The 133,329-nt window shown below is 39.9% G+C and overlaps 2 protein-coding genes and 1 long non-coding RNA gene across 3 annotated transcripts; 1 reads left to right on the top strand and 2 right to left on the bottom strand.

The window, feature by feature from the left end:
* Positions 1 to 11,970: 11,970 nt before the first annotated feature.
* On the bottom strand, positions 11,971 to 23,494 carry LOC132395361 (uncharacterized). The gene is made up of 3 exons (XR_009512583.1): positions 23,410 to 23,494; positions 21,676 to 21,861; positions 11,971 to 13,295 (listed from the first exon to the last, which is right to left on the bottom strand). It is a non-coding gene; the product is annotated as an uncharacterized LOC132395361 (long non-coding RNA).
* Positions 23,495 to 23,684: 190 nt separating this feature from the next.
* Positions 23,685 to 97,047, top strand: cnpy1 (canopy FGF signaling regulator 1). The gene is made up of 5 exons (XM_059971858.1): positions 23,685 to 24,018; positions 64,241 to 64,356; positions 93,991 to 94,197; positions 94,552 to 94,648; positions 96,627 to 97,047. The coding sequence occupies exons 1-5, from the start codon at positions 23,913 to 23,915 to the stop codon at positions 96,668 to 96,670; spliced, it is 570 nt and encodes a 189-aa protein (XP_059827841.1). The 5' UTR covers positions 23,685 to 23,912; the 3' UTR covers positions 96,671 to 97,047.
* Positions 97,048 to 105,893: 8,846 nt separating this feature from the next.
* LOC132394972 (homeobox protein engrailed-2b-like) lies at positions 105,894 to 109,527 on the bottom strand. Its single transcript, XM_059971312.1, has 3 exons — positions 109,221 to 109,527; positions 109,008 to 109,166; positions 105,894 to 106,210 (listed from the first exon to the last, which is right to left on the bottom strand). The coding sequence occupies exons 1-3, from the start codon at positions 109,525 to 109,527 to the stop codon at positions 105,894 to 105,896; spliced, it is 783 nt and encodes a 260-aa protein (XP_059827295.1).
* Between the last annotated feature and the right edge of the window lie 23,802 nt (positions 109,528 to 133,329).

The raw sequence follows: 133,329 nt of genomic DNA, 5'->3' as shown, positions 1-133,329 counted from the left end.
GGTGTAACTGACAAATCAGAATAGAACAATGCAGGTCCTGAACAGCTCACAGAAAGGCAGATAAAAGAAGACATTGTTAAAAGGACTCTATTGCTTCATTTCTTCAGCAATGCTTCTCCATAGCAACACCAACCAACACACTGGGAGTGCCCATAGTCTGAAAACACTGGAGCTGAAGTGCTTGGTATCTGTTCATACTGATCAGGCAGAAAGCTTGGAATTAAAATGTTATTGCAATGATTGGATAAAATAAATATTGACAAGATTTTTAAGAAATTTTTCATGAAAATGTTTGAAATACTTTGCAAATTGGCACATCTGCAGAAAGAGGAATGGTTAATATTTTGATTCTGGGACCCTTGGTCAGTACTGGGAATGAAGAAAAAGAGGTATGTTTTCAGTCACAGAGAAGGCAATTGTTAATTGGCTTATTATTGTCACGTGTACTGAGATACATGGAGAACCTTCAGGATGGTGTTGAATATTGGTAACTAGGGTTGAGGCATTTGATGTTGTGGTGTTTGCCGAGCTTGGAAATTAGCTTGTAGACATTTCACCAGCAGTTGTGTGACATCCACAGGGCACAGGACAACATCAAATTGAAAACCTTTATTTTGCATGCCATCCGTACAGGTCACGTCAAAACTTAAGTACATCAAGTAAGTACAAAAGGTGAAAAAACAATAACAGAATGCAGGGAATAGTGTTGCAATTACAGCTGGTAGACAATTTTATTTATTTATTTTGTGATATAGTGTGGAGTAGGCCCTTCTAGCCCTTTGAGCCAGCAACCCCACAACCACGATTAACACTTACCTAATCATGGGACAATTTACAATGACCAATTAACCTGCCCGGTACCTCTTTGGACTGTGGGAGGAAACAGAAGGATGGAGGGAAAACCCTCAAGATTCTAAGGGAAGGACATACAGAGACTTCTTACAGAATGGCGCCAGAATTGCACTCTGAGCTCTGGAACATCCTGAGCTATAATAGCATTGCACTAACCGCTATGCTACCGTGGCACTCACATAAGGTGTAACAGCCATGTCAAGGTAGATTGTGAGGTCAATAGTTGAAGAGTTCACCTTTACCATGAAAGAGGTCTGTTCAACAATATTATAATATTAGGATAGAAGACATCCTCAGGCCTACAGTAGTAGTGTATTTTTTTCAATCTTTTGTATCTACTGCCCAATGGAAGGGAGAAGAAGAAACAATATCCAGGGTGGAAAAGTGTCTTTGATTATATTGGCTACTTTCCCAAGGCAACAGCAAGTGTAGACAGAGTCTGTAGAGTTAAGGGATAAATGGGCAGAACAAAGGGAATATCTCCAGTCAGTGAGTTCAAATAGGTTGAAGAAAATAGTTTTATCTACATTATGTCTCTCTGTCTGTATAATTCTTTACACTAAGGCCAGACTATAAAAATAGAATAAGACAAAATAACTTTAGGCAGAAATGTCCCATTTTGATGCACACATGAAAGAAACAGTGAGTTCCTTAAAAACAGAATTGTAATATTGAGTCCAAAAGGCTACAACATGTCAGACAGAAGATGAGGTATTGTTCCACAGAATTCTGTTGGGTTACATTGTAATATTGCTGGAGGCCATTGGCAGTGAAGTCAGGATAGGAACTAGATGTCATTTGAAGTGTCGGTCAACCAGTACCCCTTCAAAAATACTGAAAAGGGAAAGGAGAGAAATATATATCTGGAGGAGGAAACTTTTTGGGACTCACAGAAATTATAAAGGTCAGTACTTCAGCCCACGATGTTCCACTAAACCAATTAACATAATGACACCTAATTAATCAAATCCCTTCTGCCTACACATGGTCCATATCTCTCCACTCTGTGCACATTCATGTACCTGTCTTAAATGCCTCTACCACCATCCCTGGCAGTGCCTTCCAAAAACACACCATTCTCTGTTAAAAGTTTAAGTTCAAGTTTATTCTCACCTCTGTACATGTATAAAACCAAACAAAACAACATTCCCCCAGACCACGGTGCACCCACAAAACATATATCACACACAGCACATAAAACATAGTATTACCATAAATAACTTAACAAAATACAATTGAAATTGCTTATAGTGCAGAGCTCAAGTTTAAAAAACAACTTACCATGCACAGCTCCTTTGAACTTATTCCCTTCTCATCTTAAATGTATGCCCTCTGATATTTTAATCTTTAGAAAAAGATACTGTCTGTCTACTCTCTATGCCTCTCATAATCTTAGGCAAACTTCTCCCAATAACACATGCCCTAGAATTTGAACAGTATCCTGGTAGACCTCTTTTGAAGCCTCTCAAAGACGCCATCTCCTTCCTGTTGAATGAGAAGGGCGTGGATCTGTGGAAACTCTGTTTTTGCTCCATGGAAGAGGAGAGGGGGATAGTGCAGAGGAGGGTAGATGAGTTACAGTCAAGGACTTTGACCCTGATGGTCGAGGGAAAGCCATGGTCCAAGAAAAAGGAAGACATTTTAGAGAAATAACTTAATGCCACTCCAGAACTTCTCTTTCCCTGTTGCATCTGTTTCTCTCTCCACAGAAGATGGCTAGACCATTGAATATTTCCAATATATACAGTGTTATATTTCCAATACTGGTTAAGTACCTTATCTGAAATGCTTGGGATTGGAAGTGGTTCATATTTCTGATTTTTCTCAGATTTCAGATACATAATGAGATAGCTTGGGATTGTCATTATTTCAAAATCTGAATTTATGTGTTACCAGCAAGCAGTCCTTGTCTTACACTTGTTCGTCACACATATGTACTGATGTAGCCATTCAACATGTTAGATTTTCATCAGCAACGATCTTGGCAAATTCATCAATGACTTGCTGTGCTGCTTCATGATCAGCAGACTCTTTATCATTGCAAATCTTCAGAAATTTAATGCCAGGCATTTTCTTAAGTTTCTGCAACTGGCCTGCTGAATATTCACAATTACCTTCGATTTTCAGTTCATTGTGATAGATCTTTGCTTGCTTCATGATCAGCGTACTGTCAGCAGCATATGTTCATTCTGACACTGACAAATTCACTGCTTCAATACACAATCAAGATCTTCATTTTTCACTTCATGCAGTGTCTTTCTATTTTTCATTAACTTCTGTTCATTACATATGTGAAGTCATTTCTCAGACTTCACATCACCTGGAACATTCCCAGCACCTTGTGGAATTTTCCATTTGTGGCATCACGTCAGCACTGAAAAAAAAATCAATTTTGAATGTTTTCAGATTTTTGAGTTTTGTATCTAGAATATTTTCTTTCTGGAAGTAGATCTGATTAGAGTATATCTGTCAGTTCTGAGGAGATTTGCCTTTGGAGATGCACAATAGCGTAGCAGTTAATGTAAGACTATTACAGCACCAGCTGGTTGTTTTTCTTCAGATGTGCAATATTTTCTTATTCTTATAGCTGCATAAGACATACAAACTTTCCTCACACAACTCTTTTAAACTTACTGCCTCTCTTCTTAAATGCATGCCCTCTGATATTATACATTTTAATCTTTGGAAGATTAAATATTTTAATTTTAATACCTATTCAATACCTGCCACTGCCTGTAAGGAGTTTGTGTATTCTCCCCATGACTGCATGGGTTTCCTCTGGAATCCCGTTTCCTCCCACATTCCAAAGCTATATGAGGTACTAGGTTAATTGGTTACATGGGGGTAATTGGGCAAGGTGGGCTTATTGAGCTGGAAGGGCAGTTATCCAGCTGTATTTCATATTAAAAATAAACTTATATTTGCCATATAGCACAAGAGTTGTGACTTCCCTGTTTTTTTTTTACCTGCAAATTCAATGCAGCTGTGGATGTTTCAGGACCTTGTAACAAAAAAAAATTGGACTCAGTCTCAATGGAACCAACTTCTAATAGAGGTGTGCACACTCTCCTGCATGTCTACACACTCTTGCACTTCTTCCCATAATCCTGTATTTCTACACATACTCAAGGCAAAGTCAAAGTAAATTTATTACCGAAGTACATATATGTCACCTTACAATTCACTTTCTTGCAGGCATCACAGGAAATGAAATACAATAGAATTTATGAAAAACTAAACTGACAAACAACCAATGTGCAAAAGAAGACAAACTGTGCAAATGAAAACAATATATAAATAATACTGAGAATATGAGTTGTAGAGTCATTTGAAAGTGAGTCTGTAGATTGGGTTGTGAGTTGAGGTGAGTTGAGCTGAGTGAAGTTATCCACGCTGGTTCAGGAGCTTGATAGTTGAAAGGTAATAACTGTTCCTGAACCTGGTGGCATGAGACCAAAGATTCTTATACTTCCTGCCCAATGGTAGAAATGAGAACCTGGATGGTGGGTGTCTTTGATGATGGATACTACTTTCTTGTGGCAGTGCTCCTCATAAATATGCTCAACAGTGGCAAGGGCTTTGCCTGTGATGGACTGGGCTGTTTCCACCACTTACTGTAGACTTTTCTGTAGAATGTATAAACACTCTGCATGTTTATACATTCTCCAACAGACATGTGTAGGACATAAAGTTCTGAAATTATTCTGCAAGGAAAGCAGTATTTATGGAGTGAGAAACTGAGTTAACATTTCAGGTTCATACCCTTCCATCAGAATTGAGTGAAAATTTAAATATGTAATGATCATTTTCATGAAAAGTCATCAACGTGAAAGATTAACAAAGATTAACAAACTCTCCATTGGTGCTACTTGACTTCCTGAATATTTACACCATTTCAGATGTACTAGATCTGCAGTATTATACTTTTTGTGTGACTTGAGCATTTATCACTGTTAATTGGAATAAAATATTGCACATCTGAAGGAAAACAACCATAAGAACTACTTTCATAGTTTTAGGGTGTCTTCCTTTCCTCAAAAATACAGCAGCTTGTTGAGGTTGTAGTATTGGGGATGCAGGTAATGACAGAATGGGATGAAAAATCTAATAGTGTGAAACAAGAAGTTGGACATTTTGTTCCAAATAAATTGTCTGTTGTGTAGATCCATATATTAGGAAATATTTCAAAGAAATGTAAGTTGAATTGTTCTATTCAGAGATAAGAGAAGTAAAAATCAAGATTAAGATCAAAACACAAGCTCCTCACTTACTTAAGCCCATCACCCCTACTGAGGCATAGGCTGTCAATAGTAGCTCATCAGACTTCTCTGTCCTGGGCTAGTCTTTCAAGTTATCCCCAAATGTAGCCCATCTTCTTGGTGTATCCTTCCTTTCCCAGGGATGAGGACTTTGGAGCTCTGTTGGCATTTCAATAGCTCAGGGTTTCTATGGGATAGGGTTGTTAGTCCTATGCCCAACCCTTCTTTCACAGACAGGCTTGGGGCCATCCATGGTTAAACTCCTCAGTTGTGACGATTTTTCTAAATGTGTTTTGGAGATTTTTCAGACTTAAAAAATAATTTCTATATTATATTCAATACATGGTATATATTATTGTTATTTTTTCTTATGCATCACAACATTTTAAATTAGAAATTTCTGTTGTTACACTAAATGTCATTTCTGCTGATAGGGTCTAACCCATGTGGAAGCCCAGATTCATTATGTTATCTAAAGGAAATAATGCAGATTGTTTACTTTAATTGTCTTTGCTATATTACTGAAAGCTTACCCAAATACTGGCCAAGTAGAGATAATTTTGAAATGAATGAAAATTGAAATTCATTTTTAAGTCATCTGTAATAGCAGTGGAAAGAAACAGATGCCAAAATGAAACATGCAAATTGAGAAGCTACAGAAAGTTGTAAAATTAGTCAGCTCTATCTTGGGTACTAGCATCCATAGAATCCAAGACATCTTCAACAAGCAGTTCCTCAGAAAGGCAACATCCATTATTAAGGACCCCATCACCCAGGGCATTCCCACTTCTCATTGTTATCGTCAGGTCCAGAAGGCTGAAGGCACACACTCAGCGATTCAGAAACAGCTTCTTTCCCTTTGTCATACAATTCGTAAATGGATATTGAATCTTTGAACACTACCTCACTTCTTTCTAATGTATTTCTATTTTTGCACTATTTTAAATCTATTTAATATATATATATATATACTAACTGTAATTGATTCACTTTCCCCCACTTTTCTATATTATCATGTACTGCACCACAGAGTTAACAAATTTCACAACACATGCTGGTGATAATAAACCTGATTCTGATTCTGAATTGTACATGCCCATTCTGTGGTTGGCTAATTGCTGAATCAAGAATTAGTTACATCATTGAAAGAGATCATTAATATAATGGCTTACTATAAAGAGCAATTCCATTCTCCCACAATCTCAAACAGTCCTACAAATGCTTTCCCTTCAGATTCCCTTTAACATGCCACAATTGAATTTGGTGCCAATACTTCCACAGTGGGTACTTTTTAGTCCCTAAGCACTCACTATGTAAAAAATATTTTCCCTTATGTCACTTCTGGTTCTTTTGCCCATCATTTCTAGTCTGTGTCCCCTAGATACCAACTTCTCCATAAATAGGAAGAGTAGCTCACGATCTGCTTTGTCCACACCCTTCCAGGTTTTAAATACTGCTACTAAATGTACCATCCCTCTCTGTTTCAAAAGGAATAAACCCAGCTACTCTGGTCTCTCCATATGACTAAAGTCACTGATCCCTGGAATCTTATTAAATCTCCTTTGAATCCTCCCTAAGGCCTTCATATCTTTACTGGAGTGTGTGATCACACCAGTGTTCAGCAAGGTTGTCATCACCATAAAATGTTTCCAATATTTCTCACTGCACATCTTCGCTAAACTTCTTGCTGGAGTGAAACAAATCTGCAGTAATAATAGGAAACAGTTCACTCACTCCTCTCCAGAAACAATGCTTCCTATCCCAGGCTAATATCCCTAGCACAGAACTGGCACCTTTGGGATGGCACATTAATCATATGCCCTACATGGACTCATGAAACTGATACCCTACTCTGAGATCTGTTACAGCAAGAGGTTATGAGGTGAACAAATGAAAAAGTTCAAGGCTACTCTCTAAGTAATTGGAAATCCCAATGAATACTGGAAACCATGACTCATGACTGTCAAAGTGAAGCAAGAACATTTGGTATGGCACCAAGAGCCTGGAGTCCAATAGGAACATATAAAGCCCAGCATAAGTACTATTAAAAGAGCACCACCTTACAGGTTACCCACCTACTCATCCCATTAGGCTCTCTTGCTCTATCTTTGTGGTGAACACATTGGTCTCATAACACACTTCAAAATTCATTGACTCAAAGATATCCTTGACCTTGAAGGGCCATTTAGTAAAGCATGGTCAGAACTCAATACAATTACCAGTAATGTGTTATAAGCATTTATCATGACTTTCATGTTCTAGTATTTCTTTTGGAGCAGCTGTAGATCACCCTCTCTCTTGAGTCTGCTAAGCTGTTTAATAAATTCCAGCTGATTGTAACCTCAATGCTATATTCTGGCTATCCACAGTAACCTTTCATCCACTTGCTTATCAAGTATTCGTCTCTCTCTATCTTGACATAATCAGACGTAACCTACACTGTCCTTTGAAAAAGAGTTTCAAAACCTCAATATCTTCACATAGAAAAAAATCACTTAATCTCTGTTTTAAATTGACAATTCTTTATTTTAAAGAAGTAACCCTGATAGTTCTAGATTATCCTGTGAAGAAATATCCTCTTCACATCCACTTGTCAAAGCTCCTCAGGATGTTATGTTACAATCCTGTTTCATTCTTTATTTCACAGATACAAGCCTAATCTATGCAACTTATTCTCAAAAGACAATCCACGTTTCCCAGGTAATAGTCTGGTAAACCTTCCAACACATCAATATCACAGCAGCTTAATTGCTTCCAACACAATAACTTCACATGTGCAACCCAAAACTTATAGAATTATCAGTGTATCAGTGATCACTGTCCTGCTAAATGCATCTATGATTTGAACTACCTCAAATAGAACCATCCACATATATGCCGAGATCCTGCTGACCTTGTGCCCCTTTCAGAATTGTTTTTTTAAGGTTGTATTGCCTCTTCTAATTCCTCTAAACAAAAAAGTAGCACTTCAAATATCTGTGTTAAATTTAATTTGTGAATAATTTGTCCATTCCAACACTTTATTAACAGTCTGGTGTTTATATGGAAGCCTCATGGTTCACACCACCAGTTTTAGGAACAGTTATTGCTCCTCAGTCATCAGCTCTTGAACCAGTGGAGGTTAATTTCAGTAAATCCTCTCACTTTACTGGAGTGTTCAGGTAGTCTACCCTAACCTCCATTAGATATAGTGTTTTTAAGAAGTTCTAATGTTGAAAACATTTCACAAAATGAGACCGTTCTTAAAAAAAGAAATTGGTAAATAAAGGAGGGAAACAATTAAAGAGAGAGAGTGAGAAAGAGTGAGAGAATGACCATTAAAAACAAAGAGAAAGACAGTTCTAATGATGGTAATCCTTGCAACACCCTGGTAAAGCTTTTATTGCTAATGTTATAGGGTATTTCATGTAATGGTTTTTCTGTAGAAGCAGTGTGCTATGCTGATAGCATTTGGGTTACTGTTAAAGATAAAGGATGCTTAGGAATGTCGCATCATCCAATCAGGAGGATGGAACTGGGAGAAGGTTCTAGAGAACACTAGGGGAGAGGTTTTGTGATGGACACTGATGTGGGTCAAGGACTTTATTGGTGAGAGATGGAGAGAGAAGAAGCTTGAGAGAACTAGCCATAGGTTTTGATCCAGCGGGAATGTGCGATATGATGTAGCCCAAGAGGGGGAATTTTACCAGGGATCAGTGAATATGAGTTGGTACCGTGAGTACATCGGACACTTCGGCTTTTGGAAGATTTGAGCTCTAACCTGTGCACATTTGACTATTTAATTATAATGGGCCCTTTTTGGTTTTTTTCTTTAATACCTCTTTGGTTAACATTCATAACTATAATTTCTTTATAACTATATGCAGCATACAATGTTATTTCTTGCTGATGAGCAATTGCATGGGGCAGTAAATCACAGAATTTTGTCGTGGTTTCTCGTGCCCCACAAACGACCAGGAGACGCAGAAGATTCTTCAAGAAGTGTTAAACTTTAATTTGCAAATCAAAGCTGAGACAGTCATTGAGCTAGTCGCTGATTGCCCACCGATCCTTGTACGATCCTTGTACGTAGCATTTTTTATAGCAATCTCCTGGTTTAGTGGCATTAGCATATCCAATCGGTCTACAGTTGCATATCACTAGTACATCAGCCACTATTGTTTCTACCCATTAACTTAATCATGTTCTAATCTACATCTCTTAGCTACCTCTCATTAACACACATTATCTTCTTATTTGGCTACATTCTTAAGTCACTGATGTGTTCAATAGTACAGAGACAATACAGAGATTTCATTCTCCTACTAAATTGGATACATACATAGCAAATAGCAAACACAAATCTGACTACATAGTTTTGGTTACACAGCAAACAATGCAACTTTTATACTCCAATAGTATTCACACAAACTTGGTTTTGAGTGGGCGAGAAATCCCAACCTCATGGCTTTGGCATGACCCAAATCATGTCTACCCTAGATGTGCAGAGTCTGAGAAAGATGGTTTTCTCAACGTTGTCCAGTAGCTGTTAGCAAGGGGTTAATGAGACGCATCTCCAGAGATGCCTAGTAAAGAGCAGTTTCATTTTTAATGTTTATGTAAGGAGCATAACATATATACTATCGGTAAAATGAACTGAATTGCTCAATTACAGTGACTATCTTTTCAATGCACTGCTATGGACAAGTACATAACAAGTTTTTCTTTCTTTTCCCCCCAAGAAGAGGAGATGTGGTGGTAGTTAATAGTGTTACTGCTGTGCCACTCAGTTAGCCACTCCCACATGGGAGGAGTTCACATATTGTACAAGCAGAGTTATCAATAAAGTTCAGTTGAATATCTTGCATGCTAGCATCTTGGTGTGCTCTGCAATATCGAACACAACAATAACTGTTCCTGAATCTGCTGTTCTAGGTCCTGAGGCTCCTGTCCCGACTTTCTGACAATAGCAGTGAGAAGATACCATGGCCTTGATAGTGTGGATCTTCAATGATGGATGCTGCTTTCCTGAGACAGAGCTCTATGTATATCAGCTCAATGCTTTATCTGGGACACAATGAGCAGTATCTACTACTTTTTGTAGGCTTTTCCTTTCAAAAGAATTGTTATTTCCATGCCAGGCCATGATGCAACCAGCCAATATTCTCTCTCACCACACATTTATAGAAGTTTGTCAAAGTTTTAGATGATGTACTCATTCTTTGCAAACTGCTAAGAAAGTAGAGGTGCTGCTGTGGCTTTCTTCATAATAGCTTTTAAGTGACGGACCCAGGACAGATCCTCTGAAATGGTAACACTGAGGAATTTGAAGGTGCTGACCATCTCCACTTCTGATAGCTGAAGAGGTCTGGCTCATGGACCTTTGATTTCCTCCCCCTGAAATCAATAATCAGCTCCTTGGTCTTGCTGACATTGAGTGAGATGTTGTTGTTGTGGTACCACTCGGCCAGATTTTCAATCTTTCTCCTATATGCTGATTTGTTGTTATGCAGCAACAGTACATTGCAACACATAATTTTTAAAAACTGTGAATTACAGGAAGGAGGTGGGGGAAGGGGAAGGAATACAAGCTGTAAGGTGATAGGTGAAGCCAAGTGAAGGGGGAGGCAGGCAGGTAGGGGGAATAACTGTGTCAGGACGCTACAGCAGGGATCTAATCACAGGCCCAGTACTGTGCACACAGTGATATTCATTGAGTAACAAATCCTGAGGTGCAAACAAAGTCGGTGTCAAAGTTCTGGCAGAAATCAAAACATCCAGAGAAATACAAAAACCAGAATCAGGAAACAGGCTGAGTCCACAGAGTACAGACATGAATGCTGGAAAGGGTCAGGAAAATTCACTGGCACAATCTGGCAACAAACAGGTGAAAACACAGGACTAAAATACACTGAGCAATAAACAGAGAGGCAGATGATAGGTGGAGCACAATGAGACAGAAGTGGCAGCAAAACAGATAATAATGAGAAACAGGTGAGAGATGGAGTACTCAGGAACACAGGGGCCGGACAGGAGTACATGGGACATGAAAACAAACAAGACCACATGGCAATACAAAACTACAGACTGACAGCTAGGGGGAAAACACACAAAAAGACAAATTCAGCTGGAGGTACTGACAAACTGACACAGATTGATAGGCACAGAAGGGTCTCAGCCTGAAGTGTTGGCTGTTTATTCCCATATATTGATGCTGCCTGGCCTACTGAGTTCCTCCAGCATTTTGCATATGTTACTTTAGATCCTCTTTTGCTGTAATTTCCCTGATGCTGATTTTTGTCAGGGCCAATGTCCTCCTCCCTATCATTCGTCTTTCAGTTCTGTGGATTCATGCATTCAGTGTCAGCTTGAGAATATCTTCTTTGTTTCAACTCTTAGTTCCCATACAAAACAAATTATCTTTCTTTTGAATATTAGGTTGCTATTTAAGAGTCAAATAGTTCTCACTGAAATAGCCAACACACACAGAAATGTCAAAAGTTCCAGTGGCCTAACTTCTGTTAACTTCCCATGTTCCAGTAACACGTTGTTGAACTAATATTCATGATTTAATTAAGTTTGATGTTTGCTCAGAAAAGTTCATGAATGGCCCTTAATAGTTCATCAACTATCCATGTTACGTGTTTGCATAGCTGAACTGTTTATAGATGATGTCGACAGAAATGTCATGAATTTTCATGGGTGACTGCACACAAGGAGGAATAATAATCTACTTCACGTTTTATAGTTCTTTATAAATATTTATGTGTCAATTTTTTCTGTTCAATTTCATATTACTGAAATGAACTCATTAAATTGCACATCACCACAGTCTGAAACAAATGAACTTTTGTGTAATCTTCAATGAAATGCTGAAAATTGCAATGGGATATTGTAATTTGTGTGCTATCCCCTCAATGCTGATAAATACACAATGGTGTGCTGTACTGATCCATATAGATCAAGAAGACCCAATTGTCTGGAAACTTTCCAATACATGGAAATTCATGATGAAGGGCAACTGTCATTGGGATCCCTGATTAGATACCATATAGTTATTCATGACATAATAGCTCTTACTCGTGCAAGCACAAACAAAACCATTCTTCCACTGTGAGGGTTAGGATGATAATCAGGAATAGGGAATGAGGAGAAAGAAGCACTCTTTATATTCAAATCCTCTTGCACTAAAGGCCAACATATTGATCACTTTTGTAACTTGTAACTTGTTGGTAACTTCATGCTGGTTAGCTTCATGTATTACATGTACATTGAAACATGGAGTGAAATGTTTCATTTGCATAAGAACATAAGACATAGAAGCTGAATTAGGCCATTTGGCCTGTTGAATCTGCTCCGCCATTCGATCATAGCTTATTTATTATCCTTTTCAACTCTATTCTCCTGCTTTCTCCCCATAACCTTTGATACCCTTACTAATCAAGAACATTTCTTTCTTGGGTTTAAATGTACCCAATGACTTGGTCTCCATCTGCAGCAATGCAGGAGTTCAAAGGTGGAAGACCATGGAAGAATTTTATAAAGGAATACAAGGTGAGAACTTTAAAATCAGCATATCATTTAACAATAGTCAATGTAAGTCAGAAAGAATCAGTGGCAATGAGTGAACAGTGGTTGGTCAAGTTGGGATGTGGGAAGCTGAGTTTTAGGTTGTCTCAAGATTCCAGGCAATAGAAGAAAGTAGGCATTTTAGGACACAGTCATTGCAGCTAAGTCCTGGGGTAACAAAGGATAAGAGTTACAGCAGCAAATGAACCAAGGCAGTTGAGTGTCAGGCAACATTACAGAGGTAGAAAAGGTGGTATTAGCAATAGTCCAGATATGTTGTCCAAAGTTCATCTCCACTAAATTTAACCATGGATGTGAACTATCTACTTTACTGTACACAGTAGCAAGGAAATCAAATCAGTGATTATTGCACTGAGTAGCCTGCAAGTGTCATCATGCTTCCAGAGCCAACATTGCATGTCCACAACTCACTAACCCTAACTATACATCTTTGGAATGTGGGAGGAAACAGGAAAAACAGAAAGAAACTCAAGCAGTCATGGAGAGAATATGCAAAATTCTTCTAAACAGTGGCAGGAATCAAACCTTGATCATACACCTGATGCTATAAATTAGTGGTTGCCAACCCGTCGATTGCGATCGACTGGTCAATCTTTGAGACTTTCCCAGTAGATCCTGAAAAAAAAAGAAAAAGAAATACACAAATACTGTTGAGAGATTGTTTCCGGGTTGCGGGGTTTTAGTTCCGTTCTTTCTGCCCAGTGCGCATGCGTGTAGCTCCCCCGCCACGCACTACAGTGTACTTCAGTTGTCCCCAACCACTGGGCCATGAGGAAACGATCTGAGTCAGCTGCACCTTTCCTCATTCCCTGTCATTCCCACTGTTGAACTTGAAGACACGCGAGGTCATCAGTCACCTAAATGCAGTGATACCCTTGCACCAGCAATCACTGGTTGGCCTCATGCGGCCGGCGGGAAGTGCCATTGACACTGAAGCGCGGACAGATGGGCGCCGCCTCTAAACTTGTTTAGCACACCGAATGTTTGTGGGGAACCCGGTGCTAAAATATTCGCAGATGACCTAATTCAGGCTCAGGGTTTCATAAGTTGCACAGCAGCTACCTTACTGCAATCTACTTAAAGTCATTCCTCCAGCCAAACTTTTGTCAGCCGATAGATCCTGCCTACCTACAGGGGGGCGGGAGCACACCCTGTCGCACTCCTCGTTTGCTCGGTCACTTTCTCTGGAACCGCTGCAGCCCTGTTACAGCTGCACCAGGCCAAGTCGTCTGGCAGCGAGTGGGCAGGAGGCTGTCGAATGAGGCAATGAAGCCCTCAAAACTGCTTCGGTAATGCCACAGTGTGGAAGGTCACACTTTTAGCCCTTAAGTCAAAAGGGTTGCCGGTCTCTCGATGGCAGGAGGTCCTCCCTGAGGCACTCCACTCTATCCGCTCCCTGTTATGTATGTCCACCAATGCCACCCCTCACGAGCGTCTATTCTCTTTTCCCAGGAAGTCTGTCACTGGGACCACCCTACCAGTTTGGCTGACGTCCCCAGGGCCAGTGCTGCCCTGGAAACATGTGAGGAGTAATAAATACTCCCCACTGGTCGAGAGGGTTCACCTTCTACATGCGAACCCCCAGTATGCCTACGTGGTCTTACCTGATGGGCGGGAGGACACGGTCTCCGTCCGCGAACTGGCGCCCGCAGGAGCAGCAGACCACTACCCCGAACACTCCACGGTAACTATGAACCCTGTACCCGAGGTGACACCGCGCACACCAAGCTCTACACAGACTCCTCACGACACTCATATACCAGGTGTCTTGTACGCATATACACCAGACGCCTCGCACACGCGTGAGGGATCACTGATGCCTAGTGGGCTGACACCTCCAGTTAGGCCGGAACCAGCACAACCTCCATCTCCGGTGCAAACACCACCGACACCTGTGCAATCACCACCACCGGCATCTGTGCAATCATAGCCGGTGCTACGTAGATCGCAGCGACAGATTCGACCACCTGATAGACTTAACCTGTAAATATACTTGTAAGAAACTTCGCCACATGGGGACTCTTTTTTAAAACAAAGGGGGGGGGGTGAATGTGGTGACCTACATATACCTGTCTGGACATGCCCCCTGCTGACTGCTCCTGTGGCTCCTCCCATGGACCCCTGTATAAAGGCGATTGAGGTCTGAGCCTGGCCTCTCTGTCTCCAAGATGTAGTATGGTGGTCAACCACTGCTTGTTCCTTCTTCCAGTCAATAAAAGCTGATATCTCGCCTTTATGTCTCAGGGAGCGTTATTGATGGTGCATCAGGTACCCTGAGTCCAAGCACCCTGCACTTAAAGACAAGCCCGTTGAGTTTTTTCAGCAGAGAAAATGTGAGCAAGCGGGACAGAAGCTAAGTGTTGAGAGCAATGTAAACTAAATTGTGGAATAGACTGGACATAAGGAACCTGCTTCGAGTATCACTGTATTCCGGTTGTGTTTAATACCCCCTCACCCCCCCCCCCCCACCCCGTCGGCCGGTCGGCAAGAATATTATCAATATTAAACTGGTCCACGATACAAAAAAGGGTGGAGACCCCTGGTGTTCATGCATTATTTCTACTTCTGGGTTGCGGGGTTTTGCTTCTGGTCTTTTCTGCCCCGGTGCACATGCGTGTAACTAATCGATCTGGGGTCGATCTTGCCTTTCACTAAGGCCAAGTTAGGGGATCTTGGGCTTAAAAAGGTTGGTGACCACTACTGTAAAGCAATAGCTCTAACCACTATGCTACCGTGTCACCCCTGCACATCCATATTACTGTGCCCATTAATGAACATGTCTTTGAAAGGTTGCAGAAAACTGGAGTCAGATTAAATCTGAATTGCTGGAGCCACATGAGAGCTACACACTCTATACTGCTATTGTGCTCCCCTATTTTCCTGCTTTATCCCAATATCCCTTGATTCCCTCAGTATTCCACAATGTGCTGACCTCTTTGGCTAAATGATTGCACCTCCACAGAGAATTCCAAAGGTTCACTTCCTTCACTGTAAAGGAATTTCTCCTAATTTCAGTAGACTACCTGTTATTCTGAGACTGTGACCCCTGGTTCTAGGCTCCTCAGCCGGGGAAACATCCTTCTTACATCTAGCCTGTCAGATTCTGAAGAGTTTTATAAAATTCAAGAATCATACAACAATTGGAATGACCAGATATCACCAAGTTTTAAATTAGGCACAAAGGGCAAAGTCAATATAGAGAGTCATTAAATCAGATAGCATAGAAACAGGCTCTTCAGCCTATCAAGTCTGTGTCAGTCATCAAGCACTCATCTAAATACTCCAAAGATACTTTCCACATATGTACTGCGGAGATGTGTTATTGGATACAAGCCACAGTCTATTTCCTGGTGCTTCTACTCAACTATTTACTGTACATTTTGATGCTAAATCTAAGAATGATTGAAACTCCCCCAGTTAAAATCTGAAAAGTCAGAATTTGGAGAAATGCATCTAACAGAGCTCAGAAGTTCTAAGATCAGTATAGACCTTGAACCTCTCTTATCTGGTTTTTAATTAGCTTATTTCCAGTTTCTGTTATTTATGGTGCAAATGAATACCTTGAGGATAAGACTGGAAATTGTATAAACACATATTTTATCATATGATTCCCTAATTCAAAGAGTAGATATAAAATTAATATAATAACATAATATTGAACCAATCTTGCAAAGCTTCATAATGCTGCAGGAGGTGGGTGGGATATTTTAATAAATATTTCTCCTTGACGTTTATGGAGCAAAAATCATGGTTGCTCAAGGGATAGGTGAAAGAAATGGAGATGTTCTGGAGGACATTCACATTACCAGGTTAGATGTAATTGCAGCCTCTTCACCAAATTCTCAGTAAGTAGAGGTGCTGCCATGCCTTTTAGACCTCTGATCCTCTGATGAGGGCTGGCTCATGGACTTCCAGTTTACTCCGCCTGTGTCAATAATCAGCTCCATGTTCTTGCTGACACTGAGTGAGGGGTTATTGTTGAGGCACCATTCAGCTATATTTTCAGTATCCCTCCTATATGCTCCCATAATCACCACCTTTGATTCAGTCATGACACCATGTCACTAGGTTTTTTATCTTCCTCCTGTGCTCTGGCCCAGCGTTATTTGAGATACAGCCCACTACAGTAGCATCATCTGCAAACTTGTAATTGGAGTTAGAGCAGTCATGAGTGCTCTTCAGAGTAGGGAACTGAGGATGCAGATTTGTAGGGCAACAGTTTTGAAGATAATCTTGGCAGAGGTGAAATGAGGATGTTGTTCTCAGAAGGACAATTTAAAGAAACCTAGCCAATACTGAATTAAATTTACAGGAACGATGAGTGATTGAACTTACACGCAAGATTCTGTGAGTGATGCTTGAGCTCAGTGCTGATGGGTTGTTCCCTCAGGATACCTTCGAGTGTATCCGAGACTGTTTTGGGACTGAGGCAAAGGATATTTATTGATTTATTTATGTGTTGAGATACAGCACAAAGTAGAGCCTTCCAGCCCTTTGAGCTACGGCGCCCAGTAATCCCCCAATTTAATCATGGGACAATTTACTCCATGCTATCATGGAGAGAAGGTACGAAGTAGCAGCGGGAATTGAACCCGGATCACCTAAACTGTAAATCCATTACTGACAGGGTTGGAATTATTTTCCTTGGAGCACTGTGAAAAATGAGCATATTCTACACTATTATCCATATACTTTCGGGCAAATGGCATTCAGGGTGTAAGGAAACATAAAAGATTGCAGATGCTGGAATCTGGAGCAACTCAAAAAGCACTGGATGAGCTCAACAGGTCAGGCAGCATCAATAGAGGGAAATGGACAATGTTTTAGGTCAAGACCCTTTGTCTGGACTCTTGACCAAAAATGTCACCTGTTCTTTCCTCTATAGCTGCTGCCTGGTTGTGTTGCTCCAGGGTTTAAGGGTTCAGGCAGGAAAATGGATTTTAGGTTCAAGATCAAATTTATTGTCATATGTATACTGCTAAACATTCCTCCAAACTAAGGTGTTCTTGGAAGTCTGTTGGGAATGACGATGATGTGAATGATGCCTCTGATGAGAGCGAAGCCTGAACTGGGAAGTGCAGGTGCACCCGCAGGTTGGGCACGCTACGGCCATTGAAGGGTTGGGTTGTCTCCCCTTGTGGTCTTGGCACTTTTGATCGAGGTCCCTCAGCCACTGTTCTTCAAATATGCTGGTGCCTTTGTATACTGCCAGGTGCCAGGCATTGCTGTCTTTGGCCAAGGCCTCCCAAACAGTCACAGGGATACTGCATGCCTTCAAGGAACCTTTCACGTAGTCTTTATAGCGCTTTGTGGGGCCTCCCTGCTTTCTGGTGCTATGAGACAGCTTAGAAAACAATACCATATTTGGAAGGCGGTTGTCTTTCATCCAAACCACATGTCCATCCTATTGAAGTTGAGCCTTCATAATCAGTGTCTCTGTGCCAGAACTCTTAGCCCTTTGTAGCACATCTGTAGTGTGGACTCTGTCTTGCCATGAGATGCCTATGATCTTGCGAAAGCATCACAGGTGGAACTGGTCATGTTTCACAGTCACAGATCAGGTAAGTCAGGATAATTACTCTGTAGACTGCCATCTTGATCTTCAGCCGGATGCCACGTTCTCCCCACACACATAGAAACATAGAAAATGGGTGCAGGAGTAGGACATTCGCCCCTTCGAGCCTGCACCACCATTCAGTATGATCATCCAACTCAGAACCCTGTACCTGCTTTCTCTCCATACCCCCTGATTCCTTCAGCCACAAGGGCCATACCTAACTTTCTCTCAAATAAAGCCAATGAACCGGCCTCAACTGTTTCCTATGGCAGAAAATTCCACAGATTCACCACTCTCTGTGTGAAGAAGTTTTTCCTCATCTCAGTCCTAAAAGGCTTCCCCTTTATCCTTAAACTGTGACCCCTCGTTCTGGACTTCCCCAACATCGGAAACAATCTTCCTGCATCTAGCCTGTCCAATCCCTTTAGAATTGTATACATTTCAATAAGATCCCTCCTCAATCTTCTAAATTCCAGTGAGTATAAGCCTAGTTGATCCAGTCTTTCTTCATATGAAAGTCCTGCCATCCCAGGAATCAATCTGGTGAACCTTCTCTGTACTCCTTCTATGGCAAGAATGTCTTTCCTCAGATTAAGGGACCAAAACTGCACACAATATTCTAGGTGCGGTCTCACCGAGGCCTAGTACACCTGCAGTAGAACCTCCCTGTTCCTGTACTCATATCCTTTTGCTATGAATGCCAACATACCATTTGCCTTTTTCACCACTTGCTGTACCTGCATGCCCACCTTCAATGACTGGTATACAATGGCATCCAGGCCCATTGCATCTCCCCTTTTCCTAATTGGCCACAGTTCAGATAATAATCTGTTTTCCTGTTCTTGCAAACAAAGTGGATAACTTCACATTTACCCACATTAAATTTCATCTTTCATGAACTTGCCCACTCACCTAACTATCCAAGTCACCCTGCATCCTCTTAGCATCCTCCTCACAGCTAACACCGCCGCCCAGCTTCATGTCATCCGCAAACTTGGAGATGCTGCATTTAATTCCCTCATCTAAATCATTAATATATATTGTAAACAACTGGAGTCCCAGCACTGAGCCTTGCGGTACGCCACTAGTCACTGCCTGCCATTCTGAAAAGGTCCCATTTACTCCCACTCTTTGCTTCCTGTCTGCCAACCAATTCTCTATCCACATCAATACCATACCCCCAATACCATGTGCTTTAAGTTTGCACACTAATCTCCTGTGTGGGACCTTGTCAAAAGCCGTTTGAAAATCTAAATATACCACATCCACTGGCTCTCCCCTATCCACTCTACTAGTTACATCTTCAAAAAATTCTATAAGATTCGTCAGACATGACTTTCCTTTCACAAATCCATGCTGACTTTGTCCGATGATTTCACCTCTTTCCAAATGTGCTGTTATCACATCTTTGATAACCGACTCTAGCATTTTCCCCACCACCGATGTCAGACTAACCGGTCTATAATTCCCTGGTTTCTCTCTCCCTCCTTTTTTAAAAAGTGGGGTTACATTAGCCACCCTCCAATCCTCAGGAACTAATCCAGAATCTATGGAGTTTTGAAAAATTATAACCAACTATTTCTTGGGCTACTTCCTTAAGCACTCTGGGATGCAGACCATCTGGCCCTGGGGATTTATCTGCCTTTAATCCCTTCAATTTACCTAACACCACTTTCCTACTGACATATATTTCCCTAAGTTCCTCCATCTCACTAGACCCTCGGTTTCTTACTATTTCTGGAAGATTATTTATGTCCTCCTTAGTGAAGACAGAACCAAAGTAGTTATTCAATTGGTCTGCCATGTCTTTGTTCCCTATGATCAATTCACCTGTTTCTGACTGTAAAGGACCTACATTTGTCTTGATCAATCTTTTTCTTTTCATGTATCTATAAAAGCTTTTACAGTCAGTTTTTATGTTCCCTGCCAGCTTTCTCTCATAATCTTTTTTCCCTTTCCTAATTAAGCCCTTTGTCCTCCTCTGCTGGTCTCTGAATTTCTCCCAGTCCTCCCAGTGCCACTTTTTTTTGCTAATTTATATGTTTCTTCTTTGGACTTGATACCATCCCTAATTTCCCTTGTCAGCCATGGGTGCACTACCTTCCCTGGTTTATTCCTTGCCAAACTGGGATGAACAATTGTTGTAGTTCATCCATGCGATCTTTAAATGCTTGCCATTGCATATCCACCGTCAACCCTTTAAGTATCATTTGCCAGTCTATCTTAGCTAATTCACATCTCATACCTTCAAAGTTACCCTTCTTTAAGTTCAGAACCTTTGTTTCTGAATTAACTATGTCACTCTCCATCTTAATGAAGAATTCCACCATATTATGGTCACTCTTACCCAAGGGGCCTCGCACGACAAGATTGCTAACTAACCCTTCCTCATTGCTCAATACCCAATCTTGAATGCCCTGCTCTCTAGTTGGTTCCTCAACATGTTGGTTCCGAAAACCATCCCACATACATTCCAAGAAATACTCTTCCTCAGCACCCTTACCAACTTGGTTCACCCAATCTATATGTAGATTGAAGTCTACAGCCTTCAATGGACACTTCTACATGTGTCCATAGCCTGCCAAAGGATGCACCAGCTTTTGCAAGTCTGTTTGAAACTTCTTGATCTGGACTCCAGGATGAGCTGAGGTAGCTTCCCAGGAAGGTGAAGGCATCAACATTGTTGAGCTGTGTGCTTTCAATCTCAACTCATGGTGCTGCGGGGTTGGTTAGAGGTGCAGACTGAAGTAGAACTTCTGTCTTCTGCAGGCTGATGGTTAAGCTGAATTTTCTTGATCACACAGCAAGGCAGTCAATGAGCTCCTGCAGATCCCTTTCACTGTGTGTTGCATGAGCACAGTCATCTACAAAGAGAAAGTCTCGTAGCACTTTGGTCTTAACCTTGAGGTGACACAGATCAAATGTCCATCAGTCCCGTAGCAAATTGTTATTCCCGGTCTGTGTGAGAGCAGGAAACAGTTATGTGGCAAACAGCAGGCTCAACAGAGTAGGTGCAAGGATACAGCCCTGCTTGACACCTTTAGTTACTAGGAAGGGGTCAGAGGAAAGGCTTCAGGAGTAAACCCCAACAAAGAAATCCCGAATCAGAGCCCCTGAGGCAGTTTTATGTTGATTCAATGTCATTCTAGCAGCTCCTCTGCAGTTCAGCTGTCATCAAAACGTTATGCCTGGCATCTCTTTTTGACATCAGACTCACACAATACGTAAAGCAATATTACAACAATTAACAAATACTAAAATTATTATTATTTTATTATTTAAAGATTGTCATTTAGCATAAGGTGAATTTATGACACGTTAAAAAGTAAACAGTAGTGCTGCTGCTGCTTTATAAGTGATGAGACCTGGATGGGGGCAGGCAGCCTGGGGGAAGAAGCTGTTTTCCATCCTAATAGTCATTTTCCTCATGTTACGTACCTCGTGCCTGATGGTAGAGGGTCAAATTGAGAGATGGACAGGAGGGATCCTTGACAATGCTAAGGGCCCTGCATATGCAGTGCTCCTGATAAATATCTCAGGTGGGTGGAAGAGAGACTTCGATGATCTTCTCAGCAGGTGGCGGATTAGCTGTGATCTTATTGAATGGTACAATAGATAAGAGGCCTGGAAGAAATATGGATTTAGTAGGTAAACTGTTTATCTCTCCATTGATGCTGCATGCCCAGTTCCTCATATGCACCATTTGCTTATTTTACTTCAAATTGTTGGCTATGAACAATATTTTGGCAACATAAGGTAATCAGGAGCCAAAAACAAAGTGTCAGAGGATCTTAGTTCATTAAGCAACTTCTGTAGAGGCAAAGGAATGGTAAACAATTTGAGTCAAGACTCTGCATCAGGACCAGAGTGCAGAGGGGGAGATATTAGTATTAAAAAGGTGAGAGGGGAATGAGGCAAGGGCTGTTAGCTGATAGGCAGAATCAGATGAAGTGGGAGATGATAGGTATGGGGAGGAGGGAGTTAGAAAAATAGGTGGAAACAGATAAGAACCCATGAATGCAACCTTGCTATTTGGCTATGATTGAATGGTAAAGCAGATTAGATGGGCCAAATGGCCCACCTTAGCTCCAAAGTCTCATGGTCTTATTACTCTTTTTATTTATTTTTGTTATGTATAGCAATTTTTAAATCTTGTACTGTATTACCAACATATGAAATTTTACAACATACTTCAGTAATAAACCTGATCATGAAATAGAATTGAATGGAGGATGAGTTAGGAAGGATGACCAAAGGAAAAGAAACACTTGTAGATAAGTCCATTCATTTTGACAGAAATAACTAGGCATCGTGGGGATTAATAATCTAGTTAACAGGGTAGGTCGGCAGGCAGCAAGCAGAATGGAAAAAAATCAGCAAAGTAGACCATTTGGCGTGGGAAAGCAACATGGAGATTTCCTGATGTTGAAAACTTAATGTTCATACTATTAGTTGCTAGCTATCCAGGTGGAATATGAAGTGTTACCTTTGCAATCTGAGTTTTACCTCATGTTGGCAGCAGTAAAGGCCTAGGGTAGACAGGTCAGTATGGGAATGGAGAGTTGAAATGGCATGCAACCAGGAGCACAAGGTGATCAGAGTTGACAGAGCACAGATGATTACCTAGCCTACACTTCGCCTTGCCAAATGTAGGTGTTATAGAAAGAGCACGGAGAGCTAGACCAGTTTGGAAGCGGTGTAGGCAAATCTCTGCCTCTCCCGGAGGTGCTGAAAGGTGGCGTAAGGGCAATGCTGACGTTAAGGACAAAGTATTTGTGGTAGGTCAATATGAGGAAATCTGCAGATGCTGGAAATGCAAGCAACACACACAAAATGCTGGTGGAACGCAGCAGGCCAGGCAGCATCTAGGCAGAGGCTTCGCAGTAGTGAATTTAAAATGTGAATTTGTGGTAGGTAGTGGGAATAAGCTGTCAGAAGTAGTTTAGGTTAGTACCATTATACAGTTTAAAAGACATTTCGACAGGTGCATGGATGGAAAAGGATTGGAGGATTAAGGACCTAAACGCAGGGCAGTGGGACTAGATCAGGACGACGCCTTCTGTGACAAATGCTGTACATGCTACTGTAACAGGAAAAAGTGTCGGATGTGGAGGGGGTAAACAGAGCGATGAGGTATTCGTAAATGTATCATATTTATTTTCATCGCCATACCATTCGCACTCAAGCCTCGGCAGCTCAACAACAATCGTCCAACGTGCCGCCTACAGTTATCGATGCCACCGCCAGCTTCTCATTGGCTCACCCCGAAGAGGGCGGTAGCCGGCGATGCACGCGGCGTTCTCTCACTGGCTGAGAGGAAGAGGGCGGGAGGCATGACGGAAACCACGCGCCAGTGACGATCGAGCGACGTGGCAACGTTTGCAGGCTGCATGCCGGGGGTATGTTCGCTCGCGGGGACACGTGGGCGGGGCTGATGTCGGCGTGGGGGCGGCGCCACTCGGCCGGCGGCCTCTTGCTGACTCGGATTGCTTTGAAGTCCGCGAACTGGGTGATTTAAATATTAACCCGAGCGTGGGGCCGGCTACACCTTAAATCGAGCAGTTCGGAGGGAGCCTGGAGGCAGTCTCCACATACAGGCTCGGGAGGAGAAACTTTTCGCTCTGTCACCGGTGTCGGACGCTGATCGACTTCTCTCGGAGACGGTTGGTTCGACCATGGGCTCGCGGCCGCGGTGGAACATCGCTGTGCTGCTCGCGGAGCTTCTCGCTCTGTGCTCCCCGTGGGCATGCGCGGAGAGAGACGCGGAAACATACTGTGGAGGTGAGCGACGGAACGGCGTGGGGGGTTCCCTGCTGCTGCTGCTGTGGTGACCTTGGTGGGGTGGGAGATGGACACCAACGTGGCTCGGAGACGAGGACATATGGGGCTAAGCATTTCCCCCTTAACGGATGAGTCGAGCCAAAAGTCGAGTTTATTGTCATGTACACAAGTGCAATGAAAAACTTAATTGTAGCAGTAGTCACAAGTAAACACATTTATGCACTTGTTTTTACCCCCAAAAAAACACGCAAATTAGAACAGAAAACTGAAACTCATCTTCGTGCAAGGTGGTCATAATTTTGCTGTACTGAGGTGATGGTTGGGGTAGCATAGGTTGGTTCAAGAACTGAATTTTTGAAGGAAAGTAACTTTTTGGACATGGTGTGAGACTTAAGGCTTCTCTGCATTATGGTAGTTTCGAGAAGATAGCACGGGGTGGATAAAAGATATTTGCGTTCTTATGACAGTGCCGCACGTACTTAATATATTAAGAGGTTATGTAAAAGATTTAAGTAAAAACTTTGTAGAGAGAGGTTAGGATTCAGAATTACCTATCCATGAGAATGGTGGAATCGGTGCCTTCAAAACGGTTAAATAAAGAAAAGCCAGCGAGGTAAGCATTCTTGAATCAATGACTGGCTGAACTGGAAAAGTGAGAAATCAGGCTTCTAAGTGGGAGGGGGGGGGGGGGGACGACGACCTGGGAGATGTCCGTTCTAGAGTGGAAACTAAGATCTTGAGATGACACAATTACTCTTAATCCTACTGCGAAGGACAGTTCTGTAGACTTGTGGGGAAACATTGAGAGGGTGTGGAACTTTTGGGATTGTTCTGCTTATAATTGGCAGGAGACTTAACAGTAAATTTATTATCAAACTGAGTATATGTCTCATACGACCATGAGATCCAGTTTTTTTGGACATTCACAGTAAACACAAAGACCATCGGGCTTATGCAAAGGAAGACATACTGCAATACAAAAAAAAACCTCAATAATAAGTAAGATTGAGAGCATGAGTTTCAGAGTCCTTGAAAGTGAGTCCAGAGGTTGTGGAATCATTTCAGTGTTGATATGCATGAAGTTATCCACTTGACCATTGGTGGAAAAGCAATCATTTTTAAAGTTAACTTCAGATATGGTAATGTAGCCATTCAAAGAGAAACCGACTTGACTGTTCTGCATTTGGCTAAACTGAATAATACTGTCTGTCAATGCCCAATGTTGGTTTTTAAATTCATTCATTATATGCTCCACAAATATTTATTTTTGTAAGAAATGAACATGATCAAAACCTACAGATGCTGAACATTTAAAATCAAATAGAAAATGCTGGACCTCAACAGGGGAGGGGAACTGTTAACATTTGAGGTTGACAGAAGGTTTCATTTGTATTTCTTTAGCTGGTGTATTTTTTAAGAATTATAATACCCCATGGACCTTCATTACCAGTTCAGGGAGTAGCAAAGAACATCTATTTTAAAAAAAACGAGGAAGTCTGCAGGTGTTGGAAGTCCAGAGAACACCCACAAAATGCTGGAGGAACTCTACAGGTCAGGGAGCATATATGGAAATGAATGTTAATGTTTTGGGCCGAGATCCTTCAGCACCAAGAAGGAAGGTGAAGATGCTAGAATATAAAGGTGGGTTATTTAAGATTAGTGCTTTATAATCAAATCACTGAAGTAATTTGTGAAATGTAGGTTTTGGTGTCGTAGTTTTTATTGATTTGTTGGGTAGGCTTAGACCTAATTACTGTTGTGAAGGAAAGAGTGAGCTCCTGTACTGAACTTGCAATGTGGTAAGTTGGGAGCTTTAGACTAGATGGAATATTGATATATTTCAGATTCAGGGTGTGGTGGATCTAGTGGCTAGTTTATATATAGCATACTCCTATAAAATAGCAGGGATAATGACCAGATATTTTGCTTTTTTGCCTTTGGTTTGAGGATCCTGATGGAATGTATCCCAGGATACTGAAAGGAATAGAAGTTATAGTTTGGTGGTAATTTACCTACATTTTTTGGACTCTGGCCAGGTTCCAGTGGATTGGAAGAAGGCAAATGTCACTCAGCTGTTCAAAAAAGGATGCAGACAAGAGGCAGGTAACTATATAGGCTAGTTAATTTAATATCTGTAGTTGGGGAAAATGCTCGAAGCTATCATTAAAGAAGAAATGGCAAGGCAGCTGGAAAGAAGTGGATCCAACAGGCAGACGCAGCATGGATTCAGCAAAAGCAGGTCCTGTTCGACAAACTTACTGGAGTTCTTTGAGGATATAATGAGTGCAGTAGATAGACGGGAACAGTTGGACGTTATTTACTTGGATTTCCAGAAGGCATTCGATAAGGTGCCATATGAAAGACTTGTCCATAAGATAAGGATGCATAGAGTTGGGGGTGATGTATTAGCATGGATTTCTTAACCAATAGAAAGAAGAGAGTTGGGTTACATGGGTGTTTCTCTCGTTGCCAATCAGTGGCGAGCGGTGTGCCATTGAGATCAATACTGGGCCTACAACTGTTTATAATACGCATTAACAATCCGGAAGAGGACACTGAGTGTAGCGTACCTAAGTTTGCTGATGACAACAAGTTACGAGAAAATGGAAATTGTGCAGAGGATATGGAGATTTTGCAGAAAGATATAAATAAGTTGAGCAAGGTAAATGGAGTAAAATGTTGCTAAATGAGAGGTCATCTACTTTGGAAGGAAAAATGAAAGACCAGATTATTTAAATCTTGAGAGAATAAGGGGCATGCCCATAACAGTGTTCTGCTCTGTTCTGGGTGTCAGATGTGGGCTTTCCAGCAGACATCCAAACTCGCTGATAGACACATCTGCGTCAGGTGCATCGAGACAGAAGACAGAAAAATGAGGGAAGGGAGAACATCAGATCGTGCAGAGCACCCCTGTGACTGTCCCCCTCAACACCGTCCTCCATTTTTGAGTACTGTGGGGTGGGGAACCTATCTGGGGGAAGCAACAGGAGCTGTGCCTCTGGCACTGAGTTTGGCTCAGAAGTGTAAGGAACTGAAGAAGATGGCAGCAGTAATAGAAGACTTTATAGCTGGGGGGATGGATGGGTAATTCTGTGGATGCAAAAAGGAAACACAGATGGTAGTTTGCCTCCCAGGTGCCAGGATCTGAGATGTTTCAGGATGTGTTGATAATATCCTGAAGAGGGAGGGTGAACAGCGAGAAGTCATGGTACATATTGATACCAACAGCATAGGAAGAAAAAGGGAAGAGGTCCTGAAAAAAGAATATAGGGAGTTAGGAAGGAAGCTGAGAAGGAACCTCAAGGATAGTAATCTCGGAATTGCTGCCTGTGTCACATGAAACTGAGGCCAGGAATAGAATGAGGTGGCAGATAACTGTGTGGCTGAAGAATTGGAGCGGGGGCAGGGATTCAGATTTCCGGATAATTGGGACCTTTTCTGGGGCAGGTGGGACCTGTACAAAAGGGACGGGTTGCACTTGAGTCTGAGGGGAACAACATTCTTGCGAGTAGGTTTACTAGAGCTGTTGAGAGTGGTTTAAACTAATATGGCAGGGGGTGGAAGCCAGTATGTTAGAGCTGAGGATGATCCAGCAGGTTAAGAAGGTGTCGAGTGTAAAACATGAATACAAGAAAGGACAAGCCAATGGCTAGGTACAAATTCAGACAGAGCATAAGGTTAAATTGTACCACAGTGGCAAAATTCGAAAGGATGAAGATGTAGGACTGAAGGTGCTATATTTAAATGCACGTAGCTTTCGAATAAGGTGGACAAACTCATGGCGCGATTAGAGACTGGACAGTATGATGTGGGCATCACTGAGTCATGGCTGAAAGAAGGCCATAGTTAAGAGCTTAACATCAAAGGATATCCTTTGTATTGAAAGGACAGGCAGGAAGGCATAGTCAGTGGTGTGGCTCTGTTGGCATTACATCTTTAGAAGGAGGTGACATCGGGTCAGAGAATATTGAATCTTTGTAGGTGGAGTTAAGCAAAAACGAGGGTTTTAAAAAAGAACATTCTGGGAATCAAATGTGGCCTCCAAATAGTAGCCAAGATGTGGGGTTAAGACTGCAAAGGGTGCTGGAAAAGGCATGTAATAATGGTAATTGTAATGGGGGACTTCAATATGCAAGAAGATTGGGAGAATCAGGTTGGTGTCGGATCACAATAGAGGGATGTCTACGAGATGGCTTTTTTTTAACATAGCAGCTTGTTTTTGAGCCTACTTGGGGAAAGGCTATTTTAGATGGGGTGTTGTGTAATAACCCAGATCCTATTAGGGAGCTTAATGTCAAGGAATTCTTAGGATGTGATCATAATATGATTGAACTTGTAGTCAAGTTTATTGTCATTTTGACCATAAGCTGCTGGTACAGTACACAGTAAAAACAAAACAACATTTCTCCAGGACCATGATGCTACATGAAACAACACAAAACTAGACTAGACTACAGACCTGCACAGGACTACATCAAGTGCACAAAACAGTGCAGGGCAGTACAATAATTAATTAAAATAATTAATAAACAAGACAATTGGCACAGTAGAGGACAAATTTCAATATAATAAATGATGTAGATGTCAGTCTGGACTCTGGGTATTAACTCTGATGGCTTGGGAGAAGGCTCTTATCGTGAGAGCCCGAATGCTTTGGTACCTTTTGCCAGATGGCAGGAGGGAGAAGATTTTGTGTGAGGGGTGCGTGGGGTCCTTCACAACGCTGTTAGCTTTGTGGGTGTAGCATGTAGTGTAAATGTCTGTAATGTGGGGAAGTGAGACCCCTATGATCTTCTCAGCTGAGTTCATTATCCGCTGCAGAGTCTTGTGATGACAGTGCAGTTTGAGAGGGAGAAGCATAAGTTGGATGTATCAGTGTCACAATGGAATAAAGGGGAATTAGAGACTTGAGAGAGGAGGTGGATTAGCGGAGGATACTGGTAGGGATGATGGCAGAGCAGAGATGGCTGAAGTTTCTGGGAATAGTTCACAAGGCATGGGATAGAAGTGTCCCACAGAGAAAGAAGTTCTCAAATGGCAGGAGTAGGCAACTGTGGCTGACAAAGGAAGTTAAGGACTGCAGAAAAGCCAAGGAAAGAACATATAAGGTTGCAAAAGTGAGTGGGAAGTTGGATGATTGGGAACCATTTAAAATTCTTCAAAAGGCAATGAAAAAGGCTATAAGAATGGAAATGATTAAATATGGGGGCAGACCAGGCAATAATGTAAAGAATATCTTTTTTTTTCAGTTGTGTAAAGAGTAAAAGGGAGGTGAGAGTTGATATTGGACCACTGGAAAATGATGCTGGTGAGGTAGTGATGGAGAACAAAGAAATGGTAGATGAACTTAATGGGTACCTTGCATCTGTCTTCACTGTGGAAGAGACTAGCGGTGTGCCAGAGGAAATTGTAAGCCAGTTAGCCTAACCTCTGGTTGGCAAAGTGCTGGATTCTATTATTAAGGATGAAGCTTCAGGGTACTTGCAGACTAATGATGAAGTAAGTCAAAGTTAGCATGGTTTCTGTAAAGGGAAATCTTGCCTGACAGATCTGTTAGACTTCGAGGAAGTAACAAGCAGGAGAGTCCTTCTGAAAATCCAAGTAAATGATAAGGTGCCACACATGAGGTTGCTTAACAGAGTAAAATACTATGGGGTTTTTCCACAATTTTTTTTTGTCAGTGATTTGGATAATGGAATTAAAGGCTTTGTGGCAAAGTTTGCAGATGATACAAAGATAGGTGCAGGGGTAGGTAATACTGAGGAAGTGATGCAGTTGCAGCAAGACTTAGACAAGTTGAAAGAATGGGCAAAAAAGTGGCACATGGAATCAGTGTTGGGAAATGTATGATAATGCGTTCTGGTAAAAGGAACAATATTTTCATTTATTTCAATGGGAGTAGAATGTGAAAACAAGGAGAAGATGCTGAGCTTTATAAGACACTCGTCAGGCCGCACTTAAAGCATTGTCAATAGTTTTGGGCCCCATATCTCAGGAAGGGGATGAGGATGATTCCTGGAATGAAAAGGTTAACATGAGAGTATTTGGCACCTTTTGGCCTGTACTCACTGGAATTTTTAAGAATGCGTGGGGATCTCATTGAAACCTACTGAATGTTGAATGGACTAGATACGGTGGATGTGGAGAGGATGTTTCCTTTGGTTGGGGTATCCAGAGCTAGAGGGTGGAACCCTTTGGAACAGAGGTAAGGAGAATTTTTTTTTCAGCCAGAGTGTAATAAATCTGTGGAATACTCTGCTGTAGACTGCAGAGTCTGGGTGTATGTTTAAGGCGGAAGTTGATTGTTTCCTGATCGGTAGGGCATCAAACAATATGGCAAGAAGGCAGGTGAATGGGGTTGAGTGGGATTCAGGATTAGCCATGATGGAATGCCAGAGTAGACTTTGAGCTGAATGGCCTAACTTGTTCGTATGTCTTATGGTCTCGTTATTTAAATGGTAAAAGATTTCAGCAGGGGCTTGGGAGTACTTGTGCATGAATCACAAATGGTTGGTTTCCAGGTGCAGCAGGCTATCAAGAAGGCAAATGGAATGTTGGCTTTCATTGCTAGAGGGATTGAATTTAAGAGCCAGGAGGTAATGCACATAGGACTGGTGAGGCTGCATCTGGAATGCTGTGTGCAGTTCTGGTCTCCTTACCTGAGGAAGGATATACTGGCTTTGGAGGTGGTGCAGAGTAGGTTTATCAGGTTGATTCCAGAGATAAGAGGGGTAGACTATGAGTAGAGATTGAGTCACCTCGGACTGTACTTGCTGGAATTTAGAAGAATGAAAGGAGATCCTGGAAAAATATCAAATATATAGTGGCAGGGAAGTTGTTTACATTGGCAGGTGAGACTAGAGCTAGGGCACATAGACCCAAGATTTGGGGGAGTAAACTTAGGACAGAGATGAGGAGGAACTGCTTTTCCTAAAGAGTGGTGAATCTTCTGAATTCTCTGCCCAATGAAGCAGTGGAAGCTACCTTCAGTAAATGTATTTAAGACAAAGTTGGATAGATTTTTGCATAGTAGGGAAATTAAGGGATAATGGGGGGGGGGGGGCGGGGGAGGCAGGTAGGTGGAGATGATTCCATGGTCAGATCAGCCATGATCTTATTGAATGGTGGAGCGGGCTCGACAGGCCAGATAGCCTTCTCCTGCTCCTATTTCTTGTGTTCTTATGATCAATACTGGACAGAATGTTGTGTGGAGAATTAGCTTGCTTCTCTCTGAAATGGTGTTTAGTTGACTTATGTTTTTTTAAAGCATTCTAAGAGTACTAAGTCTTCGGCTCGTAGTCTTATTGATACGTAGTTCATCTAACATGATAGTGTATCTTCAGTATTTAAATCAAGGTAATGTAGTCAGGTCTGTGGCTTGGGATTTTGAGGCAACAATACTATTGGCTGTGCCATAGGAGGCTTTAACATTCGTCATTCAAATCCATTGATTCTGAAGGGGAAGTTTGAGAGAAGATGTGATACATCTTGAAAGCTAAATGGATTACAAACTCTTGATTTCTTTCATAATATGGAAATTCATAGCTTTTTTTTGTTGAATCAACTGAGGGAATAAATTCTGAGGTGGCAAGGTAGTATAGCAGTGCAGTGCCAGTGATCACCAATTAGGATTCGACTCCTACCGCTGTCTGCAGGGAGCTTGTGCATTCGCCCTGTGACCACAAGTTTCCTTCAGATCCTGTGGTTTCATCACCTATTCCAAAGATGTGTAGGTTGGGGTTAGTAATTTGTGGGTATGCTATATTGCTACTGCAAGTGTGGCAACACTTCTGAGCTGCTTTCAGCACAATCCTAATATGCAAAATGGTGCATTTCACTGGATGTTTTGATGTACATATGACAAATAAAGCTAGTCTTGAACACTTGAAGTGCAGGATAAATACATAATTCACACTGTCAATGTTAAGATAATTGCTTGAGTATTGTCCCTGATGCATAATTGGTGTAAGTGTGCTTTTGATTGTGAGAATCAGGGAGAAAGTGTCTTTTTTTTTTCTCATTTGGACCATGCCATACTAATGGAAAACAAGGATGTCCATTAATTTAGCATTGGGATGTATCGAGATCCACTCAATATTTGGATCACTGTTGTAGTAAATGCATCTTTGTCATAAGCACAACTGCATATATACACAGGTCAAGAAACATCTTGCTTGTAGAAGCATCACAGGAACATAGAATCATATAAGCAGCTTTTACAAGAAAACAAAAACCACTATTTTAGTGCACAGTGGTTAGTATTGCTAAGCTGTAGTGAAAAGGGTTGTATCAGTTTGTTCGAGAACTAATTATTGTAGCTGTTCTTGAACCTGGTAGTGCAAGACTTTTGACTTTGCTACTTCCTGCCTGATGGTAGCTATGATTACATAGCCCAGATGGTCGAAATTTTTTACGATTGCTTTTTGTTACGATATGGCAAAATGAATATAGAATTGACATTTTTTTTTAGAAACAAATGAACATTTAAACTCTGATCAATAAAAATGAAAACTAAACAAACAACTAACTTAACTGGAAGTTAAATGTGATGCAGCAACCCGAACAGTTCTTAAACCGATAAATGTGAACACAGTTCTTAAAGTGATAAATGCAAAAGTCCAAATGATTTATACAGTCAATTAGGATAGACTTTCCTGAAGTAACGAATTCCTCAACGACATGACGTTACTGCTGATCCCAGCCGAAATATACCTTGCCTGAAGGATTCACGATTAAGGAAATAAAAACAGCTTTAAGGAACTGACCTTTTCCTTGGCGAATAACACTGCACCCAACCCTTTCTGTTCTTGTAATGAAGGGGCTACCTTGGATGCAGGTTTCTATTTCTTGAACGAAGATCCAATAAGGTCGATCCTGTATTAAACCGCCGACGACACCAACTTTACTTGGTCTTTCAGGTTTCCATACTTTGGTAAATCTTCACTCTACAATACTTAGACTTTAAAATTAAATCGAAGATGCATCAAACATAACTAGCAGTGATTTTCAAAACTGCTGGCACAACGACAATCTATCTTATTGTTAAAATTAAAACTCCAGTTTCAAACAAAACTGCGTCATGAAACCAAATACGCAGCATAACGGAGTAATGAACGACTTAAACGACATCCCAACAAAAACTCCTGACTCACCGCAGGCTTTCTCCGTTTTATACCTGTTGGAACAGGCCATCACATACCCTCACACTGGCGGGAAAATATATCACCCCACCATCATAAGACCATTACATCATGCTCACCAGATACTCACGAAGTATGTAACATTTTTGATGTAGCATCTCCTGTATTAATGGTGGAGAGGGTATGCATGTGAAATTTTGGATCAAGTCCACAACTGTCTGCAGCTTCTTGCGTTCCTATGTATACAATTTGCTATACCAGGTCATGATACAACCAGATAGGATACTCTCATGTTCAATGACAATCTGAACCTCCTTAACCTTGTAAGAAATTAAAGTAAAGCACTTTGCATTTAGTACCCAGAATAGGTCATTGTATATGTTAATATCCAATTATACTGGAATTTAGAAGAATGCTGGGTAATCTCATTGAAACCTACCAAATGTCAAAAGGACTAGATAGGATGGATATGGAGAGGATGTTTCCTGTGGTTGGGGTATGAGGGCACAGCCTCAAAATTGTGGGGTGACCTTTTAGAACAGATGGAAGGAGAATTTTGGTCAGAGTGGTGAATTTGTGGAATGTCCTGCCTTAGAGTGCTCAGGGTTTCAGTGGATATGGCAAGAAGGCAGGTGTATGGGATTGAGTGGGATCTGGGATAATTCATGATGGAATGACGGAGCAACTAAAATGCCTCTTCGCATTTTGCATCCCATTTTGCTCTAAAATAATCTTTACCATCTTCCCCTTTCGTTGTCCTCCATTCTTTCCCGAAGGGAGGGTAATACAGAAGCTGATTCAAAGGATGTCTCGCTTTGGAGTAATTCTTGACAAAACTCTGATAGTTTCCACAGAATCCAAGGAACGAACGTCAAACACACATTCTAGGGCCTTGGCCATGGGGTCACTACCTCTATCTTTGATAAGTCTGCAGCTACTCCATCCTGTGAGACTGTGTCGAATATAGTTGACAGACGTCTTGCAGAACTGGGATTTGTCTAGTGACAGTTTTAACCCTTCAGTATTCAGTTGGCCTAACACCTTCTGTAGCCTTGCCTCGTGCTCTTCCAGGGTAGACAGAAAAACTGAGATCGTCCAGGTACACCAGCACCTCAAACAAGTTCATATCCCTAACAGTTTTTTCCATGATAAATTGGAAAGTAGCCGGGACTCCTGATATGCCCTGAGACATCCCTTCAGACTGAAAGAATCCAAGTGGACTTATGAATGCTGTCTTCTCGTCGGTCTCACTCATGGGTATCTGATACTACACACTCTTTGGGTCCAGTACACTGAACCACTTCAATCCACTCGGGCAGGCCAGTGTGTCCTTGATCCTTGAAACAGTATACTGGTTGGAAAATGTCTGTCAGTTCAGAGTCCGATAGTCATCACTCATTCTTCTTCCTCACCACCACTATGGGAATGCACAGGGGCTCCTGAACTCAGTGATAATCCCAGCTTCCTTCAGTTTCCGTAAGTGCTGCTGAACATTCTCTGCCTCGGCAGGTGCCAGTCATGAAGACTGTCCACTGTCACTAGAATGGTGTGACAAGTACTCTTGGAACACTCGCATCAAACTCATCAGGAGAAAAGACATCTTTGAACTTCAACATCTTTTCTGTCAACCTCCAGGTACTAGGAAGTCACCAAAGTTGAATGACTTTACTGTCAACTTCCCCTTTCCAGGAGCTGGTTTCTCTCCTGCTTGTTTCACCAGAAAACGAGACGTTACAGTTACTGGAAAATGGTGTGTCATTAGCATTTCCAGCTTGAGAGGGATCTCCATCTCCAAGGTGTTTCTGATAATCATTGTCACCCTGTACAACTGACAGCTTCTGCAGTTCAGATCTCTCCAGTACTCCTGCAGGTAAGTATAACTCCTCTTTGTGGTCTTCTGGAACGTCCATCAAGAGAGCCATTGTATCAGGCATGACAGGAGATTTAGAGCTTCCCATCACTAGCTACTTCTCCAGAATTTTTATTAAATCTACCAAGAAGATTATATTGAAGTTTAGAACTCACACCTTAAGAAAGATGTACAAAATGTTGGAGGAACTCAACAGGTTAGGCAGCATCTATGAAGAAAAATGAACAGTGTTTCAGACTGGAAAGCAAGGGGGAAGACCTGTCTAAGAAGGATGTATTCATTTTGGCAAGCAAATCTACTGGACCATAACAGGGTTAAAGAATGCAATAAGTTAAATAAACCATTTTAGAGCTTTAAATGGTGTTAGCTTTTAGGTGCTAGGTACTAGTAAATAATTCATATAAAAAGGGAAGTGTGTCCTGCCTAAATTTGATGTTTGTGTAGAAAATGGTAATCCTGATCAAAATAGAATGATGTCATGCTATATGCAAAGCTGTGTCTTAGATTAGAGCAAAAGGGCTGGTTTAGTAGTCTTGAAAAATACACTATTGCATTTGGTAAATAGGGGCATTAAGTGTGTTGACATGGCTAGAGACATGTATCCAAAAAGATTTTGATTCACAGTATCTGCATATTCTAAAGTATTTAACTAAATTTTGCACCACTATACAAAAATGAGGGGAAAAGAGGTGGTGTTCATAGGTTAATTTTGCATTCAGAAATGTGATGGTAGAGGGGAAGAAGCAGTTTCCTGTAATGTCGAGTGTATATCTTCAGGCCCTTATACCACCACCTTGATGGTAGCAATGAGAAGCTGGCATGTCTTTTTACACTGTTCGTGTAAGTGCCTCTTGGCTATCGTTGTTGCAGCAACTCGTCCTGACCTTGAGCACTTTTCTCCCTTTTGAAGCAGGTGGGAACCTTTTTAGCTGGCATAGTTTAAGGATTTTTAAATTAGAAAGTGCACAATTGGTAAAGTGATTTGAAGGTAGAACAAAAACAAAAAAACAAAGTTATGGTAACAGCTTAACAAACCTAAATGTGGAAGACTTTTTTGGCTCAGCGGGGTCCTTCTGGACAGTAACTTTTGAGTCATTGTTGGAGAATAACAATGTATACATTGTTTTTACAATTATTGCAAGTGTTATTTTTCTATTGTTAGCTGATTTGTTAAACACAACATGGATGTGGGAAATCCTAAATTTAATTTTTTGTTTGAAATTGACTCAAGTGTTGTGCATTCATCAATTCAACTTAGTTACATTTGCATCAACACTGATGGACAGATCTGTGCTTTTGTAGTTGTAATCTCTCTCTTCATTACAGATTATCTGTCCTTTAGCTTTAATATTAGCATTTGGGATTTGACATTTTGAATCTGGAGGCAAAAGCCGATTAACATGTCTGCTTCTTACCATGATGACTAGATCAGTGTCACATTTGTGCTTACTTTCTACATTGCAGCAATCAAAATACCAATTAATGGAAAATGAATATTGAATAGATAATGTGAATTAAGTATGAACAACAAAAATACTTGCCTTCCACATTTTGCATTTCTTGTCAGGAAGTGGTCCAGGTTCACCTTAAGCCATAGTCTACCATTCCATGATAGAAAAATGAAGGGCTAAGTAGAAATAAAAGGTTGGATTGATCTTGGAATAGGTTACAAGTCAGCACAATACAGTGGGTCAAAGGGTTTGTGTAGTGCTGTAGTGTTCCATTAAACATCTACCATACCAGACAGAACTTGACATGGACTAAGACGCTAAAGATGCATGTAATTACCATTATTAATTGATTTGGACTTGCTCTTGGATCTAAATCATTGCTTCTTTTCTAATAGATACTGCCTGACCTGCTGGGTGTTTCAAGCATTTTCTGTTGTTGTTTGAGTTAGGCCAAGTGGTGATTATATCCCAATTACCTTTTTTGAAAGTTTCTTTTTGCTTAATTGCTTTTATCATTACAGTGCAATGAAATTTTAATTGTATGGCTGAAAATGTATTTTATGATGTACAATTAATTTTCTAAAGGCTTTTTTTTAAAAAAAATACAAGCTTAAGATTTTCTCAGTTGGTGGTGAAATAGAGTACATTTCTAAATGCCACAGTTTTGGGAAGCAGCACTACAGCTTTGCTCTTGACTCAACTTTTTTTTGATTACTGATTTATCTTAAACCACTGACAAAACAGTTTCTTTCTTCATTTTCACTCTCTAGAAATAGCCATGGTGGTTTTCCTCTACTTCAATTCTTGTGATGAAAATGCCCATTAGCCATTTCATCTCCATCTGTTAAAGTGAAAGTCACTGCTTTCTTTTTCAAAAGTGCGGCCTTGGAACAAAATCAAAATTGTATTTAAGGGTTTATTACTTATCATACAATTCTGGTTTAAATGTATCATTTATACTAAAACTGACAGTTGGAAAAATAATGACAGATGGTAACAAAATAAAAGATAACTAGTAGATCTTGAGGCACTGTTTGGATTTTACATTTTCTGCCCTGGTGATTACTGTTCTTTGGAGTAGGTGCTGAAATGCTGTAACCCAAGAATCTTGTAGTAGATTGCTACTTCCTGGCTAACTCGTCTCAATTCTAAAAAGTGATTCTGTTTTAAATGTGTTTTATTTAAGTTGCAGTACTCAATTTTTTTTTGGGCCTTATCACCTGTATTATTTGGTTATCTTAAACTTTCTCATTTTAGCAAACAGTGAGACTGGCTTTGGGTGAGTAGAGCCATTTGTACAACAAGGTTGGCTAAACACTTCAAGTCTTTTCAGCATCTTTTTACTTTTGAGTATTGATTTAATGATTATTAAAACTTCTATAGTCCATAAGTTTCATGATTGTGGTGAGGTTCTTTAGCATTGGAAGTTTATTACAGTAGTACTTTTTCTTTAGACAGCTTAAAAGAACAACCTTTTTTGTTTTTAGATGAGTCATTCTACTTTAGTCTCATGATATTTTGTGGAATACTTTTAAAGTGCACTATTTTGTAACTATTTTTCTTTTGTACTGTCTTGTTATAATGTGATGAAATTGTCAGTGTTAATACAAAAAACTTTCACTGTGCTTCAGTACCTGTGACAATAATGAACCAATTTACTTGTGATCATAATCAGATAGAAAGGAATTAACACACTTTTAAAATTTGGAGTTGCATTTCTTATCGTGCATTTTCAGAAAATGATCTTCAGGAAAATGTTACTCCTTTTGGACTAGAGCCACATGAAAAGGAATGCCTATCATGCTTCATAAACAAGTTCTTTGTTTTTACAGTATTTTTATTCAGAAGAAAAAAACAAGATTTACAGAGTGCAACACATAGATACATCTCAACATAAAGTGTGTACATTCATATATTGTAATAAAATTGATCAAAATGTTATAACACATCACATAAAGGTATACCACTCTGTAATCAAAATTTTAAAGATAGGTCATACATCATAAAAGAAATTTTTTATATAAAAAAAAATCACCCCCTACCAACTACCAAATTAAAAAGCTGATGGATGATAATGGATAATTAGAGAAAAAACATATTTGCTTAAGAAGAGAAGATAGAAATATACATAAAAGTCTGTGCACTGTTAAATTTTATAAATTGGAAAATAATTTGGGGAAGATCCCCAGATATCATAAAAAGATTGTTTCGAATTTAAGACTGAGCAGCGGATCTTCTCTAAATTTAAATATCACGTAGCCATTGAAGATGTGTAGGAGGGGTAGACTCCTTCCATTTAAGCATTCCTTGCTAAAAGAGAGGTAAAAACTAAAACCTATAGGTTAGGAATATTAAAGTTGTATTTTCATTTGCAATAATACCAAACAAGGCAGTAAGGGGATTTGGGTCAAATTGGACCCTAAAAAGTTGTGAGAAGGCATGGAATACTTCCTGCCAAAACTTTTCAATTTTAGGCCAAAACCAAAACATATGAATTAAAGAGGCATCAGCAGAGTTGCATTTATTACAAAGTGGAGAAACATTCAGATTAAAAACTGGACAGCTTCTGTTTAGAAATGTCAGCTTTATGAACCACTTTAAATTGTAGAAGAGAATGACAAGCACAGAAAGATGATTTATTAACCCGTTTAAGAATTTTATTCCATCTTTCATCAGAAATCTGACAATTTAGGTCATCCTCCCAAGCTTTTTTTTTATCTAAAAAGTCTTGTCTAGAATCAATCAACAAGTTATAGATACCAGTAAATTTTTATCAGGACCTATAGGAAAAGTAGTTAATTGGGAACGTAAGAAATCTCTAATTTGAAGGTATCTATAAAAATGTGTTTTTGGCAGTGCAAATTTAGTCGACAATTGGTCAAATGAAGCAAAAAACCCTGAGATAAACAGGTCCTAAAAACACTTAACACCTAGTTCATCCCAATCCTTAAAAACTTTGTCGGTCATGGAAGGGATAAAAAAAATAATTAAGGCGAATGGGAGATGATAATGAAAAATTTGCTAAACCAAAAAATTTTCTAAATTGAGACCAGATCCTTAAACTTTGCTTAACAATTATATTATCTGTTGTTTTAATTGTTGAAAAAGAAGAGTATGATCCAAGAAGAGAAACAATAGAGGAATTTTTTTACAGAATTAACTTCTAAGGAGACACATGATGGGCAGCCTTTATGATAAATATAATAGGACCAAAAAGTAATATTCCTTATATTGGCAGCACAATAGTAAAACCTAAAATTGGGTAGGGCTAATCCACCCATCTCTTTATTTCTTTGTAGGTAAACTTTACTTAAATGAGCTTGTTTATTATTCCAAATATAAGATGTTAAAATTGAATCTAAAGAATCAAAATAGCTCTTAGGAGTAAAAATAGGTAATGCCTGAAAAAGATATTAAAAATTTAGGAAGAATTTGCATTTTAATCAAATTAATTTGGCCAATTAGGGATAAAGAAAGAGGAGACCATTTAGAAAGCATCTTTTTCACATAAGTCAATAAAGGGTTTAAGTTTTCTTTAAATAAATTCTTGAAGTTTTTAGTAATTGTTATACCTAGATATGTAAATTGACTTGTAACAACTTGGAATGGAAATCTGGCATTTGATGACATTAAGTCATTTAAAGGAAATAGCTCATTTTTATTTAAGTTCAGCTTGTATCCTGAAAAATAACTAAACTGGGAAATTAAAGAAAGAACTGAAGGTAAAGAAGTTTGTGTTAGAGATAAAAAGTAAACTATCGTCAGCGTATAACGAAATTTTATGAGTCATACCTTCCCTTAGTATACTAGAAATGTCCTTAGATTCTCAATGCTATTGCTAAGGATTCTGTAGCTAAAGCAAAGAGTAAAGGACTAAGAGGGCAACCTTGTCTAGTTCCCCGCTGTAGTTTAAAGGGCTTAGAAATTTGAGAGTTAGTAATAACCTGAGCGGTAGGAGACAAGTAAATTAATTTAACCCAACAAATAAAATTAGGCCCAAAATTAAACTTTTCTAAGGTCTTCAAAAGATAATTCCACTCAATCCCATCGAAGGCTTTTTCTGCATCTAAGGACAATATACACTTTTTTTGGATGGTGAATATATCACATTCAATAACCGATGTATATTAAAATGTGAGTAACAGTTTTTAATAAATCCTGTCTGGTTATGTGATATAATAGATAGTAGAATATTTTCAAGTCTCTGAGCTAAGATTTTTGATAAAAATTTTTGCATCAACATTTAATAAAGAAATCCGTCTGTATGAAGAACATTCAGCTGGATTTTAATTTTTTTTAAGAATAAGAGAAATAAAAGCTTCATAAAAAGATTGAGGGAGTTTACCTGATTTAAAGGACTCTGATAAAACAGAGGATAAATAAGGTGTAAGTGACGTAGTGAAAGTTTTATAAAACTCCCCAGGAAAGACATCAGGTCCTGGGGTCTTACCAGAATGGTGGAGAGCTTTCTAACTGGTTGTATTGCTGTCTGATATGGGGGCTCCAATACACAGGATCACAAGAAGTTGCAGAAGGTAGCATCCATCACTGAGGTTCCCCGCTCTACCTCTCTTTTCCCCTCCCCACCCCACGTGTGCAGTTGGTTGGGGGGGGGGGGGGACGTCATCAGGGAGTAGGAGAATAGAGGCTCAATCTCTGCCCTCAACCTTGTTAGAGGTACTCTCATTTGAGTTGAAAAATAATTGTTTCCAGATTTGTCTGAGATGCTTCAGCACAAAAATTTAAGTAGTCTCTGAGGCTGGATTGTTCAAAATGACATTTTGCTAATGGGATGTTAAAGTGGTTTAGCTGATTCTTTTTCACTTTTGAGAGAATATAACAATGAAACTACTGTCCACACTAGGTTGCAAGTGGAGCAAGTAATTGGGAAAGCAATTGCTGTAGCATCAGGATTTATTGTAAGATCTTGGGGTTTGGAAATGGGGGGTGGGTATTGTTACAGTTGTACAGATGTTGATGAAGCCACCTGTGTGCAGTTTTTGCTCCAATTATAAGAACTTGCTTGCATTGGAGACAGTCCAGAAGAGAGTGATTCCAGGGGTTATAGGATATTCTTTACACAGACAACTTTAAAACAGATCTATATTCATTGGACTATTGGAAAAACTGAGGGTTGATCTTAATTCATCTGCATGAAATCCTAAGGGGCATGCTTGATATCCTGTGCTATTATTTCTAGGGGCAGCACAAGCGTTCTCAATTGTTTGGCTAGAGCTTATCAGCCAGCTATTATCTGGTCATTGCTATTTGTGGAAACTTGTTATAGGCAGTTTGCATGCAAGCCTTGCGTCAGTGGTATATCGTGTACATTTGATAAGATAGGCTGATCAACGATGGTCAATATGTCTGTCAGGGAGGAAGGAATTTGGCTTAATTGATTGTGGGTTTTTTAAGGAAGTAATGAAATTTGAAAGTGATGTGGTAGATGTCACATACACTGAAATCCATTTAGGCAAGGTCTGGGTGGAAAGTAACAAGGTTAAGTGACATGGCATTTAAAGCAAACTAGCTCAGTGCATGTAAGTGTAAAATTGTTCTGGTGATTAGCAGAGGGTGGTAGTGGTGGAAGGTTGCTTTTCTGATTAGAAGTCTGGCCAAGGATGAGTGTTGGGACCTTTGGTTGTCATGACTTGGATGAGATTGGTAGGAAGAACAGTTGTATTTCATTTGCTCTTCTTGTATTTCATCTTCTTCCTTGTGGCTTTTTCAGTTGCCTTTTGTTGGATTTTAAAAGCTTCCAATCATCCAACTTCCCACTCACTTTTGCTACCTTGTATGCCCTTTCCTTGGCTTTTATGTAGTCCTTAACTAATTTTGTCAGCCACAGGGGCCTAACCCCCATTTGACAACTATTTCTATTCATCCTGCACCTTGTGAACTATTCCCAGAAACTTCAGCCACCTGCAGTATCCCCCTGTAATGTACCTGGGCATGCTTCTCTCTCATGACTCTGTAGTCCCCTTTTACTCCATTGTGATATTAATACATGTGATGCGTGCTTCTCCCTTTCCAATTACAGTATGAATTCAATCATATTATGATCACTGTCATAATATGTCTCTAAATGGTGGAGGCCAAGTCTCTGGATGCATTCAAGAGAGAGTTAGATAGAGCTCTTATAGATAGCGGGGTCAAAGGATATGGGGAGAGGGCAGGAACAGGGTACTGATTGTGTATGATCAGCTATGATCACAGTGAATGGCGGTGCTGGCTGGAAGGGCCAAATGGCCTACTCCTGCACCTTCTGTCTATTGTCTCCAAAGGGTTCCTTTACCTTAAGCTCCCTAATAGAATCTTAATTCTTACGTAACACCCAATAGAAGATGGCCTTCCCTTGAGTAGGCCATTAAGCTGCTCTAAAAAGCCATCTCATAGGCATTCAACAAATTCCCTCTCTTGCAGCCCGACACCAACCTGATTTTCCCAAACCCCTTGCATATTGAAGTTCCCTTTTACAATTGTAACATTGCCCTTATTACATGCCCTTTCCAATCTCAACCCCATTATGTGGCGACTATTTGGAGGCCAATATATGATTCCCATTTTTTAAAAAACTCTTGCAGTTTCTTAACTCCACCCACAAAGATTCGACCTTCTAACCCTATGTCACCTCTTTCTAAAGATATAATTCCATCTCTTGCCTCCACACCCACAGCACCGCCTATGCCTTCCTGCCTGTCCTTTCAATATAAATAATGGTGGATTTCAGTATGCAAGGGATCTGAGGAAAATTGGGTTGGTGTCTGGTCACAAGAGCGGGAATTTGTTGAATGCCTATGAGGTGGCTTTAGATCAGCTCATGCTTGAGCCTACTCAGGGAAAGGCTATTTTAGATTGGCTGTTGTGTAAAAACCAGATCTTATAAGGTAGCTTAACATAAATGAACCCTTGGGAGGCTGTGATCATAATATGATTGAATTCGTACTGCAATTTGAGAGGGAGAAGTCAGAAGTATCAGTATCGCAATGGAATAAAAGGGAATTAGAGGTTTGAGATGGGACTTGCCCAGGTGGATTGGAGGAGGATACTGACAGGGATGATGGCAGAGCAGGGATGGGTGATGTTTCTGGGAATAGTTTACAAGGCGTAGGATAGGTATGTCCTATAGAGGAAGAAGTTCTCAAATGACAGGGATAGGCAACTGTGGTTGACAAAGGAAGCCAAGGACTGCATAAAAGCCAAGGAAAGGGCATATAAGGTTGCAAAAGTGAGTGAGAATGATGATTGGGAAGCTTTTAAAATCCAACAAATGGCTACAAGAAGGGAAAAGATGAAATATGAGGGCAGAACAGACAATAATGCAAAGAAAGATACTGGAAGGTTTTTCAGTTATATAAAGGGTAAAAGAGGTGAGAGTTGATATTTGACTATTGGAAAATGATGCTGGTGAGGTAGTAATAGGGGACAAAGAAATGGCAAATGATCTTAATGGGTACTTTGCATCTGTCTTCACTGTGGAAGACACTAGTGGTGTGCCAGAGGTCTGAGTGTCAGGGAGCAGGAGTGAGTGCCATTGCTGTTACAAAGGAAAAGTGCGTGATAAACTCAAAGGGCTTAAGGTGGATAAGTCACTGAGGGAGGTTGCTGAAGAGATAACCGATGTATTGGTCATGATCGTTCAAGAATTACTTGATTCTGGCATGGTCCTGGAGGACTGGAAAATTGCAAATGTCACTCCACTCTTTAGGAAGGGAGGAAGGCAAAAGATAGGAAATGATTGGCCTGTTAGCCTAACCTCAGTGGTTGGGAAAGTTTGAAGTCCATTATTAAGGATGAAGTTTCAAGGTACTTGGAGACTAATGATGAAATAAGTCAAAATCAGCATGGTTTCCCTAAAGGGAAATCTTGCCTGACAAATCTGTTGGAGTTCTTCTGAGCTAGTAGTCAGGCCACCTCTTGAGTGTTGTCAACAATTTTGGGCCCCATAGCTCAGAAAGGATATGTTGTCTTTGTGGAGGTTCCAGACAAGGTTCACGGGGATGATTCTGGGAATGAAGGGGTCAACATGTGAGGAGCAGCTTTGAGCCTGTACATACTGGAATTCAGAAGAATGTGGGAGGATCTCATTGAAACTTATTGAATGTTGAAAGGACTCGATGGGGTGGATGTGGAGAGGATGTTTTCTATGGTGACGTTATCCAGCACTAAAGGGCACAGCCTCAAAGTTGAGGGGTGACCCTTTTGAACAGAGGGAAGGAGGAATTTTTTTCACCAGAGTGTACTGAATCTGTGGAACACTCTGCTGTAGACTGCGGTGGAGGCCAAATCCATAGGTATATTTAAGATGGAAATTGTTTCTTGATTGCTCAGGGCATCAAAGGATATGGCAAGAAGGCAGGTGTATGGAGTTGATTGGGATCCAGGATAAGTCATGATGGAATGGTGCAGCAGATTCGATGGGCTGAATTGCCTAATTCTGCTCCAATGTCTTATGGTCTTGTATCCTTTGATGTTAAGCACATAACTATGACCTTCTTTCAGCCCCTACTCAGTAATGCCCACAATGTTATGCTGACCAATCTCTCTAACAGAGTTCATCCACCTTATTCTGAATACTACATGTATTTAAATACATCACCTCCATTCCTGCATTCTTCACCCTTTTGAATCTTGCCTCTTTGCACTGTATGCATTTATATCCAATCATTGGCTTGTCCTTTGTTACATTCATATTACACCACCATCTATTTGTAAACTCACTAGCTCACCCTCACCTCTATCATATTGAGGTCTAGTCTGTGGATTTAACTAGATGTGAATTAGAACATTAGTCTGAGAAATAGTTCTCCCACTTCAAACCTTGTTATTTCTGCAAGATGCTTTGTTCAAAGTAAATTTATTCTTGAGGTAGATATATGTCACCATATACAATCATGTGTGATGGTTGTTGTGTGATCATTGGATAGATGATTAACTCATTTTTTCATCTACTACCCAATTTCATATTGGGTGATCATCCTTTGTTTATTTTAGCAGTACTATCACACAACTTGCTCAGCCAGCAGAGAGAAGCAAAGAATCAGCACATTACTTGTGTGTATGCCAGGACATAATGGCTATAAATTTCAGATTGCCTTCTCTAACAAATACTATTGATCTAGCTAGATGGGTTTTTAAGGTAATCTGGTGAAACCTAGTTCAAAACATTTTTAATTTGAATTTAACAGCTGCTTGGTTAGCTTTAAATTTTACATTCAAGTATGAACAGAGCCTTTTAGTTGTGAAAGATTCCAGCATCTGCAGTCTGTTAGCCTTTTAAAGCAATCAGGTAACTCAAGAAACTTGAGGCTATCTCCCTCTAGAGGCCAGTTGCAGTTGCAACTGTGTAGCCTTTGAGGAAATTTAAGATGTCTTTTCATTTGCACAGAGCTGTAGATATTATGTTCCAATAAGATAAAATTCCAGATCCTGTGACGTGCAGTTCTTGGAATCTGGTGATTTCTGTTTGAAAGCTTCATTCAAATTGTGGTTTATGTTGTATGGAAGGAATGTATGTTTGCTCTGTTTCTGATTTGAGATTTTGCATCATACTAAGAATATTAGCAAACATTTATAATTAATAGATGTATGGCATAAAACATGACTCTTTGGCCTACCAAATCTTTGCCCACATTTTTGCCCATTTAGACTACTCCTATCCCTTGCCTATTGAAGTGTTTGTCTAATTTATTCTTCAGCATGGTTATTGTGTCTGACTCTACCACCACCTCTGACTAAGTGGGGAAGAAATTGATAGGTGAATCCAGGAGGGTTTCTTGACAGTTTGTCAATAATCCAACTAGGGAAGAGGCTGTAACAGATTATGTATTGGAAAATGAGCTTGACCGTAATGACTGGAGTTAATGGGAATCTAAACTCTGTGGGTGTTAATATTTACGGCTAAGACTAGACCTTAAGAGTGCAAAATTGGGGAAAGGAGGTAGGATTCCTTGTTGGAATTTAGGACTAACATCTTCCTGTGTGGAAGACTGAGCTTGGCAAGGTTCACGGACCTTGCATGATGAGAGATGTTGCAAAGTTAGTCAAAGAAAAAACTAAGTTTGGGAACCTGAAAGGAGAGTGAATATGTCTGAGTATGACTTAAGAAACTACCACTGCATTTTATGAAGCAGTCTAGTGAAGCTTAATAAGCTTTTAGTGGACACAAGAGTATGATGGCAATGAAGGGATATGGAAAAAGCACAGGAGGATATTTAGTATAAATTGGCATTGAGATCAGCACCATATCTTGGACCAAATGGCCTCCCCAGTACTATACTATTTTAAACTTGTGTTCATATTTTATGACCCTTTTTGTGTACTTCTTATTCATTCCTTTCTCTCCCACACTCTTTACTCTTCAAGAGACTCTTGATTGTAGTTGTGTCTGTCTGCTATGTTCCCCACTGCCACCCCCGCCCCTCCGTCAATCCTTTTGTCTGTTATCATCCATAGTTCCCTAAACTTGCCATATTTGCATTTCACCTTTTACTGGAACATTCTGGCCTTGAACTTCTGGTAACTCTTAAGTATTTTACTTATCAGCTATCATTTTGCCCATAAGTATTTACTTACAATCTATTTTTGCCAAGTCCTATCTTGTGCTTTTCAAGTTGACCTGCATTTCAAAACCTCAACTTGAGGACCAACCTCAATCTTTTCTCCTCGGCTTCAAGGGTAAGCTTCCAAGCCCAGGGATTGAATTCCAATCTTTCTTTAGTTTCTGCCTCAATTTCTTCTCATGACTTCTGAGTTCATCTTGTCTGAAGCCCTTATCCTTGTTTTTCAATCCACCAAACAATTTGTGCTCCCTATTTCCTGATTTGTTTCTGGTATTGAACTGTGTATGTCAAATTTGTTATTGACCCAAACTTCTACTAATTTTTTTTTCAAACCAGTTCTTCATTTACATATTCTTCAAAATTTGGACAATTCTTCAAAATTGTCCAAATCTGGGATTATGTTTTCCAAAAACTGCAATTCAAGACAATGGATGTGGACTTATTAATGGTGCTGAGTTGAAAATTGTCACATTTTGTGTTTTTTGAAGACTTTTGCTTCCTTTTCTTGATCATTAACATGATTCACCACTGCTTCAAATTTTTATCAAATCATGAACAGTAATTGCCTCTTGTTCTCATGCAGTGTTGCATGTTGTTCATTCCTGTGGCTTGTCTTTGTTTTGCTTTAAGTATGCTGGTGGCAGCAAATTCTAACAATTCATTGCTTCCAACTCTTATCTGTAAAGTTTTGAATAGAATTTTTCTTTTAATAGACATGTGAATGTGTAATAACTCTGTGTATGTGTTCCATTTATTTTGGTGTTTGTGCAGATGTAGACCTTCAGAGTTTTTAAATCTGTAGCTTTGAAGTCCCATGTGGTGTTAAGGCTTTCATGAAGAAAAATGGCGCAATGTTTCTTACAAATAGCACAAAGATACAGTTGATAGTTCTGAATCTGTGTGCACAGTATTCTAAATTAGGTTTCACTCTGAAGAACTGTAATGAGAGTTTGCATTCTATCTCCCTTCTGATAACTGCTAACATCTCAATTCCCATCAGTTTTCTAAGGAAAAGACAGGATTCTGAAATGTGAGTCTCACTTGTTTAAGTGAGGTGCGCACATATAGTGTATCATGACATATGCAATTCACTTATTTTTACATATAACTCAAATGAACAAAAATGCTTGATCAAACAATATTGCTATAATATTACTCAAATGCTACTGAAATATTAAATATGCAACACTCCTCCCACAGCTATAAACACCAACTCAATGTAGAATGCATGTTAACTGTACACATTGTACAGATCAACTATAATACACCTACTATACAGACATGCAGCTTATGGCAAGGTCTGCACACTATTGCTGACTTCAAAGCTAAACGCATTGGAGTTTCCAACATCACTGCCTCTCTCTCCCACACGAGCTAAATCTTTTTTGCACTCGATTCAATGTCGCCAACACTGAGCCCCTGAGGAGACCTGCAGATGATGCAACTGACAGCTTTGTCATCTCTGAGGCCAAAGTATGCAGGTGCTTCTGGCAAGTGGACAGTCGCGAGGCTGCGGGACTGGATGGCACCCAGGGTGGGTACTCAGGATGTGCATGCCTCAACATGTAGGTGTGTTTACAGACATTTTTTAATCTCTCCCTCTTCCAGTGCAGAGTGCCCTCCTGCTTCAAAACATCCACTATTGTTCCAGTACCTAAAAAAAAGACCAAGATAACATGTTTGGACAACTGCAATCCTATTGCACTCGTCTCAGTAAGCAAATGCTTTGGGAAAAACTGGTCAAGGACTTGCATCTGCAGCATGTTACCACCCACACTGGATCTCTAACAATTCGCCTACCAACACAATGGATTGACAAATGACGCAATGGCCACAGCTCTACATACTGTACTTGCACATCTGGAGAAGAGGGATGCTTATGTGAGAATGTTGTTGTTGGACTACAGTTCAGCATTCAACACCATAGTTCCCTCCAGGCTTGACAAGAAGCTCAGAGACCTTGGTCTTCACCCTGCCTTGTGTAGTTGGATCCTGGACATCCTGTCAGATCGCTGGTAGGTGCTAGGAGTGGGCTCCCTCACCTCTGACCTTCTGACCCTCAACATAGGTGTCCCTCAGGGCTGTGTACTAAGCCCCCCCCCTTTACTCTTTGTATACTCGTGACTGTGTCACTACCCCCAGCTCCAATCTGCTAATTAAATTTGCTGACAACACTACACCGATTGGCCTAATCTCAAATAATAATGAGGGAGCTACAGAGAAGAAGTCACCACCCTCACACAGCAGTGTCAAGAAAACAACCTCTCCCTCAATGCCACAAAAACAAAAGAGCTGGTTGTGGACAACAGGAGGAATGGAGACAGGCTGACCCCTATTGACATCAATGGATTTGGGTTGAGAGGGTTCAAATTCCTCGGCATAAACACCACTGAGGATCTCACGTGGTCTGTTTGTACCGGCTGTGTGGTGAAGAAGGCACAACAGTGCCTCTTTCCCCTCAGACAATTGAGGAAGATTGGTGTGTGCCCCCTAATCCTAAGAACTTTCTTGATAATGGCACAATTGAGAGCATCCTGACTGGCTCAATTACTGCTTGGTATGGGAACTGTACTTTTCTCAATCGCAGGACTCAGCAGAGAATGGTGCGGATAGCCCACAGCATCTGTAGATGTAAACTTCCCACTATTCAGGACTTTTACAAAGACAGGTGTGTAAAAAGGGCTTGAAGGATCATTGGGGACCTGAGTCACCACAACCACAAACTGTGCCAGCTGCTACTATCTGGGAAACGGTACCACAGCATAAAAGCCAGGACCAACAGGCTCCAGGACAGCTTCTACCACTGCTTAACTCATGCTGACACAACTGTATTTCTATGTTATATTGACTATCCTGTTGTACATTCTATTTGTTACTATAAATTGCACATTTAGATGGAGATGTAAAGTAAAATTTTTTACTCATGTATATGAAGGATGTAAGTAATAAAGGCAATTCAATTCATCCACAGCGTAGTAAATGTTTAAATTGTCCCATTCAGGCTTAAAGATTTATTCACTGAAGGTTTTCAAACTCTTGTGGGTAACTTTCCTGACAAGGTGATTGGGGGGGTGGGGGTGGAATCACTCTGCTTGGCAGGTGAGACTTGTGTCTGTGAAACAATCTCTGGTTCTGGGGCCTCCTCTGTGATGTTTATAGGGATTGACTCTGAAATGGCAATAATTGATTCTGACAGCTCTTCTTCTTTTCTTGGCTTTTCTCTGGATCTACTTCAATCCTTGCACACCTCCCAGTCCAGGCTTCTTTCATTGTAATCCTGCTCTTGATCCCTTTTTTTTTCTTCCTTTTTCTAAGATGTGTGTCTTGATCTTGGGAAGGTGCATTTATTTCACAGGACTATTCTCTTATTAATCCTTCTACTGCTCATTTTATGAACAGATCTTTTCTCTTGGTTTCCTCATCCACAACATCCTGATGCCCTCTGTTTTCATTTGTTCATTAACTGCTTTCTTCTTGGTCTTCCATTCATCCAGCTGGGCTCTGGTCTTTACATCTACTTTTACAAGCAGCTTTGTTGTTTCCCACTTGAAGTTTGTGCAATACCCTTAATGTACTCAGAGTAAATTCTAGTTCTTTATAAGACCACAAGACATAGGAGCAGAATTAGGCCCTACAGCCCGTCATGTATGCTCTGCCATTCAGTCATGACAGATCCTGGATCCCACTTAACCCCATACACCTGCCTTCTCGCCATATCCTTTGATGCCCTGACTGATCAGGAAACGATCAACTTCCCACTGTGGTCTGTGGCAGTGCATTCCACTGATTTACTACTCTCTGGCTTAAAAATTCTCCTTACTGCCATTCTAAAGGGTCACCCCTCAGTTTTGAGGTTGTGCCCTCTAGTTCTGGATACCCCCACCTTAGGAAACATCCTCTCCACATGCACCCTATCTAGTCCTTTCAACATTTGGTAGGCTTCAGTAAGATTTCACCACCTCCCACCCCTGTCCTCACTTTGCATTCTTCTAATTCCAGGGAATACAGGCCCAAAGCTGCCAAATGCTCCAGTGTTGACCCTTGCATTCACATAATCATCTCATGAAACTCCTCTGAACTCTGTCCAATGACAACACATCCTTTCTGAGATATGGGGCCCAAAACTGTTGACAATACTCCAAGTGAGGCTTGACTAATGTCTTATAAAGGTTCAAGATCTCCTTGTTTTTACATTCTACTCCCCTTGAAATAAATGCCAACATTGCATTTGCCTTCTTTACCACAGACTCAACCTGGAAATTAACCTTATCGGGAGTTTTGCATGAGGACTCTTGGGTCCTGCTGCACCTCTGATGTTTGAACTTTCTCCCCATTTAGATAATAGTTGGCATTATTGTTCCTTTTACAAAAATGCATTATCATACATTTCTCAACACTGTATTCCATCTGCCACTTCTTTGCCCACTCTTTGAATTTGTCTAAGATATGCTACACCACATTGCTTCCTCAGTACTACCTATCCCTCCACCTATATTTGTATCATCTGCAAACTTTGCCATAAAGCCATCAATTCCATTATCCAAATCACTGACAAACAATGTGAAAAGCAGCAGTCCCAATACTAATTCTTGAGGAACACCACTAATCATTGGCAGCCAACCAGAAAAGACCTCTTTTATTTTCACTTTCTGCCTCCTGCCTGTCACACTCCATTGTCCATACTAGTATCTTTCCTGTAACACCATAGGATTTTGTTGTTAAGCAGACTTGTGTGTAGCTCCTTATCAAACGCCTTCTGAAAATCCAAATAAATGATATCCACTGCCTCTCCTTTGTCCATCCTGCTTGTTACTTCCTTGAAGAACTCTAACAGATATGTCAGGCATGATTTCCCTTTACAGAAACCATTGCTGACTTTGACTTTTTTTTTAATTAGTTTTTTTATGCATTTTCTACATCGCTACAGATAGAAAAAAAACCCAAATCAAAATGAAGAACATTAATACAGTGCAAAAATAAACATACAATAATAATATAATACAAAAAAGATAATTGAGAAAGCACCCAAATTGAAGTCATGTAAAATTAGTATCCTCCCCAAGCCCCACAACAAAAAAAAAACTCCAGACCAACCACAACACAATATAGAGAATATAAATCAGGACATTCAAACCCCCAAAACTGTAAATACACTTAAAAACAGAAGATAATAATGCCTACTATCAAAAAAAGAGCTGAAAGCAAGGGACCGAAAAAAAAAACCTTAGTTAAGAGAAAGGTTAGGAAAGTACTCAATAAAAGGTCCCCAGACCTTATGGAACTTTATATCCGAATTAAGAACTGAATAATGAATTTTTTCAAGGTCTAAGCAGGACATAATATCATTAAGCCATTGAGCATGCGTGGGTGGGGCAAAATCTCTCCATCTCAGGAGGATTAAACGTCTAGCCAGGAGAGAAACAAAAGATAATATTCGACACTTAGTCAAACTCAAACATAAATCTGTCTCACCCAAAAAACCAAACAAAGCAATTAAAGGGTTAGACTTATTTTATCATTAATTTTCAAGTATGTCAAAACCTCATCCTTGATAATAGATTCAAACACTTTCACAATCAGTGAGGTTTAACTAACTGACCTATAATTTCCTTTCTTTTGCCTTTCTTTCTTAAGTGTGGTGTAACATTTGCAATTTTGCAGTTCTCTGGGACCATGCCAGAATCTAGTGATTCTTGAAAGATCATGACCATTGCATTTGTTATCTCTTCAGCAAGCTCTCTCAGGACTCTGGGATGCAATCTATCTAGCACAAGTGACATGTCCATCTTGAGAGCTTTGCGTTTGCTTAGCAGTTTTTACTTTGTATTAGCAACAACACTTGCTCCTACTCTCTTGCATTCACGGACCTCTGACACATTGCTGGTGTCTTCCACAGTGAAGACAGATGCAAAGTACCCATTAAGTTCATCTGCTATTTCTTTGTTTCTCTCCCCACCCCCCATTTCTACCTCAGCAGCATCATTTTCCAAGGGTCCCATAACAATTCTCACCTCCCATTATTCTTTTATATAAATCTAAAAACTTTTGTTATCCTGCTTTATATTATTGGCCACTCTGCCCTCATATTTCATCTTTTCCCTTATAGCTTTTTTAGTTGTCTTTTGTTGGATTTTAAAAGCTTCCCAATCATCCAACTTCCCACTTTGCTACCTTGTATGCCCTTTCCTTGGCTTTTATGCAGTCCTTAAATTCCCTTGTTGGCCACGGTTGTCTATCCCTGCCATTTGAGATCTTCTTCCTCTGTGGGACATATCTATCCTGCATCTTGTGAACTATTTCCAGAAACTTCTGCCATCTCTGCTCTACTGTCATCCCCACCAGTATCCTCCTCCAATCCAGCTGGACAAGCTCCTCTCTCATGCCTCTAATTCTTTTTTATTCCATTGTGATACAGATACGAGTTATGCTTCTCTCTATGAATTAATCATATGATCGCTGCCTCCTAGGGGTTCCTTTACATTAAGCTGCCTAATAAGATGTGGATTATTACACAACACCCAATCTAAGATGGCCTTTCCCCAACTAGCGCTTGAGCACAAGGTGATTATTTTTTTTTAAAAAACATCTCAACAAATTCAAAAATTCAACAAAAGCATTCAACAAATTCTCTCTTGCTACCCAACACCAATCAGATTCTCCCAATCCCCTTGCATATAGAAGTTTCCCCCATTACAATTGTGTTATTTACATGTCTTTTCCAGTTTCCTTTGCAATCTCAATCCCACAGTTTGGCTTCTATTTGGAGGCCTATATATGATCCCCTTAATGTGTTTTTCTTTTTACAATATTTTTATTCAGAAGAAAAAACAAGATTTACAGAGTGCAACACATAGATACATCTCAACATAAATTGTGTTCATTTATATATTGTAATAAAATTGATCAAAATGTTATTATATCACATAAAGGTATACCACTCTGTAATCAAAAATTTAAAGATGGGTCATACATCATAAGAATTTTTTTATATTAAAAAAAAGTCATCCCCCTACCAACTACCAAAGAAAAAAGCTGATGGATGATAATGGATAATTTAAAAAATCATATTCGCTTAAGAAGAGAAGATAGAAATATACATAAAAGTCTGTGCACTGTTAAACTTTATAAATTGGAAAAGTAATTTAGGAAAGGTCTGCAGATATCATAAAAAGATTGTTTCGAATTTAAGACTGAGCAGCGGATCTTCTCTAAATTTAAATAGGACATAATATCAGGTAGCCATTGAAGATGTGTAGGAGGGGTAGACTCCTTCCTTTTAAGCAAGATTGCTCTCCTTACTAAAAGAGAGGTAAAAACTAAAACCTGTAGGTTAGGAGTATTTAAAGTTATATTTTCATTTGCAATAATACCAAATAAGGCAGTAAGGGGATTTGGGTCAAATTGGACCCTAAAAAGTTCTGAGAAGGTATGGAATACTTCCCGCCAAAACTTTTCAATTTTAGGGCAAAACCAAAACATATGAATTAAAGAGGCATCAGCCGTGTATGCAGAAATGTACTCCCCATTTTGATTCCACTTATGAAACCTAAGCATTATGTAATCAACAACTGTTGGGATTCTAAGTTTTCCTGTGTTACTTTCATGATATCAGCAAGCTCATTTCAGCTGTTTGCTTGGATCAGTTAGGTGTCTAAGCAGACTGTGCCTTTAAATCCAATGTACTCAGCAAAATTGGTACTTGTTTCTCACAGGCTATTTCATTTGCTTTAAAATAGTGCTCAATCTATTCCGTATACGTATTCCAGTTGTTGTTTGTGTACTCAAATGTGTCAATCTTTCTCATGTCATCAGCATTTCTGTTCTTTTTAAATAATTGTTATGTATCCTGTAACTGGATAACTTACCAGCAAAGATAGAGAAGTCCGTTGAAGTCTGATGTCACTATTTTCAAACGTTTTTATTTATAAAGGGGCACAAAAGTAAGGTTAATACAAACATTCAGATAATGCACGTCGTCAATACTCAATCTAAAGCGCGGGTATAGTAATAATCATCATTAAGAAGTGAGCTCTACTGTTGTCTAGGGGTTAATATATTGTCCGTTGGAAATATAAAAGTCACTCAGAAGTCTGCAGGCTTCAGCCTTTTGGGAATCGCTGGGTTTCACGTGGGGCGACCGAGAGAGAGGGATTGGGGAGAAGAGGAAAAACTTGCCGGGTCTTTATGAAGCTTCCGTGGAATCGGGGGAGCGTTGGTTCCCTCTCCCTGATGTTAGTTAAAAGCGGTTTTCCGTGATTCCAGCCACAAATTCCAATCCCGGAATCTAACGCACGTGGCTTCCTTCAAAATGGCTTACCGCTATGGTGGGATCACTCTCGTGTCTTCTTGGTGCGTCTGAAGGGGCTGTCCCCCTTAGACCCTCCTTTATACTTCCTCACGGGGTCGCAGGTGTCAATCAGGTTGGGATGATACAATCTCTCTCTCAACCAACCCACCTTGCCCGAGGGCTTTTCACGTGGTCTCCATGAGACAATAGTCACTGTCGCCTTATTTTGCATCCCGGGTGGAACGTGCTGTTCAGCACATTTCTCTCTCTCCCACTTCCTGAATCTATTTAGCATGTCTCCCTCTCTCTCCCTTCCTGGGTCTACTGACCCCCCCTCAATGGGTGCTCTTGCGATTCTCACAAAGGAGGGTGCTGGCATCATAACATTAAATAATTATTATCACCTAGTACTCATTGTTTGAGGCCATGAATTCTTCAGTTTCTTGCTTTTTAAAAAAAAACCCCAACCGTCTTTTTTTTTGAAGAGCATGCGCTGCGCTGTTTTTATTAAACTCCCAACGGCTCACTGTGCTTCAAGTAGGTGTCAGGTGAGGGTTTTTTTTTAAAAAAAACCTGATCACTACAGTTGTGTTTTGTAATTCCAAAGCATTAAATTAATTGAAAGGAAAAGGCACGAGTCCAAAATGTGAGTCTAATTCCATGCAACACACACAAAATGCTGGTGGAACACAACAGGTCAGGCAGCATCTATAAGGAGAAGCACTGTCGACATTTCAGGCCGAGACCCTTCATCAGGACATCTAATTTCATGTTTACTTTAAGCGAGGCACACATGTATCACGTGGTGGTGTCATGATGTATGCAGTTTCACTTATTTTTTTTACATCACAATTATTTAAATGAACACGAATGATTAATCAAACAATATATTTACAATATTATTCATACTACTGAAATACTAAACACACCATACTACTTGCTGCACTCACATACTTGCTTTGTGTATTATCAGCTATGTATCAAAGTATCTACATGTGCTGTTAAGCAATTTGTGCTGAAATTGTTTGGGATTAAGCTTTTTTGTGTTTCCCTTCTGTGAAGCCACTTGAAACTTTACTGTATTAGAAGACTGATAGTTCTAGCTGTGGTGATGTATGAAAATAAATTCTGAAGTTAGAAGTGGACATCAGCATAAGGCAGAGAAAAAATTAACTTCCATTGCCATTTTATTTCTCTTTTAGAATCTAATACCGGAATAGATGACATGAAGCTTGTCTTGTGGCAAAAAATAAACTAAATGAATGACTTTTGATATGGGAGAAAGTCAGAAAGAACTATAATGAAGTGACTGAAAGTCTCAATGTGCAGTTTTTTGGTAATATTCCTTCAGAAAAATGAAAAATAATGCTGTCAGCTTGTATACATAATTTTGATTGTAATTCTAATGTGAGTTGAAATAAACATTTGAGAGGAAAAGATTTGAACATGTATTCACATGGCTTCCTACTTCATGATTTTGCATGAGTGCTGGGTTAGAAACTTCACAAAAGCCAATGAAACAAATTTAAATTGGTTTCCCTCGAGTCTTGTGACATTCTGCAATCTCTTAAAAGCCAAAAGCAGTCTTCTACATTCCTCTGGAGAGCATAATCCAGCCATTTTTCTTTTCATTATCCTGTCTGCCTCTAAATCGTTTGACTTGTACGTGCTCTGAAGACCGAAAGAAATCGCTTGCATCAGCAGCAGCTTCTGATTGTTTTGTGGAATTTTTTCCCACCATAAACGTAAAGCTCAAATAGAGAAAGTAGGTTAGGAATTGTGATTGTCCACAGTCAATGGAAAATATTTCAGTTTTTTTTTTCTGATTTATAAATTTTACTCCCACCCCCGATAAGCCAGAGTTTTCCTGCTCAGAGCATTAATGTTTCAGATTTAAGAGCATAGTGATGCAGAGTTAGCGCTACTGCCACACAGCTCCAGTGATTCAAATTTGACCCTGACTTGGGGTAGGATCAGTTAAATTTGCATGTTCCTCCAGTGACTATGAGATTTCCTCATGCCCCTGTTTCTTTCCCCCATCTCTTGTACTGATTAGGAGATTAATTAGCTGCTATAAATTTTCCCAGTGTAATGAGTGACAAGAAAATGTATTTTACATATCCATCAAATCTGATGGATACGTAAAAGAAAGTAGCAGATAAAGACCTGGATGGGCTGAATGGCATAATGAGGAATTTTAAAATGAAGAGGCAATATCACTGGTATCCTGAAGCATCCCCACAGCATGATGTAGCCATTACCATGTTTCACAGTAAGGATGGTGTGTTTTTGGTGATGTGCAGTGTTTGGCTTTTGCCAAATATGGTGTTTAGTTTGATGGCCAAAAAGCTCAATTTTGGTTTTATCAGAACATAGAACTTTCTTCCACGTGGCTTCAGAGTCTCCTACATACCTTCTGGCAAACTCTAGCGAGATTTCATCTGAGTTGTTTCTTTTTCAACAACAAAGCTTTCTTCTTGCCACTCTCCCATAAAGCTGCGACTCAAAAAGCACCCGGGCAACAGTTGTTGTATGTGCAGTCTCTCCCATCTCAGCCACTGAAGCTTGTAACTCCTCCAGAGTTGTCATAGATCTCTTGGTGACCTCCCTCACTAGTCTCCTTGCACTAAGCTCTTCACTCAGTTTTTGAGGATGGCCCACTTTAGGCAGATTTACAGCTGTGCCATATTAGACCATAAGACCATAAAACATTGGAGCAGAATTAGGCCATTCAGTCCATCAATTCTGCTCTGCCATTCCATCATGGCTGATCCTAGATCTCACTCAACACCATTCACCTGCCTTCTTGCCTTATCCTTTGATGCGCTGGCCGATCAGGAAACAGTCAGCTTCCACCTTGTATGCACACAGAATTGGTGTCCAGCGCACTCTGTGGCAGAGCATTCTGCGGATTAACCACTCTCTGGCTAAAAAAAAATCCCTCCTTTCCTCTGTTCTAAAGGGTCACCACTCAATTTTGAGGCTGTGCCTTTTTTAGTCTGGATGCCCCCACCATAGGAAACATCTTCTGCACATCCACGCTGTCTAGTCCTTTCAACATTTGGTAGGTTTCAATGAGTCCCCCCCCCCCCCCTCCCGCATTCTTCTAAATTCTAGTGAGTACAGGCTCAAAGCTGCTTCTCATATGTTAACCCCTTCATTCCCAGTATCATCTTCAAGAACCTCCTATGGACTCACTCCAATGACAACACATCCTTTCTGAGATATGGGGCCCCAAACTGTTGACAGTACTCCAAGTGCGGCTTTACTAGTGTCCATAAAGGCTCAGCATTATCTCCTTGTTTTTACTGTATACTCCTTGAAATAAATGCCAACATTGCATTTGCTGCCTTTACCACATACTCAACCAGGAAATTAACCTACTGGGAGTTTTGCACGAGGACTCCTGGGTCCGTCTGCACCCCTGATGTGTGAACCTCCTCCCCATTTAGATAAGTCCTCACTATTGTTCCCTTTACCAAAATGCATTATCATGCATTTCCCAACACTGTATTCCGTTTGCTACTTTTGTGCCCATTCTTCCAATCTGTATAAGATGTGCTGCAATTGCATTGCTTCCTCAGCACTACCTACCCCTCCACCTATGTTTTGTATCATTCGCAAACTTTGCTACAAAGCCATCAATTCTATTATCCAAATCAATGAGAAACAATGTGAAAAGCAGTGGTCCCAATACTGACCCCTAAGGAACACCACTAGTCACCAACAGCCAACCAGAAAAGGCCTCTTTTATTCCCACTTACTGTCTCCTGCCTGTCGGACATTCCATTATCCATGCCAGTATCTTTCCTGTAGCACCGTAGGATTTTTATCTTGTTAAACAGCCTTTTGTGGCACCTTATCAAATGCCTTCTGAAAATCTAAATAAATTACTTCTACTGCCTATCCTTTGTCCACCCTGCTTGTTACTTCCTTGAACTCCAACAGATTTGTCAGGCACGATTTCCCTTTACAGAAACCATGCTGACTGACTTATTAGTCTCCAAGTACCTCAAAACCTCATCCTTAATTACAGACTCCCAACACTTGCCCAACCACTGAGGTTAAGCTAACTGGCCTATAATTTCCTTTCCTGCTGTAATTGCATTGCTTCCTCAGCACTACCTATCCATCTTTGTATTGTCTGCAAATTTTGCCACAAAACCATCAATTCCATTATCCATCCTTGGACTCACTTTACACCACATGCTGTCGGAACAGTGCTGTCAGGATAATCAAGGACAAGACCCACCCAGCTAACACACTTTTTGTCCCAATTCCCTCTGGGAGAAGGTTCAGGAGCATGAAGATTCGTACGGCCAGATTTGGGAACAGCTTCTTTCCAACTGTGATAAGACTGCTGAACAGATCCTAACCTGGATCTCGGCTGTACCTTCCAAATATCCTGACTTGCACTACCTTACTTTCCCTTTTCTATTTTCTAATTATGATTTATAATTTAAATTTTTATTATATTCGATTTGTACTTCAGGGAGCACGAAGCGCAGAAACAAATATGACTGTGATGATTGTACGTACTAGTATCAATTGTTTGGTGATAATAAAGTAAAGCATAAATATATTATTGACAAACAATGTGAAAAGTATTCCATTTCTTGACGATTGACTTAACTGCACTGCAAGGGGCATTCAGTGACTTGGAAATTTTCTTGTATCTGTCTCCTGACTTGTGCTTCCCAATAACCTTTTAGTGGAGTTGCTTCGAGTGTTCTTTTGTCTTTGTGGTGTAGTTTTTGCCAGGATACCTAACTCACCAGGTGTATACAGGTGTATTTTTTTTTACTGCAATCGATTGAAACGCCTTGACTGCACACAAATCCCCATTTAATTATGTGACTTTTAAAGCCAATTGGCTACATCAGTGATCATTCGGTGTGTCATATTCAAGGCAGTGAATACTTGTTCAATCAATTATTATGTTTTATATTTGTAATTTAAATCACTTTGTAGAGATCTGTTTTCACTTTGACACGAGTCTTTTTCTGTTGATCAGTGTCAAAAAAGCCAAATTAAATCCACTGATTCAATGTTGTGAAAACTTCCAAGGGGGTGAATACTTTTTAGAGGCACTGTATAAGTAAATAGCAATAAATAACAAGCATGAAATAACAAAACAGGGTGCTTAAATGAGTGCAGCTATCCCCTCTTGTTCAAGAGTTTGATGGTTGATGGATAGTAGTTGTTCTTGTGCATAGTGGTGCGAGTCCTGAGGCACCAGTACTTTCTAATTGATGGCAACGGTGAGAAAAGAGTATGGCCTAGATGGTGAGGATCTTTGATGGATGCTGCTTTTCTATGGCAACATTGCATGTTGATGTGCTTAATGGTCAGGAAGCTTTTACCCATGATGTACTGGGCTGAATCCACTACCTTTTGTAGGATTTTCTGCTCTAAGGCATTGGTGTTCCCGTACCAGGCCATAATGCAGCCAGTCAGCACATTTTCCACCACACATCTATAGAAGTTTGCCAAGGTTTGCGATGATATGCTGAATATCCACAAACTCCTGAGCAAGTAGAAGTGCTGACATGCTTTCTTTGTAGTAATATTCAAATGAAGCATCCAGGACAGGTCCTCTGAGATGGTGACACCTAGGAATTTAAGGTTACTGACTTTCTCCACCTCTGATCCTCCAATGATTACTGGCTCATGGACCTTTGGTTTCCCTTTCCTGAAGTCTACAATCAGTTCCTTGGTCTTTTTGACATGAGGTTGTTGTTATTACACCACTCAGATAAGTTTTCAATATTCCTCCTTTGATATTTCACCTCCTTTGATAGAGCTCATACCAATTGTGTCATTGGTGTTGAAGCTGTACTTGGCCCCATGCTCTACTCACTTTATACCTATGACTGTGTGGCTAAGTGCACATCCCTTTGTTGCTCCTGTGCTGATGGAGATTGTAGAGGAGATGTTTTTGATTGGGGTCTGCAAGTGAGGAAATTCAGGATCCAATTGCACAAGGGGGTATTGAGGCCTGGGTCTTGGAGTTTTCTGATTAGTTTTGAGTAGATGATGGTGTTAAATGCTGAGCTATAATTGAGTTATAAAAAAAAAGTTCTGAAGTATGCATCATTACTGTCTAGATGTTCTAGGATTGTGTGAAGAGCCAACGAGACAGCATCTGCTGTAGATCTGTTGTTTGGGTAGGCGAATTGGAGCGGATCCAAGTTGCCATTCTGACAGGATCAGACGTGCTTCAACACCAGTCTCTTAAAATACTTTATCACTGTGGATATAAGTGCAACTAGGTGATTGTCATTTAGACATGTTACCACGCTCATCTTGGTCACCAGTATAATTGAAAACTGCTTGAAGCAGATGGGCACCATGTACTTACTTCCTCTAACATTCTCAATTGGATCTGTCCTTATCACTATTATATCTGTAGAAAATTCTATTTCTTTGATTCTACAGTATATTCTTGTCAATTTGGTTGGGTTGGTTCATAAGACATTTTTTTGCCCTCCTTATACATCTTCCAGATGCACTCTAGAGGGCACCATACAGTTTATTTCTTGTAGAAATACTGATGCAATTTGAGGAAGGGATTTCTTGACTTCAGTAATTAGTATTTCTACAAAGACTAAAAGCTAGTAATGTTCTTTATTATGGTTCGTCAAAAGCTGTTTCTCTTTAAACTTATAAACTCAAGGTGTATAGAGTGGTTTAATTAATTTTAAAGTAGTTACATATAATAAAACATTAACTATTTTAGAGCTTGTTTGTGCTTTTGTCTTCAATGACCAAAAAGACTCGATTAGCTCTTTATCCATTTGTATTGTAGTAAAAAGACACACCCGTAAAATTTAATGATGACACTAATATTGGCAAAATCTCATGGTGATGAGCAGGTGTACAGGAGTGAAATAGGTAGGCTAGTTAAGTGGTATCACAACAACCTTGCTCTCAGTGTCAGTAAGACTAAGGAATGGATTATGGACTTTTGGAAGGGGAATTTGGAAAATCTCTTGGCAATCCTCATTGAGAGGTTACTGGTGGAAAGGTGAGCAGCTTCAAGTTCCAGAGTATCAACATGTCAGAGGATCATTCCTGGTCCCAACTCATTGATACAATCATGATGAAGGCATACTGTACTTCATTAGGAGTTTGAGGTATTGTGGTATGTCACCAAAGATGTATTATGGAGAGCACTTTGACTGATTGCATCATGGTCTGGTGTGGAGGCACCAATGCACAGGGTCATGGAGGCTTCAGAGGATTGTAGACTGCCAACTCCAAATGGGTGCAAGCTTCCTAACCGTCAAGGACACCTTCAAAATGTCCTCCAAGAAGGTGTGGTGCATCAGTGTGAACCCTCACCGTTAGGGACATGCCTTCTTCTCATTGCTGTCATTAGAGATGAGGTACAAGAGCCTAAAGTCTTACACTCAGTGTTTTATGAACAGCTTCTTCCCCTCTAATATCAAACTTCTGAATGGCCCATTAACACTGCTATTCCTGTTTTGCACTATTTATTTATTTATTGTGTTGTAACTTGTATTTTTTTTCCTTTGCTAAACTCTCTACTGCTACCACAAAACAACACATTTCATGACTGATTTCAGTGACAGTAGACCTTCTGATTATTGGCAAATAAGTATTTCATGAAGCTTTGCTCCAAAAAAAACTAGCAGACATTTAGTTGATTTAGAAGTTTGAAATTATCATTTAATGCATCTGTGATTGCAGCCATCGGGAAAGTACAACTTCCTTTCCAAACAAAACCATGCCAGTGGCAATATGCACCAGTACTTCCAATGCTAATCGAACTTAGTGTGCCAGCTCCTCTTGCTCAGCAGATGTAACAGGCTTCTGAATGACATGAAATATAATTAACGCTCTAGCACTGGGATTTATATCTTTTGGTATAGATCTATTCACATTTTAACCTCCAGGTCGCTTAATATAGGAAAAAATGGATTGAATTGGAGGTTTGTTGTCTATATAACTCAATTAAAGCAGCTCAGGTTCAGTGTGATATGGAGGCAAAGATAACAAAAGCAAACTGTCACAGCTAGTAAAATCTCTCTACAATTCAATGTTATTTCTGGTTTGAAAGTGGAAATATTCATGGATTTTCAAATTCTTTGAATTCGATTTTTTGATATTTTCCGCATTTTTGTATTTTCAAAGACTGTTAAGGTCAAATGTGAAACGAAAAGCTCAACAGAGATAGTAACTTTATTTCCAGTACTTCTCTTAGAGCATGATAACAAACCCTTCCAACCCAATAAATTCTCAGTGGCAATTACACCCATGTGACCAATTAATCAATGAACCCCCCCCCAAGTCTTTGGAACATGGGAGGAAACTGGAGCACCCAGAAGAAACCCATGTGTCGTGGGGAGGATGTACCAACTCCTTGCAGTCAGCCGTTGAATTGAATCCAGGCCACTGTCACTGTAATAACATTATGCTAACTACTGCGCTACAGGTCTGTGGAGAGAGAAACATTAAACCATAGAATTTGAGTTATTTTGCATATAATAAAAATCTTTCAAACCTTGAAATTTTTTTTTCTTCAGAAGAACAGTAAAATTTAGAGATGTGAAGTAAGTTCAGTAGAATAAGGTTTTTCTTTTGTTTTATTTTCAACACCCCTGTATATCACCCAGGTACCCATTTCATGATCAACACAGTTCTGATTTAGTATTGTTAAGCCTTGCAAATAAATTATGGAGTGCATCATTGACCTCTAACTGAAGAACTATACTAGCCATGTTGCTGAGGTATTGCTCATATATTTTGTATTAAATGATGAACTGTGTTTTGTTCATAATTGGGGATTCCAAAAACAGATCTATTCTGAATGTACTTAAAAACTCATTTTGTCTTTAAATATAAACTTTATGTATACTTATTTTGACTTGAATTGCTTTTCTTTTAAGTTTGCAGGGCATTAGTAGATGAAATAGACTGGGCAGTTAAGAAAGTAGATCCAAAAAAGACAATTCAAGTGGGATCTTTTCGAATTAGTCCTGATGGCTCTCAAAACCCAAATGAGGTATGTATGTTGTTTATTATGCATAATTTATAGCCATTTATCCAAACAGCAGTATTCTACAAATTTGGTAACCTTAGTCACTTAGGATAATAGAATATGAATTAACTTTACCCTTGGGAAATGGAAATTTTTGGTGATGTGTAGAATGGACTTGAATATGTGACGAATATAAAACAGTAAAAATGCCTTAAAGAAGGGAGAAATCCCAAATTTACTACAATACAACATTTATAACACTTCAATTTAATAGAATTATAATGGGCAATTAAAATTGTGTCCTCTTATCGGTGAACTTCATATTCTTCTTGGTCTTTAATCTCTACATTTATTATATGAATATTTAATAGTTTATGACAGTTCACTAAATGTTCATTGGTTGTTTGGGTTTTGCTTATGTGTATTTTGTTTATAAATTTTATTGTATTTTTTGTTTCCTATAAATGCCTGCAAGAAAATGAATCTCAATGTCATATATAGTGACATGTATCTATGTTGGTAATACATTTACTTTGAATTTGACTAGAAGGTTAATTCTAAGTTGCATCAATTTCCATCTACAAAACAGCTGCTGTTTTTTGGGAATAAAGTATATCAATAAAGATAGGAAATTGGAAAAATGGTCAAAGGATGATGTGGATTTAAAATCCTACCCACTGTCTAATCAGGTGTTATGATCTGTATAACCAAAGATAAAATATTTTGAAATATCATACATGGCAGAAGAAGAAAAGGAAACACTTAAGTAGCATTAACCTTCTACCTGTAGGTAATGTCTCAGCCATAGTAAGAAATACGCGTAAATTTTAGAATATTTTGTTACTTAAGGAAGCTTTCAAAGAGAGATGATTTAGATACAAAGTAGGGAAAAGAAGGATATCTAAAAGTAGAGCTTACTCAGTGATCTAAAGATAGACCTGAAATGAGATGGTGAAAAGGGATTTAAGAAAATTATACGATTAATTTAATATAGTAGAAATTTAATCTAATCTGAACATGAAAGGCACAGAAGATAACTTGGAAGAAAACATTAATGAAAGTAGATTACTGACCATAAAAAAAAATGCAAGTATTCTGTAAATGTTTAAGTTGTAATGAGAAGTGTAATTAAAGGAAGATGAGACTATCCAACAAAGAGATTTGGTATGCAATGAGTACTTTGCATCTGTCTTCACTGGGAAAGGGTGGGGTATAATAGTCTTAGTACACAATAGGGAATAAAATTAAAGGGGAATGAGATTAGTTGAATAGCTCTTTTAAAGTATTGTGACACACACTTTTTGTTCTATATAATTCATCCCAATTATTTTTCAAAATGGTTCCTTTCCTCCTCGAATTTGTTAGCTGCATACCCCTTGGCTTGAAGCAGTTCCGTACCTGGATTAATGTCTTTTGGTTTAATGCCCATTGTGTACTTGACACACAACCAAGATAATTAATTATTAAAATGCTATTCTTTGGATTATTATTGCTCTGTCTACTACTTATGGTGTCTTGACCAGTATTCTTTGCTTAGTCAAAAGAAAATCCAATTAGGCACAATGGTTATTCAATTTGTATTGTTTTCCCTGGGTGGTTGGCTCAACAAAACATTTCCTTCAGAAAAACTAAAAATGTACATATGATCAGCAAATTAAGGTAAATCTGTAGAGGAAAAACAGCTAATGTTTCATCTTGATGATGTGAAGAGTGGTCATCAGTATTAATGTGTTTTCACCACAGATGCTGTCTGACTTGATGAATATTTCATTTTTATATCAGATTTCTACCATCTGTATTGCTTTAATTATGTAATAAAAGTTTTGTTTTTTTTCTCAACATGCACAAGGTGCTACCAAAACTGGCAGACTTCCAGTTCCTAGTACTTGATAAGCTACCTTCTGGAACTACTATAGAGGTTTGATTTAACTGAGTATTTTGCTGGGCCATTTGGAGGACATTTTAATGGTCAGCTACATTATCATGGGTGAGGTACAGATGACGGTTTAATGAGGCCTGGATCCTAGAGCCAGCTATAAGTTAACTTGCTGGTCTCAAATCATCTTTTCTGATTGTATTTTGTTTATGGAAGTAGTTCAGACAGTTTCATTTCAGCCAGTTATGGTGGGATTTCAACTCCAAAGTTCGGCTTGGGCTTTATTAGCAATGTGTTGCTACACTGCTATAGATAATGTTAATGAGCTACATATATCAGACATCTGTGTTGAGCAAGATATATTAGTTAGTAATTGTTAACTGTTAGCAGCAGGAGGTGGCTTAAAACCATCAAAGTTAACGTGGATTTAGAATTGGATTTGATGCTTGGCAGATAAAAGTATTTTGTGTCCTGGAAGTCCATGGTGACTTCGAAATGCCTACTGTTTTGAAAAACTGAGGGCTCCTATAGAGTCCTAATTGGCTTGTATTTAGCTCTGCACAGAGGTTTATATGGACAGTAGTTTTTAATTAAGTGCATTTCTATCTTATTACCCAGTTGAAATGCAGTACATTTTAAATAATACATAGTGATAATAAGTTTGGTTAAGATAGATGCTTGTCATCAAGCATCTATTCAACAGCAACTTCAGATATGGTAGGTTGTGCACACAGAATTTGGGAACTTTAGGGAGTTCGCTCTGCCGCAAGCTGTGTGAAAGCAACATCTTACTAGCTGGCTCTACATTTGAGTGTATAAATGCTGTGAAGTTCCTTTGGTTGCATTTTAAAAATAGACTAAACTTCCACCTGAAAGTTGGGCTCATTTCATTTCAAGTGCCCATTTTAATGGCACCACGAGTCTCAATTGCTATTCTTAAGTTCCTGAAAGTTAATTGATAACTGTGGAACTGCAGTCTTCAGCTTGTAATTATTTTTATAATTTGTTTTTAAATCTAAATTATGTTGAATTTTAATCAAATCTTTCTTTATCTCTACATTTTTCTTTCTGTACCTGTTTAGAGATTTTAATTCAAACTTGTGTTGGCTCATCTACTGAGCTGTTCATTATCATTTCTTCAGTATAATACCAAAGATGCCCAAAAGCTTTCCTTGTCACTCTAGGTTCCTTTCCATATTGACTGTTCATGGAATGCTAATGATGCACCATGCAGGACAGCTGCCTCCTTGAGATGTGGATGGAGCAAATTGTAATTCAATCAGTTATTCAGATTTGATTTTTGTCTCTGAAGTTTATTGTTAGTAGTTTAAGATATAGGGAAACATTGGCAAGGAGGCATGTGACAAATCTCACTGCCTTACAGGTCCAATTCAACCTTAATAATACTTTGAAATGAGTGGGTAGAGAATTCCAAATTATTGGGCAATCATAACATTGAATGGAGCAGAATCACCAAATCAGGATAACAAATATGGTGATGGCTTAATGAATGCTCATCTTATCCATTTTGGTAAGAAAGACAAATTCTTTGTAACAAAACTAGAAGATGTTGCTTTTTTATTGCTAATACTAAGAATAAAATAATTTAATAAAATAATTACATCAATATAACCATTATGGAAGAAGTGACAGTTATGAAAATTTGAACACACTCTTAATTGACTACTTCCTCAAATTACATCTTCAAAAAAAAAACAGGATATCCTACAAACAAAGCCAAACTAACTATCAACCCCTAACTTTCAAAACTTGGATTAATCCTGACTCTCAGTAATAATTCCAATAATTCCTTTCAGTAATTTCCCTACAATTAACTATTCCCTACTTCCTCAAATTGACTGACTGCTTCTTGCTGTGCCCAACATGCTTAATTAAAACACAACAAAATTCAAGTGAAATCAAAGACAGCACTTTGTCATTTGGAATGCCAGTGCATTCAACTTCATACAGAAAATAAACTAAAGGTTTAAGGATTAATTTCATAAGCTAGTGAGAGATAATTGAAGTATTATTAATGTAAGTTAGCCAAGATACATTTTCTGTGACACAGAATATATGGAAATAATTATATAAATTCAGTGAGTGTTGTGTGCAAGTCTCTGTGCCTGTTCCTGCTGGCTAAAATGGATGAAGTATTCTCCGCTTCATGAAATTAATGCAGCAATGAGCAGTAACCTCTGAGGTGTTGCAGGTATCTAGTAACATTGCTCACAGATGAGATACCAAATGATTAGAGGCAGCAAATGCTGTACTTTTTTTTATTTATAAGGATAAGCCAGGTAATTTGAGTCCAGAGAGTTTAATATTGGGAAATTATTGGAAGGAATCATTGCTGAAAGTCAGGATTAACCCAACTCTTGAAAGTTAGGGGTTGATAGTTAACATGACATTGTGGGATAACTTTTTTTTAATCTTTAAGTTTTTACTTGAAGATATAACAAGATGAGAACAATGTGGTGGATTTAGTTTTCATGGATTTCAGTAAGGCCTTTAGTAAGGTCCCACCTTGAAGGCTGGTCCAGAAGCTTGGAGCTCTCCATGGAGAAGCTGTTCATGGGCCATGTGCATTTGAGGAATGGTTAGTTTGCACCTTTCTAAAGTGTGTATCATCTCTTTAGTCTTGTCTTTGTTGAGATTCAAGCTGTTGTGCTCACACTATTCTACCAGCTGGTCTACCCCCCCTCTCTACACTGTCACAGTGAAGTAAGGCTGGGTAAGTTCCTTTCAAAGGAGAAAGTTTCAAAAGTTGAGGCAAGTATTGGGTAGGTCATGGCAGCTGAGATCAGCCCCATGGTTTGTTCATCCTGCAGCATGTGGGAAATCATGGATACTTCCAGTGTCTCTGACAACTAGTGTGCAGGAAGTGTGTCCAGCTGCAGCTTTTGGCAGACCACATTGAGTGTCTGGAGCTGCGACTGGATTCATACTGGAGCATCCACGATGCTGAGAAAGTCGCAAATAGCACATTCAATGAGTTGGCTACACCTCAGGTAAAGGCTACACAGGCAGAAAGAGAAGGGGTGTCCACCAGATAGCATAGCAGTAGGCAGGTAGTGCAGGAGTCCCCTGAGGTCATCTCCCTCCTAAACAGATAGACTGTTTTGGATACTGTTGGGGGAGATGCCTCATCAGGGGAAGGCAGCAGCAGCCAAGTTCATCGCATCATGGGTGGCTCTGCGGCACAGGAGGGAAGGGAAAGGAGTGGGAGAGCTATAGTGATAGGGGATTCGATTGCAAGAGGAATAGATAGGCGTTTCTGCGGCCGCAAATGAAACTCCAGGATGGTACGTTGCCTCTCTGGTGCAAGGGTCAAGGATGTCCCTGAGCGGCTGCTGGACATTCTGGAATGGGAGGGTGAACAGCCAGTAGTCGTGGTGCACATAGGTATGAACGATATAGGTAAAAAATGGGATGAGGTCCTACAAAGTGAATTTAGGGAGTTAGGAGTTAAACTAAAAAGTAGGACCACAAAGGTAATAATCTCTGGATTACTACCAATGCCACGTGCTGGTCAGAGTAGAAATAGGAGGATATTTCAGATGAATATTGGCTTGAAAAATGGTGCAAGGGGGAGGGATTCAAATTTCTGGGGGAGGTGGGACCGGTATAAACAGGACGGTCTGCACCTGGGCTGGACTGGAACCAATGTCCTGTGGGGAGCGTTTGCTACTGCTCTTCAGGAGGATTTAAACTAATGTGGCAGGGGGATGGGAACAAGTGCAGAGACACAGAGGGGAGTAAAATGAGGGTAGAAGCAAAAAGTCTTAAGGTGAAAAGTAAAAGTGGCAGGCAGGCAAATCCAGGGCAAAAAGCAAAAAGGGCCACTTTTCAACATAATTGTATAAGGCCTAAGAGTGTTGTAAAAACAAGCCTGAAGGCTTTGTGTGTCAGTGCGAGGAACATTCGTAACAAGGTGGATGGATTGAATATGCAGATAGTTATTAATGAATATTATATAGTTGGGATCACAGAGACATGGCTCCAGGGTGACCAAGGATGGGAGCTCAACATCCAGGGATATTCAATATTCAGGAGGGATAGACAGGAAAGTAAAGGAGGTGGGGTAGCATTGCTGGTTAGAGAGGAGATTAATGCAATAGAAAGGAAGGACATCAGCCTGGAGGATGTGGAATAGATATGGGTAGAGCTACATAACACTAACGGGCAGAAAACGCTGGTGGGAGTTGTGTACAGGCCACCTAACAGTAGTAGTGAGGTTGGAGATGGCATTAAACAGGAAATTAGAAATGTGTGCAATAAAGGAACAGTAGTTATAATGGGTGACTTCAATCTACATATAGATTGGGTGAACCAAATTGGTAAGGGTGCTGAGGAAGAGGATTTCTTGGAATGTATGCGGGATGGTTTTCTGAACCAACATGTCGAGGAACCAACTAGAGAGCAGGCCATTCTAGATTGGGTATTGAGCAATGAGGAAGGGTTAGTTAGCAATCTTGTTGTGCGAGGCCCCTTGGGTAAGAGTGACCATAATATGGTGGAATTCTTCATTAAGATGGAGAGTGACATAGTTAATTCAGAAACAAAGGTTCTGAACTTAAAGAAGGGTAACTTTGAAGGTATGAGACGTGAATTAGCTAAGATAGACTGGCAAATGATACTTAAAGTGTTGACGGTGGATATGCAATGGCAAGCATTTAAAGATCGCATGGATGAACTACAACAATTGTTCATCCCAGTTTGGCAAAAGAATGAACCAGGGAAGGTAGTGCACCTGTGGCTGACAAGGGAAATTAGGGATAGTATCAAGTCCAAAGAAGAAACATATAAATTAGCAAAAAAAAGTGGCACACCTGAGGACTGGGAGAATTTCAGAGACCAGCAGAGGAGGACAAAGGGCTTAATTAGGAAAGGGAAAAAAAGATTATGAGAGAAAGCTGGCAGGGAACATAAAAACTGACTGTAAAAGCTTTTATAAATATGTGAAAAGAAAAAGATTGGTCAAGACAAATGTAGGTCCCATACAGTCAGAAACAGGTGAATTGATCATAGGGAACAAAGACATGGCAGACCAATTGAATAACTACTTTGGTTCTGTCTTCACTAAGGAGGTCATAAATAATCTTCCGGAAATTGTAAGGGACCGAGGGTCTAGTGAGATGGAGGAACTTAGGGAAATATATGTTAGTAGGAAAGTGGTGTTAGGTAAATTGAAGGGATTAAAGGCAGATAAATCCCCGGGGCCAGATGGTCTGCATCCCAGAGTACTTAAGTACTTAAGCCCAAGAAATAGTGGATGCGTTGGTTATAATTTTTCAAAACTCCTTAGATTCTGGATTAGTTCCTGAGGATTGGAGGGTTGCTAATGTAACCCCACTTTTTAAAAAAGGAGGGAGAGAGAAACCGGGCAATTATAGACCAGTGAGTCTGACATCGGTGGTGGGGAAAATGCTAGAGTCGGTTATCAAAGATGTGATAACAGCACATTTGGAAAGAGGTGAAATCATCTGATAAAGTCAGCATGGATTTGTGAAAGGAAAATCATGTCTGACGAATCTTATAGAATTTTTTGAAGATGTAACTAGTAGAGTGGATAGGGGAGAGCCAGTGGATGTGGTATATTTAGATTTTCAAAAGGCTTTTGACAAGGTCCCACACAGGAGATTAGTGTGGAAACTTAAAGCACACGGTATTGGGGGTATGGTATTGATGTGGATAGAGAATTGGTTGGCAGACAGGAAGCAAAGAGTTGGAGTAAAAGGGACCTTTTCAGAATGGCAGGCAGTGACTAGTGGGATACCGCAAGGCTCAGTGCTGGGACCCCAGTTGTTTTCAATATAAATGATTTAGACGAGGGAATTAAATGCAGCATCTCCAAGTTTGCAGATGACACGAAGCTGGGTGGCGGTGTTAACTGTGAGGAGGATGCTAAGAGGATGCAGGGTGACTTGGATAGGTTAGGTGAGTGGGCAAATTCATGGCAATTTAATGTGGATAAATGTGAGGTTATACATTTTGGTTGCAAGAACAGGAAAACAAATTATTATCTGAATAGTGGTTGTTTAGGAAAAGGGGAGGTGCAACGAGACCTGGGTGTCATTGTACACCAGTCATTGAAGGTGGGCATGCAGGTACAGCAGGCGGTGAAAAAGGCAAATGGTATGTTGGCATTCATAGCAAAAGGATTTGAGTACAGGAGCAGCGAGGTTTTACTGCAGTTGTACAAGGCCTTGGTGAGACCGCACCTAGAGTATTGTGTGCAGTTTTGGTCCTCTAATCTGAGGAAAGACATTCTTGCCATAGAAGGAGTACAAAGAAGGACTTTCATATGAAGAAAGACTGGATCGACTCGGCTTATACTCACTGGAATTTAGAAGATTGAGGGGGGGATCTTATTGAAACATATAAAATTCTAAAGGGATTGGACAGGCTAGATGCAGGAAGATTGTTTCCGATGTTGGGGAAGTCCAGAACGAGTGGTCACAGTTTAAGGATAAAGGGGAAGCCTTTTAGGACCGAGATGATGAAAAACTTCTTCACACAGAGAGTGGTGAATCTGTGAAATTCTCTACCACAGGAAACAGTTGAGGCCGATTCATTGGCTATATTTAAGATGGAGTTAGATATGGCCCTTATGGCTAAAGGATTCGGGGGAATCAGGGGGTATGGAGAGAAAGCAGGTACAGGATTCTGATTTGGATGATCAGCCATGATCATACTGAATGGCGGTGCAGGCTCGAAGGGCCGAATGACTACTCCTGCACCTATTTTCTATGTTTCTATGTCTCATCATTGTTGTTGATGAGGCCAACCACTGCTGTGATTTTATTTGAACTGGATCTAGAGTTACAGTCATGTGTCATAAGCACGAACAGCTTTGGACTGAGAATACAAGCCTGAGGGGAGCGCCAGTGTTTCGTATGATGGAGCTAGGGTTGTTTCTGCTAACATGGACTGACTGGTCTTTCAAGAAGTAAAAGCTCCAGTTACAGAGAGAGGCATGGGAACCCAATGAGGACAGTTTACCCACCAGCTTCTGAAGGATGATCTTATTGAATGTCAAGCTAAAGTCAATAAACAGCATCCTGGTGTATGAGGCACCATTTTCCGGGGTAGGGCAGAACAGAGTGGAGTGCAGAGTCTGTGGCATTATTAGTTAATTGAATGATAAGTGAACTGCAAAAGGTCTAATGTAGCAGAAAGATTGGATTTAATGTGATCTGTATCGAAATGCTCAGAGCACTTCATTGTTGCTGAGGTTAGTGCCACTGGATAGTAATCGTTATGGCAGGTTACTGTCACCCTCTTGGGCACTGGGATTATAGTGGCTGCCTTGAAGCCTGGGGGTTCAGTGGATTGTTTCAGAGAGATGTTGAATATTGTGAGTTAGAACCTCTGTTAGCTACACTGCATAGTCCCTCAGCACCCAACCAGCTATGTTATCAGGCCCCCCTTTACATGAGTTGCCCCTGGTTAGGGAATTCTTCACAGTAAAGCTTGTGTACATTGATGACTTTTTAAAGTGAGTTACATATGATAGCTAAATTACACAACTATCTTGGACAAATGTTAACTTGGGTGGAGAAATGGCAGGTAAAATATAAGCCCAACAAGTGGGAGATCTATTAAAGGTAGGGACAATACTGTAAATGTTAGGACTCCAGTGTATTCAAAAACAGAGGGACCTTTACGTACAGTTCATAGAATCTTAAAGTCACAACACAGAATCATGAGTAGATAAAGAAAGCATATGGGATGCATGGCTTTATTAACCAGAGTATTGAAAGTAAAAGCATGGTGATCATGGTACAGTTTTATAAAACTTTGTTTAGACTAAAAAGGTTGTAATTCCACTATAGACCCTGCAAGGGAAATGCACCATGATGTTGTCGGGTAATGATGGAGTGTCTCAACTCAATTGTAAAGAGAGACTGGATAGTCTGTGGCAAAAAAAAACTGCTGGACAAACTCGGTAGGTTTACCAGCATCTGTGGAGGCAAAAGGATGGCCAATATTTTGGGCTGTGCTGCCAGACTTGATGCAGGGTCTTGACCTGACAAGTCAGCTATCCTTTTCCCTCCACAAATGCTGCTGTATCTACTGAATTCCTTCAGTAGTAACTCTGGATGATGAGAGATGTTGCAAATTTAGTCAAGAAGCAAAGGTTGAGGAAGCTGAAGTCAGACAAGGTCTGTGGAAGTAAGCTGAAGGGTTAAACTGCAGGAGGGTTAAATCAGGCCAAGAAAATTGTTATGTATGATTACGGAAAATCCCAAGCCATTTTACACATTTAAAAACAATTAAGTGGCTAGGGAAAGGACAAAGCAACTCATAGACAAATAAGAGAATTTACAATGGAACCATAGAAAATCAGCAAGGTACTAAATGAATACTTCTGTATCGGTATTTACGAGGGAGAAGAACATGGAGGATGATGAAGTCAGGGAGGGGTATGTTGATATCAAGCAGGAGGTGTTGTGTCTTGAAGAACATAAAAGTGTATTAGTCCCCAGAGAAATAAATGAAGTGATTGCAGGGGCCTTGACTGAGATCTGTTATCCCTTTTAATGAAATGTGAGATCCCAAAAGACCGGAGAATAGTCGAGATTTGTTTTCTCGAAGAGGACAAACCAGAAAATTATAGGCCTGTGTACCTTCATCAATGTTAAAGAAATTATTGGGGATATGATTGGCACGGACTAGAAGGGCCAAGATGGCTGTCTCTGTGCTGTAATTGTTGTATGGTTATATGATTTACTTTCATTTAGAAAACCATATACTTACTAAGGAAAACCAATGTGGTTTTATGTGTGTGAGAGGGAATAAGACCATAAGACATAGGAGCAGAATTGGGCCATTCAGCCCATTGAGTCTGCTCCACCATTCCATCATGGCTGATCCCAGATCCCACTCAACCCCATACACCTGCCTTCTCACCATACCCTTTGATGTCCTACCGATCAGGAAACTATCAACTTCTGCCTTAAATATATGCACGGACTTGGCCTCCACTGCAGTCTGTGGGTTGAACATAATTGATCAGTAGATATTGTATGCAGCTACCTTTTGTAAAAGCTGTCAATAAGATCCTCAATAGCAGACTGATTTTAAACATATGGGTTCCATGATTTTCGTATACTGGATTTAAGGTTGTCTTGGCCATAGACGAGGGTAATAGAAGAGGGATGTTATTTTGCTTGAGGTCAGTGACAATTGCTGTTTCACAGAGATCAGTGCTGGGATCTCTGTTTATAAGATTTGAGCAAAAATGTAGATGTGCTGAATAGTAAGTTTGCAGTTCTGGATAGTGAGGAAGGCTGTCAAAGGATACAGCTGGATAGAGATCTATTAGAAATATGGACAGAGGAAATATGGCAGATGGAGTTTAATTCAGACAAATATGGTGTTGCACTTAGGGGAGGTCATTTGAGAGGAAAGTGTACAGTAAATGGCAGGACCCTTGGGATAGTTCTCAAACTGGAAAGTTAAATATACCCTATCCTTGTTAAATTCGTCTTCAGACAATGCGGATTCACAGGTATGCGAGGAATCTATTTCTACCAACTTCTCCTCTATATGCTTCCAAAACTCAGTTATGCAAGGAGCACTACTTTCACGCCAATACAAGTCACGTGCACACGCCTCACAGTCTCACACGTGCCAGTCTTGCATTGGTTTTGGCAACATGTGGATGTGCAATCTTGCACTCTTAAACTTTTGTCGTTTTTACCTACAGTGATTTTGTGCTTGAAACATTTAACTATGCCTCCTAAGCATCCGATGTCAAGTCCTGGGCCATCAGCCAAGCGGCAAAGAACTGCTTTAACACTTGGAAAAAAAAAGTTGGAAATTATAAACAGGGTGGCGTCAGGTCTGGGTCAGTGGAGTGTGGAAATCAATTTGGGCGGAGTGTTTGCACACCCTCAAGGGGTTTCCTGCCTTCACTGCAGCCGTCCAGGATTGTGTGGCCCTGAGCCGTAAAATTGGTGGGGAAGGATTCTGAGATCTCGAGACTGCTGACGTGATAGATCTCCTGGATTCTCATGATGAAGAATTAAGTGTGGATGACCTTCTGCGTTTAACTCAGACTGAAGGTGATAACAATGAAGAAAAATGTGTCGAGTTGCAGGTGAAGAATTTTACGGTGAAGCAACCGGCAGAATTTTTTAAGGCTATGGAACACTTGGCACAACTGGCGATGGACATTGACCCAAGTTTAGAATGGAGTCAGCGCTTCAGTCGTTCCCTGCAGTCAAGCCTTCTTCCCTACAAGCAAATTTATGCTGAAAAACAAAATGCTACCAAGCAAACAAGCCTCACCGCTTTCTTCAAACCGGTGTCATCTGCTGCCAGTTGTACTGAGAATTCTGTGAGTCTTCCTTCACCCCTTACTGTCCTTGATGATCCTAACAACACACAACCATCCACCTCATCCATGTAAAGCTGCTCGACACCACAACAACCACTCATCTCCCAGAGTGAACACACCTGCCACTGTTGGTGAATGCTGTACACCCTAGTATGTTAACTTTCTATGATTTATTACATTGAATATTTCCTTAAATTGATGAAATATAATACAAATGTTGCCTTGTGGTACTGCTTTTGTGTCGTATTGGTATGAAAATGTGAATAAATTACAGATAAAACATACTTAGGAAGCCCTCTGGAACGTATCCCTATTTTCTCCATTTAAATAATTATTCACATTATGCATTCCACATTATGCTTCAACTACGAGGGATGTATCCCCTGCATATAACGAGGATAGGGTGTAGATAGGTTGATAAAGAAAGTGTAAGGCGACAACAAGCTTTGTCTGATCCTGAGGTCGGCATGATAAACTGCTGGAGGACTCTGCAGGTCAGGCATAATCCAGGGACGGGAATGTACAGTTGCCATGTTGGGTTGAGCCCCTTCATCTCAAAACAAATTTATTGTCATTCAGATTCAGTTTATTGTCATTTAGAAACCACAAATGCAATACAATTTAAAAAAATGAGACAACTTTCCCCCAGAATGATATCACAAAAGTATATGACAAAACAGACTACACCAGAAAATCCACATAACGTTTGGCAATCCCCAATCCAGAGTCCGGAGAGGCTGCTGCGTATTAATATCGCGCTACCGTCTCAGCACGTTCCCCGGAAAGGAGCTCCAAATCCACCAGATGAATGAGACAAAAAACTAAAGCTACAAGACCTGCACAAAACCACATAGTTACAACAGTGCAAACAATAGCATAATTGATAAAAAAAAAACCAGACCATGGGCACAGTAAAAATAGTCCAAAGATGTTAAAGGACTATAAGTTCAAAAGAAATCACCACACAGTTTCCACAAGTCCCCAGGGTCCCGACAGACTCGCCATCCCACGCCGGTGGCAGAAGGGAATACCCCCGCTATGGACTTCCATGGCGCTGCCCGACTCAGCCTCGCAGATACAGCACACAATGAAAGCTCCGTCGAACTCAGCCTCGCAGACGCAGCACACACTGAAAGCGTCCTGACCGCAGCGGACTCTGAGTCCGTCGAACCTCCGAGCCAATGACCATCCCCTCTGGCACAGCTTCTCTGAGCACCATCCTCTGCTGAGCATATTAAGACGACCCCGCCAACAGCCATTGGCAATGCGACCCCGAGGACTGAGGGCCTGTTCTTCCCAGCAGAGTCCTGGACCTCGCAGCAGCAGCAACAAAGAAGGTCTTCCTGGAGATGTTCTGGATGTTCCTCCATGCTCCCACGTCCGTTTTCAATCGATTATGGTTGCGCATGGCACCCCACTTCACAAATAACAGATAATCAGCTCCAGATTGGCCACTGAAGCTGCGTCGCGCTGCCATCTTGGAATTTCATAATCACGTATGCACAGTTGCTATAGAAAATCTTGCTTGCACCATCACAGGCACGTACCATCAGGTAAGTGGCATTTACAAAAGTAACATAAATATAAATGAAACACACTTAGAGCAAAAATGTCTATTTTAGTACAAAGTGATCTGTGTTGCTAAAATATAGTGAATAGGGTTTTGCAAGTTGCTTTAAGAACTAATTTTTGAAGGGTAGTAGCTGCTCTTGACCCTTGTAGTGTGGGACTTAAAACTTCTGTACCTCCTGTAGCTGCAAGACAGTGGGTCTTGATAGATTCTGCCTTCTTAAGACAGCACATCATAGATGCCACCACTTGTAGGAAGTGTTGTGACCATGGGTGGTATCCTCAACTCTCTGCAGCATCTTGTATTCCTTTGCACTTCAATTGCTGTATCAGACCATTGTGCACATTTGTTTTAGTGGATTGTGACCTTTGTGATATGATATTTGAACAGAAACGTAGGCATGATAAATAGTAGTTTTGAAGATTACATGAAAATTGGAGTCCTGATGAAGTATCAACTGCTGGTTTCCCTCCACAGCTGCTGCCTGACTCGAGTTCCTCCAGCATTTTTTTTAGCTCCAGATTCCAGCATCTGCAGTCTCTTGTCACCTTCTAAGAGTAATATTGATCTTGCACATGACTTTGTAACCACGGAAGATCACAGAAAATGACTGCACTTTATGTTTGTCTCTTAAATGAACCTTTTAAAGAAATGGGAAGTTGGGAAAGTCTGGGTTTCTGTTAGTAAATAAGAATGTCTCATATTTGGGGTTGAAAATCATACTGGAGGTAAATTGTAGGTATGATGCCGTATTGGAGATTTTATACAAGTGAGAAGATAGCCCATTCAAAAGTCTAGAATCAGTTTCTGAATGAGTGCTGACAGGTTTGTAAATATTACATGAGTAAGAGATTAAATCAATTTTTCCCCTAATTTTACAGTATTCTATTTGGGAGTTGTGCCAAGGAAGTTCGATGTCCCTGTGTCACCATGACTTATTTGAAGATGTGTTAAGCTCTATAACATGCTATTTAACACCTAAAAGGGTTTTTGTAGTTCTACATGAAAGGTTATGAATTAATGTATATTTTTAAGGACTGATCATATTGCTAAGAATGGTGTTTGAGTTAAGACAATTGGGAGTCTCAGTGGTCTAAATACAACTACCATAGACCAGGAAAGAGAATAAATCAACATTCAACTACATTGCCAGATATTTGTGGTCTGCAAAAGTGGTGATCAAACCTTTTTAATGTTTTCAGCAGTGACTGGTTCTTGTTGCAAAAAGACATGAGGCATTCAAGAAATAGTGGGAGTACAGAGAGATTGTGAAGCTGGTTCACAATCTAAATACAACTAGTTAAGCCGGAAAATGCACCTGAGAGATGTGTTTCTTTTTCAAAAGGGGGTAATGTGTCAATCAAGACTAGTACATAATGTTAAATCACTGAAAGTTGATTTTTCTTCAGTGTGATTAGTGCTTGGAGGCCAAAATCCTGGACTGGTTTTAGAAATACAGTAATTGATTACTAGCAAGCAGAATTTTAGGATATCTTTGAATATATACATTAAAATATGCTAAATAGCCTTTACTCATTTGTGACCCCATTGTTCATTTAAACAGCATTTAGGATCCTTCCAGACCAAAGAGGGTGTGTATTGAATCCAATGGCAGGGAACCTGTTGTGTAATGTTCTGTCTCATATAATGCTCAAGATGAGTAACTGAACATTACAATCTTAACCAGCATTGTGGATAATGGAGACCTGAGAGACTGCAGATGCCAGAAACTTAGCAGGTTGAACAGCACTTATGGAGGGAAAAAGGAATTGTCAATGTTTACTCCAAAACCTTGTGGAGAAGGAAGATGGCCAGAAATGGAGGAGAGGCAGAGTTGCAATGGGAGTCAGTAGGTGACAAGTGAATCAGCAGATGGAGTCAGGTAAGAGAAGTGAGTGTTGTTGAGATTCAGAGGCAGGTGGGTGATTGGTAGAAGAAGCCAGAAGGCAGATAGACAGGGGTGGGGAGGGAGAGTAAAGGTAGAGACAGCTAGGAGGGTGATAAATGAGAGCCCGTGCTACCTGTACTGGAATCTGCTCAGTAGGGAAGGTAATAATGGAAACCATTTTGGGCAGATTTTAAGGGTAGATGGAACAAGATGAATGAAGAGTGATCTGGTGGATAAGAGTGTGGGTGATAGCTGATATGATTAAGCCTTGGGTGAATGTTGCTCTCTGGTGATAGCTCTCTATGCTGTCAATTCATCAGGATATAGTTTTTTTTTAAATCATTACTATGAGCTGTATTGAATGCAAGTATGACTGACCTTTTGTGGTCTGACTGTTACACTGTTCATGTTTTGGGAGAAAAGCTAGAGAAAGTGTGAATGGAGTTGCAAATGCTCCTAATTATAACCTCGATGAGAAATCAGCTTTTTTTTCTGCCAGCTGTATGTGGTACTATTTTTTGAACTCACATGATTCTACTAAAATTTAATTCATTTTAATTTAATCTATTTTGTATCCTTCATAGTATAAATCGTGCCTGTAGGTTTAAGTTTAGTTTAGCCACACTCTGGACACATTCTTAAGGTGAACTCCAAAGAAATTTATTTCTGTAAATGGCTTTAATGAAATGTTAAGCAGCTGGAAGAGGCTGCTAGGCCTGCTGTGCCTTTTGCCAGCTTGTAATACCACGCTCTGGCCTTTTGCTAATAATACTGTGAAACAATTCTCCAAGTTTTATTATTACTAATTGTTGAGTGAATTGCTGCCACAGTGAATGTAAAATTCAATTTCCCATGACTGATCTCTTCTTGCTAAATCCAGGCATAAATTTTCTTTTAAAATCATTCCTTATTCATTACAAGCTGCTTCCAGTTCTATCACAATAGTGTGACACTGTCTCTCTATTTGGAGTTGGGTATTTCTATGTGAATTCTGCTACCACTTTACACACACCAGATAAATATTTCATGACTTGCAGGATCTTCAGTTATTGTACTTGATAACATTATTATAGACAGACAAACCAGATCTCAACGAAGTATCTTTCTATATTATCTTTACCTGTAATAAATAATGCACGAGGAGATGGTTGTGTTTCCTGAGAAGAGTCTTGATGCTAAAACCATAGAGGTGAATTGCCATATATTCTTAATAGAAACAAGAAACATACTTGGTTGGTGTAATTAATGACTTGGAGTCACCAAGGCCTCAAAGCATTCCAAAAATATCATGACTGGTTTCTTAAAAATATAATGCAGATGTCAGATACTGGGATTAACTGTGATGTCAGGTTCTTTATTAGCCAGGGCATCAAAGAGTATGTGGTGAAGGCAGGGGAGTGGGATGACTGGAAGAATTGAATCAGCCCATGGTTGAATGGCCTACTTCTGCTGCTATATCTTATGGTCTTATGATTAGACAATTTCAGAAGTTAAGTTGGCAATGATTCCCACTTGTTGCTTTCTGCTAGGATGGATGTTTCATTCACAATTTATTGCTGTTCTGTTTAGTTGCTGGACTAATGATGCCTTCACTGGTCAGAGTTGACCATAGCTATTGTGTCCCAGCTGTCTAGATATGAAGTCTAGGGGTATTATATGGAGTGCAAGCTGTTGCCCATGTAGCAAGCTCCCCTTCTCCACAAATCTGATGAGCCCAAAGGAATGGCAGAGACCGATATAGTTTGGTCCCAGCAGTGTCGCAGGAGTTGCCAGTCAACGTTCAGATTCAATTTATTGTCATTTAGAAACCACAAATGCAATGCAGTTTAAAAATGAGACAACGTTCCCCCAGAATGATATCACAAAAGCATATGACGAAACAGACTACACCAGAAAATCCATGTAACATTTGGCAATCCCCAATCCAGAGTCCGGAGAGGCTACTGCATATTAATATTGTGCTACTGTCTAGCGCGTTCCCCGGAAAGGAGCTACAAATCCACTAGACAAAAACAAGACCAAAAACTAAAGCTACAAGACCTGCACAAAACCAGATAATTACAACATACAGTTACAACAGTGCAAACAGTAGCATAGTTGATTTAAAAAAACAGACTATGGGCACAGTAAAAATAGTCCAAGATGTTAAAGGACTGTAAGTTCCAAAGAAATCACCACAGTTTCCACGAGTCCCCAAGGTCCTGACAGACTCAACATCCCACGCTGGCGGCAGAAAGGAATACCCCCGCTATGGACTTCCAAGGCGCCGCCCGACTCAGCCTCGCAGATGCAGCACACAATGAAAGCTCCGTCGAACCCAGCCTTGCAGACGCAGCACACTTCGAAAGCGACCTGAGTCCGTCAAACCTCCAAACCAACGACCATCCCCTCTGGCACAGCTTCTCCAAGCACCATCCTCTGCCGAGCGTATTAAGACGGCCCCGCCAACGGCCATCGGCAACACGACCCTGAGGACTGGAGGCCTGTTCTTCCCAGCAGAGTCCCGGACCTCGCAGCAGCAGCAACGAAGGAGGTCTTCCTGGAATTTCCCAATGTTTCTGCGTGCTTCCACGTCCGTTTTCAATCGATTATGATTGCGCACGGCACCCACACTTCACAAATAACAGATTATTAGTTCCGGAGTGGCCGCTGCAAGCTGCATCACGCCACCATCTTGGAGTTCTTTCAACATTGAACTCAATGTAGAGCTGCCTTAGGGACTCTAGCTCCAGTTTTCCCCCTGGGATTTACTCCAGAGTCCTTCCCCATGAGTGGCTATAGCTGCAATGCTGCGGAGGATTCAGATCAGAGTTTTCCTTCTAGATGAGCTGCCAACCGCAGCTGACGAGCCCCATCTGCCTGAAGCAACTGGTTTTAAGGTGCCAGTAACCCATCTTTACCCCTTCTCCTGTCAGTAGAAATGGTTCCACCTGGCTTAGTAGATAAGCCACACATGAAGACCAGGTTATCAAAGGCTATTTGAGGCACACACCATTGGGAGCATTTAATGGATAGTGGGAGCTTGTCCCTATTACCACCCACAACTATAACAACCAGATGCTGGACTTGATGAACTAGGTATTTGACAATTTTGTCCTTGTATAAAGTAACGAAGAGTAACTTCTGCCATATTATGAGAAGCCATGTAGAATTAATGACATTTTTCTCGATAGTTGGACAGCTAGTCGCTTTTTTATATTTTGGGAAACTGCTCAGGGATTTCTATTTTGACAAAGAAATATTTTCATAACAGTTCACTGGATCTTGAGTTCAGAGATTTTTGATCTATCTGGCTTAAGCCACCATTAAAGGCTAAATATTATCATCATTATCGTCATCATAAAGATGGTCTTTGGGTTCAAATATCCTGATTTACATCTGTGTGGTTGAACAGTAAATCCAACATATGGAACGCGTGAAGGTCCCTGTTTTAATCCTGATAAGTATGCAGCTTTTCTATCACACGTCATGTGTTGATTGGCCATGCTAGGTATATCTCAGATGCATATCTGTATAAATACTTGCATATAGTTTTGGCAAAGTGCTAGTCATTGTTCCTTTTTACATGTGGGTAAAGATGTTAGTGTCAAATTTAAAAAAATAAATGGATGTACAATTATCCCATTTAGTACACTAGTTCTATAGTGTAAACCTCCCATAAATTGCTGTCTGATTCAGCCATCTCAATGGTTTAGGATAGGAGTAAATCCATAATCTTCTCAAGTGAAGGCAAGTTCTACTAAGTGAACCATGCCTAGTAACTATAAAAACATTCCTGCATGTCTGGAAATATTACAACATCGTAGCAAGTAAGCCTTCATTTTGATTTTTCTGGTGCCTTAATTAACATCACCATTTTTGTTTTGAGTAGCATAGTCCATGAACAGTGCTTCTGTTTTTTTCTAACTTGATCCTTGAGTAATGCATCCTCACTTTTACCAGCTCTTTTCTATATTCAGCATGCATATTTCTAATTGCTGCTAATATGATGTTATAAAAAAGTAAGTTAAATATAAATGAAGAAGCTCATTTGATGCCTCTTGCCTCATGTGTGGGGAAAATGCAGCTACATTTTCAATTTGACAAACCAGAATACTGTGGATTCTGTCTAAAATGATTACCGTCATCTATCTATCTGGAAAATGATTCATATTCTTTGTATGAAGTTTGTCATTGTACCTGTCAGGCATGTAAAAGAAAAAATGCATAATTTGAAAATCTGATATTTTGTGGCATAAGATCCCAACAGGAAAATTGACACATCTGTGGGTGACAAGAAAATCTGAAAGACACCCAAGGAGGTTGTTTATAAGGTAGCCTGAAACAGCAAATGGACATGAGAATTAAGAACATTTGAAAATGATTGAATCCCAAGGATTTGGTAGTTTGCATCAAATTTCTGAAATGAGTAGCTTTAAAAATGAATGCCCTAGTTATCTTCTGAACTTCTATGTATTGTGGAATTGTTCACATGATTTGAAGTATGGCAAATATGATCCCTTTTTTCAAGAAAGGAGAAGAAGAGAAAATGGAAACTACCAATTTGTTAGCCTGACTTCCGTGATAGAGGAAATGTTGGATGACCTTAAAGAATGGATTTGTGAAAGGAAATCATGTTAAGTTAATCTGCTGGAATTCTTTTGAGGATAAGAGGGGAGGGAATAAGTTTCAAAGGCATTTTAGAAAAATGCCTTTGAAACTGTCCTCTACTGTCAAGATGAATCCACACTCAGGTTGAAGGAACAACATCTTCTATACTGGCTGGGTAGCCTCCAACCTGATGGCATGAACATTGACTTCTCTAACTTCTGTTAATGCCCCTCTTCCCCTTCTTACCCCATCCCTGACATATTTAGTTGTTTTTTTTCTCTCTCTCTGCCCATCACCCTGCCTGTTCTCCATCTCCCTCTGGTGCTCCCCCTCCCCCTTTCTTTCTTCCGAGGCCTCCTGTCCCATGATCCTTTCCCTTTTCCAGCTCTGTATCACTTTCGCCAATCACCTTTCCAGCTCTTAGCTTCATCCCACCCCCTCCGTTCTTCTCCTATCATTTCGCATTTCCCCTTCCCCCCCCACTACTTTCAAATCTTAGTATCTCTCCTTTCTCCTTAGTCCTGACGAAGGGTCTCGGCCCGAAACGTTGACAGTGCTTCTCCTTATAGATGCTGCCTGTCCTGCTGTGTTCCACCAGCATTTTGTGTGTGAGCAGAATAAATGGATCATTTTGGGTTGGTAGGTTGTAGCTTCCAGCTGTTCACAATTGAAACAGAATATTAGAAACACTCAGTAGGTAAGGCAATGTATGTAGAAAGAGAAATGGAGTTAACATTTCAAGTTGATGATCCTGAAGATGTATTTTCTGTTTTTATTTTACTTTCCATTACCAGTGATTGTCTTTTGTACATCCTTGTCAAATGTATTTTTTAAAAATTCCATATGAACTGTTTGCTTTATTCTCTTCATCAACCATCTGTTATATTTATCAAAATATTCAGTCAGGTCAGTTAAGCACAACTTGCCTCTAACAAATCAGTGCTGATTCTATGTTAGCTCAAATTTAGCACCTGATCATTTCTTTCACTGATTATGATTTCTAAAAGCTTCTCTATGGATGCTAACTTGACTGATCTGTGGTTTGGTTTGAACTTGTTCCCTATTTTGAACTAAGCTTTGCAAGATAATTTCAAACCCTCCTTCAATCTTGCTGCTCTTGGCAATTAGGCTGCAGCCTTCTGTACCAGGTGATCAAGTATAGCCAGCCTTCTTTGTCACCTCTTTACCAACATTTCACTCTATTCATTATACATATTCTGTGACATATTTTGAGATTTTGACATTATGTGCACCAAATTGAACGACTTTACATTGAAATTCTCCCAGAGGACTGTGAAGATGAAGACTAATACACTGTATTCTAGCCATGTGTCTATAGGCAATGACTGTCCTTATGATTCCTAATACAGTGGATTCTGGCCCTCGATTCTTTGAGCTGCCTCCAATGTTGTCTCACTATCTTTAGGCAAGGGAACCAAAACTGCCAAGTTTTTCAAGTACATTTGGCCCAATTAAGTGGCTGCCCTAATTAGTGGAAGTTTCATGAAATTTATTAAGGTCTATTTTTTAAAAAAGACAAACTACTGTTTAACTGACTAAGAAATTATGTATTTAGCTTCGTGATTAGGCTAGGGTTAAATTGGGTGGTGGTGGGGGGGGTTTCTGATCAATGCAGCTTGAAGGGTTGGAAGGGCCTGTTCCATGCTGTATCTCTAAATAAATTAAAGTGCAAATAATGGATGGATTGCTGTCATGCAATGCTTTCAATGATTGCATCCTCCAAATCTTCATTTTCGTTGTAACATTTAAAATGGTTCTCAAAATCTTCAAATTCTTTGTAGTTCCCAACTTGTTAAAGTAGTGGTATTGTTTCATTTTCACTCCCTTCTGTTTCTGGTACCTCTAAGCCTAAATAATTGAAATTGCAGTGAGCAAAACAGTTATGAATTGTCTTACTGCTATTTCTTGCTAACTATCAGTGACAAAATACTGCTTTTTGAATACAAACACTTGCAACTGATGCTATTTTAAAAGCTGTTTGCTCTGAGCATTGTGTGGTGTATCAGCTACACAAGTACACATGACTGATGCTAGTTAGAAACTGTTAGCAACGTTCTCCTGTCCCAATTAAGCGCCAGAAAGTCCCAAATGAAGAGTATCCTGGTTATTTTCTCGCTTTTCTTTTGTTCTTTAATGGTTGTCCCAAATATGTGGCTACCCTGATTAACCTATAGCCATATTAACCAGAATCCACTGTACTTAGTAGAATAGAAAGCTACTGGTTGAAGCAATTCTGAATGCTTTTCAGAAATTCTTATTCTTTTGCTCTGATTTTGCAATTATCCCAATCAGTCTAAGGGTAATTGTAGTCTCCCAATGTCACTAAAGTTCATGCACATCTTTTTAACTTCCCGCTTTCTTAGTTAATCCATCTCCCTCTTTTTGGCAACTTGGTTATCATAGGCAGTAGTGTGGCAACACTTTTATTTTGTTTATCTCCGAATAGTAAGACTCTGCCCTTGGTCCCTCGAGGCATATTTTGTCTGTTTGTCTCTCATTACTTTGTCTACTTTTCCTTCCTAGTCTTTTCTAAATACCTTTTTTAACTATGAGAATTAACAGTTAAGTCTTGTCCTTTTTTAATTGTTTGAACCTTTTTATAATCACTACATTAGACATGCAGAGAATGTATTGATGCGTACAGCTCACCAACCCTAAACGCTGTATTTTTTGGATTTGTATACATCCTTTCCAAATTGGTCTTTTTATTTCAAATTGCTGTCAGGAACACATTTTTGTGCAGCTTATTCTTTTCTTTTACCTCTAACTTGGATCTCACCATAGGCAAGACAGAATTTTCTTTTTTTTTATTAGATTGTATAGTTTTGTTAGATCTACCCTTGATTTGCTGAATGAATATGTACAGTTCAATCTCTAGTCATAACTAATGAAGCTTATCCCTGAACCTGTCCTGCTAAAACTTCTTCTGTACTGTCTCCTTGGGTATTGACAATCTTCCCCAATACACATGGAGCAGCTGCATTTTAAGTTTATGCTGGCTCTGAGCATTGTCGTAAAACTCAATACCCCCAGTGATTTCCAGTAACCTGTTCTCTTGGTGTATTGATGCTGCATGACCTGAGTATTTACATTTTTTGCTTTTAATTCAGATTTCCAAGCAGCTGCAGTGTCTTTGAATGCAAAAGCAAGGAAGTGATTGATTCTTTATTCCTACTTAGAAAGTGAAGTAAATATACTTTCATTAAAAGCATTATTAATTTGGCCTGCAACCTTCAAAGATTTGTCATGTGCATCCTAAAGTGTTCTTTTTATTTTCCACTGTAAAGTCCAGTCTTAATTGCTCATCCTTAATTAACTTTGAAGATGATGCCTCCTCCTTGAACTATTGCTGCTCTAAAGAAAATTCTTCTTAATTGCTATTAGAAAGTTCTAGAATATGGATTGTATTGAAGAAGGACTTGAAAATGTGTACATTACTGTGGTGTTCCCATGTACTTGCTGTTCTTTTCTTTGAGTTAGCCCTTCACCAACTCAAACTCTATCAGCAGAAAATAATGTAGTGCACTTTGTTGTTGATGTACACTGCAAACTCCTCTGCGTGCCTTTGCTGGAATGAATAAATATTTGAGGTGCTAATTAAATGGAATATGTTGTCCTGGACATTTTGGAAATTGTTGAGGATAAATGGTGCTACACCCAGGAATACAGCAGCATGAAAAGGCCAGCAGGCCCCTCGAACCTGCCCCATCGCTCCACTCTTTAAGAAAGGAGGAAAGCAGCAGCAAGGAATTTATAGACCAGTTAGCCTGACATCAGTGGCTGAGATTGTGGAGTAATTGGTGACACAGGACAAGATGAGACAAAATTAGCATGGTTTCCTAAGGGAAAATCTTGCTTGACGAACCTGTTGGAATTCAATGAGGAGATTCCAAGTAGGTTGGATAAAGGGGATGCGGTGGATGTTGTATATGCTCACCATGTTAAGAGCCCATGCTATTACAGGAACATTACTGGCATGGTGAGAGCATTGGCTGATTGGTAGGAGGCAGCGAGTAGGAATAAAAGGATCCTTTTCTGGTTGGCTGCCAGTGACTAGTGGTGTTCTGCAGGGGTCGGAGTTTGTCTGCTTCATTTTATGCTGTATATCAATGATTTAGATGATGAAGTACTTGGCTTTGTTGCCAAGTTTGCAGGTGATACGAGGATTGGTGGAGGGGCAGGTAGTAGTGTTGAGGAAATGGGTAGGCTGCCGAAGGACTTAGACAGATTAGGAGAAAAGGCAAAAGAATGACAAATGAAAGTGTGTTGGAAAATGCATGGTCGTGCACTTTGGTAGTAGAAGTAAATGTGCAGCCTATTTTCAAGATTGTTGAAAATCCAAAGATCTGAGATGCAAAGGGACTTGGGAGGTCTTGTGCAGAACAAACTAAAGGTTAACTTGCAGATAGTCAATGGTGAGGAAGGCAAATGCAATGCTCACATCATTTTCAAGAGGACTAGAATGCAAGAGCAGGGATGTGATACTGTGACTTTATAAGGCTCTGGTGAGGCCTCACCTTGAGTATTTTGGACTCCTCATCTAGGAAAAGCTGTGCTGACATTGGAGAGGGATCAGAGGTGATTCACAAGGATGATTCCAGGAATGAAAGGGTTATCATACGAGGAGCAGTTGATAGCTCTGGGTCTGTACTCACTGGAATTTAGGAGGATTTCACTGAAACCTTTCCAATGTTGAAAGACCCAGACAGAGTAGATGTGGAAAGGATGTTTCCCATGGCAGGGGAGTCTAGGACAAGAGGTCCTCGGGGGACATCCTTTTAAGAGAGGTGGAGAAATTTCTTTAGCCAAAGGGAGGTGAATTTGTGGAATTTATTACCACAGGCAGCTGTCAAGGCTAGGTCATTGGGCATATTTAAGGCAGAACTTGATAGGTTCTTTACTGGACATGGCATCAAAGGTTATGGAGAAAAGGCTGGGAAGTGGAGCTGAGGAAGGGAAAATAGGATCAGCTATGGTTGAATGGCGGAGCAGATTCGATGGGCCTCATTCTGCTCCTATGTCTTATGGTCTTATGATTATAACTGATCTATATTGAAATCAACTCCTATGCCAGTCCCCATGGCCCTTAATTCTTTAGGCTGCCTCCAATGTTACCTGTTTTTAGACAAGGAAACCAAAAATGCACCATATTTCAAGTGTAGCCTCAACAACACATGCAACTATAATAAAAGCTCCCTATTTTCAGCTCAAATTTCTTTGCAATAAAGGTTAAGATACCTGTTGGGCTTGTCTGTTAATTTTTATAACTGATGCACCAGAGCACCTATATCCTAACATTTTCCACAATTTGTATCTCTATTTAGATGATCTGTCTTTTGATTTCTCTTGAGATGCTTGATCTCTCATTTCACTGTAAAAAAAAACTCCATTTGCCAAGTTCTAACTTGTGTATAGCCAATTACAGAATCTCTTGTGTCCTAATTATATCTCGCTCTACTGAAGAAGTCCTGCTGTCGGGTATTGGTCTGAAATAGACTGTTTATTCATCTCCATAGATGCTGCCTGGCCTGTTGAGTGCTAAGGACTGAAAATCATAAACTTCACTTCCAATGAGCATTCTTCTTCATCTTGTTGCTTTTTTTTTGTAATTTCCAACCCTATCAGATATCCATTGCATTTCATACACAACAAAGTTGTTAATTTAGTGAGGAAGACTATGTAGCCATGAAGTATAATGTCCTTCATTCCGTGGGTGGAGGTGAAAGGATTCACTCCTTAGGATCATGCTACATTTTTTTACATTACTTGAAATCAAGTACAATCAAGTTCCTTTTTTATTTTCAAGAATCTGACTGCTTTCTGTTCAAATACAAACTCAATCTTGGCCAGAAAGATCCTGTAAATTGTCCTCAGTAGCTGGATGCATTACAGTGATTTGCATTGTCTTGCCGGATGAGTGCATTGAGAAAACAATTGTAACATGGTTATTATTGAACTCAAACTAAGGTTAATTGTCATTGTGTACTTGTCTGAGGGCAGTAAATGGATTCCTAATTCATGCAATAGACTCAGCAAGAAAAATGCTTTCTCCACAACAATGTGGGGGAAAATGCAGAGGGATAAGGGCAGCTAAAAGAAGGCATACAGAAGGAATTGTGATTTTGTGGTGTTATTAATTTTAGGACTGCATAACCTTGGCCTGGAAGTGGGTCATTCCTGTATGGCAAGAAATGATGTGTGCTCTGTGGCAGAATCCTTTAATATATACAAACTCTTCTTAATTGTCTAGACTTGGTATTATAGAGCTGTCCTTGCAAACTGCTTTAAATACACAAATTGACTTAACTATGTGGTGTTTCTCCATTGCTATAAGGAAATTCTATATACTTCAGTGCAAAATGGTATAATTGCAATAGTTTTGGAAAATTCCCAGGACACCTGGTGGGTTTTTTTTGTGTAACTCATAGAAACTTTATAGAAACTACTCTGTGAAGGACGTAATTCTATAATATATCTCTTTGGTGGAGTTTGGTAAAATGGAGTATACCTGAATATTTAAACTATCCCTCATAGATCCTTGGTTCCAAATTAAATTGTCCTTTGTGAACATTTTTCTTTGGTTTATATAATTATCTAATTTACTGCATAGGCTCATTTTTACTTTTTTTCTTACTAACATAGTTTCCTACAGAAGGATTGTGAAATCTTTGGAATTTTAAAGACTTCTTTTATCAGTCTTTGTATTAAGTTTTAGGGTGAATTTTCATTTTGGTTGCATATTAATACTTTGGTACAGCAGTGGTCTCTCTGTTTGGCTAAGTTACAGAATGCTGTTCCCATGATCCTTTGTGGCCAATATTAAAACTTACTTGCTGAATAATTGTCAAGAATACTCTATGGAATTTTATTGTTCACCTTCAGTTTTAAAAAAAATATGACTTGAGGGGTTTCATTAAAAGGTGGCTCGAGGCTTAAGACTGACATCTGACAGTTACTCTGTAAGCCATGAGCAATATGTTTTTGATTTGTTTGGACCTCACTGGGCTCGAATTTCAAAGCGTTGATGAGATTTGTTTTCTGGCGTAAACAGCTTTAGTTCCTCTTCCATCCAATTTTCACACTTCAGATTTTCAATAGTAATTAATGCAGTTACACTCTAATTTCTCAAAAGTTTGTTTCAAATGTAGTCTTAAGTTTATCAAAACCTTATCAGCTTGTTCTTTTAATTGAGCAACAGTAAGTTTTAACTCAAACTTTCTCCTTGTAAAAATACAGCAATTTTGGAAGAAATGTGCGTGGAACTTAAGTTTACTTTTAATATAAAAAGAATCAGAAAATGCTTGAAATACTTTAATTTCATTAGTTTTTTTTCCCTGTAGTCCTTTAAAGCTCTTATATTCATCAGAAATCATAGCATAGATTTACAATTATTATTTAGAATTTCAGCCTTTTACTACAGATAAAGCTGCTTTAATTGTATGTTTTTTTTCCCCAAGCCCTCATTTGGATTAAAATCTTCAGATATCTCTCTATGTGTCTTTGTGTGTCATCTCAAATTGATTATTTCTGTTTATAACATAAATTTTGTGATAGTTTATAAAAAACAATTAATTTTATTACTGTAACTGTGACAATGCATTTTTTAAAAATTGTTATTTTCCAAGTTATATTCATTGAAATAAAATAGCAATTTCAAATAACTTTTAAGTGAATGGTTGGTATGCATATTAAATTCTCTTTTCAGTGTGTCCTGTCAAATTGTAGATTTCTAGTATAATGTTATAAGTAGGCTGTGTTTTTTTTACATCATATTTAGGGTAAAATTTTTTCATTAAATTGTGCAGGTGTGCATTTTCAATAGCACTTGGTTATCTTTATTTACGAGAAAAGTACATATGTATGTAAGCTTTTATTGTCCTGAAGGTGGGAATCTATGCTTATGTTGCCCCATCATTTGAAAATCAAAAGTGCTTCATCTTTATCACCTCTTTGCAGAGCATGTCTTATTTTTTCAGTAAGATAAGAAACTTTTGTCCAAAGCAGACAGGGAAAATTGATTGTGACTCTCTTCCATCACATTTTGATGATGGCAATCTCTTCATTCTTATTTCAATGGCAACACAATTTGCAGGGCGGTATCTCAGACATCTTTTCTACTGGCAGAGGGCAATGTGTGTTTTTCTCCCCCCCCCCCCCCCCGACTCACTAAGAAATGCTTTTTATGAAAATGATTCATCTGAGGTCGTGCAGCAGTTTTAACGAAAAGCTTTTATTTTTTGCTCCTTCCAACTATGTGGTTGGTGCTGAGTTCTATAGATTTCTTAGCTAGTCACTAGAAAATTAGATTTTGTCCACAATGCCAGTAACTGTGGCAAGTGTGAATATATTGTTTTTCTACAGTCTTACCAATTACCTATATAACTTTGAAGATTTTGTCAAAAAAGTTTATTGAAGATAGTTTGCTTAATTCTTCTGAACTTTTTATCAATTGGGTATAATGGGGAAAATATCTGAGCTGGTAGTGTAGTAAGTAAAATACTTTAAGCGCTGATGTATTTGCTTTGTGATCAGATGGCAATGAAGCAAGGAGAAACCTTTTGTGCGAATGAACTGCTTATGTGAAAATGCATCCATAATGTAATCACTGGGACCGGAAGGGGCCATACTGTGTCTGAATGGAGACAATGGAATCTGGCCATATCTACATTGCTGAAATCGAGTTCATCAGCAATTCAGCCCTTTGACTGTGGTTGTCATGCAAACTTCCTACTTTGATCAGTAGAGGGTGGAGGGAGGGACTTGCAAAGGCCTATGGATGTATCTCTCCTGTTTACCCTGTACTTGGCTTCAATAGAAACTCTTCCGGAGATAGCAACGGGGCACATTTTGCACCTTGACCTGTCTAGACAGTTAAAACTTTTTGCCCAGTTACCAAGGAAAGGACTGTTTTGACCTCTGGTTTGCTCTTTGTAGCAATTCATTCTAGGCATATAGGTGTTGTCTGGTTTTTTTTCTTGAATTTGGTGAGGGGAGAGAAGATGAGAGACAATTCAGCAGCTTTAACTCCAGGAAATGAAAACTGAGACTGTAGTCTTGAGTGATGTTACTTCGTAGGCCTTGCTTTCCCTCTGAATCCTGAAGAAGGATTAAGCAGCTGCTGAACAATGTCTGAACTAAACAGTCATGTGAACAAACTGGATATAGTCCACTAAATTTAATTTACTAAAATGAGGTGTTTTCTTTCCATCTGCTTTTGTCAAATTTGTTGTTTTCAAAGGAGCAAGGATTATGCATTTACTAAACTACAATCTAAACTGCAGTCACAAATTATCAATTTGAGCTCTTGAATTAGTTTAATCTTAAGGAATGTATAATATAATGTTCACATTGCTCATTTCCTGCAGATACCATATGCAAGATCTGAGATCCATCTACTTGAACTTTTTGAAAATATTTGTTCAAACATGGATGATTATGCACTATATGTGGATCCTGACACCCAGAAGAGGACTTACATGAGATTTGCTCCAAGAGATTCTGAGAAAATGGGTTCTGTAGATTTCAAGAATTTCAAATTTGATCCTGAAAATTCAAAATCACTAAAGTTTGTGGTAAGGTTTTTAAATGTGTTCAGATGGCTATTACAGCAGAGGGCACTAGAACTTAAGCTTGTGAAATTGATGATAAGAATTATGCTAAAAATGTTTTGGAAATCATCAAAATTAAGCAGAAAAAATATTTTAATAGAATGATAATTAGCTGGCCATAATTTCTTGGTAGTTTCAGGCTTTGGTTCTTTTGCTGTAGAACTACTCAAGTGGTTTTGCCAAGCTGGTGAAAGAGAAAACAGAAAGTGGTAGGGTAACAAAGAAGCATCTAGAGCTATGCATGCCTAGCAGTGATGAAGATTCATTTTGACTGTGTTTTGCATTGTAATGCACTCCAATTTAACTCTGATCTCGCAGTGTGAAAATATAGTGGAAGAATATGAAGATGAAATAATTTCCTTATTCACCCATGAGGCAGACCATGTGGCTGACAAGCTATGCAGTGAAAAATCAGGTATTGTGTCCGATTTTAATGTCTAGTTTCTTACATTTCATGTTACTATGTTGCTTTGATGTTCTGTGGAAGAACATCTCTTCAATCCATAGAAAGTGACTTGGCTTGTTACTTGCAAATGCAGGCTTTTTTTCTATTAAGTTTCCAGTAGGCAAATTAAAATTTGGCCTGATTACTGTTGTTTGTAGCTGTTCAAATTTATCAACCTTTCTTTCCAGCATGCTGCCTAGAACTTGATTTTCTTTTAATGTATATAGTTTGTTTGTACATTAATACAGAATTGTGCAAAGTATATCTTACTATTAGTAACTGGTTGTCATTAGTATTCAGAAAAGCTGCTTGCTCAAAATCCCCTTAGCTGAAATGAGATTCTTTAGGGAATGAGTGGCTAAAATCTCAATTTTCTTTTGATTAAAGTCCATCTTTAATAACTAATGCTTTTTTCATTTGTAATGTTGATAATGAAAAGGTGATCTATCATAATATTACAGGCTGCAAACCTTAATTTCAACAATGTTTTACTTGATGTGTAATGGTCTGCCTGTGACCCAAAAGCTGGTTCTTGAAGATGTTTCTCTCGTGTGTCACCGCTGTTAATGTTTTATTTCAAAATGTTGGTGGAACCATGTTAGGAAATCTTTATTTCTTTTTTTAAAAAGTAATTTACAACTTTTGTGTATTTTACCATGCAATTTTGACTGGTGACCCACACCTGACATTATAATAAACAAAAATATCAAAGAGATGTAGCTAGAGAGAATTTGATACTCCTGCAAAATATCTTGGAATACTATTATATTTTAATCTTGGGGTTTCTGGCTCAGTTTTTTAAAATTAAATATATAATTGTTTTTGATACTGTAGACATAAAAATGAGACCCAAATAGAATTGAAGATGAAAAATAACTTCACCTAGTTCAGAATATCAAAACTTGAATTTTCATTGTTTCTGAGTGTTAGTTTTACATTGTCACTAACGTAAGAAACCTTAAATCTTGATTATCATCGTATGATATCTTCAGTACTGGATATTCAAAATTTACAAGACTCTAGTATAACCCTGTGAGTTAGTTCAAGATTTAGGTACTTTTCTATTATGATAAACCGATATTTAGTGCCTGTTGTACATTTACTAAGCTTGCTTACAGGCATAGCAGAGCATGGTGCTTTACCAGGTAGACCTCTACTATTTTATACACATCTTCCTGAAAGAATCTAACGCCACAGTTCTGGGAAAATTAGCAACTTTTAAAAATAAAGTATAACTTAAAATGCCTAAAATAATATGTATAATAATAAAAGATGCTCCAGTAACTATAAAAATGGAAAGTGTTTTGCCATACTTCCTAATTTTCAATTGTCTTTTTCTCTGCAAAAAAAGATGGTAATATTCTAAATTTAACTTAACTGGTTTTGAGAGCCAGAGATAGTTTGAAATCCCTTTTTAAATTGTGACTGGCTAGAGAGGACAGTTTACTTCAAAATAATACTTAAATCTAAAATTATTTCCTACGGGATATAAAAATGATAAATTTTGGAATGATTGTACCATCCTTAGAGTTTTGCCACTCTGTGCAACTATTTATATGAATTGATTCCTTTATTACTAAATTTACTTTGATAACGATTCTCCAGGTTTTAGCTGTTCAAACAATAGAAAAGATAACTTTAGAAATGTCTTCACCTTCAATATAACAAAGCTGGGTTTTTTTAAAATCCTACAGTTCTGTTCCAAAGTCCAGAATATAGAGTCACATAATTATTGTTGAATTTGTATTTTTGTAATTTGCTTTCATTTTGCAATAGTAAGGAATGTTTTCTTTTAAATTGTATTGTTTTGTAGTAATTTAAACATTTTTTCAAATGGATTTTGTGCTGAGTAGATATTAAAGATATTACTAGCTATTAAAATATTCATACAGTTTGAGCTATCCTTTAATAAAATGTATTTATTTTTCCCTCCTACCTCACTCACCAGAATTTTGCAAACCATCTGTACAAACTCACCACCCTGAACTATAAAAGAAGATACTTCAAGCTGGAATGGAAGAGTTCTTAATGTCTGCATCAACAACTGGCAATTTACACTGGACCAGAACTGCTGTATTTAATCTTTGCTCATATCTTCTGTCCAAGAACCACTCAACCACAGATTTGGATATTTTCATTATGACTATCTTTTGATAATTCCTGATTTATTAAAGTCTATCTGGATTATCTAAAATTTATTAAAGGAGCTTTATAAGTCATTTGTATTAATGCCCATTTTCAGGAAGATTTTTTAGCAGTACTGGAACTACGAAAATGCTCCTTTAATTTTCAAATGGTGTGTTTTGATTCTTTCTAAAGCTTATGTTCAAGCTAATGTTTCAGTTCTTGCAAATAAAGATTTTATTCAAAATTTGTGGATTTGTCATTTCTGCTAGTTCTTTTTGTGAATTGGCTTTTATTCCTGTGGACTACCCTATTTAAATTTAAACTTCCCAAGTTGTTTAATTGCCCTTTTGAAAATTGAAGAATTCTATAAAAATGGTTAGCACAGAATGTAGAAGTTGTTTCTTTTATCTCTGCATAACAGTAGAAATCCCATTTCTATGACTAATAATGAACTATTATCTGTACTATGTTTAAAAAGAAATTGTACCTGTTTATCCGTGTATACTATTTTCTCTTCTAAAACAGATTGATGGGGGAAAATGCCCTTTTCCACCCGCCCCATACCATCCTCCCCCCGCAAAAAGTTCGCATAATGGTTCCAATAGACTCTGCAGAAAATCATTTTAACAGACGATTTGCTTGGTAAGGACAATGCAAGGACATCGTTCCAACATTGTCATTTTTATATAAATAACGGTTCGCACATTTTTAATTTCTGGGCTATAAGCATTTTAAATGCTCTCTTAATTTATGTGGTAACGATAAGGACGAAGCATTGTATGATTTGATAACTTTCCCAACAACAGGTTATCAATTATGCCCAGTTCTTCTGTGACATAGCCGTTGTACTTTCTAAGTATACTGCCCAGTTGATTATGATAAAAGGAGGACAATGGGCAAGCGTCGGCAAATGTTTTAATGCTTCAAATTCGACGACTTTTTAAGTAACGCTACAAGCAAACTTCATTATCGTTTAGTGAAGCCAAAGATTCCTTAACCTGGAACCTCTGCTGTTGGCTCAATAATTGTTTCTTTATGATGCTGAAATTGACACATAATCTGTGGTCATGAGGTCAAAGTCCTACAGAATGACCAGTATAAAGAGGAACTTTAAGTTTGAAAACACCAGAGGAAAATCTGAAACGCTCTGGTTGTTAGCTCGTTTCGGCTACCGACCCGAGAATGTTCATTTAGTGAATACTTTGAAATGATTTTTCTCTCTTCTGATGATCTGCAGCAAAGTATTAACTCTTTGTCAGCTTACCATGTTTACATTTCAAATTGTGCACGGACTCATTAATTGTGTAAAGGTCCTATAGTGTGTTTCCTTTTAAGCAGGAGCATATAATTGTAATTCAATGCAGAGTCCTGCTGAGAAGGGTACACTTGTGGAGATGCAGCTAATGGCGTTCCTTTTTAAATAAATATTTACTATCGTAGGTTTGTATTTTTGTTTAAAACTTATAAAGACAAGCAATGTCCTCGATTAACTTTATAATAATTCCGAATTTGATGTACCAGTTTTAAACAAACTTTTACCAATGATTGGATTGCATTTATACTGACCGATCTCGAAGAGCAATTGCTTTCGCGAATTATTAGTGGAATTTGAACAGTGAGGAGGAATTAATAGTATGACTTGAGTTCCATCCACCCCAAAGGGATGAGCACCTATGCTCACCCCGTGTTACGTTCATACCAGCGTCTTTTAATGGATAATCGCTTACAAGTTTTATTGGTCGACTGCAGAAAAATAGAATCTTGCATTTAACAAGGCTTCTGCTTTAGCTTCAAGAATATTTAGACATGGGTATTACAATTTGGTTCACTTGGTAGTGATTTATATTTACAATTAATTTTTCATCTGCGTCTTCCATGAACCGACCTCTCCAATGCCACGGTGTACTTTTAAGCTACTTGACTTTTTGAGTCTATTGTTGTGGACTATATTTCTATAACTACAACACAAACTGTCATTAACAATTGTACCAATGAGCGAGATCAATGTTCTGCCTGATGTAAAATTAGTGGAATGGATTTAGTTTGCCATCTACAAACCGGACAGATAAATGCTCATTTCCTCCCGCTCGTATTCGCCTTGGTAGGGGAGCTTAGCAAGGTCAGTGACACAGCTGCTAAGGCTTTGGGTGGAAGGGAGGGAGTATCTTTCTTTAGACTAGCCTGGTCTGTATGAAGGAGCATTTTGTAAAATTACTTAAATTCAATATCATTGAACCAGGAGGTCCACCTCAATCAGAACTGCAGCAAAGTGGTTCTCTACAGTCTGACAAAGTTCAGCCTCTGAGCTGCAGCATTAACTTGTATTCTAACAAGATTAAAATATATTTGTCCTGGGGATTAGCATACTTAAATCCCCCTTCCCCTTTTTGGTGGTGGCAGTTCCCTTTGATCTGTGTTGCATGGCAAGAGCCTGGCTTGGTCCTGGCCATCCGAGTGCCAAGTGTGAAATCGGCCTGATGTCATCCCTATTCTTCACTTTTACATCTTTCACCAGTTTAATTATATTTCCGCCACAAAAGGCTGGCGCTTCATTGCATATTCAAGTTGGACAAGGAAGCATTAAAAAGTATGGGTGAAATAACTGTGGGGGGAGGGGATCGCTTTTGTGTTGAAGACAGCTAGTCGGCCCCCAAAAAAAAGTAATTTTCATCTACTTATTTTCTCTTTTTGTTTCCCCACCCCAAGACACATTTCTACATAGTGCATTAAATCATAACATTGCACTCTGTAGTGTATCGTGCTTGACTAAAATATTTAAGTTGGACCTTTATTTCTCCCCCGATACATTTTCTACCCACCCGCCATTTGCAATACTTAATTGTAAAGTCACTGGGGGGATAATCCTTTTTAGCTCAACGTCGCAGGTTTTGATTGGTTAAAACGGGTTTTGATGGGAGAGTGTCATCTCGACAGTTTGACGAGGTGTTCTGAAAGTTTGTGAATTTTATTCAGAGGAGCAGATGATTTGGGACAGAGAGGAAATGAACCACCTGCAGTTGTGGCAGAAGCTTTGACCTTCACCCCGGTCTCCTGGCCGCAGACTCTATTCACGGTGTCTGAGAGGCTACACAGTTGCTCCCCACTTGTACAGGACCAGGCTCATCAAGGCAGTGACCATTGGGCGTTACTTCCACATACAAGCTAAGCAAGAATAGAAATGCAGATTACTTCTTTAGCATTTGATACCAGGTCAATGCTGGGAAATGCTCAGGCCTGACAGCTCCTTTTGTCCGACGTTTTCAGTAACGTTTCCCAGTCTCTATATTTAGCAGAGACAGGTAGAAACAAATGGAACTTAATGACATTCAGAGACGAAACAAAGGTACTAAGATTTAAAAAAAGAAAGAAAAAGCTGTTATTTACGTTGTAGCTACTTTGTAAGTAGAAAATTCAGCTAAACAGTTTCCTGTTTCAATCAAAACAAGCCTGACAGATGTTAAAAGTTATTAGCCAAAACGTTCCAGTAAATTTGGCATTTGTTTGAATATAATTAATTGCATCAAAAATGCTTCACGACCGCGTGAATTATTTTTTTAAATATCCTGAACTGAAACCATCCACTTCAGAAAGTTATTACATTTGCTGGGAAGTTTGAAATGGTAAAAGATAAAATATTAAAAAGTTCTTTGAAGGCTACAAAATTCGATTTCCTAATATAGATTGTTTAAACGTTAAATATAAATGATAAACATGAAGTTTGCAATCTCGAAGAGACGTTTTTCATCTCCTCGGGAAAAAAAACTTTCAGCATCATTCGGAAAACCGCGATCTGATCCGCTGCGTTTTTCCCCCGCACACAAAGCAACATATTTGAGAGTAACCCAAAAAAGCACTTTATTCAAGCCATCTGTTCTTTAATAACTTGATTTGCCAGCATCTTGGCTTTTTCCAAGTATCATTTCCAAAATAAATTAATTGGCTGATATACCGGAGTATCTGGTTAGGGGGATTTAAAGATGAAATTCTGTTGGCAAGGGAGGACCATGATTTTAAATCATTCACACACTTTACTGGGATCAAACTTCTATTGGTTCCAATTAACAAATTCTTTCAAAACCCAATTATCACTAGTCTTCTATCTGCCGGAAATGAATCTTTGCGGTGTGTTGTACGATATGTGTATTTTATATTTTTATTTGCAATGCGTTATAATAACTGATCTCAATTAATGCTCAAACCCACAGTCAAAATTCATTGGATTAAACTCGCCGAAATATTCCGGTTTAACAGCAATGAGAACTGTGAGCATGAACCAGAGTGTGAAGCAACATTTTATTTTGTTAACAACGACATTCCGTGAATGGGAAACCTCCTTTAATTTTCATTCCTGAAATGTTTTCAAAATCTCTATAATACCCAAGAGTACGAAATTCTTGGGCGCTTCAGCGTCTCTTTCAATTCACACCTTTTAAACCCCTATGACAGAAGTACTTTCACCTTTTATTTTCCTTTCTGTGACTAATTTAAAAACTTTCCTTTCTAACTTCTATCATCCTTTGCTAATTGTCTTTGTTCAATTTTATTCCCTACTTAAATACCAGGCAATACTTGAGGAAAAATTAATTTTATGAACGGCAAGCCCATTGGACAATTAGATCATTATCTGCCAACTCATCGAGAAAGTTTCGAAAACCGCAACAAAATATTATTTTAATATAGTCTGCCGCTCGAAGATTTATTATCAAGTTTTTTTAAAAAATCTTATTTGCATTAAGACCGATTAAGGGCTGAACTGGCATCAATATATAACCCAGTTGGCAATTATTGCCCCTTCGTCCTCTTAAACTTTTAGGCCAGATCTTATTTTCCCATTAATCTCATGCATATCAGTTACTGCACGTTTTAATTGTTGAACAGTGACCAAGGTAGGATTTTGCTAAATGCGCACGCTTCCTAATGCTCTACTAGTCACTGGCTACCGGGCCGTTATACTTAATGCGTTGATGAGAAATGCCTACCCATCAGCTTTCTGTTTGGCGTTACCAGACAAATAAAATGATTTGTGTATTAAGGTAACGAGAAATAAGTTGCTCACACCTGTATTTACGATTATATTTACTTCTCTTAAATTTCCTCCACTGAATATTAAATATATTAAGCCAAATCTCGGGTGCACTTACTATTCAGAATAATTGTTATTTTACAAAATCTCACAAAATAATCACTACATTTACTTATTAAACTCTGTCTGATTTAAAGGGCAATTAATTGTAGAGTTCGTAGTTTACACGAGTACAAATTAGCAATGAATCTGTTGAATGACCCCATAATTTACATTCCTTTCTATTTAGTTTGCTTGTAGTTTTGATTGACAATTGACAATTTATAGTGGCGGGAATTAAATGTTTTGGAGACCTTTTTTTAACTTCCCAGAATGCAATGAGTTTCGCTTTCAGGTCCCAGTTATTAATTTATTTTAATTATCTGAAGCATTATGAATTTTCTTCGCCTAACTACACGTGCTGAATCAAGCTGGAGGAAAAATCAACACGTACAAACAAGCTGGAGGATGACCACAGCATCTCCAGTGTACTTTAGTACACTGTGTACAGGTGCTGAAGCCGCTGCTTCCCCGCATTATTTCCAAAGTGAAAAAAATATGAAATCCTCAAAATGATTTTGAATTATAGAGATATATTGGAACTGATGGCAGAAAATGTCAGCAACAACCAGTCAAATATAATTCCAATGCAACGCTCTGTTAATTTCGACCACGACGTACCTGGTAACTACTTAATGTCCTGAGCTTGAAATATAATTCCCTTGTAACCGGTTTGCCTTACGTTCGCGGAGTACAGATTGTTATCACCAAGATCCTTTTAAAATTAACTATCATCAAATGTCCTTATTGATGCAGATCACTGTCTTTGATTCTTGTAGCCAACTGTGCTCAGTGTTCCTTGGATTAACTGCAACCTTTTGGGTGGAATGAAAATTAGACTCTGTTTTAGACTGGTTTCCGACGACTTGCTAACATTAAAAAATATCAAAATTAGGGTAGTTTTAATCCAGTTCCTCACACCTCATCTTTCCAAAATTATGGCTTCATTTGTTCTGGGAAACCAACATAGAAGTCAGTAGTCCCATAGCTTATTGCCACAGGAAAGTTTTTAAAATTATTTGTTTAACTGGGTATTTAGCTGCGTTAACGGCCAAAAATTCTATTATTTTATAATAGAACACCAAGCTGAATCGTTCTCGAAAGTTATGCAGCTTACAAATAGAGTCGTAGTGAATAAAACTTCTTGGTTCCATTTATGTACATGTTTACGTCTGTCTCGTCCTGCACCGTAACACAATATGGCGCCAAAGTCAGTATTTTAGAGTTTCCTTTCATGCTGTTACTGGTTTGTGAAGTCTGAATTTTTGGTCACTTTATCCATAAAAACGAATCCTTAAATGTTACGTGGCGTTTATGAATCATCAAACTGCAATTTTGTAAAAAAAAATCCTTTCGGTAAACATCTATTGAGCAAGAGTAACATACTGCTGCACACAACGTCGACCTTTTGTAAAATGTGATATATAATTAATAAGAAAATGTTATACATTCCTCCTGTCCTTTATCGCGAGACTAACATGATATACGATATATATTAAATTAGATGCGATTATAACGTTCCAGACCTTATCAATAAGAAATCAAAAAAGATCTATGATTCATAATTGTACGTCGTTTTCACTGTACATTACAATCACGGTGTAAAGATAAATGGACTAAAGAAAGCCAGTTTCGATTGGACTGATAATATCTTGAACTGCCATTAAACCCTTGCTCTTGTCGTCAAAGTGTGACCTCGGTATTCAAATTTTGCCAGTACTGTATAGGGTCAATGTGCTTCAGTTTTATCCTCTTTGGACCTCAGTGGCAAGCTTTTAAAGTATGAAATTGTTTACTTCACCTAACTAGGAACAGAACGTTTGTAAATTTGAGATATGAATGGGTGAAAATTAGGTATAATTATGTATCATTTCCACTGTATGAAATCTTAAGTCATGGATGCACGGATAAGTTAGGAAGAATATATACAAAATGATTTGTTTGCTTTGCATTTCGCAGGCCAAAAGAAACCACACATCCACCGATAACACTTCCTGTATTACGCAGTCTAGGTACTTGCTATTAGTCATCATTTTCAAAACGATTTTTTCCCCGGACGGTAGTGTACTAACAGCGGCTGCATGGAAATCAACTACAGAAAGTATGTAGACGCATTGCAGCACCTTGTGTAATTACTACGTGATTTCACTAAACTTAAATAATTAGGTGCGATGTGGCGGTTACAAAAGTATCAGTTTATGCTATAGAGGCTTTATTAACAGTTACAAGCAAAGTTAATTTATATTTAACTTGTTAAAGTAGAAACTTTCTCCAAGAGTCGACGTACGATTGTACCCTTGTTTAGGTAAGAGATATCAATGCATTGTATAATTGTTACCGTTAGAATAATTTTGTGAAAAGAGATTAGCAAAGGTATTCGGATGCCTAATTTTTCCTTTCGCGACTTTAGGTTATTGACAATCATTTTTTTAAATCAGAGAATAATGCCTTGGGGTATACTTTTACCGGGTTCAGTTCATCTGAAAAATAGCAAGGAATACGACAATAATATTTTTACAAAGAAAGGACGCTCTCTATAGGTCTTGAAAATTACAGCAAAAATTACGTTGCACTTTTTTGTGTGAAAGAGGCTACAGAGCACGTGGGGCGAAGCCGCAGAAATTGTATTTCCGCGAGGCTATGATTGCGTCGAATTTTAGGTTGGAGATCGAAGGGGAATGAGCTGCTGTTTCTACAGTGCAGTCTTTAAAATGGTGCCTTTAAATCGGAGAGTACAAATGCACTCGCAACCGGACACAAGAGAGAGAGAAAAATTATTCTCCACGTTCCGGTTGGTTATCTACAATTGCGAAGTAAGTGGCACCTTTCGTGTTATTTATGCTTTAATGTGTGTTTAATTTTTTTAAAAAACAACACAGTCAACAACGAAGCAAGGATTCAAATTATAAAATAGCTATAGAATAAAAAAAACAGTTTACAACAACACTTTAAGTGTTTTCTGGTCGATTGCATTGTGAATCAAGTTCTGAGTTGAACTTGACATTTCCCCCACCTCTCCATCTGCCACAGGAAGGCGCTCCAGAGGCGGAAGACAGTCGACTGAACACTTTTAAAACCCAACCACCTTCCCTCCCCCTCCCACTCCACAACAACACACTCCGCTTTTTTTTTGAAAAAAGGAATGAATATAGTTTCATTTAACTTGACCGCTTGTTTCCAAAGTTTTGTCGAACGCTTGCAGCGTCCCCACTCCACAACACTCCAAATGTTTTAAAAAACTCAACACCTCACCAAAGCAAACGCATCAGTGAAAGTTTCATTCACCGCGCCTCACAACCTTTCATCAAGCCCAAAGAATAATTTATACATTTTCACACAGATAACAAAATTTGACCATCCCTCACAACGTAATTATCCGAGCCTCTGTTAAATCTTTTAAATTGTAAGGCTCACATTTCCGCTACTAATAATCTAGACCAGTTGATGTGACGCTTGAGTGTATCTTGCCTTACCACCGCCTTTCATTCTTTGTTTCTTTTAAAGAAAAGTCATATCAAAGATCTGTAAGCCTTGTAGTAGAATCAAACATTTGATATTTATTTAATTTAACATTTTTTGTCTGTAAAAGAACAGCAGGAAAAATCTTTGGACTTCAGCGGGTAGGTTTAAATGTCACGTTAGACTGTTCGCCGAGCGCCTGCAGCATCCAGTCGACGCCTGGTAGAAAATGCGACCAGCAAACAATATCCACGGCAAAAAAAAAAGTAGCTTCTGAAATCCCAGAAACAATATCTCATCATATATTGAAATATTTTTTCAGTTTTTTTACAACACCTTACCTGAATTATATACACAGAATATTGCGGAATAATATTTCATACAATTTCATTTCTTTTAAAAACTATGCTGGTATCTTTTTTCTCTCTCTCTTTCTCAATACACTGGCCCTTTATTTTTGATTTATATTATTGCATTGTATTTTTTCGCACTTTAGTTAAATCTTTGCTATTCACTTTCTTCCTTGTCTTCTTTCCCCGTGCTGGAATGGTTATAAAGTCCTTGCGCCATTAAATGGAGTGCCAGTGTGTTCTTTGATCCGCTAGCTTTCTTGATTTTGGCTCGCTTATTCTGAAACCAGATTTTGATTTGGGATTCGTTGAGACTGAGTTCGTGAGCCAAGCTCTGCCGGCGTTGCTCGGTTAGGTAGCGGTTAGTCTGAAACTCGGCTTTCAGTCTCTGCAATTGTTCGGCAGTGAACGCTGTCCTCGGTCGTTTGTCCTCTTTATTGGGAGTCTTTTTCTTTGGTTTACGGGACCTGGGACCTAAAATGAAAATGGAACACAGTGTTACAGAAACGCGATGAGCTTTTAAATGACAAAATCAAACAGAAACCCAATCTGCCATTAAAATATACTCTTGTACGAAAGGCATAGACGTGAACACAGGTGCCATTTTTTTTTCTCCCTCGTGATAATTTTGTTTCCAGGAACAATAAATCAAATCTTAAACCAATAAACAGTTTCTTAGCTCTCGAGTAATGTCTGATGATTGGCAATTTCTCTGTATTATATTAGTAATTTTAACATGTAGATATTTCTATCAAAACAGTGCCCAAATTTACATACCAGAAAGTACATTATCGGATGGTATACATCAGCGAGATTGGTGAAGGCTTGAAAATGTGAAGTAGAATTGCAATAAAAAATCATTTTTGTATGTGTTCAGTGAAACATAATTAATTGCAAATTTATAGTGACATGATCCATAACATACAGACTGTGTGATAACAGTTGTCTGTATCTGTAGCTTCATTCCGAAGTTGTATTTGCTTGTGCCTCTCTCTCGCTCTCTATTTCTAAATTATACAGCTTTCCAAACTTCTAAAACCCCTGCAACAACGCAATTAGATTGACGTTTCTGCTTACTATACTGTCTGGCCATTAGACAGGCTTCCGATTATACCAGCCTGCATAAGATATCTCGAGTCCAGAACACAATAATGCAACAGCACAATATTTACTTCCACACGCAACTCAAAAAGTTGTGAGAAAAGAACAAAACATTTGCCGAGAGCTGCCAACACTGACCCTCTCTGTATGATGTTTAACGGTGGTGATTAGACAGAGAAAATGTGTGAGATTTCGTGCGGTAATAACTCCCCCTTTAACAGAGTTGCAGCCGATTTGCAGTAGCTATCTGATATGTGGCAACGCGCAATGGAAAGTTTCTGGGCCACATTTGATAAGCCAGGATAAAAGAAAAAAACATTATCACCTGCGTCTAAAAAGTGTCATGAAAATAGAAAGATGGAAAATAACTAAAATACACTGAATTAATGAGCATTGTTTTCGACGCTTCTGCAAAACAACAAACTTTAAATATATAATAAAATAAGGGTTCTGCAATAATGACGGAAGAACCACTCATTCTTACTGACCCTGCGGTATAAAAGTTGTAAGATTATCAAATAATACTGAAAGTAAGACACGAACTAACGCCTGATACACAATCAACATCTCTAGGTCCAAATGCACAACTTTGGCTTCTCAGCGTTGGGGCAAAAAATACATTAAAGATGTGACTTGAGGTGGAAGGCTAAGAGTTTAACACCTATTTATCTATAATTTGCAAGCGTTATCAGAAGCAGCAAATCTTTGAGCAGCCTCGGAAGAAAGTGTGACAGTCCAGGGGGCAGTGGGTCTATATGTGGCTGTAATTCGGCCAGCGAGTATAAGGCTAGTTAGATTTTTAATGCATCCCCCACTCAGCTTCTATATAAAGTATGATACCTAACAGTCTACTATTCACAACTACATGGATAAAATAAAATTTGGATTGAAAAATTAAGAAGTATAATAAACAGTTTCCACCAGACTAAGCTAATTATATATGATCTATATTTCAAAACCTCTCTTTAGCTATTACGTTTTATTATTTTTAATTAAACTTGCGATCATCTAAGTTTGGGTTAGAGTTAACATATTATTTGATGTTATTCGTCCTTAGAATCAACACCTCCGAATAAAACATGCGTTGATATTTATATATCCTTTAAAAATCCCAGTTATTTCCGGTGAGTTATAGCTCGTGTCTTTCGAGGGCTGAAGTTGCAAATTTTGCACCTTACGAAATTTCTAAATCTGATTTCAACACTGCATTGTTGAGGGTTATTTACTGCGTGTGTTGTAATACTCTTCGCCAATCCCGCTCTCATGTATTTCTCTCTTCGTATGCTGCAAGTCTGAAGCCGATCGAATATAGCGAGGCCTACTTCGCTGACAAAAATATGCTAAATACTAGTCAACAAAGAGGCAGACAAGAGCGATGGAGTGCATCGTGAGCGTTTTAGTAATAATAATCAAACATTTATCATCTTTAAAAATCCACTGTTTTCAGACATGAAACTCAAAAATATCGTCCATTTTATGCTAACAATGGAAGGGGCTTTCTTTCAAACAAAAGATCTTGAGATAATTTATCCTATAGGCGCGCTATTGAAAAATGTTAACCACCAAAGCGCGCCCGGGGGAACAGTTGGAGGGACTTGTTCATCGAGTCGATGTTTTCAGACAGATCCCGTGCCTGCAATCTTCCCAACTTCAAAATATGACCTTTAGATTTTTACCGGGAAATGGTAAAGCCGATACTTGGGTCGACTCGATTCAAAGTGTGTTAAGTAGAGAGTTGAGAGTGTTCCTTGTCCAATTCTTTCCCTGAAAAAAATCTAGAGTTTCGACGAACCATCAAAATTATATTATAAAAACTGATGTCTGTTATGAGGATCCCACGTGTATGAGAATCAATCTTTTGTTATTTCAGAAAGCGAGACGCGTTTGGAAAAACAGCCAAGATACGTCTCAAGGCCATCGCCGTGTTTTAGTCTATTTTGGGAAAGTTTTAATTTACTGGAATATAGAAACATTCCTGTAAAATATGGCGCAAGGAAACCGAACGTAAGATCAGTCTATATTTATCTTATGTTTTCACGTCTGCAAAATTAATTTAAACGATGATTCTGTAATTTTAAGCCCTAGATAAGCTGCCTTCCAAAGTTTAACACAAGCCCTTTTCCAAAATAAAGATGACGTGGAGAGTGATTTTATTTTTGTGTTCCCTCACCTGAAGAAGGCCTGTCCGAGTATCTAGTGCAGTAAACCCAGGCAGGCCAGAGCATGGGTTGGGAAACTGCGCTGGTGCTGCTGTGGGAGCTGTCGGAATCCGAGCTTTGGGACTGCTCGGCGCTCTCGCCGTTCCTCAGCGCCCCTTCTCCCGCCACATCTCGTTTCTTGGCCGGGGCAGACGGGCTAGGTGGAGCTCCTCCTCCTCCACCACCGACACCACCACCGCCACCACCACCTCCTCCTCCTCCTCCTCCCAGCCCGGGCGGACTGCCTCCGCTCTGTCCGGATACCACGGCCAACGGGCTGACGTTCTCTCTCCCAGGGACGTGGCTCTGATCGCGGTGGCCGTCTTTCCTTTTGCCGAAGTCCGGCCGTAAGATGTTGTCGATGAAAAAGTTAGTGATCCGGTGAGGGAGCTGGTTGCCCGGCGCCTGAAGAAGCGGCATGATGGCTCGGTTAGACTCGTTGCTCGACTCCTGATTGTCCACTGGATGGTTATTCTGATCATTTTCTTCCATAGTGTGTGAACGCTTCGGAACTGTAGTCCCCGTCCCCTTTCCCCACTCTTTTTATCCTTTACCTATTCAGTATGCAACGATATCCAACTTGGTTTAGAAAGAGAGAGAGAGAAAGCCCAGATCTTGCCTTTTAGTTGTCCCAAACGTTCCTCCTTTAATATCTTGCCAGCATCAATCTCTCCGCCTTTAACGTCTCCCCCCTCCCCCCGTCTGATTCCCTTTGCTCGTTTGGTTTAGGTGCGGATAATCATGCTTTGCCTTGTCACAGTTCCACACTCAGGTATCCATGGTTCACATTTAATCTGCAGCCTTCACTTTTCAAGGCTCTTGTCTCTCCTCCTCCTCCTCCCCCTCCCTACCCCAACCTGCCGCTCACCCCTCGACTTGGGCAGCAGCAAGGGGGAGACAATCTCTCTCTCCCTCCTTCTTTCTCTCTCACTCACGCACGCACACACACGCACACACTTAGACAGGGAATTAAAATTAAGGAGAGCCGCTAACTGATCAGAAATACTTTCAGTGCGCTGGATTTTTGTTCTTTTTTTAAATAGAGGCGGTCACGTGACGCTGGTCCCCGGGATCCTAGACACGTGCCTCCGTCCAATAAACGGGAGGAGATTTCACCACATGACGATGAGACTTTGATGAGATGACAACGCCGCGTAACTCTCATCTCCCCCTCTCCTTACTTAAAGCTGTAGTACTCTCTCCTCCAAGGCATAACCGCACCGTAAAAGCTCCCCACAAACACTCAGCACACGCCAGTGCTTTAAGTTCATCAGTCATTTTCACCTCCAGCCAATTAGAACAAAAAATAGCTCACTCATTTTACTATGACCTTTTTCCCTAATACCCTCTGTACAATAGAAATCTTTTTTTCCTGTGCACCTACCCACAATCCTTCGCCCTATTATTACACAAATAATATTTGATTGGGTAAAAGCACAAAGCGATGGGGGAAGAGAGAGAGAGAGAGAGAGAGAGGCAGGGAGGCGGGCAGGACAGCAATTTCTCATGCCCGTTGAAAGCTTTTAATTTCAGTGTAGGTTTCCCAATCACGCCAACGAGCTTTGGAAAGGCGATTTGAAATTGCATAGGTGGTTTAATCTGCCTTCCTATAAAACCTTAGAAATTCAGTAGTAATGGAAAGTCTTCAAGGTAAGATGCTTCATAGTAACCGGGGAAAACCTAGACCCGAAATAGACTTATTATGGGGCCCTTTGGAAGTCAGCAATTCATTAAACCGCCCCCGCTCCAAAAAAAAACTAGATCTCTCTGTCGAAAAACTCGGGTGATATTTGCTTCATTTACTGGACACCAACGGGAAGGACAAAGCTAAAGCAGCAGCCGATGCAACTGGCCAGTTTATTTTGGGTCAGACGTCAGTGCATTATTCAGGATCCCGACGCCTGAAAATCGGACTGTGAGAGTCATTTTAACTAGGAATATCAAGCCACTCCGCAGCTTTGGGATAAGCGTCCGCATTCCCACCTCCGCTTCCTCTCCTTCTTCCTCTTTCGCCGTGAACCAGGAGCTGGTTTGAAATGGGAAGACTATAGAAGTTGCCGACAGCTGACGAGGTGGAAAGGAGATTTTCTATTTATCGAGGGAAATGCTGACCCGCGTTGTGATTTTATTTTAATGTACGCACGATTCCGAAGCCCGCATCTCGCGGTACATACTAAATTGGAAGGTGGCGTGCGACTGTGAGAAAAGTAGAGCGACTTGGGGTGGCAGAGAACCGGAATCGGTTGATCACACCCCCCCCCACTCACTATACTCCCTTCCCCTCCCCCCAGGGACATAATGCGACGGTCTAACTCTCACACAATAACTATCTGGAACGCTGAAACACCAACAGGCGCAATCTCCCACCTAAGAGAAAGAGAAAAACGCTCCGGACGGCCGATCCTGTGAAACTTTCTCCATGTGTTTATGGTCCCAGAATCCAAACTACGGAGTAATGTATTTGAAAGTTTTTTTTTCCCAGACTTATTTGCAGCCCTCCCCAACCCACACCAAAACACCATTGTTACCTCCCCATGTTTACGTCCCTGCAGATGGGGGAATTCTAACTTTGGACAATTCCAAAGATTTTTAAAAGAAATCTTTAAGCACCCGACCATTTTTCTTAACCACAGCTTTACCACGCTCACAGTAACTATGAAAGTCAATTAGAGCGACTCCGCCAATCAGTTAGCGATGGTAGGGCTGATCTAGCGTGTTAATGCTCAGTAATTAGGCCCCAGAATGTTGTTGCAAAGTTATTAGCTATTTTCCTTGCGGGGCTTCACCAGTTGAAACAAGTTATAGGTGCAATCGCATTGAATGGACTTAAAATCCGTCGTCGTTGGAAGGGGGTTTAATCTTTCAGTAAGAATGAAATAATTTAGAGGCTTCTTGTGGGGCACTAGTTTTAGGAACATACATATTCTCGGTACATTGGCCGTTATATCAAACCACAAACGAGAGAAAATCTGCAGATGCTGTAAATCTGAGTAATACACACAAAACGCTGGAGGAACTCAGCAGACCAGGCAGCATCTATGGAAAAGAGCAGTCAACGTCCCGAAACGTCGACTGTACCCTTTTGCATAGATGCTGCCCGGCCTGCTGAGCTCCTCCAGTATGTTTTGTGTGTTGATCGGACTTTATATAAATCACAAGATGTGAGCTATGAATTTCAAACCAGTGCCCAGTCGTCGTTTTGAACCGCGACGGTGTTGTTGATGGAGCTTTCCACTAGTTTTGTTTGGACTGTGAACGGTTTTGGCTTCGCTCTTCTCGCCAGCCAGCAAACATGCATACATGTATCTTTATTTGCCCTCCTCCTCCCCCCCCCACACCCTGCACGTGGGAAGGTTCTATTCTCTACACCCACTACCCGCACCCCCCCCATTCCCTCCCGAACCACATCACACACATTGATCTTTTGAAGCAGACGTATCGAATCGCGAGTAACAATTATTAAGTTCCCCTTTACAATTGCGTACTGAAAACGATCTTGAATCGTTCTCGCTTCATGCCGAATCATGCGGTGTGTACAGTTCTTGTTTCCCCCCCCCCCCCACTACATTAACGAGGGTGGTTTGCTCGGAAGATCTGCTGGTGGGGTTTTGCTCCTGGGCCTGGCCAAGATGGCCATTCAGGTGGCAGGGAGTCGAGGGCTCTGCCCGAGCCGATTGGCTACCCCTCTTCCGGGTATACGTTCGTGCTAGAGTTTCCTTAGAGAGGGAGCATACGGTCACTACGGGAGCAGTAAGGGAGTTCCGAGACGGTGCCCCCCCTCCCAAAACACAAACACAGGGAATTTTAAATAGTAACCGTATTTTAATTTGAAATTGTAAATAGTTTTGTAAATCTCTGATCATGGCTTGTTTTTGTGTGAGCGAATAAACTCCTGTAGTTTTATGGGGGGAAAATCGAGGTTGTATTCTAAGACGTGTGTTAGTGAGTCTCACAAAACACACAAAATGCTGGGGAACTCAGCAGGTCAGGCAGCATCTATAGAAACGAATAAACAGTCGACGTTTTAGGCCGAGATTCTTCATCAGGACCGAGTCTCCGGTGTTAGTGATTCGCAGTTAGGGACATTACTACCATACAAACATGACCGAAGTCTAGAATATCATCATTGTTATTTTTGTGACAGATGTAGTTTTAAACGAATCCATATAGAATGTCACAGCCAATCTCCCACAGTACTTGGTGCAGTATAGTCAGTGCATCGTTGCTGGAGAATCCATTTATTCAGACTCTGCACCTCCCGCCACTCCCCCCCCCCCCACTTCCCATACATTCCATGCACTTGCTAAAATCAACATTAGAATTGTTATGGAAATCAGCCCGAACGTTTCTAACAGGCAAGCAGAGGAAAATGCCACATATGCTACGGTGCGTATCAATGCAGAAAATGCCCGTCCGTGTTTTACTATTGTAGTGCAACATAATAAACTCCCTATTATTTTTCTCACGTAACACCACCGCTTTAATTGAGGGGACGAAATGCCCAGAACTATCATATGCCGAGTTTAGCCCGTTGAGCATTTGAAACGAACTCTCCCAGCAGCCCGCAATGAGACTTGTGAATTTTTAATTTTGCGATTTTTTTTTGTATCGTCGTGGATGTATCCTGCACGCCCCACCCCACACATTGCGTGGTTTGAGTGTCACGTGGTCATGAAAGGCGCTACGGAAATGCAGGTTTTCAGCGGGGAATAAAGTCAGAGGAGATTAAAGTACTGTAACTGGTTGGAAACCATTCTTAACGTTGTGATTGTTCACTGTCCGTGATAGCCTGATAATCCTGTACAACAATTCAGCTCAGAACGCACAGATCCGTCGACTGCTCAATCCTCGCCGTTTGTTGTAACGGCCCCACTTTTCTTTAATAAGTTTCCAGATTCCCTCCCCACTCCAATTCATTGGAAACTTATTTTTGGCGGGATGGAGCTGATGGCGGAGCGAATAATAAGACCATAAGACATTGGAGCAGAATTAGATTTTTCGACCCATTGAGTCTGCTCCGCCATTCTATCATGGCCGCTTTATTATCCCTCTCAATCCCATTCTCCTCCCTTATCCCTGTAACATTATGCTCTTACTAATCAAGAATCCATCAACCTCCGCTTTAATGACACCAACAATTTGGCCTCCACAGAGGTCTGCGGCAATGAATTCCACAGATTCGGCACTCTGGCTAAAGAAACTCCTCTTCGTCTCTGTTCTAAATGAACGTTCTTGTTTTCTGAAGCTGTACGCCGGACTTGGACTCCCCTACTGTTGGAAACATCCTCTCCACGTCCGCTCTATCTACGTCATTCAATATTCGATAGGTTTCAATGAGATCCCCACTCCCCATTCTTCTAAACTTCAGCGAGTACAGACGCATCAAGAACTCTATACAGAGTTGAACGAGACCACTCCGTCCATCGAGTCCACTCCAGCCCTTTGTGGAGCGTCAGTCCCATCTCTCGTTCTCCCACAATAGCCTTTCAAATTTTAAAGCTTCACCTACTTCCTGATCATATTCTTTTGGGTTCGTTATCCATGCTTCTAATGGGAACTGACATATTATATGGCGAGGCCTCGTTGCCCTTTCAGCAGCAGTGTTTAAAGTTAATCCACAGTTTAATTCGCCCCTGGAAAACCATTCTCGGTCCAGAACGCCAGTATTAATTAGCTCTGCGAGAGTGAAGGTGTTCTTATCAGTGTGAAAGGAAGTCCAAACGCCAGCGGTATGAACCAACAAATTGCAACATTCTTAAGAGCCCCACGGCTCATATACACTCAGTTCACAGGTACTGAAACTACCTTCTGTTTAGTTTCCACATCAGGCAGTGGGTGAAATGGGAAGCGCACCAAAACCTAATTGTGTCTTCCCGTGCCTTCGGCCTTACTGTTGAGCTGGGGGACTTAGCCGGCATTTTATGTTTCAGACCAAATGTCACTGAAGATCACTTGTAAACACCATTAGCATTCTGTACTGGATACATCGATAAACATACATTGGGATAAAGATCCGTCAGTGTAAGTGCTGTTCATTCACCCACACCGCGAGGGGAGAAAAAGAATGAATGAACTAACAATTAAAGGATATCTCTGGGTTTAGCATTTAATGTTTGTTTAAACAATTGTGTCCATGCCGTTCTCAACAAGCTATTAAACGTCACAACAATTTTATTTTTGTCTTTTAGCAACAACTTGGTAAATTAATCCCTGCGTCTTCACACACACATTATGGGGTCGTTGAATATCGGTGAGTTCACCTTTAATGAGAATTTCTGTTGCCATATTCTCTTTTTACCCAGTTCTTCCTCAGCCCTGAGTTCAGTGGAAGTTTTCGTTCACCATGACTTCAATGATAACTCCCGCCAAAGATATAGAAAGTCTTTTTCAATGCACCTGAGCTCGGACAGGTGAAGCTCGCAGACTGGCCGAAGCTTCTTCAGGACTGTGTCTACTCTATCGAAAAAAAAACATCTCTCCAGTATACGGCGGGCGATGATAACAAACACCAGAAAGACACCTCAGTATTAATGGATAATTATGTTAACCCCTGAAGTATTTACACCAAAGTGTCCGTCCTAAATAAAAATACACCTCACCTTTTATATCATCTTCTTATGAAGAGCCTATGCTCCGCACTTCAGAGGAAGTATTCGCACCTGTGTAAGGTAATAAATTAGGTGAAATTTATTAAATACTCCGTATATTTAAGACCGTAATAAACAGGAGCAGAATTCGGCCATTCGGCCCCTGGAGCTTGCTCCTCCATTCGATCACGGCGGATTTATTCAATCCCATTCTCTTGTCTTCTTTGACAGCCTTACTAATCAGGAACCCATCAACTTCCAGTTTAAATATACCGAATGACTTGGCCTTCACAGCCGTCTGTGGCAATGAATTCCACAAATTCGCCACCTTCTAGCTAAAGCAGTTCCTACGGAACTCTGTTCTAAACGAACGCCCTTCATTTTGAGGCTTTGTCCTCCGATCCTAGAGTCTCACATTGTTGAAGACATCTTCTCCACGTCCACGCCTTTCAATATTTGGTAGGTTTCAACGAGACCCCCTTCATTCTTCTAATTTCCAGCGAGTACAGGCACACAGCCATCAAGTACTCCTCATGCGTTGGCCCTTTTTGCCCCGGTATCATTCTCGTGAACTTCCTCTGAATCCTCTCCAATGCCAGAACATCCTTTCTTAATCGAACGGGCCAAAACGGTGGCAATACTTCAAAACGCGATCTAACCAGTGCGATCTTATAAAGCCTCCTTGTTTTCATAAGACAATAAAACGATAAGACATAGGAGCAGAATTAGGACATACGGCCTATCGAATCTGCTCCGCCATTCCATCATAGCTGATTTATTATTCCCCTCAATCCCATTCTCCTGCCTTCTTCCTATAACGTTTGACGCCATGATTAATCAATAACCTATCAACCACCGCATTAAATGCACCCAATGACCTGGCCTGCGCAGCTGTCTGTGGCAAAGAGTTCCACAGATTCACGAACTTCTAGTCAAAAGAAGTTTTCCTCCTCTCTGTTCTAAATGCATGTCCCTCTATTCTAAGGCTGTGCCCTCTGGTCCTAGTATCCCCCACTATAGGAAACATCTTCCACATGCACTCTATCTAGGCCTTTCGATATTCGATAGGCTTGAATGAGGTCACCCTGTGGGTAATTGTAATGTCCGCGTTCATTTCGAGACGATTTTATTTTAGTCCTCTCGAAATGAATGCTGGCACTGCCTTTGACTTCCTTATTACTTTCAATGATTCTGTTATAGAAACATAGGAGCATAGAAAACCTACAGCACAATACAGGCCCTTCGGCCCACAAAGTGTGCCGAACATGGTTATTATTCTATGCAGTTATTGAGGATGGAGATTGCTCAGCCTCTGGCAATGATCTTTGCTTCATCAATGGGGACGGGAGAGGTTCTGGAGGATTAGAAGGTTGCAGATGTTGTTCCCTTATTCAAGAAAGGGAGTAGAGATAGCCCAGGAAATTATAGGCTAGTGAGTCTTACTTCAGTGGTTGGCAAGCTGATGGAGAAGATCCTGAGAGGCAGAATTTATAACCATTTGGAAAGGCATAATATGATTAGGAATAGTCAGCATGGCTTTGTCAAGGGCAGGTTGTGCCTTATGAACCTGATTCAATTTTTTGAGGATGTGACTAAACACAATGATGAAGGAAGAGCAGTAGATATCTGTGGATTTCAGCAAGGCATTTGATAAGGTACCCCATGCAAGGCTTATTGAGAAAGTAAGGAGGCATGGTTTCCAAGGGGACATTGCTCTGCAGATCCAGAATTTGCAAGCACACAGAAGGCAAAGAGTGGTTGTAGATAGGTCATATTCTGCATGGAGGTCAGTGACCAGTGGTGTGCCTCAGGGATCTGTTCTGGGATCCCTTCTTTTCGTGATTTTTATAAATAACCTGGATGAGGAATTGGAGGGATGGGTTAGTAAATTTACTGATGACTCAAAGTTTGGGAGTGTTGTGGATAGTGTGGAAGGCTGTCAGAGTTTACAGTGGGACATTGATAGGATGCAAAACTGGGCTGAGAAGTGGCTGAAGGAGTTCAACCTAGATAAGTTTTAGGTGGTTTATTTTGGTAATAGGAAACTCAAAGCTGTGTGGTTAAGAAAGCATACGGTGTATTGGCCTTCATCAACTGTGGGATTGAATTCAAGAGCCGAGAAATAATGTTCCATTTATATAGGACTATCGTCAGACCCCACTTAGAGTACTGTGCTCAGTTCTAGTCACCTCACTACAGAAAGGATGTGGAAACTATCAAACGGGTGCAGAGGATGTTGCCTGAATTGGGGAACATGCCTTATGAGAGTAGTTTGAGTGAACTTGGCCTTTTCTTCTTGGAGTGACAGAGGATGAGAGGTGATCTGATAGAGGTGTATAAGATGGTGGGAGGCATCCATTGTGCAGATAGTCAGAGGCTTTTCCCCAGGGCTGAAATGGCTAACACAAGAGGGCACAGTTTTAATGTGTTTGGAAGTAGGTACAGAGGAGATGTCAGGGGTAAGTTTTTAAAGCAGAGAGTAGCAATTGTGTGGAATGGGCTGCCAGTGATGGTGGTGGAGGTGGATACAATAGGGTCTTTTAAGAGACTCTTGGACAGGTACATGGAGCTTAGAAAAATAGAGAGCTATAGGTAACCCGAGGTAATTTCTAAAGTAAGTACATGTTCTGCATAGCAGTGTGAGCTGAAGGCTTGTATTGTGCTGTAGGTTTTCTGTGTTTCTATCTTTCTATGTCCTCAAGAAAATGAATCTCAGGGTTGTATATGGTGACATAGATGTACTTAGATAATAAATTTACTTTGAACCTTGCAAGGGAGTCTCACACTAGGATCACAAGACCCTTTGCTCCTCCAATTTATGAATTCCCCTCCCACTTAAAAGATAGTCTATACCTTTATCCCTTGTACTAAAGTATATGGCCCTGCACTTTACATTGTATTCCATCTGCTACTTCCTTGCCCATTCTCCTATTCTGTCCAAGTCATTTTGCAAACTCCCTGCTCCCTCAACACTACCTGCTCCTTGCATATCTTTGTATTGTGCACAAAACTTGCCACGAAGTGCTCAATTGCCTTCTGAAAATCCAAGTGAACAACATCCACTGAGCCTCATTTTTTTATCCTGCCTGATTTTTCCTCAAAGAACTCGAACATATTTGTCAAATAAGATGAACTCAGCGATGCTGGATTTGGTGATTTTCCAGTCCTCCGGAACCATTTCAGAATCTAGTGATTCTTAAAGGACCGCTATTAATACCTCCACAATCTCTTCAGCTAGCTCTTTCTGAAACCTGGAGTGTAGACCATCTGGTCCAGTTGACTTATCTTTCTTTAGAACTTTCAGCTCTCCAAGCACCTTCTCCTTAGTCATAGTTAATACGCTCACTTCTGCCCCCTGACGCTCTCGAATTTCTGGCATTTGCTGTTCTCTTCCACAGTAAAGACTGATGCAAAATACCTATTCAATTCGTCCCTTATTTCTCCCCCCCCCAGTTACTACCTCTCCATTTTCTAATGGTGCGATGTCCACTCTCGTCTCTCTTTTACTCTTTATATGTCTGAAAAAACTTAAGGCATTTTCCTTTATGCTGCTGGTTAGTTTTACCTTCATATTTCATATTTCTCTCCTATTGATTTAGTTGCCTCATGGTTTTTAAATACTTTCAAATCTTCCAACTTCCCACTTTTTTTTTTGCTATATTGTATGCCCTCTCTTTTGTTTTTAAGCTGTCTTTGCCTTCCCTTGTCAGCTGTGGTTACCTCATCTTCCCTTTTGAATCCTTCTTTTTGGGGATGAACTGATCCTGAATCCTCAACCTACGTCCTCAGAATTACTCACACAAACAACAGCTATTGCTAATACAATCACAGCTAGGGTCCCCTTCCAATCAACTCTAGCCAGCTCCTCTCTCATGCCTCTGAAGTTACCATTACTCAACTATGAAATTGATACATCTGGTTTTAGCTTCTCCCTCTTAAACTGCAGGGTGAATTGTATCATACTAGGCTTACTGTTTCTTAAGGGTTCCTTTACCTTAAGCTCCCTAATTAAATCTGGTCCATTACACAACACTAAATACAGCACTACATTTTCTATCATCGGATCAACCACAAGCTGCTCTCAAAAAACATCTCCTAAGCATTCTACAAATCCATTTTCTTGGGGATCCAGCACCAATTTGATTTGCCCAGTATACCTGCATATTGAAATCCTCAATGATCATTTTAACATTGCATCTTTTTACACGATTCCTCTATCTCCCATAGTAATTTGTTCTTCACATCCTAACCACTATTCAGAGGCTTGTATATAACTCCCATCAGGGTCATTTTACCATTGTAGTTTCTTAACTCTACTCGCAGATTCTACCACGTCTAATCCCATGTCACTAAGTATATTGTTTCACCTTTTTAGCCAACAGACCCGCCACATCCCTTCTGCCTGTCTTTCCGATATGGTTTGCATCCTTGGATATTTAGCTCCCAGCTGTGATCTTCTCTCAACCACAACTCCGTGGTGCCCACAACGTTATACTTGCCAATATCTAGCTGGCTATAAACTCACCGAACTTATTTCGTATGCAGCACGCATTCAAATACAACATTCCCGTAATCACCACCATTCTCAAATTTGTCTTCTTGTTGCCTGAAGTTAAATACTTAACCCTTTCTAAACTTTCTGTCTTATTCTTTACTATGGAGGCTTCAGTAATCTCTCCTGTACGCTCCTTCCATTTTACTTTATCGATACTTTTCCAGACTGTTGAACCCCCACTATTTAGATTAAAGACAGGCCTGCCTAATACTTCAGTCTCCCGAGCGCTATAACATCTTACTGAGTGCTGCTTAAATGAACCCTCGTGCTTTCCAAAAGAACCAGATGTCCTTCCCTAGCCCAGGCAACTCCTGCCACATTAAATCCGCTTCGGCTAGCATTTTCAATTGGCAAAAAATTGCTGAGGCATTCACCTGTTGGAGCCAATCAACGTTCCGGTAGCATGTCCAGGTACGTCGCTCGTGAGTGAAGAATAACTTTCACATTTGGAAGATTACAAATAAATCAGCTCAATTGCCCTTCATATACAGAGGCTTGTGATACATACAAAACGTTGGATGAATTCAGCAGGAAAGGTAATATCTACCGAGAGGATTATTCCTCTCCATAGATGCTGCCTGACCTGCTGAACCCCTCCAGCATTTTAAGTGTGTTGCTCTGAATTTTCAGCATCTGCAAAATCTCTTGCAAGGATTGTGAGGACGACAAAACACTCCCGGGGGGGTGGAGGGTACCTGAAATAATGATATGATTCCCAGATTTAGCTTTATCACAAGAACCGGGGGGTGGGGGGGGGGGGGAGGGAGAGGAAGCGGGAGCGGGAGAGGGAGAGAGAAGGGAATTTTAGAAGTCCTGTACCTCTGAATCTCCATTGGATACATACAATCTTTTTAATTTTACCTCAAGCTGTGCCTAGAAAAGAGTAAAGAGACTCCGGTAACAAACGCACGTCCTTTTCTGGTCTACCATCCGACGGATCTGCCGAAGTTTAAGGACGGTGTTCAGAAATTTAAGTATTTTAGCGCGACAACACACGAATCGAACATCGAAGCTAATCTCTCAATAGATGTGGCACATTCCCACTCTGCCCCCGCCCCCGTTCTGAGAAAGTTCAGCATTTTGCAAACTAGAGTTTAAAAGACCGTGGCTGGAAAATTTGGGAATTAATGCACCAGGCCACACCGGAGCTAAACAAAAAGAAGAACACGAGTTACTGTAGAGGTTCCTACTCCGCCTGGATTTAATCTCAGACCCAATAAACTCCCCCCTCTCTCTCTCCTTCCCTCACTCAAAGCATTTTGATGGCTAACTAATGACTTCGGGCCGCCGTTGCAAATCATATCACAACATATGAAATCAGGACGTTGAAAACATAATGGCAAAATGTAACACTTGCACAACTGTGACCGTGTCAACATGATACAAGCTGTTATCGGGTAAGTGCCCAGAGATGTGGCAGGCACCGAGCGGACCGGTGTAGCGAATGCACTCTCAAATGGGCAGGTCAACCGGAATCTTTCATCGTTCTCCCTTATCTTACTATTTTCGTTTAGAATTCGAAACACAGTATTTCCCTTTGCCTCGAGTTTCAAGGCTTTTCTCACTTCCGAGCTGCTAATCCTCCTAGACACAACAAGGAATATTGTGACGGTAAAGTTCTGCAATACTATCCGATCCTGGGTATTAACGTAGGCCCTGGCGAGTGAAACAGGATCCGCTCGAGTATTTAGTCCGAAAAAAAGTAGCGAATTCCTTTGGCTTTTCACGTCGGTATAATTTTCTTCTAACGGGGGGGGGGGGGGTTCAGAAACGGGCCTCTTTTAAGGTGACAATTTGAACCCACACATTCCACGATTGTTAGTATTGTTTTCGAGCAGTCCCTTTAAATCTTTATCAGCCCGTGCTGATCACTGGGAGGCGTTTATATATCATCCCTGGGGCATCCAGTGATCAGTATTAAATAAACCGTAAGACATAGAAACAGAACTAGACCAATCGGCCCATCGAGTATAATCTGCCATTCCATCATGACCGATTTATTTCCCCTCTCGACCCCATTCTCCCGCCTTCTCACCATAACCTCTGGCACTTTTACTAATCAAAAAACTATCAGCCTTCACTTTAAATATACCCAATAACTTGGAATCCACATCCGTTTGTAGCAATGAATTCCACAAATTCACCACTCTGGCTAAAGCAATTACACCTCACTTGTTCTAAAAGGACATCCTTTTACTCTGAGGAGCTAACGCTTGCTTGCTTAGGGGAAAGGGCAATGATTTTACACCGTTCGTGGAATAGAAGGGCCTAATTATAGGTCCCAATTTTGACTTTCCCTTGTGCAGCCAATTCCTCCCCGGAAGCTTTGTCAATTACAGCGTCCTTTCTTTCCAACATAGTCTGTTTTAAGTCCAACTGTTAGTTCCCTGCCAAGGTGCTCAGTTTGGAAGAATTGTTTAAAGCTTTGCCCTCCTTTGGTTATTTGCACTTCCACTTTTTCTTTCGGGGGAGGGGGCAAAATCACCCAGAGGGGGTGTAATACACGTGAGTCCGTTTGTACCCAGTGAGTGAAATCAGTTGCAAGCGGACCGGTATCGCTGCCTCATCATTCCTTGGTGAATGTTGGGACAACATCTCCCCACCCCCACCGGCTCCCGCCAACTCTCCCACCTGCTTTCCAATCCCACACTCCCTTCTCGTTTTTTTTTCATTTTACCATTCAGTTCTTTTTTTTTTGTCAACCTGACTAAATATAAAATCGATCAGTACTTCCAAACTAATGCCGAAACTGTCAGACACGGTTTGAGAGACAAGAGCCTGAATCAAAGAGTTTCATTTATGGATGTTTACTTTTTAAAAAAAACAATATAAAAGAAGGGAACTCCTCCGCTCGAATTATAAAAAAAAAGTTTGTCTAAGCCGTCAAGTTAGAGGATCTTGTAATTTCCGAAGCACAAGATCTTTTTTTCCACATTGTTGAGTCTGTTTGAATAGGCAGCTAATACGCTCGTCCCACGGCTGCTTTAAGGGTTGTGCATTTCCTCCAATTCTAATTCTACAAAGTGACCAGCTGTTCTCCGTCAATACTTCACAAACGGGGCAAATGGCGACACTGTTGTACTTAAGTGGCTAATTGCTATTTTTATATATAAATATTCGATATCTACTCGTCAGGATGTGGGATCGGAGGCGTTTATATTCAGAATGTCATTGGCAATTCAGTGCTGTAAGGTCAGAGATGTCACACTTGTCTCCGCGTTTAAAAGTATTTATGAATGAACGGCGTTGAGGTTGCCAGTCCATAGATCATAGAGCCAGTGCGGCTACAAGGATGTGGTCCAATGAATTGGCGCAACAGCAGCCGAAACACAAAGCGAGGGGTCACAATCTGAATCTTCAAACTCCAAACATGAGCGGTGAAAAAGCCAGATCGCCTGTCATGTCCTTAAAATGTGACCCACTAAAAACAAAACGAAGGCTTCCTATCATTGTGGAGAGCAGATGAGAGGTTAGAATATTGGTTTTAAATAAAACCCTGTGCGGAGTCTACTGCAGTCCCAGAGCTGTGTGTATTGTTAACGACACACGTTGTAAACCCCTTATGAGGGCCCAGCAGATGACGCAATTTCTATTAAAATGCAGCCTCTGTCTAAAGCGTGAAACATCTGCTTTTATTTTGCAATGGACACTCTAGCTGACAATTATACGAAATCTGTCAGTTTATCATAGATTAAAAAAATAGAAGTAAACTTGTCCACAGCGTAAGTGAGATTCTTGTCCTGATCTTATCTAAGCCATTCTGCTGTTTCTACAACCTATTAGTTTTTATTTAACGGGAGTCACACTAATAACGCGTGAAATCACAATCAGGTGACTGGGAAACTAATCAGAAATGCCGTCTTGGTGAATATTTTGTCATTTTAACCAGAGAAAATGCAGAACAAACCAGACAATTTTGCCCACATTTAAAAAAAATAAAGCTACAACGGATGCAGTGTTTGAAGTTGGCGCAGCGGCTGGTTTAAAATCTTTATTTTGGTGAAAGGGGGTGGGGTAGGTCGTTGTTTGATTGGATTTTAATAAAATAAGTATCGATATCTCATCCGGCGCCAGGTCGCTGCTGAGCTCCGCTCTCTTCTTTTGTCGCTGTTTTGTTTTAAGCTTGATCCAATTTCTTTGAAAGGGCAAAGGCAGCGTCAGAGGCCTTCTCTTGAACCGAGTGGACACTTTGAAAAAAAATGTTGCGAAAGATAATTTCCAGGTTTTAATTACTCTTTAATCCGCCTGATCGCCGCGGCGTGAAGAAATCCCTTCTGAATGGGCCTTTCTGAAAAGCGCCGTCAGGATTGTGCATGCAGCCCCTAATCAAGCCCTTTGCAGTAGTGTATTACACACTCCTCGCTCCTAAAACGCAATTAAGGACCTGTAGATAAACCTAATTGAATGATGGTTCTTGTCTTTGGAGACACCGTTTAGTAAAATGGCTTCATTGACAGCCGGAGCCTGATCATTTATCCCGCTTTCAACTTTTGTATAGACGGTGCTGCTGTATAATAGGATGAAAAACAATTTGAAGTCATTAGTGGCGTCCTGGCCCATTTTTCCAGAATGCCATTTTCGTGATATTTTCATTAAATACACGTGTGAATTCCACGGGACATTATTTCCAAAGAGCCGACTGAATGACAACAACAAAGAAAACAATAATAATTGCTAATTTGGTGGCTTCGCTGGCCTTTCCTTGGGCAGATATTGCTTCTAACGCGCGGAAAGTGAAGTTTGTACAAAAATAAAGCTTTTTGTAAACAAAGTACAATTGCGGCATGATGATATAATGTGTAGCCACAGGAACAATGTTCAGGTCACTTTTCCCATGAATGAATGAATGACTGTGTGCTTCCGATTGAAACAGACCGCATTCATTCATAAGGATTTTGTTTTCAGATTCTAGTTCCATGTAGTATCACACATTTTTGTTGCAAGGGACTGGGAAGGTTCACTAACACAAAGGGCATCACTGTAGGCAAAGCAATTTCGTAGGTTGACTGAAACATCTTGAGGTGCACTGGTGTAATTGGGGAATTAGCAAACAGTGTTTCTAATGTTTTAGGGAATTAATTAAATATATGGGAAATTTTTAAAGAATCCAGCTGATTCATCTGCATTTGTACACACCAACAGTATATCAACCCGTGCACTCTACCCATTGCACACTGAGGCTGTTTGTCACAGAAAGCGGTTTGGGAACCCTCTGCAAAGCCGATTCATCTTGTCGAGTGGTCTCCATTTTACTCCGAAGAGGGCCGGTTTAATACAATTTCTCTCGGTTCCATTATTATATATTCTAATATTTTTAATGATCAAGTTTCAGTAAATCAAGTCACATCTGTTGATATTTTTTCCACCTTTCAATAATCCATTCATTGCATGCAGTAAATCTTGACGGAGTAAGTATATTTTGTCTTGGCTTCAGATGAAGAGAGGCTCAACCTGAACAGTTACCTGTCCGTTTTACACATACCGATGAACCACTGAGACTGTCCGAAATGTTTCGCCTTCTTTAATATCTCTAGCATTTTTTTATATCCTTTCAAAATCCTCACGCTTTTTTGGCCGGTTTTATTGCTCGGATGCCGATATCTAGAATACTTAATTTAAAACAGCTATGTCTGTGTTCTAGGATAGGTCTATATTTTCATCTTCGGAAATCACGAAATCATGTTTTCACCCAGTATTAATACGGTCGGTTAATGAGTAATTGTATTCCGGTCAAAATAAAAGACAAGAACGATTCTGACGTGCAAGCCCTTCGGAGTGAAAGGCAGCCACAAAAGTTAACTTCAGGGGTTTTATATACGTTAAAGTCTACACGGCTATGCTAAGCCATTGCTGAAATAGGGTGCAATCTGTGGGTAGATCTTGTACAAACGTTTTTGTAATTGTAACAACGGACAACTAATGTTGACGAAAGGCAGTATTTTTTTAAATCACTACGACACAACCATAACCGATATTGAATAAACTTTACCAGAAGACCGAAAAGATCGGCTAATCTGTTTTTTCAATTTCCTGCAATAAACAGCATTAGGGTGTCTTAACATTTCTTTGGAAAACAAAGTGGGGATGAAATGAGTTCAAATAAACGCTAAAGCACCTTGCTACCAAAAACTTGACACTGCCGAGCCTCAGCTTTTGGGAATCGACAGCATGACAAATCGATTCATAGACAACAAACGTCTGGAATTTGAATTCTGTACAAAATCGTTTCCAAAGACCCATGTTAATAAACTTGACTTGTATATATTCGCACCGGAAGCGTTAATAATAGATGAAAGAAATAGCCCAGTGTCCCTAATGCCGAACAGAAGGTAAGCAGCAAAACTGGACGAGTACCTTGACCCTACAGACAGTGTGTTTACTCCTTTACCCGCCTTGCCTAAGATCAAGGAATTGCTAAAACGGTATGGGAATTCTATTTGTGGGCCCAGTTACTCAAAACTTCTGTTGTGGGATAGGTCATCCCAGATTGCTTATTTGTCTATTAAAAAGAAGTCTTTTATGATCACTTTGTTGAGTGGGATCCTGATTTCCTTTCCCGTTGACTCCCCCCACCCCACTAGTCACGAACTGATATTATTACCACCGCTGCGTATCCGGGATTCCACGGTTTACATTCACAAGGCATATCTCCCTTTCATTTGATTTGTATAACTGCGCAGTGCCCCTTCATTACTGCAGTCGAACATCTTCCCATTTTTTTTTAATTCTGATGATTTTTAATCCTCGCAGTTCGGGTCCCCTTCTTCCCCCTCATAAACACACACTTGCAATTAACAAACACGTCCCGGAATAAATGAAGACGATTATCGGATTGTTGAACAAATATTGTTTTCCTCCCTTCCCAACTGCATCGGCAACATTAAACCACGAAGCGGAGCTCTTAAATGTCCCTCTAACCTGCTTTAATCCCAGATATTTAGCAATTATGAATTCTCAGATACTCATTACAGGGGAAGACAATACCTTTGTACCGCCCTCAGCCGCAGCTGTGGGCTACAATAAACCTAATTACCATAGGCGCCAGCTTTCCAAACATTTTGAGGGCAGATCAAGTCAAGGTTGAGGTTTAACAGGCAGAACATGTTTTTTTTTAATTTTTGGAAGGGGCGCTAGTGGAAATTTTCACCATTGCGCTGGTTCCTTATATTAAAAAAACATTTATAACAAACATTCATTCCAATCAAGGGCCGGGTCTCAGTTCCCAAAACCTCCTGGAGTTTGCAGCTATGCTAATTACTCGTGGATTATCGAGCGGCCAGATAGTTTGTTGTAGGAATGGAATGTGGATTCAGGGACGGCTCGTTACACCCCAGAGGTCAGTCTTGTAATTCGATGGAACTATTTCTTTTACGGGACAATTTTTTTTATTTTCGAATTCTTTCTCTTTCTCTAGACGTGTTCTGTTTAGTATTTTCCCCGGCTAGAATAAATTGGTCGCAATGAGGGTTCAAAATATTCAAAATGTTTCAGATTTGCCACCTTAAATGGCCGAGGTTATTGGCAGGGTCTTGAGGTCACTCCTGTAAACTTCACACGCAGAAAATTGCAGTCACTATTCGTTTGTCACAGTCAATTACCAGGATTTCATCTTCTCTAAATCATTTCAGGAGGAGCTTGTGAGGCATCGGTCCCCAGACCGTGAGATCGAAGGGCAGAGATAACACCACCATGACGTCATCAGGGGAGCGCGAGCCCTTTGATGTCAGCTGTCATTGACGTGGCTGCCCTGTCAATCAATTTACTGATGGGTGGGGGAGCCTCCCTACCCTATTCATAGCCAGAGACTCCTTATTAAAACAATCTCTAATACTCCACTCCTCGGTGTGAAGCCAGATTGCCATGAACCACAGGTGTGTGGAATCTTGAAACTAGATATAAAAAACACATATCAATGCCGAACCTGTTCAGGTGCCCCACAGCAGTTCACCTACAGTCAATTACACTGAAAAGTAAGGTGTCATAAGTCAGGCCCGGCAATTCCTCCATTCCCCTCTCCCCTCCTCCCTCAAAGCTTGCTCGGAAGTTTCGTGCCAGACAGAGCCAAAAAGCATTTCAGCAACTTGTAGAAAAAGGGACACTAATCAGAGGCAGGGATCTTAAGTATTAGTTGAAAGCAACGAAAACCAACAGGAAATTCTGTCCTGTGGTGCTTAACATTTACCTGGGTTCCACTAATCACAGTGCTGGAGCTAATGCAATCTTCCCTTCATCCTGTTCACTATATTAACGACGTAATCAGTGCTTTGAAAACCTCAATGACTGTCCTTCCACAGGTAGTTTGGGTAGAGATTTACAAAGATTCTCCACTTCTAAGTGAAGAATTATCTGTCTACTTCAGTCTAAATTGCCCACTCTGGTTCTGGTAACATCCAGTCCTGGACTCCAAACTCAGTTGAAATGCCTCCATTCATCTACCCTATTCACCCCGTTAAGTATTTCGTGCTTGACATTGAGATTAGTTTTCATTCTTCCAGTCTTGCACTACTTATTTAGTTTAACTTAAAAATATAAATACATACAGTTGAAAATAAAAATAAGTATTGTTTTCATGTATTACACTGTACTGCCAAAAAACAATATGCGATGATATTGAACCTGCAAAATTCAAGATTGTTTGAAGCCATTTTGAAATAATTGTTACTTCAGATCCCTAATTCTGATTTTGATTCAAACTCTGGAGAAAAGAGGCCCAGCTTACTCAATATCTCCTCAGCTGCCATCCCAGAAACCAGTCTGGCAAATCTTCACTACACACTCTCATTTGCAAGGACATATTATTTTTTATAGGTAAAGTGACCAGAACTGTCCACAGGACTCCAGATATACTCTCACCTAAGTCCTAGTTAATTACAATAAGACTTTTAGACTCAAATCCTTTTACAGTAAAGCCAGTATTTACTTTCTTTGTAGCTTGCAGCTTAACTTGCAAGTTAACCTTCAGTGACCAACGTGTGGCCTTCAAGAACATAAATGTTTCCCAAACTCACACCACTTATTGAGTTTTTCTGCTCCTGTCTACCAAAGTGCATGAATTCAGATTTTTCCTCTGCTATGAATATTCAGGGAATTGAGGGATCGGGAGTATGTGCAGGCAGAGAGGTTAGTTTAAACTGGCATCTTAATAGGCACAGAAGAACCTACACTGCTGTATTGTTCTATAGACTATGTTCTAGATTGTTGGTATCTTACAAAACTTGCCTTGATGCATTCTCATCACTAGCTACATTCCCATTTAGTTTCAGGTCAGCCAAAATATTCATCCAAATTGTAAGCAGGTGATGCTTTCAATTTGCAATTGGAAGCCCAAGTATTGATCTTTATGTAGTCCATTAGTCAGAGCCTGGTAACCTGACAAGAACCTGTTTAGTTTACTCTTTGTTATCTACCTGTTTAACTAGTCTCAATTCTCACCAGTACATTTTTGATTATTCCATGTTTGCTATCTTGTTCAGAATCTCGTGTTTAGGATCTTATCTTGAAAATCCAAATAAACTGCATCTGCATCCACTAGTTTCCTTATCTACTCTACCATATTTATCCTCAAAGAGCTTCAATAGATTCATACAATATGCAATTTTCGAAGACCTGACAGTGGCTATGTTTCACCCGGAGTTTGAGGAGACTTGTTATATCACATATAACAAGACTCTCATATTTCTACAGATGTTCTGTGGAGTGGATTCTACCGATTGCATCACCATCTGGTATGGATGGGCCACTGCAGAGGATTGGTAAAAGCTGCAGAAAGTTGTAAACTCAGCCAGCTCCATCATGAGCATAAGCCTACCCAGTATTGAGGTCATCTTCAAAAGACGGTCTCGGAGTAGTGGCATCATCATTAAGGACCTGTCATCAACCATGTCTTAACATGTCATCAACCAGGACATGTTCTCTCACATTGCTACCATCGAGGAGGAAGCACAGGAGCCTGAAGACACACGCTCTATGTTTCAGGAACAGCTTCTTCCCCTCCATCATCAGATTTCTGAATGGGCATTGAACCCAAGTACACTACCTCACTATTTTTTGCTCTCTTCTCACAATACTTACACATTGTATATATATTTCTTACTGTAAATTTATAGTTTTTTATTATTATATAGTACATTTCTACTATTAAGTATTGCAATGCACTGCTGCCACAAAACAAATTTCACAACATTTACCAGTGATATTAAACCTGATGGTGAGTCAATGATTTTCCTTTCAGAATTCTGTGTTGACAGTTCAAAAAATATTATCTTCTAAATACAAACATAAAAGATTCCGCAGCTGCTTGAAATCCAGAGTAATACATAAAAATGTTGGAGAAACTCAGCCGGTCAGGTAGCATCAATGGAAAGGAATAAACAAATGGAGGGACCTAATATAGGCAAATAGGATTAGTGTAGATAGGTTTGATGATTGGTATGGAACAGTTGGGCCAAAGGCCCAGTTCCTGCACTCTACAGCCTTACACCTAAGGCCATAAGATGCAGGAGCAGAATTAGGCCATTTGGCCCATCAAGTTTGCTCTGCCATTTCATCAAGGCTGATCTAATTTTCCTCTCAGCCCCAATCTCCTACTTTCCACCCCTACCTCCCATATCTCTTTATGCTCTGACTAATCAAGAATCTATCAACTAACAAGAGAAAACCTGCAGATGCTGGAAATCTGAGCAACACACACAAAATGTTGGAGGAACTCAGCAGGCCAGGCAGCATCTATGGAAAAGAGTACAGTCAGCATTTCAGGCTGAAACCATTTGGCAGGACTGGAGAAAAAAAGCTGAGGAGTAGATGAACTTCTGCTTTAAATATACTGTACATCAAGACTTGGCCTTCACATTTGCCTGTGGCAACAAATTCCACAGACTCACCACTCTCTGGTTAAACAAATTCTTCCTCAACTCCATTCTAAAAGGACACCTCTTTATTTTGAGGCTGTGTCCACTAATGTTAGATTCTCCCACCATAGGAAAAACGCTCTCCACATCCACTCGTATCAATGCATTTCACCATTCAATAGATTTCATTGAGATCAACCCTCATTCTTTCAAATTCCAGTGAATACAGGTCCAGAGCCATCAAACATGACAAGCTGTTTGATCCTGGAATCATTTTTGTGAACCTTCTTTGAACTGTCTCCAGTTTCAGCACATCCTTTCCCAGAGAAGGGGTAAACTATACTCTCAATACTCCAAGTGAGGCCGCACCAGTATGTTATAAAACCTCTACATTCTTGAAATGAATCACATCACATTTGCCCTCCTCACCACAGACTCAACCAGCAAATTAACCTTTAGGGAATCCTGCACAAGGACTCCAAAGTCCCTTTGTCCCTCAGTTTTTTTATATTTTTTCTCTGTTTAGAAAATAGTCAACCCTTTAATTTCTTCTTCCAAAGTGCATGAGCATACACATTGTATTCCATCTGCCACTTCTTTGCCCAGTCTCCTAATTTGTCCAAGTCCTTCTGCAGCCTCTACTTTCTCGAAATTATCTGCCTCTCCACTTACCTTCATATTGTCTGTAAACTTTGCAACAAAGCCATCAAACCCAACATCCAAATCATTGATGTGCAACATTAAAGAGATTGGTACCAACACACACCCCTGTGGAGCCCCACTAGTCACTAACAGCCACACAGAAAAAAGCCACACTTTATTCCCAATCTTTGCCTCCTGCCTATCAGCCACTGTTTTATTCATGCTAGAATCCTTCCTGTAATAGCATGGGATCATAGCTTCATATGTAGCAACTTGTCAAAAGCGTTCTGAAAATCCTAGCACACAACATCTACCAAATCTCCTTTGTCAACACTACTGGTTATTTCTTCTAAGAATTCCAACAGATTTAGGCAAGATTTTCCCTTGATGAAACCATGCAGACTACGGCCTATTTTACCATGTGCCTCCAAGTACCCCAAAACTTCATCCTTAACAATTGACTCCAACGTCTTCCCAACCACTGAGGTCAGACTAACTGGCTTATAATTACCTTTCTTCTGCCTCTCCTCAGTCTTGAAGAGAGGAGTGACATTTGCAATTTTTCAGTCTTCTGGAACCATTCCAGAATCTAGTGATTCTTGAACAATCATTACTAATGCCTCCACATTCCCTTCAGCCATCTCTTTCAGATTCCTGGGGTATACCCAATTTGGCCCATGTGACTTATCTACCCTCGGACTTTTCAGTTTCCAAAGAACCTTCTCCATAGTAATGGTAGCTTCTCACAATTCATGACCCTTGACACCTGGAACTTCCACCATATTGCCATTCTCTTCCACAGTGAAGACTGAGTTCGTTTGCCATTTCCTTGTCCCCCATTACTACCTCTCCAGCATCATTTTCCAGTGGTCGATATCCACTCTTGCCTCCTTTTTACACTTTATGTAACTGAAGAAACTTTTTGAATCTTTAATACTATTGGCTAGGATCTAGTGCTTTCCCAGCATATATGACAAATAAACTCTTTTTGGACTTCCAGCTGGGTAAAAGTATCGATTATAACCGATGTTTCAATGTCAAACTCTGCCATCTTCATTAGAGATGATACCTGGGCATGTCTAGGCTGGTGGTATTTATACCCCCATAGTCCACCCCTCCTGACTGGTTAGTCCGCATTCAACCAAGTTTCCGCTCACCCACCTTGTTTACAATTGAATTCCAGTTCTTACTTTGAGTGAGACCTCTTCTTTGTTAAAATTATTTTCCTCTAGTTTTATTTCGATGGCTTCCTTTACCAGGTGGATTCAAGTTTATAAGTGCAGCACAGTAGTTTTGTGCTGTTGAAGTCAATCCTATGGCCATTGCAAATGCAGTGTTCTGTTACCACCTATTTCTCCGGGTAACCCAAATGGATACACCTGCTGAGCTCCTTCATATGGGTTTCCACCATCTGGCCAATATAGGCTGCTCCACATTCACAGCAAACTTGTAAATGCCAACTGACCTGAATCCCGGGTCATCTTGAACCCACATAAGCTGTGACTTGAACACATGGTGTTTGTAAGAGTCAATCCTGGGGCTGCAGGAAGTGGTTCTGCGACCTCTGGACACTCTTCTTCACCAACAATTGACTCTCCTCTCCTCAAATGACTGATGTGTCATCTCCAGGTGATATCAGACACAATCTCCACTGTGTAGGAGA

Source organism: Hypanus sabinus, chromosome 6 (genome assembly GCF_030144855.1).
Source record: "Hypanus sabinus isolate sHypSab1 chromosome 6, sHypSab1.hap1, whole genome shotgun sequence".
Lineage (NCBI taxonomy): Eukaryota > Metazoa > Chordata > Chondrichthyes > Myliobatiformes > Dasyatidae > Hypanus > Hypanus sabinus.
Note: the sequence above shows the minus strand (reverse complement) of the source record. Positions and strands in the feature narration are given on the sequence as shown.

Bases quoted from the DNA above. Each gene is read 5' to 3' on its own strand.
- cnpy1 (XM_059971858.1), top strand. From the start codon at position 23,913: ATGGGCTCGCGGCCGCGGTGGAACATCGCTGTGCTGCTCGCGGAGCTT. The intron at 24,019-64,240 runs GTGAGCGACGGA...TTTTCTTTTAAG, and splicing joins CGCGGAAACATACTGTGGAG to TTTGCAGGGCATTAGTAGAT. The intron at 94,649-96,626 runs GTATTGTGTCCG...CTCACTCACCAG, and splicing joins GCTATGCAGTGAAAAATCAG to AATTTTGCAAACCATCTGTA.
- LOC132394972 (XM_059971312.1), bottom strand. From the start codon at position 109,527: ATGGAAGAAAATGATCAGAATAACCATCCAGTGGACAATCAGGAGTCG. The intron at 109,167-109,220 runs GTGGTGGAGGAG...CCAAGAAACGAG, and splicing joins TGGTGGCGGTGGTGGTGTCG to ATGTGGCGGGAGAAGGGGCG. The intron at 106,211-109,007 runs GTGAGGGAACAC...TTTTCATTTTAG, and splicing joins CTCGGACAGGCCTTCTTCAG to GTCCCAGGTCCCGTAAACCA.